Source organism: Tasmannia lanceolata, unplaced genomic scaffold (assembly GCF_043159265.1).
Source record: "Tasmannia lanceolata isolate RefF3 unplaced genomic scaffold, GAP_Taslan_0.1 ptg000007l, whole genome shotgun sequence".
In the NCBI taxonomy this organism is placed as follows: domain Eukaryota; kingdom Viridiplantae; phylum Streptophyta; class Magnoliopsida; order Canellales; family Winteraceae; genus Tasmannia; species Tasmannia lanceolata.
The window spans coordinates 5,081,096-5,188,015 of record NW_027518684.1 but is presented as its reverse complement, the minus strand read 5'-3'; the positions used below and the strand labels follow the sequence as shown (position 1 = coordinate 5,188,015).

The window sequence follows — 106,920 nt, the reverse complement described above, 5'->3', positions numbered from 1 at the left end:
AAGAGATTCTTTTAAGGGGGGCCAAATATTTAATACAACAGTCCCAAGCACAATCACCCCGGGATACAACAGTACAATGTAGCGGTGACCTCTATATGATCAAAGAAATTTAAACCACCTCCTGCTTGCCCAAGCAATAAAGCAAGAACGATAAAATGAAGTTAATATGAAAAATAGAGAATACGTATTATTCACGTAAACAGAAAAAGAGAGGGTAGAAACTGGAAAGTGTTTTCTACTTTTCTATTGTTTGAAATGGTAGGCAAAAAAACATTTGTTTTAAGGAGAAATTATATGGCGTGCGCCCTTATAGTCCAGCATTTTTCAAAATGCACTGTGCGGCCCACCCGATAGGATGATCCAAATTGTTCAGTTGATGGGCTACAATGGAAATTGCTTGTGCCCAAAAAAGCATTTCCATAGGATGATCCTAGGCCTCCGATCTATAGAGCTTAAAATTACATGCAATTCCTTGATAGATCAGAGTCCTCGGATTGAAAGCTCTATAGATCGATCATCCTATGGAAATGAATTTTTGGGCTCAACCTATTTACGTTATTGCCCATCAAATAATGGTTTGGATTATCCTATGGCCTGGGCCGTAATATTTCTTGAAAAATATTGGACTATACGGGCTCACACCGTAAAAAAAAACTTCTGTTTAAGATATCCTTTGTTATAATTGTCATTTTAAAATGCACCTTAAATTAAATAAATTTAAACCTTTAGTAAGTGGAGTTTTCATCACCTGCACCTGGGTTTCAAACAAACACTAAACGGTGGGTTCACAATGTGGCCTATGTGCTTAGGTCCCTTCTTCTCTTACACAATGCAATAGGAGTAGGGACACTTTATATACCCATGAAAATTTCTCTCACTTTCAATTGTGGGACAAATTTTCTTAGGATGAAAGGGTAAAAACACATAATTTTTTGGTTCTTGAGACTTTTGTGGGCCAGAATTTTTTTGGTTCTTGGGACTTTTGTGGAATTTCCACAGGAAACCCACGTTTGGTTGCTAGTTATATAGTGGGCAAAAAAGAATCCCACAAACCAAAATAACCCCGCACGAAACCCAAAGCTAGAAAAAAAAATCCCAGGAACCAAAATAATCCCGCACGAAATCCGAGGAACCAAAATAACCGAAAGAAGAACTTTTTTCTTCCCCACAGTTCAAGCAACCAAACAAAGCATGGGATTTTTATTTTACCGGGATTTTTTTTTCCCACCATAGTCCGGTCAACCAAACATGGGATTTTTATTTTACCGGGATACTTCTAGGGAGTTTTTTTTCCCACTAATCTCCCAGGAAGTTTTTTGTTCCACAAAAGTCCCAAGAACCAAAATAATTCTGGCATCCAAACGGAGAAGGTATTTCACGGATGGTCTGTTGCATCTAACAGCAGCCACCTCGTGAATGAAGACAAAATCTGCTGAAAAGTTAGCCTCTGTGGCTGTTGTCAGATGCAACAGACCATCCACGAAATACCTTCTGCGATGGATGCTAGCAAGTCCCAAACATTAAATAACTAGAACTTAAAAATATAAATCTTTAAATCATCTTTTTAAATTAAAATACTCACAATCTTTCACTAATTTTAATAGTAAAATGAATTAGTAAAATCATGGTGCTGAGCAATTAGCAGGGCATTATGAATAATGAAAGTATCTATGATTTGAGCACTAACTTAGTGTTAGTGTATTCTAACCGTTAGGACTTGTAATGACTGTTTTGGACCACAAAGACGTGCACCACAAGGATAATACTGAAGTGTTCAGTATGTTCGTGTAAGCATACCAGAATAAGGACATATTCTCATTGGAGGAGGCCCCGCATTTGTACACACATATACGTGAGTTTAACAAGGATGCTGAATGACGCAAGGGTGCGGATAGGATACCAATACGGATGGAAGGATGTAGGCTCTTGGTTTAAAACGGGTTAAAAGATAACAAGAAATGAAGGGTCGCTGGGTGACTTTATTTAGAGCTTAGGGACTGTTATGGAAGGGATGAGGATGGTGTCTTGTGCAACGATTTAATGGTTGAATGAGAAGATGGGTTTTATGGATCGGTAAAGGAAAGATAGATGGATTGTTGGGCTGGCAATTTCAGCCGAAAAAAACGGGGATCCGCCCCGGCCCGCCCCGCACGGCGTGGGGATTCCCTGATTTGGGTGGGGATGAGGAGGGGGATTTAAAAGTTCCCTGGACCGGGACGGGACAGCTCTGGGCCGGCCCGCCCCGATTTAACACCTTACATTACACAATTATCAGTACATAATAGAGAAAATGACCAAAAAAAAGGTCTTTATTATGATAATGACGTGTCCAGAGGGGAGATTTGAAAATGACTAATATTGAGTGATAGTGACTTGTTTGGGTGTTTTAAGACCAAAGTACCCCTCAGTTGAATTTATTTTTTTACTTTGGGAATGAGTAAAAAGATATTTTGACAAAGATATTTTCACCTCTCTCTCTCTCTCTCTCTCTCTCTCTCTGTCGCAATCACCGGCCTCTCTCTCCGGCCTTTCTCTCTCTTTACTCTCTCTCTCTCCGGCACTCTCCGTCGACGGCACGGCACTCTCTCTCTCGACCTCTCGACGGCCCTCTCTCTCGACCTCTCGACGGCCCTCTCTCTCGACGGTACCCTCTCTCTCTCCGGCCCTCTTCGTCGACGGCACGGCACCCTTTCTCTGGACCTCTCGACGGCCCTCTCTCTCGACGGTACCCTCTCTCTCTCCGGCCCTCTTCGTCGACGGCACGGCACCCTCTCTCTCGACCTCTCGACGGCCCTCTCTCTCGACGGTACCCTCTCTCTCGACGGCCCTCTTCGTCGACGGCACGGCACCCTCTCTCTCGACCTCTCGACGGCCCTCTCTCTCAACGGCACCCTGTCGCTCTCCCTCTCTCATAGGTTGGTACTCTCTCCCTCTCAGTTTTTTTTTGGGATTTTAGGGTTTTGAAAAATTAGGGAAACCAAAAATTAGGATTTTAGGGAAACCAAATTTTTGGAAAACCAAATTTTTAGGATTTTAGGGAAACCAAAAATTAGGGGTTTTGAAAACAAAAATCAGTTTGAAAATCAGTTTTCTGAAAACCCCTAATTTTTAACCCCTAATTTTTTAGTAAACCTATGGTTTAAAGTCCTAAAGGTTGGTTTAAACCCCTAAGTTTTTACTAAATGTATGGTTTAAAGCCCTAAAGGTTGGTTTAAACCCCTAATGTGTTACTAAATCTATGGTTTAAAGCCCTAAAGGTTGGTTTAAACCCCTAATGTTTTACTAAATCTATGGTTTAAAGCCCTAAAGGTTGGTTTAAACCCCTAATTTTGTACTAAATCTTTGGTTTAAACCCCTAAATGTTCGTTTAAACCCCTAATGTTTTACTAAATTTATGGTTTAAAGCCTTAAAGGTTGGTTTAAACCCCTATTTTTTACTAAATGTATGGTTTAAAGCCCTAAAGGTTGGTTTAAACCCCTAATTTTTTACTAAATCTATGGTTTAAAGCCGTAAAGGTTGGTTTAAACCCCTAATTTTGTACTAAATCTATGGTTTAAAGCCCTAAAGGTTGGTTTAAACCCCTAATGTGTTACTAAATCTATGGTTTAAAGCCCTAAATATTGGTTTAAACCCCTAATGTGTTACTAAATCTATGGTTTAAAGTCCTAAAGGTTGGTTTAAACCCCTATTTTTTTACTAAATGTATGGTTTAAAGCCGTAAAGGTTGGTTTAAACCCCTAATTTTTTACTAAATGTATGGTTTAAAGCCGTAAAGGTTGGTTTAAACCCCTAATTTTGTACTAAATCTATGGTTTAAAGCCCTAAAGGTTGGTTTAAACCCCTAATGTGTTACTAAATCTATGGTTTAAAGCCGTAAATGTTGGTTTAAACCCCTAATGTGTTACTAAATCTATGGTTTAAAGTCCTAAAGGTTGGTTTAAACCCCTAAGTTTTTACTAAATGTATGGTTTAAAGCCATAAAGGTTGGTTTAAACCCCTAATTATTTACTAAATCTTTGGTTTAAAGGCCTAAAGGTTTTTTTAAACCCCTAAATGTTCGTTTAAACCCCTAATGTTTTACTAAATTTATGGTTTAAAGCCTTAAAGGTTGGTTTAAACCCCTAAGTTTTTACTAAATGTATGGTTTAAAGCCGTAAAGGTTGGTTTAAACCCCTAATGTGTTACTAAATCTATGGTTTAAAGCCCTAAATGTTGGTTTAAACCCCTAATGTGTTACTAAATCTATGGTTTAAAGTCTTAAAGGTTGGTTTAAACCACTAAGTTTTTACTAAATGTATGGTTTAAAGCCGTAAAGGTTGGTTTAAACCCCTAATTATTTACTAAATCTTTTGTTTAAAGGCCTAAAGGTTGGTTTAAACCCCTAATTTTTTAGTAAATCTATGGTTTAAAGCCCTAAAGGTTGGTTTAAACCCCTAATGTATTACTAAATCTATGGTTTAAAGCCCTAAAGGTTGGTTTAAACCCCTAATGTTTTACTAAATCTATGGTTTAAAGCCCTAAAGGTTGGTTTAAACCCGTAATGTTTTACTAAATCTATGGTTTAAAGCCCTAAAGGTTGGTTTAAACCCCTAATGTTGTACTAAATCTTTGGTTTAAACCCCTAAATGTTGGTTTAAACCCCTAATGTTGTACTAAATCTTTGGTTTAAACCCCTAAATGTTCGTTTAAACCCCTAATATTTTACTAAATTTATTGTTTAAAGTCTTATAGGTTGGTTTAAACCCCTAATTGTTTACTAAATCTATGGTTTAAAGCCCTAAAGGTTGGTTTAAATCCCTAATTTTGTACTAAATCTATGGTTTAAAGCCCTAAAGGTTGGTTTAAACCCCTAATGTGTTACTAAATCTATGGTTTAAAGTCCTAAATGTTGGTTTAAACCCCTAAGTTTTTACTAAATGTATGGTTTAAAGCCCTAAAGGTTGCTTTAAACCCCTAATTATTTACTAAATCTTTGGTTTAAAGGCCTAAAGGTTGGTTTAAACCCCTAAGTTTTTACTAAATGTATGGTTTAAAGCCCTAATGTGTTACTAAATCTATGGTTTAAAGCCCTAAAGGTTGGTTTAAAGCCCTAATGTGTAACTAAATGTATGGTTTAAAGCCCTAAAGGTTGGTTTAAACCCCTAATGTGTTACTAAATCTATGGTTTAAAGCCCTAAAGGTTGGTTTAAACCCCTAATGTGTTACTAAATCTATGGTTTAAAGCCCTAAATGTTGGTTTAAACCCCTAATGTGTTACTAAATCTATGGTTTAAAGTCCTAAAGGTTGGTTTAAACCCCTAATGTATTACGAAATCTATGGTTTAAAGCCCTAAAGGTTGGTTTAAACCCCTAATGTTTTACTAAATCTATGGTTTAAAGCCCTAAAGGTTGGTTTAAACCCGTAATGTTTTACTAAATCTATGGTTTAAAGCCCTAAAGGTTGGTTTAAACCCCTAATGTTGTACTAAATCTTTGGTTTAAACCCCTAAATGTTGGTTTAAACCCCTTATGTTGTACTAAATCTTTGGTTTAAACCCCTAAATGTTCGTTTAAACCCCTAATATTTTACTAAATTTATTGTTTAAAGTCTTATAGGTTGGTTTAAACCCCTAATTGTTTACTAAATCTATTTTTTAAAGCCCTAAAGGTTGGTTTAAATCCCTAATTTTGTACTAAATCTATGGTTTAAAGCCCTAAAGGTTGGTTTAAACCCCTAATGTGTTACTAAATCTATGGTTTAAAGTCCTAAATGTTGGTTTAAACCCCTAAGTTTTTACTAAATGTATGGTTTAAAGCCCTAAAGGTTGCTTTAAACCCCTAATTATTTACTAAATCTTTGGTTTAAAGGCCTAAAGGTTGGTTTAAACCCCTAAGTTTTTACTAAATGTATGGTTTAAAGCCCTAATGTGTTACTAAATCTATGGTTTAAAGCCCTAAAGGTTGGTTTAAAGCCCTAATGTGTAACTAAATGTATGGTTTAAAGCCCTAAAGGTTGGTTTAAACCCCTAATGTGTTACTAAATCTATGGTTTAAAGCCCTAAAGGTTGGTTTAAACCCCTAATGTGTTACTAAATCTATGGTTTAAAGCCCTAAATGTTGGTTTAAACCCCTAATGTGTTACTAAATCTATGGTTTAAAGTCCTAAAGGTTGGTTTAAACCCCTAATGTATTACTAAATCTATGGTTTAAAGCCCTAAAGGTTGGTTTAAACCCCTAATGTTTTACTAAATCTATGGTTTAAAGCCCTAAAGGTTGGTTTAAACCCCTTAATATTTGAGAAATCAGTTGGTTTAAAGCAGTTGTTAACTTTTTTTCACCACATTCTGTTTCAACAGGTCGAAATCTGATTTAGTGGATTTGATTCCATCTTTTCCCCCTAGTGATCATCTCATCAAACCATGGTAATGCCTCCGTTATTCTTTTAGGCCTTGTATTTTTTAAAATGTTGTATATATCTAATAATGGTTTGTTTTGCAGGCGTCTTATGCTACGTCGAGATGCTGCCCCTCTAAGTTTGACGAATTCTTCAGGTCCCTTGACTTGAGGAAAGCACATACCGATATGCTAGAGCGCGGCCCATTTGGGGCCTTGCTTAATTTGGAAGGTCTGAAATTGCACAAGGCAATTTTGACCGTCCTCGTGCGATGTTGGATACCCGAGTCAAGGGCATTTCAAATAGGTGGCATATTACTCCCCTTTGAGGTAAGGGATTTAGCATTGGCATTGGGCCTAAGCTTGGTAGGAGATAGAATACGAATAGACTGGGATTCGACAGAGGAGGTCGAAGGTTGGAGGTTTTCCGGTGCTTGGGCGAGATTTAGTGAGATTGCAGATGTTATAAGGGCGGAGTCGAGATCGGATGAGATTGCATCCGTCCACGCAACAGTGAGACATTTGTTACTGCTTCTGTGCTGCTGTGTTCTTTTTGCCCGAGCTGACCCTGTGGATCACAGGACAAAATCCTGCCTCTTCCCTTACTTAGGAGCAGAGGCCGTGGGAAGAATTGCTTGGGCATACCCTGTGTACGACTTCCTGGTAGACTCATTGGATTCATATTCGAAAAACGGGAAGACAGGATATATCACCGGATGCGCTATTGTGCTACAGGTGAAGAGTACATATATTATATACATGATTACTCTTTTGTAAGTTTGGTTTTTTCTTCTCTAAAGGTTGACTGTCTGTCTTCATTCCAGGTGTGGCTCTTTGAGCATACTACCTTGTGGGCACCTTCAGCACCAGATGCACATCCACGCCTATTAAAGTGGATCACAGGGATCGATACAAGGCGGACTGACCATGCAGCCTTTATCAGACAGATCCGTGATGGGAGGCTAAAGAAGACCCAGGTAAGACCTAGAGCGTCTGTACTCCCCTAGTACTCACTTCTTGTAACCGAGATTAACTATTTGATTTCAGGTTGTGAGGTGCCTACTACCTCTTCCTCGAGAAGAGGGCCTGCTATCTTTCACGGCAGATGAGGCTGATACTGTGATGGGAGAGGTAACGAAAATGACTCTCTTTCTTGCATAGGGTCGTTATATTCAAGTTATCTAAATTTTCTGTATTGTTGATACATTTATAAGAAAGAAGCTTCTGCGACCGCCCCAACAGTTGAGGAATGCCTCCAAGACATTCGGATTTTAGAGGAAGAAACGATAGCGTCTCTGAGTGATATGTTACGTAAGGTACTGAATTTTAAGTCTATATTCAATTACTATATAGTACATTCTCTGAGTGATATGTTAATAATTTTCCATTTCCACTTTTCAGAGGAGCATACCTTTTAAGGGGAGGACAGGGAGAAAAAGACATGTTGATAGGGAAGTGAAGGAAGACCATGTGTCTATAAGCAAGGCTGATTTTGATTTGTTAGTGGAGAGGGTTAGAGACCTTGAAAGGAGGTCAGTACGACATGAAAATGAAATAGCCGAGCTTAAGAGGATCATTGCCTCGGGTGGAATGGAGGCCGAATCACAGGATGAAGGAAAGGGGGAGATGATGGAAGGGGATGACGGAGGGGTGGCCGAATCGCAGGATGAAGGAAAGGGGGAGATGATGGGACGGGATGACGGAGGGGTGGTAGTCATCCCCAGCCACGATTCGTTGGAGGAGGAAATAAAACGGAATGTCATTTCCATCCCCGACAGTCCACTGAAACCTGTGGCAAAAGTGATTTGGAGTATTGAGAGAGGAGTGAGGCTGCGTTTGAGGAAAACTAAACCCTCTAAACATACTACTACGCCGTATATGGCTTTCGGGACTAAGAAGGTCAATGATAAAGCATTGCTGGTGGCAGACCCGCAATGCCATCGGTTGCTCCCAAAGCTTCTTGCGCTTCCCCCAAGGTAAATTGGATTTAAGCCCTTTTCCAAAACTATCATTTGTAAATCCTAAACTATCTAGCCTTTGTAAATCCTAAACTATCAGGTGTTTTGCAGCGAACGAGTTATACAGGTCAACGACGACTTCCTGTGTGCTGAGGACTTGGTTATCCTTAACAACCCCAATGAGTGGTTAAGTTCTCCGGTAAATAATTTGGTTATTTATGCTAAAGCTGAATTCTTTCACCATCGATATTTGTCTCAAATCTCTATATGTTATTTTATGTAGATTATGAATGTATACGCCGAATATCTAAACGTTCGGGACGAAAATAAAAGAAAGCCTGCAGAAAGAGCCTGTGTGGCCATTAGTACCTTCCTCTTTGTAAGAATAGATAGTTTTTCATTCCCAATCACAAGTTATTTTTTAGAGGTGGTTGTTCACAAGGTTTGAATTTGTTTTCGTCACTCCATTAACTTCTCTTGTATTATGTTTTTAGGATTGTCTAACTAACAAAGAGTACACTGGCGGAGATAGTCTTATGAAGTATGTGAAACGATTAAACGACTACCCGCCGGATACCCTAAAAAGAGTCTTATTCCCGCTGCATGTCCCTAACCATTGGATTCTCCTGGTCCTCGATATGGTGGATGAGAAGTTCTACATCTTCAACTCCTTGCGAGAGCAGATCTACTATAGAGATGTTCTACCATTGGTGAGTTCGCGTCCCACTTTCCTTCGTTATATTTCAATGTATATAAAATCCTTAGCTTGTATGGATTGTTTTATAGATACGATACCTTGAACGGCTATACATAAGTATGTGGGACTTCGATGTAAGCAAGTTTAGAGTGGTGGAAGTCGAGAAGAGGCCCTTACAACTCAACAGGTAATAAAGTTCACTTAAAATCAGTTTGGAAGTTTAAATTTATTGTGGAAGAGCGTGGTCGATGATGTGTTGTTGTTTTGCAGCAATGATTGCGGGCTGTTTGTGCTTAAGGAGATGGACTGCCTTGCACGTGACGTTCCGCCTGAGTTCAGTCAGGCAGATATAGCGCTGATGAGACGACAATTGTTTGAGGATTTCTTAGAAGGCCGGTGTGGCACGGTTCTGAACTTGTAGGAGTTCATGAACAGGCAGGCTTGGCGAGGTTGAATTCCATTTGAAATGTAGGTTTGTAAGAAAAAATATCCTTGTAATGTTTATATGTGGGTAAAGGCTCGGAAGAATTCGAAATCGTTTTTGATATCAACATTGTATTTGGTTTGTCTTTTTCTACCAACCAGCAGAAAATGCTGTTGTAAATAAGATAGGCTGTACACGGATATGTAAGTGGTACACATTCCAACACGAAAACATGTCATCTCTGTTGTTCTATATGTGGATCTTATCAAATACATGGATGATGGTTTTTACTCTATAAATTTGTTTTAGATTTTGAGATCCAATGTAAGCCGAAAGTTGATTACTTCAGTCGGTAATAAATTTGTGACCAATAATCAGTTTTGATCCCAGAATTCCGTGGCCAAAAAAAAATTCGTCGGAACCTTACTGCGGAATTCCGAAAAATGATTCGGAATTCCGACTTCGGAATTCCGAATTATTTCTCGGAATTCCGCAGTACCCATATCCCAAACGTCGACATTCGAGTTGCGTACTGCGGAATTCCGCGCTATTTTTCTCGGAATTCCGCACTAGCCGAAATGACAAAAAAATGTCGCGGAATTCCGCATGTTTTTTTCGGAATTCCGAGTTTCGGAACAGGCGCGCATAAAGAGTGGACCGACTCGTTTTTCTCATTTTTGTTTCTCCCTTTTTCTCCTCCATCTCATTTTGTTTTTTATTTTTTTTCCCCTAAATTAGTTCCTCTTCTTCCTTACGAAACCCTACATTCCTCTCATAAACCCTACCCACACCATTTTTCTTGAAACCCTTTCCTCTTTCTCTCATTTTTCCATCTTTTAGGTGTCCCTTCCTCTTCTTTTCCCCAATCTCTCCTCTCCATCCTACATGCAACCCGTTTTTCTTCCTTCTCCCCCCTTCTTTCGTCATATTCTTCCATTTAGGGCTTCAAATCCCTCTTTTTCTCTCTTTTCTTTCCTTCTCTTCAAACCCTAATTTTCCAACCATGCCTAGAACGAAAAATCCTAAGTTTGGCCGTTCCTCCGGCGACCGAGACGATGAAGGACCATCAAGAAAGAGAGCCAAGGCTAAAGCTCCGCTTCGGGAAACTGAGTTTATTTCCGATTCATACTTCTCCTCCGCCCAAGCCAAGAAGACATGGCCAAAACTGGCTAATCGGGGCATCCTCACCGGCCGATTCATTGAGCCCGACGTTCTCCACCATTTCGACCTTCAAGCGCGATTTGATGCCGTTGGGTGGACCCAATTTCTTCATCTCAACGAGCTTGTCTACCCTCGGTTAGTTCGTCTTTTCTATACCAATCTCACTATCACTCCCTCTTACTTCGGAATTGAATCTCGTGTCAAGAACACCCCCATCAAACTCAATATTCATCAACTTGCTGAGATTCTCGCAATTAGTTCCGACGGCTTTGACCATTACTTTTGGCCAAGCAATGGAATCCATTCCCTCCCAGATCTTGATCACGACACTGTGTTTGGCCGAATTACGAAGCACTATCGGCCCAACATGCTTGTGCAAACTTCTCACCTCATACCCGTGGCCAAAATGCTTCATAACTTCATGTTCAACAACTTCACCCCACGCGGTGGCATGACCGATGCCATCCGACCCCTTGAGGCATACATCATATATTGCATCCTTGAGGGTCGCCGGCTTTGTCTACCATACATCATCTTTCGCTTCATGTTCCAGACTCTTTCTCGACATCGCGCCTCATTGCCGTATGGCATGCTCCTTACCTGTGTATTTCGCCACTTCGGTATCACTCTGGAGAGTGAGGCAACCGACACTCCCACCGCTCCTTTTGATGATCGGACCTTCCGGCGCATGGCACTTGCGAATCAAGAAGTTGCCGTTGACCCTGATGAAGAAGTTGCCGTAGACCCTGATGAAGAAGAAGACGAGGACGCTCCGGACACTGAGGCCCCTGCGGCGCCCTATGCCTCTTCGGATTTGTCTCAGGGTTTCGCAGCCATGCAGGAGGCCCTTGAGCGATCTATGACCACACAGTTTGAGCGGCTCACTACCCATGTTGACACAGAGATGTCTACGCGTTTCCAATCGCTCTCGACTCACGTTGACGCCCAGTTCTCTACCCTTTATCAGTACCTCACCGGTGGTCCGTCGAGTAAGCACCCGGGCAATTCCTCTTCTTATCCGCCACCACCTCCTCCAGACCAGTAGATGGATGCAGTTATTTGCTGATGGCTCAATTTTTTTGGTCCGACTCCTTTGCTATATTGTGAGTCTCTTTCTGGATGTTTTGGGCTGTATTAGCTTTATATTTCTACAGCTGCTATATGATGGTTGGATATTTTTGGAGCTTTATATTTCTACAGCTGCTATATGATGGTTGGATATTTTTGGAGCTTTATATAGCTTTATACTTTTTGACAGTGAGTGTGCTTGATCAAGGATACCCATTTTAGGCAGAACAAAACTTGCATTCATAATTGCCCCCATCTGCAAATGGCATGAAAGTAGCATCTAAAATTAAACCTGTGTTGCAAACTTCATTAATCAACCATTTTGTACGTACAAATTGAAGGCTGTACATTATAGGGTATCAAACAGTAAAATTTCTCAAAAATAGACTACACATAATTCTAGGCCATTCCCATATAACTTCATAATCTTCAGATGAATCCAAACTTCTGAATTGCGCAGTGCTTCATTGGTCCTTAGACCAGAAGTTTTCGATAAAGCATTAGATGACGACCCTCCAAACAGTTTCTATCAACGAAATCCAAGTCCCTTCAATTCAAATGATCCGAAAAATAGAACAAAAGAATCCTACTTAAAAGAACGGAGGCGGGCGGGATAGGACGGGCCTGCAATCAAATTTAGTAGAATAGTTTCAAGATGGGGCACGGATTGTATTGAGGATCATAATATAAGAGTAAACAGAAGTTCAAAAATTACATACCAATTTTCCATTGCTGCGGAAGGCCCGATTGTGACCACGTTTGGTTGAGGAGTTACGATGGGCGGATTCTTGCACGATCTCTTATTATGTCCAAGTTGACGGCAAATACCGCACTTATGGTGCACTCCTCTTTGCATCCCTCTCTCCGTTCTCACTTTTTTCGGTCGGCCTGGCTGTCGTCTTGATTTTGGCGGCAATACCAACGGCAAAGGATGGGTACACTCCGGCCATTGCGATCGGTCTAACGTGGGATAAATTGCTCCATCGTAAGTCCTCCGATACGTATCGGCATGATACCATTCCCCGCAGTAACTGTATGGGTCTCGTTGGTCCAGTCCCATGGCTGCTATTGCATGGGAGCACGGCATTCCCATCGTTTGAAACAAACGACACATACATGTTTTCTTTTCTAAGTCCACCTCATCAACGTGGTACTTGGACTTCACCTCATATACGGTCCAACCACACTGGTGCGCCATATAAGCACCTGCTAGAATACATTGTTCGGCCAACCAGTCTTCCGCGTTTGGGGTCAAACGAGTCGTCCACTTCGTACCTGCCTTCTGACGGTACTGAAAGAAGTCAGATAGTTTCCATCTTGTCTGTTCCACAAGTGCTGCAATAGGCAGCTCCCTTGCGCCCTTTAAAAGTGCATTGAAGCTCTAAGCCGCGTTAGTTGTCAGCACGTTATATCTACAACCTTCAAAATAAGAGCTGGCCCAATTTTGTTTAGGAATCTCCGATATCCATTTCTCTGCACTTTTACTCATGGTTTTAATACTCTCCATCGCATCCTTAAAAACACCCTCCCTTAGGGAATATGCAGCATTCATAAAAAGTTTCCGCAGATCTTCACTCTTAAATTTTCCATGGAAGTTGGCACTGAGGTGGTGGATGCAATAGAAATGGTACGACCCTGGGAGAGCTTCCGCTACGGCTCTAGGCAACCCCTTCATCCGGTCAGACCCAATCGTGATGACATCTCGTCCTGCCGAAATGAAATTCTGACGGAACAAATGCAAAAACCATACCCAGCTTTCATACGTCTCGGCCTCGACTACTGCAAGTGCCAGCGGGAATAACCCATTGTTGCCATCTATCGCAGTTGCGGCTAGTAGAGTCCCCATGTACTTCCCCCGCAGATGGGTCCCATCAATTAGGGCGAGGGGCCTAACTGTTCGATTGAACGCACTAATGCTAGGGCCAAATGACCAAAAGAAACGCCCAAATGTATCATCCCCTCTTGGCCGCAGGTCTCGAGTTCGGCACAACTGCACTACTGTGCCAGGATTCCTTCTTACCAACTCATCAGCATATGCAGGCAGGATGCGATATGACGCTTCGGCATTCCCACACATAATTTCCTGTATGATCATCTTTGCCATGTGGGCTTTTCGATACGACATTGTTATACTCCAGTGGGCCTTGATGTACCGTCTTATCATAGGAGCCCTAACATCTTCTGGGCTTTCGAATAAGGCTAGAGAGCACTCAGCAGCCCACTTTGCTGTGGCCATGGGATGATCGTTCCCTTTCATTGTGCTTGAGCATGTGTGCTGAGGGATAAATGTTTTTACCTTAACATAATATGTATAAGTGGTCCCTGTGATACGCCATGGGCATGTACGATCCTTGCATCTAACGCCGTACTTTGTGGGATTTGTCTCTTGTGGGACAAACACAAACCGATGCCGGATTGCGTACTCTGTGACTTTCTTCTGAAAGACTTTAAGATTTGGGAAGATTGCCCCGACCGTGAAATCCTCAGGTCCCACGATCACATTTACTTCATCACCCCCTACAACCATTTCATCCGCTTCCATCGGCTGCCTTATATTGGTATTTCCCAAAGCATCGCCTACATAATTACTAGGTTCATCCTCCTCCTCATGACCCAATTCATCATCGTGACCGAAGTCCTCTTCATCATAACGGAATTCCTCTTCATCATAACCGAAGTCGTCTTCATCATAACCGAAGTCCTCTTCATCGTCGTCATTACTGCCATCGTTCGGTCGAACCAAATCAATATCATGAATATCACCTCCAAAATCCCTACAGAAGTCCCAATCGTTTATGCCTGGTTGGCTTTTCTCAAAGTCGGTCTCAATCGCGCCGGTCTCATTCAAAGTGGGATCTTCAAAATCCTGATTCAAGTCCACTTCATACCTGCAGATCGGTAGCCAATTAAAGTTAAAGTAATTGATGATCCAATGAAAGGAATGAATATTAATCGCACCCAACGTTCAATACTATAATTTACCGATGTATGGTATGAATACCGCCAAGCGTTCTTTTCTCTTTTCGACCAACGGCCGTTACAATCGGTGATGCAGAAACCACGGGGACAGTACTAATATTCGGCCTCGAAGCCTCTGCAAATGAGGAAGGAATCGTAGGCTCCGGAGAATTGTTCCCTCCGAATCTGAACTCTTTAGTTACATATAGGCTCACAGTGTTAATGACCGTACTATCAAAGAGCATCATTACTAGATCAAGGTCGTTGTCATCTCGAATATCATATAAGATGATATGAGATGAGTCGAAAACATATCGACACTTTATAAATAGAGAAACGTCACTTCTATTGGTCCCAATTTTCCTATGAATTAGATTCTCAAAATCTCTATATTTTGCTCTCCGACCAACAATAAGAGGCAACATCTTGCCGCCCACGTATTCAAATGATAGCACATCCTTTAGAGTGCCGTCGATGTGTAAGACAAAAGAAGCCCTTCGTTCCTCTCTCCTGTAAAGACAAAATTAAACACTTATTAGAAGTTGTTTAATGCAATTTAAATGTGCTAAAAATGGAAATAGAGGATAATGGAAAGGGAACTACATACCTTTTCATGGAAGAGAGGTTAGTATTGGTGCAATGCAATAGAATGATACTTTGGAGTGAACCAGTCGAATGGTGGTTTATGCCCCTACAAAGGAAGCAATGGAATGGGGTGTAAACAAATAATGTGTGAGGAATTATTGATTTAAACCATTCATATTTGAAAAATGAGGGGTTTTCTCAACTGAGTTCTAAATTATTAGGCGTGTAAACCAATGATATCCCACACATTATTGGTTTAAACAATTGATTGTTCAAACTTTAGGGTTGTAAACCAATAATCTGTGAGAAATTATTGATTTAAACCATTGATATTTGAAAATTTAGAGGTTTTCTCAACTGAGTTATAAAATATTAATGGTTTAAACGAATGATATCTCACACATTATTGGTTTAAACAATTGATTGTTCAAATTTTAGGGTTGTAAACCAACAATCTGTGAGAAATTATTGATTTAAACCATTGATATTTGAAAATTTAGAGGTTTTCTCAACTGTGTTATAAAATATTAGTGGTTTAAACCAATGATATCCCACACATTATTGGTTTAAACAATTGATTGTTCAAACTTTAGGGTTGTAAAGCAATAATCTGTGAGAAATTATTGATTTAAACCATTGATATTTGAAAAATTAGAGGTTTTCTCAACTGTGTTATAAAATATTAGTGGTTTAAACCAATGATATCTCACACATTATTGGTTTAAACAATTGATTGTTCAAATAATCTGTGACAAATTATTTCAAAAATTAGCTGTTTTCTCAACTGAGTTGTAAAATATTAGGTGTTTAAACCAATGATATCTCAACTTTTTACAAACTGTAGGTTTAAACCATTGATTTTGCAGAAATTACGAATTTTCCAATTGATTTTCTACAAAATTGTGGTTTAAACCATGCAGATTATGGGTTTCAAAATATACTTCTGACAAACTATTGCTTTAAACCATCTCTTAAACCATTGATCTTTGAAAAATGAGAAAATATATTAAGGGTTTTTAAAAAATGATTTTTCACAAATATTGATTTAAACCATTTTTTCCAAAACTCTATTGGGTTTTACCTATTGATCTTTGACAAAAGAGAAGGAGAAAGTCACGGTGAGGCCATTTCCGAAAAAAAAAACCCATCTCAAAAAAATAAACTCACAGTCAGAGGGGTACCAGCCTCTTTTGTGCCGGTGGCGGGGAGAGAGAGGACCGGCGAGAGAGGTAGAGAAGACCGGCGAGAAGACCGCCGGAGAAGACCGCCGGAGAAGACCGCCGGAGAGGGAGAGAGAGGTGGGTGGGTAAAGTGCTTTGCTTTTCTGAATTTGTAATTTTCAACAGCTGAAAGTAATCATCATAGTTCTCAGTTGATTTGATAGGGGAGAGAGAGGGAGAGAGAGAGGGGGAGAGGGAGAGAGAAGAAAAACGTATGTAAGGAAGGGTATTCTCGTCAAAGTCACTCTATATTAGTCATTTTCAAATCTCCCCTCTGGACACGTCATTATCATAATAAAGGCCTTTTTTTGGTCATTTTCTCTACATAATATGTAGAGAAAATGACCAAAAAAAAGGCCTTTATTATGATAATGATGTGTCCAGAGGGGAGATTTGAAAATGACTAATATAGAGTGATAGTGACTTGTTTGGGTGTTTTAAGACCAAAGTACCCCTCAGTTGAATTTATTTTTTCACTTTAGGAATGAGTAAAAAGATATTTTCACAAAGATATTTTCACCTCTCTCTCTCTCTCTCTCTCTCTCTCTCTGTAGCAATCACCGGCCTTTCTCGCCGGCCTCTCTCTCCGGCCTTTCTCTCTCTTTACTCTCTCTCTCTCCGGCACTCTCCGTCGACGGCACGGCACCCTCTCTCTCGACGGTACCCTCTCTCTCTCCGGCCCTCTTCGTCGACGGCAGGGCACCCTCTCTCTCGACCTCTCGACGGCCCTCTCTCTCAACGGCACCCTGTCGCTCTCCCTCTCTCATAGGTTGGTACTCTCTCCCTCTCAGTTGTTTTTTGGGATTTTAGGGTTTTAAAAAATTAGGGAAACCAAAAATTAGGATTTTAGGGAAACCAAATTTTTTGGGAAACCAAATTTTTAGGATTTTAGGGAAACAAAAAATTAGGGGTTTTGAAAACAAAAATCAGTTTGAAAATCAGTTTCTCAAAACCCCTAATTTTTAACCCCTAATTTTTTAGTAAATCTATGGTTTAAAGTCCTAAAGGTTGGTTTAAACCCCTAAGTTTTTACTAAATGTATGGTTTAAAGCCCTAAAGGTTGGTTTAAACCCCTAATGTGTTACTAAATCTATGGTTTAAAGCCCTAAAGGTTGGTTTAAACCCCTAATGTTTTACTAAATCTATGGTTTAAAGCCCTAAAGGTTGGTTTAAACCCATAATGTTTTACTAAATCTATGGTTTAAAGCCCTAAAGGTTGGTTTAAACCCCTAATTTTGTACTAAATCTTTGGTTTAAACCCCTAAATGTTCGTTTAAACCCCTAATGTTTTACTAAATTTATGGTTTAAAGCCTTAAAGGTTGGTTTAAACCCCTAATTTTTTACTAAATCTATGGTTTAAAGCCCTAAAGGTTGGTTTAAACCCCTAATTTTGTACTAAATCTATGGTTTAAAGCCCTAAAGGTTGGTTTAAACCCCTAATGTGTTACTAAATCTATGGTTTAAAGCCCTAAATGTTGGTTTAAACCCCTAATGTGTTACTAAATCTATGGTTTAAAGTCCTAAAGGTTGGTTTAAACCCCTAAGTTTTTACTAAATGTATGGTTTAAAGCCCTAAATGTTGGTTTAAACCCCTAATTATTTACTAAATCTTTGGTTTAAAGGCCTAAAGGTTGGTTTAAACCCCTAATGTTTTACTAAATCTATGGTTTAAAGCCCTAAAGGTTGGTTTAAACCCATAATGTTTTACTAAATTTATGGTTTAAAGCCTTAAAGGTTGGTTTAAACCCCTAATTTTTTACTAAATCTATGGTTTAAAGCCCTAAAGGTTGGTTTAAACCCCTAATTTTGTACTAAATCTATGGTTTAAAGCCCTAAAGGTTGGTTTAAACCCCTAATGTGTTACTAAATCTATGGTTTAAAGCCCTAAATGTTGGTTTAAACCCCTAATGTGTTACTAAATCTATGGTTTAAAGTCCTAAAGGTTGGTTTAAACCCCTAAGTTTTTACTAAATGTATGGTTTAAAGCCCTAAATGTTGGTTTAAACCCCTAATTATTTACTAAATCTTTGGTTTAAAGGCCTAAAGGTTGGTTTAAACCCCTAATGTTTTACTAAATCTATGGTTTAAAGCCCTAAAGGTTGGTTTAAACCCATAATGTTTTACTAAATTTATGGTTTAAAGCCTTAAAGGTTGGTTTAAACCCCTAATTTTTTACTAAATGTATGGTTTAAAGCCCTGAAGGTTGGTTTAAACCTCTAATTTTGTACTAAATCTATGGTTTAAAGCCCTAAAGGTTGGTTTAAACTCCTATTGTGTTACTAAATCTATGGTTTAAAGCCCTAAAGGTTGGTTTAAACTCCTAATGTTTTACTAAATCTATGGTTTAAAGCCCTAAAGGTTGGTTTAAACACCTAATGTTTTACTAAATCTATGGTTTAAAGCCCTAAAGGTTGGTTTAAACCCATAATGTTTTACTAAATCTATGGTTTAAAGCCCTAAAGGTTTGGTTTAAACCCCTAATTTTGTACAAAATCTTTGGTTTAAAGCCGTAAAGGTTGGTTTAAACCCCTAATTGTTTACTAAATCTATGGTTTAAAGCTCTGAAGTTTGGTTTAAACCCATAATTTTTTTTAAATGTATGGTTTAATGACCTAACGTTTGGTTTAAGCCCTAATAATTTTTCAGAAATCTATGGTTTAAGCCCTAATAATTTTTCAGAAATCTATGGTTTAAGCCATGAGATACAATACAATCGAAAATATATGGTTTAAACCAATAATTTCTCACACCTTATTGGTTTAAACTCTAAATCTTGAATAATATATGATTTAAATCAATAATTTATGACAAATCATTTGTTTAAACTCCTTTTTCGGAAATCAGCCCTTAAGTTTTGAAAAACAATGGTTTAAACCAATAATTTATGAGAAATCATTGGTTTAAACCCTTAATATTTGAGAAATCAGTTGGTTTAAAGCAGTTGTTAACTTTTTTTTCACCACATTCTGTTTCAACAGGTCGAAATCTGATTTAGTGGATTTGATTCCATCTTTTCCCCCTAGTGATCATCTCATCAAACCATGGTAATGCCTCCGTTATTCTTTTAAGCCTTGTATTTTTAAAAAGGTTGTATATATCTAATAATGGTTTGTTTTGCAGGCGTCTTATGCTACGTCAAGATGCTGCCCCTCTAAGTTTGACGAATTCTTCAGGTCCCTCCGTTATTCAGTTTGGAAGTTTAAATTAATTGTGGAAGAGCGTGGTCGATGATGTGTTGTTGTTTTGCAGCAATGATTGCGGGTTGTTTGTGCTTAAGGAGATGGACTGCCTGGCACGTGACGTTCCGCCAGAGTTCAGTCAGGCAGATATAGAGCTGATGAGAGGACAATTGTTGGAGGATTTCTTAGAAGGGCGGTGTGGCACGGTTTTGAACTTGTAGGAGTTGATGAACATGCAGGCTTGGCGAGGTTGAATTCCATTTCAAATGTAGGCTTGTAAGAAACAATATCATTGTAATGTTTATATGTGGGTAAAGGCTGGGAAGATGCCAAAAATCATTTTTCATATCAACATTGTATTTGGTTTGTCTTTTTGTAGCAACAACCAGAAAATGCTGTTGTAAATAAGATAGGCTTTACATGGATATGTAAGTGGTACACATTCCAACACGAAAACATCTCTGTTGTTCTATATGTGGATCTTATCAAATACATGGATGATGGTTTGTACTCTAAAAATTTGTTTAAGATTTTGAGATCCAATGTAAGCCGAAAGTTGATTACTTCAGTCAAACTTATAAAAGTAAATTTGTGGCCAATAATCAGTTTTGAACCCAGACGTGGTTGGGGAAAATGAAAAAAAAAAAAAACAACGACCAAACTCTACTGCGGAATTCCGACGAACTTCTCGGAATTCCGCACCCGGAATTCCGAGAAAAGCTTCGGAATTCCGCAGTAGCCATATACAGAACCCCAACAGATGAATATGTTACTGCGGAATTCTGCCGAATTCTCGGAATTCCGCAATAACCCAATTACGCAAAAAAAATTGTGTCGGAATTCTGATTTTTTTTTCGGAATTCAGAGAGTCGGCCCAGGCGCGCATAATGTCTGGACCGACTCGTTGAACTCATTTTAATTTCTTTCTCCCTTTTTCTCCTCCATCTCAAAAACCTCATTTATTTTTGTTTTTTTCTTCTCTAAATCCACCATCCATCCTCCCTCCATCCTCGATCCTCTTCTTCCTTAGCAAACCCTACATTTCTCTCCTAAACCCTACCCACATCATTTTTCTTGAAACCCTTTCCCCTTTCTCTCATTTTTCCATCTTTTAGCTGTCCCTTCCCCTTCCTCTTCTTTTCCCATTTCTCAATTAAGTCACAGTGAGAGGGGTACCGACCTCTTTTGTGCCGGTGGCGGGGAGAGGGAGGACCGGCGAGAGAGGTAGAGAGAGTGCCGGAGAAGACCGCCGGAGAGAGAGAGAGAGAGAGAGAGAGAGAGAGAGAGAGAGAGAGAGAGAGAGGTGGGTGGGTGTATACTGTTAAGTGCTTTGGGTTTCTCAAATTAAAAAAATCTAACAGCTGAAAGTAATCATCATAGCCTGTAATTTGATTTGATAGGGGGAGAGAGAGAGGGAAAGAGAAAAACGTAGAGTGAGGGGCATTCTCGTCCTAAAGACTTTATATTAGTCATTTCCAACTCTCTCCCCTTGACAGGTCATTGTCATATCAAAGCCCTTTTTCTTGGTCATTTTCTCTAATATGTATTATAAAAAAAAAATTATATTTTTAAAATTCCAAATATGGCCTTTGGCCTTTGCCCTTTAGTGGGGACGTGGAGTTTTCCTTGAGACGGGGACGGCGACGGAGAATGCAACACCCCACCCCGTTGCCAGCCCTATTGGATTGGGAAGGTGCTGTTGGGCTGGATTTATGTGCTGATTGGTTGAACGTTATGTTTACTGTTGGGACTAAATTGTTGATGTTGTGATAGGTTAAATCAAGAAGACATGGGTTTAGGTTTATCAAGAATTAAGGAGATGGAGTTCGGATGACATGGTTTTGCAAATTAAAAAAGAAAAGACAAGCTGGGTTTGAAACATACCATATTAAACTCAAATTTTTACCCTCCCCTTTTAATCCCACATCAGGTTTTGCTACCTATGCTCACAACTGGCCAGACACAACTAAATTATCACAAAAATCTTCCTGCCATGACCAAACATATAAGGCCATGTTTGGCAATCATGAAAAATTATACCATGGAATATTTGTAGGCCAACTGTATCAAAAGGGCTAAGAAATATTTGTAGGCCAACTATAGCATTTGAAATCCTCAAAAAACTGTGAAAATAAAATACCCACATAGAATTTGTTTTTTGTTTCTTGGTTTTTAGGAGCTTTTCATGCTTGTCTCACACCCGCCCTCTAAAGTCTACATCTCTCACAAGTCACAACTGGCCTGACAAATATTGCATGGAATTTTTCATGGTGGCCAAAGAAGGCCATAGACATTGGGGAAAAATAGAGAATGATGAGATACTTTGTTTTGGGTGGAGAAAAGCCCTAATGATTTCCTCTTTTTCTTAATCACACGCTTAATCTAAAACCACCTCCATCGCTAATCTACAACTCGTTGCGGAGTACTGAAAACATCCAGGAACTAAATATGACTGGATATCTTCCTAAACATAGATCAAGAGTTTTTGTAACTGAGCAGCATGAGGAAAATAACTGCATTACATCTATTAGTCATCAGGCATCAAACCCTTAAAAATTAGATTAGCATGACAAAATCATCATCCTTGCATTAGAAGGTTAATCCCTTGATTGCAAGACTAAACTCATTCTGCTTGTTGGATCTTTCAAACATTTTCGAACTGAACTATTAACTTCATATCAACATATCATATCAATTGATTAAATATAAAACTCAACAGTCGGTAAACCAAGAACTGGGCACAAGTTGATATTAATAAATATCCACTCAATTTAGAAAAACTTGAGCTCAACCAACTTATCAGCCTCTGATGTTAAGATTGGATTTATAGTAATGGTTTTGCTTACCCGATTTCACGCCCAAATAGATAGAGGAGGTTGTACCAAGTGTAGTTCACTGAGCTGGAAGACAACGTTCGAAATTGGCAGACCTGGTTACTCTGGACTGCAACATCCAAAACAAGGAGAAATCTACAGCATGTGCAATCGTCCTGTCTGTGTCCAGCCTCCTGGTACAACCTAGGGGGTTTCACCCCAATGGCTGTGGTATGAAACCATGGTTTGCCTCATATGTTAATCTTCGTCTTTATCCAAGGAAGCAGATAAAATGCTCAAAATGAAACCATCAAGGTCACCTTCGAGAACGGAATAAGGGTCTGAAACTTCATAGTTTGTCCGCAGATCCTTGACCATGCGATATGGCTGCAGAAAAAGAAAAGTAAGCGGGAGAGGCTGTTAGTGAGTTCAAAATATCAATGATTAGCAAGGGATGATATCTACTATGGAGCATACATGGAGGACATAAGTTCGTACTTGGTTGCCCCAACTGTTATCAGTGAGTGATTGTGTATGTAGAGCATTCATCTGTGCCTGCCGAGCCATTTCAAGCTGTTCTAACCGGGATTGAAGCACGGTCATAGCCATCGCCTTGTTTAGATGTTGTGACCTGTTGATATACCAAATTTACGAGGGTAAATTTCATTTGTCTAGTGATACAGATTATGTTGATGACTTAGATAACAGAGAAGTTATGCATTAATATAAAATTTATGTGCATATTTTGCTCAATGTGATTTCGGGGAAAATGTGTTTCAACAAAAAAAAAGCATCTTGAATAACTGTAAATGCATGTATAATTATGTTATGTGTTCCCTCCTATATCAAAGTTATAAATAAACATAAAATGGATATTGTGCTTTTCCAACAAATATCCTTGAACCAAATTACACACCAATGTGCGATTAAAAATGAACTAACAATACCCATGATTTTTTTAACACTGCCAAAATCTGAGATGCATGCTTTATGCATTGAAGCTTTTGATTGAGAGATCTTGGTTTTGTAACCATGATAGCATGCTATGTAATATCAATACAGAATAGGAAGGCTGATTTAAGTGATCCATATCTGATGTAATACCATTATTTAACCATGTAAGAGTGAGTCGATTTGCACCTTGCTCAGAGTAAACAATTGACGGGAAAAGTCTAAATTCATTACACCCACAAGGTTAAATGGCCTCACTGTTTTTTCGAAATGGTTTGAAATCATTGGTTAAATGAGCTTACTTTCTAAATACAATTACATTTCTCATAGCATAATAGTTGCTTGTTCATCTCAACTCAGACATAAGAATGAAAACCCTTGAAATTATACAGGTAGAATCCAAACTCCAAAGCACAAATAGGGAGGTACGGCCATCTGCATACCTCTCATTTTGACAAATTGCAGTAACTCCTGTAGGAATGTGTACTATTCGTACTGAGCTCTCTGTTGTATTAGCATGCCGGCCACCAGAACGAAATTTTTCAATAGGAAGATCAGATTCATTAATCTGAAACCGAGAAGAGGCATCACCTCGGATTGGTATCACAGCTACGGTAGCAAAAGAATTATGCCAGTGTTTCCTTCCACTATCAAAAGGTGAAATTCTCGCCAATCTGTTGACTCCGATTTCTGATTTGGCATATCCAAATGCATATTCACCATCTACCTTGATTGTCGCCCGCTGAAACCAGATTGATCTAGATTAGATAGCTAATCCATTAGCTAAATGTTTGGAGATTCTTACACTTGATTATCTTAAAGAAAATAATAGGAGTATCCAATGCAAGAAAAAACAATTAGCATTTGATGGGAGTAAAGCATGAGTTTCAGCAGAGTTCATGGACGATCTATAAATGAACATCTAAAATAAAAGACTTTCGCTCAAAAACTGCCACACTATTATATGCAATCAGCATATATGTCAGATTTTACATATCGGGAGATCCAATGATTTCTAAGAGTTTATCACTAGTTCACTATAATAGTCTGTGATTAGGTTGTTGGATCATTATTTGTTGTTTTAAGAGGGATATAGCATGCAACAGTTACAAATTATTTCGTCCAAAGATACAGTAACAGTAGAATTGATCCCATTAAATAGACAGATGTATAACTACTTGACATTTGCAGGAGAAAGTTGTAGGTTCTAGTTACAAACTATGCCTAACCATGCATCCTTTACTGGCACTTATCCTGAAGACTTGGAATGCTACTGAGATTGGGTTCTATTGGTTTTGAGTACTGTTAAAGATGGACTATACCCGAGGTTTGTCACTTTGTCAAAGTATTAAACTTTTTCCATTTGTCTCTCCAATGTTTTATAGCATCCTATGAGCTTCTCATTTGCTAGCTAACCTTGTCTCCCTGATTTCTGCATTCATGTGGTACTTGATGGAGAAGAAAAAAGAGCATTGTGGCAGTGTATATGTTACAAGGTAATGAAACAGCATGGCTCTTTATTTCTCAAGAAAATTTACATTACTGTAGGAGTAGACCCAACTCTAGGGATGCATATTCATTAAAATGGACGGGTATAAACCTCCATAAATCTTATCAATTTTAACCTCCACAAATGGAAGGGTTTGGATGATCCTATGAAGCTGATTTTTTGGGCACACCCTATCCATATGTGGGCCTATCAAATGAATGCTTTGGATCATCCAAACAATGTGGGCCTCCTATGTTTGTAAGCTGTAGCTCACAAACACTTTTTCCTCTAAGGGAAAATACTTTGGTTTGAAGGTTTGCCTTGGGATTCTTGGCTACACACTTCTATTTACATGTTCCTAAATATTTATGAAATGGGATTTGCTGGGACCATCGCAGATGGCATTTCGCAGGCCGGCTGAGGATGAATTAAATGAATAAGACAAAAGGTAAGCTGATGTGACTGCTCTCTCATGCAACAGCCGGTCTGCAAAACGCCTTCTGCAATGGTCCCTAGCAAATCCCAACCTGGGATTACCTAATCTTTAGCTACATATTTGCAATATTTAATGCAACTTTTTATTGGTTATTTATTTTTTCTTTAGGCTAATGCACGAATTTTCTTTCTAGTATATTATACATTAGAAGGGAAGTATTCGCCTCCTTTTCTTCCCCGGACCATCATGTTTCGTGTATTGTTCATATTCTTTTTACACTACAAGGGGTGGCCCCAGGAAGAAAAGGAATCGAATATATCATTTCCAAAACATGAGTTGTAAACTTGCGAGCCCCACCCTGATGCTATGCGGTTTGGCTGGAGATTGTGAGGGTGTGTCAAGGTGCCATTATCAAAATATGAGACGTAAATCTGGTATTATGCGTGGGCCTCTGGTTGCGATTGTTATGGTGTGGCCGTGTGGCAGGGGTGTCATCTTCAAAACATAGGTATAAAATAGTGGGCCCCAAAATACCCTGGGCCATTTCAAGTGCAATTTTTTTTTGGGAAATGATAGTTTTCCTCGAGCAGTGAACCATTCTCACCCCGTTACAGGGGGGGGATTTTATCCGTTTAGGGGGTTGAAAATATCAGTTTCTTTTTTTTATTGGATTTTTAACTTGCAGGAAAAGTGTTACCTATGAAACTTGCTCCAAAAGCTTATTCCAAAACCCTATTGCCTTAAACCCTCATTAATTCTTAGTTCCAAAAACTCCAAAAGCTTATTTCCTTCCCCAAGTGTAGAAATTAAAGAGAGAGAAAAATGCCTGCAGTCATCTCCTCTCTCTTTCGCAAAACCCTTCTTCGCTCATCATCTATTCTCTCTCCACGCCCTTATTTTTCCTTAATCTCTCCCAAACCCCTTCAGAACCCTCTCCATTACCCCCCTTGGACAAAGACAAATCCTCTTCTGAACGTCTCAAATCCGAACTGAACCTCAGCCGTATTGTTATTGATAAATTCAATCAGAAAAATATCAATGAGGTAAAATGCAATAAAAAACACCCATCTCTAATCCTCTCTGCCTTTTTATTCAATTACCCTTTTTTTTCTGTGTAGGAATTTGATTTTCCAGAGGAGTTCCCGTTCAAGATCATTGCTTATGAAGATAAATTTTTATTGAAGCGTTATTTCCATGGTGAGACTATTCGAGTTAAGGTTCAGAGTCTTGGTTTTGTTGAGAAAGAAGAAAGAAGTAGAAGAAGAAAATGAGAGTTGTATACCCCTGAATCTTTCTCTGGCTGTAAAACTCACTAGGGAAAAAGGGATTTCTTTGGAATTCTATTGCAGTTGTGTCTCTTCTTCACATATCACCGTGGATAGAATGCTCACAAAGCGACATAGCCCCAAATTTTCGTAAGCTTTTCCTTTCTGTGAAATTCCCTTCAAATCCCCAAAAACAAACAAAACAAATGGGTATTGAGATGGAAATTTTATTCAACAGAAGAAAATTGGGCATCAATCAATTGAAGGGGGGATTCAGGAAATCATTCTGTGTCTTCTAAATGGGCTTTTAGATTCCAGTCTAGCAATGAAGGATTTTACCTTTTAAGATATCATTGTCACAGAAAAGAGACTGTGTTTTTAAGTGTTCCTGTGTGCAGGGAAGCCTCCCATTCGTCACTTTTTCTGGACCGCTAAGGTGGGCCCGCTATAAGAACCAATGGGAGGCTTTTTAAGCCACTTAGCAGGAACACTTCCCTCTTTTTAATTTTTTGGGTGTTTCAATCCACACACAAAAAGAATACTAACTCTAAGGATGTCCATCTAACTATAAAAAGAGGAATGATAGAATGAAAGGCGCCCTTGCAAAAATCAGCTACGAGGGCGCTCATAAATGGACTTTTGATGAAAAGGACCAGTGCCAGTGGGGAGCACCCTTATAGCTGGTTATTGCAAGGACACCTTCATTCTATCATTCCTCCTTTAATAATCTTAGATGAAGTAAAGAATTGGGATTTTTGGGTATGAGTTGAAGCTGCAACTTTATTTATTTTGTCTGCAGGGAGTTGGATGAGAAATTACAGAAGGCTTTCTACGAATACCTTGAAGAAAGAGGTATCAATAGCTCTTTGGCGAATTTCTTGCAGTGTTACATGACCCACATTGCTGGCCAAAATTATGTGGGACTGCTAGAACGCGTGAGGCAGTACATTGATGTTTAAAATTAGACAATGTTAGAAAGAATCCCAAAACTACTCAATTTGGTTCAAAACATAATGGGGTGTATGATCACTTTGGGAGAATTTTTTGTGATAATTTTTCATTGATGTTTAGAGTTAGTTTTGGTTGTTTTCCGATGGGTTGTTATGGAGATTTCATAACAGTTTTTCGTTTCTATTTTCATTCCAAAGATGTTGATTCTGTGAAAGGTTTCTAGTTGTATTGAACGCTAATATTAAATTGGTGCTAGGGTTGTGAATAAGCTCTAATATTTAATACAATAGTCTCAAGCGCAATCACCCCTTGGACAGGCACAATCACCCCTAGGACACAACAGTACGATGCAGCATTGATCTGATCAAAGAGATCTAAACCTACTCCTCTAATACTCTTGTAATACTTGGATTGCCCAAGCAATGAAGAAATAACGATAAAAGGAAGTTAAAATGAGAAATCCAGGGTATCTTAAATATTAGGGAATTCAGGTTTATTTTGGTCATTGATCTAAACCTTTCTATGATGTTATATGGTCTTTTATTTTCTTCAACTTCCAGTTGAATTTTATGCAAGTCTTGGAGAAATGGCTGGATTGTAAGGGTGTTTGATCAGTTTCTTTACTTCTGACTTGGTTCTACAATTGTCTTCTACAGCTATTATTTTTCGTACTTTTTTTTTTGTTTTGATAAAAGATGGTGAGATTTCCACTTCAAGATCTCTGGTTTATTTTTCTTCTTTAAGCTTTAGCTCTTCGTGATGTGTTTTATTGGTTGATTTGGTTTTAGGAGTGATTTTGTTGGATTTCAGTCGGGAAATGATTTCAGCGCTCCAATGTTTTGATAAACATGCCCTCCCATGTTTGTCGTGTAGTATTTAAAGCCCTTTAAGAGCTTTTTGAGAACTGTAATGCTGCTGTGACAGCCCTTTAAATGCTACACGACAAACATGGGAGCGCATGTTTCTCAAAACATTGGAGCTCTGAAATCATTTCCCATTTCAGTCCCAACTAAGGTATTTGTTGAAATGGCTTGGATTTTCAGTTCAAGATGTCTGAATTGGATTTATTGCTTTCTTCAGCAATTTGTAGCAATTATTTGATGGAATTTTGGTACTCCACAGACCCTGTATAGGAAATTATCCTTCAACAATGATAGGCATTTCTGTGAAGATGTTAATTCCTGATTACTCAGGTTTGCAGATGTATAGGAAAAAAGCTATATAATGAAAGGCAATGACACAAGGTGTAAAATATTTTGAAAGTGGCGGCCAAACTTAACATTCCATACGGATTTTAATACAAATCTTGCACAAACAGTACTCAATCCACCTTTAATGGCTAAATGGAAACAACACCAATGCTATTATTTTAGTCATTAGCAATTCCCTGAGCCAATGGACAAATTTGCAAGATCTTAATCTTTTCCTCAAGGAATCTTGCACTACACCAATTACCTTATGCATATTAATTCCATTCCAATGAATCAGCACTAGTGTTCAGCTGTCCAAAATTAAAACTCTGATGACCTGATGTTCTAAAGCTCTAAACAGAGTAGGTATGGCTCTTGGATAGATGATTTTTCACATTGGATTGCTTTAAATGAGTTTTAAATCACTAAAGGCAGACTACTAATAATAGCAGAGCTTTTCTGTCTCTTTTGGGGACAGCTTGTCCCCTCGTATATTTACTTGCAGGAAAAGTCAAAAGTGTTACCTTTTCTAGGAAACTTGCTCCAAAAGTAGGGGTGCAACTCGGGTCGGGTTGGGTCTAACCCTAACCCAACCTGAGATAGCATTCCTTCAACCCAAACCCAACCTAAGATAGCATTCCCTCTACGCTAACCCGAGCCTCGGGTTGGGAATGGTCAACCCTAACCCAACTTGCCTCCATATCGGGTTGGGTTCTATTCGGGTTGAGTCGGGTTGGGTTCATGTTCATCTAGGGCCTATTAGAAAAATACAAGAAAGAAAAACATAATCATGAGAAAATCATGATAAAATTAGAGGATGGAGGTCGGGTTCCCAAGGCCTCAACCCTAACCCAACCCGAATTTAAATCGGGTTGGCTTTTCCCAACCCAACCCTAGAAAATGCCAACCCAACCCGAGCCAAAATCGGGTTGAAACCATTGGGTTCAGTTTGAGCCCGACCCAAGTTGCACCCCTATCCAAAAGTAATTCCTTCTCCCTTCTTTTACAAATCTTATCAACGGCGATGAGCCAACTCTCAAGATCTTATTCCAAAAGGTTAATCCGTCTCAGTGTTAATAAAAAACATGAGAGAAAAATGGCTGCATTAATATCCTCCCTCTTTCGCAAAACCATTCGGTCATCTTTACGCGCTTATTTTCCCTCAATCTCTCCTTACTCTACAAATGTGACAAAAACCTCACAAACTCCTTCAGAAGGCAAATTCTCTGCTAAACGTACCAAATCCGAAGTCCGCCACAGGCGTATTGTTATTGATGAACTAAATAAGATAGATGAAACCGTAAATAAAAACCCCATCAAATCCTCTCAAAACACTTGGTGCAACTTGGGTTGGGTTCAACCCAAACCCGACAGGTTGAACCCGAAGAAAGGTCGGGTCAGGTCGCGTTCGGGTTGAGGGTTTGGCAACCCGACCGAGTGAAACCTGACATATTTTTTTTTAGATTTTTTTAAATAGGGATTCGCTAGCCACCTTCTCCAAGTCTACTTTTCCGCTTGTCCACATCCTTTGATGCAAAGATCCCACAGAAGTACGAGAGTTGTGCAAAGGTGGCTAGCAATCAAATAATAGCAATTTATAATAATCATCCGGGTCCAAGCATAGTGACCCGTAAAATTTTCCGGGTCATTTTGACCCGGCCCGTTTGATCCGGACCCATACGGGCCGGGTCAAAACCGGCCCGGTCCGGCCGTTTGCCAGGTCTATTTGTGCTGCTATGCTTTTGTTTTGTCTTTTTGGAGACAACAGAGATTTAACTCACCTAGAAAACCAAGCCAGGTTGTCAAAATTTAAGCTTGTCTTTTAATTTTCTGTGTAGGAACTTATTTTTCCAGAGGAGATCCCGTTCAAGATCCGGGGTTTTGCCGATAAACTCTTCTTGAAGCATCATTTCCAGGGTGAGACCATAAAAGTTGTGGTTCGGAGAGAAAAAGAAAACGAGAGTTCGAGTCCCCTGAATCTTTCTGTTATTATAAAACTCACTAGGAAAATGGGGATTTCTTTGAAATTCTATTGCAAGTGTGCCTCTTCTACACATATCACCATTTATAGAATGCAAGCAAAGCGCCCTGGACCTGGTTCTATTCTTAAAAACCCCAAATTTTCTTAAGTATTTTCTTTCTTTAATTCTACTTTTATACAAAAACTTGAAGTTGGAACTTCAGTCTGTGGAAATTTAAAACAAGGGACTTGCTAGGGAATCTAAAACAAGGAATAAAGAATGTGGTTTTTGTTTTTCTGGGGGTGTTTCAAATCCACACACAAAGAATATTAATTAAGGAAGTCCATCTAACTCTAACAATCTTAGATAAATTAAAGAATTGGGATTTTTGGGGATGAGTTGAAGCTGTAACTTTATTTATTTTGTCAACAGGGATTTGGATGAGAAATTACAGAAAGTTTTATACAGTTTCCTTGAAGCAAGAGGTATTGATGGCTCTTTGGCGAATTTCTTGCAAAATTACATGGCCGACATAGTTGTTTAAAATTAGACAATGTGTCATTAAGAAGCCCAAAAAACTAATCAATTTGGTGTGAAGCATAATGGGGGTGTATGATCACTTTGGGTGAATTTGTGATGATTTTTTATTGATTTTTAAAACTAGTTTAGGTTGGTTTTCCTATGGGTTGACATGGAGATTTCATATGTTTTTCTTTTCTATTTTCATTCCAAAGATGTTGCTTCTGTGAAAGGTTTCTAGTTGTATTGAAGGCTAATATTAAAACAGTGATAGGGCTGTGAGTGATAAGGGGGGCTAATATTTAATACAACAGTCCCGAGCACAATCACCCCGGTACACAACAGTACAATGTAGCGTTCACCTCTATATGATCAAAGAAATTTAAACCACCTCCTGATTGCCCAAGCAATGAAGCAAGAACATAAAATCTAGTTAATTTGAAAAAAAATAGAGAACCCGTAAACAGAAAATGAGAGCGTAGAAAGTGTTTTTTACTTTTCTATTGTTTGAAATGGTAGGCAAAAAACATTAGTGTAGGGAATCAAACCGGGTAGAACTCACCCCTAAAAGCTAGCTGTTAGAGAATGGGTGCCCATTCCCCTATAACCCATCCACATCCATTTCACATGTTCAACGTGTGGGATTTGCTTTTGTGTGGAACCCCAACAATTTCCCCCTCTACACGGAAGCAACGTGAACCATTGCGCCCCTCTACGTGGCGGCAACGTGGGAACCACGAGATCTTTTCCGAGGGAATTCCACGGTCCTCGGAGGCACACCGGATTACCAAATCTTTCCAGGAGTTGCCTCACCCCAGTTCTGATACCATTTGTAGGAAATCAAACCGGGTAGAACTCACCCCTAAAAGCTAGTTGTCAGAGGGAGGGTGTTGATTCCCTTATAACCCATCCACATCCTAACAGTGTAATAGCAAGGGGTGTGGACCCCCTGCTATTACACTGTTAGCAAGGGTGTTGGAGGAGCTTCCTACAGTTGATGGGCTACAATGTAAATTACGGGGAAATTCGAAACCATCCACCGCATGGAATTGGAATGTGACGATCTTAAATGAAGGACATGGGGAAAGGATTCACTTTTTCTCTTAAACGCCCCGTGCATCATTCAAAACCATTCTCCGTGTAAAGGTCCTGAAGGAGGACTCTATTTCCTTGTTCAGAACACATCCCCAACAAAAAACATGGGATTCTTCCTCTTCCTCCTGAAAAAATCAAGCCCTACTAGACCCTCCTCATTTCACCCACAAACAAACCCTAGAATCTACCCCTTTTCCCTTCTCTTCTCATCTCTCACTCAATCACAAACCAAATCCCTCCAACCCTCTAAATCTTTCCATAACACCCAACCCAAACCACCTAAATCCATCTCCTCTGGGTTTTCTAACATTTTCCACACGAGTTCATGTTCCCCTTCCGGATCTCAAATTACATTAAACCCAGCAAATTTTTCTTTTGAATTCCGTCAGTTCTTCAACTCTCAGGCGAGTTTCGAACCCAGTCGAACCTCCGACGGGCTGACGGTAGACGACATCGTGGCCCGTTGTTGGCCCATTCTCGATGAGTCCGAGGGTGATTGGAAGAGCCACGCCGCGGCCATCGCTCAATCGATTCAGCTTATCAAAAGGCGCTTACAGGTTGGTATGATTTCTTTTTAATTTTCATTGGTTTTATTATGTGTAATGCTCATGGGTTTTATGTTGCTTGATATTGTGTCAAACATGTTTGAATTCATATGTTTGGGGTTAATAATTTTCTGTATCCTTTGCCTTTTTAAAAGTTCCTTCTTTATTTTACATATGGAAAAAGATCATTTGGACCAACCATAGATAATTTTTATTTGGAGAGAGAAACCATCAGTTTATGATAATATCCCAGTAAACTAACCATAATCCTATCATTTCCATCTAAATTGTGGAAAGAAAAAAAAATTCTATCAGAAATGTTTTTCTTGCAATCCAAATGGGGCCTAAAATTCAAGTGATACATGCTGAAAATAAATTTTCTCTCTCATGGATTATACAATTCTCTGCCTGAGAAAAAAAAGGCGTTTTGCTCCACCCATTTGTTTGGTAGGCTTGATTATGGTTAGGTCATGCGTCGTGAGTCTTCATCTGACTGTTGTCTACAAAAAATTATAGGCAACAATCCAATTCAGTGGGAAAAGTGAGTTCCCACCCATCAGATGACAATGATCATCAAATAATAGATTTTGGGCGCTTGACCCATCCATGGTGGAGCTCACTATGTGAACTGTTTGGATCAATCGATAGTATTTTCCACCTGTATTGTTGCTGTCCCAAACAAAAGCTCCATTTTGCTTTGGCTGAGCATTTCATGATTCCTCTTTCTTTAATATTATTCCCGCATTTTCTTGTTCAACAAATGTCACATGGCTATCTTGCACTTGTCAAGCTTGTTTAGATCTACTACTCCTGTTCTAAATCGATTTTTTTATGTTGATAGTGGAGCAAGATGCTATTCAAGGCGGAACTACTATCTGGAGAGCTTAATAAGTCAGACCTTTGGGATGATCCTGTTCATGCTGGGAAGATTAGTCGCGAGCATGGCATGTATATGAGTAAGATCAAGGAGGTGAATGGGTTCGAGCAGGACTTGCTTGAGCACATCGATATGCTGAAGCTTGCACGCGAAGAGAATGATCGAGAACTGGAATTGGTGGGCACTTGCTTCTAGGCATGTATTCTGTCAGCTTCCTATTGCATCCTTTTCATTCTCTCTTTTTCTGGCAGAGTTACGGAGAAATGTGCTGACAGTTGGTATAATTTGAAGACCTTGTTTGCAATAGGAGAAGAAATTAATAATTTTTGTAAGGAACATGATATTTCTTCCCCTTTTTCCAGAATTTCCACCCCTTTGGTTTGTCTTTTCTTGAAAATTCAAATAAAAGTGGATGGAAATGCTGGAAAAATGGGTGGGAATTTCATGTCCCTTTTTTGTAATAATTGAAATCCTTTTCCAGGAGTCTTCAAATGGAACAAATAATCGAAAAATTAGCTTTTTGTAGTGCTAGTTTTGATGTGCAATGTAATTGGAATGTAGGTGTAATTTGTGTGTAAAACTTGCATTCTGAACAAATTTTAGTTTGCAAGTGTACCAACAAATTGCATCCAAAATCCAACTAGATTCCATACCAAAACTAGTTATTTGTTAAAGTATCAACTATCAACTATCTACAATGTTTTTGAAATAAATCCTTCTTGTCAACAATGTTTAATTTGACAATTGAGCTATATTGCTTTGGCAATGAACCTGATTTTGCTACATAAAGATTTAGGATTCCTTTATTTGCGAGAAGGAGCTTTTGGGCATTGGGTATTTGCCCACTCCAGAGGATGAGCTAATCGTAGATTTGTTTATGAAAGGTTTAGTCGGAAGGAAATTTGAGTAGCCTTTAACTTGATATGAAGAGAGAGGTTGCATTGGGAGGAGAGAGGAGGGTAGAAAGTCAATCTGCTTCTGTCACCATATTTTGCAACCTTTCATCTGTTCTTGTATGCATCGTTTGTGCTCTGGGTTTAGGTCTGTGTCTCTTAGTCACAAATCTTGGTAGCTGTATGGAGCAGGACGTTACTTGGGAGCCTCTCTCCTCTAGTAAGTCAACCATAATTAGTAGTCCTTAGTATTATGTCTTTTATGGGAGATTGGGGTGCAATTTTTGCTTTAGCTTCTGTTTTACTTTGATCTTGCTTGTAGATTCCAAGATATTTCTACCTCTGGATGATACTAATGTATGAGGGGTATTATAAGAATTTTTTTGTTCGATTAGTGAATGCTAGGTGAAGACACTCGTAGGGATTTCATTCTGTCATTTGAGGAACACTCATGGATATCTTTAGACGTGCTTCACTGGTACCACCACTCCTTAGATGTACATCTATAGTAAGTATGCCAAAGTTGTATTCATCATCATTTAGAAAAAAAAAGGCCGTGTAAAATGAAGGGCCTTTGTGTCTGCAATCTGCCCCATGATGTGTAGGTGATGTAGCCCTACACTAGAACAAGCATAGATGTGCAGAAAAATGCGATAGCAAAGAAGAATCAGTGGCAAATAGCCTTGGAACAGTCACTACAATTCCTAGCAACAGGCCACATGAATTTCTTCAATAAACAGAAAGATTTGATCCATAAAATTTGCTCTTTGCATGGCATTTTCACACACACACAGCCTAGTGAAGGCTCCTAGTCATGATTTCATACTAATTATTAACACGCGACAACCTTTTCCCAATACAAAACAACGATCTATAACTTCTAACTTGTTGGTAACCTTAATTAACGTAACATGCACAAAATGCTGTCTATACGTCATGAAAATATGGCCTCTCAAGAATCCTTGAATCCGATTTGAAGCTATCATAAAATGCCAATAATTTTATTAAATTCATGACGATCAGTTCTTCTGACCCCCTCTTTAGTGGGAACACATGTGGGGCCTTCTGCTGATGCAAGCAATGCCATGATGATATCAAAGCATCCCTCTCAATTCTACCCCTTTTTTATTCTTGATTTGACATTCTATTCAACTATAGAGAGGTAGTGTTGGGTGTAATCGTGGGGCTTATGAGGTCCACTTGAGTTGCATCAGTAGCACTCTGCAAGCCTTCTAGACAACCTGCGTTCAGGTGGATTTGGTGGGATATTTTCCAATGAAGTGGAAAAATTCATTTTACATTTGGGAGTCTAGATTATTATAGCAGTCGATGAGATGTGTTCATTGCTTCCGAATCATAGTCAAGTCTAGGGGTGCAAGTTTGGCCCTGTCAGCCCTGACCCGCCCTGAGCCCGAACAACGTCTGGGCTGGATTTTCCAACCCTGAGGGCGGGTTAGGGTTCATTTTTTAGGCCCTGACTCAGGGTCGGGTCGGGTTCAGGGTTAATACCTCGGGTCGGCCCGACCCTAAGTTTTCTATTATAGAATTGAACCATCTGTGCATGTTTCTTTTGCTAATGTTTTCTATTATCTTGGATTGATGTTTCTTTAGATTATTATTAATTGTCTCTGCTACCCGTCATGTTATTGAATTCATATTGTCTTATTTTGATCTCTTTCTATGTTTATTGATCATTTTGTTCCATATGATATGTGGTTGCTTTATTTTTGGCACTTTTAACAGGTATTTGCACTAGGGTCAATCAGGGCAGGCCAGGGCCGCGCTGAGCCTTGTAGGGCGGGCAATGGGTTGAGGTTTTTCGGCCCTGACTCAGGGTCAGCGCGGGTCAGGGCCGAGATAATGGGATCCAAGGTTGGGCTTGAAAAACCCGACCCAACCCGACCTTGTTGCAGCCCTAGTCAAGTACATACTAAAGTTCATTGTATGACAATTTGGATTTGGCATTTTCAAAATGATAATATTTGATTTGTGTAATAAATATACTCGTTGAAAAGTTATTAATTGTTTGTCTCACAAAATGGGTAAAGGATCTTGAAATTCTGTAATTATACTTTTTTATGCAACCATGTTTGAGATATCTTCTGTTATTCCTGTGCTAGTAATTTGTAGTTCTTGTCCCACAAGAATTGGGGTTCAGCCTCTTTCTCAATTGGTAATAGGCTTTGTTCCTCAACCAAAAGGTAACAGGTTCAATCCCAGCTTATCTACCAAAAAACTGTAATTTGTAGTTACTCATGGGGCCCTTTTTACTTGATCAGGGGATTTCTTTCTTATAGCTTGCCTGTTTAGACGCAGGCTAAAATTGATAGCTTTTTTGGCTCTTTGAAGGAATCCATGAAAGCTTTAATTACGATGAGAAGAGATGCAAAGGAGAAAGAACTAGAGGCATTGTTAGCCGGGGAAAATGATTCTTGCTCTTGCTTTATAGAGGTTATTACTTTTTCCCTGATTTCAAAATTGTTTCTTATAATTCATTTGCTACACTTGTTCTTGTTATTGTATAACATTTTGCCAGCAGTTACTATTCTCATTGCCTTAGCTTTTCCCTATGCTTGCTGAGCTGCTAGGTGTGCGAGATATTGAAAAGAAAAGGAGATATTTATAGTTCTTCTCTTTTTAAATTAGATTCTAGAACATTTCCTTGACATGTCATTATTTGATCTTGCAACTCTTTGGTTCATAAAAAAGAGCGCAGTACCCTTTCAGCAGGTACCCTTTCAGCACTGCCGGTAATTTCGCTTACTATCTCCTGGGCTAGAGCCTTGCCGGTATTCCGTTTCGTCTCGGCATTTGATCTCTGGGAAGGGTGGACGGTAGTGTGCCATAACAAGGAAGTTCAGCAGGTACCCTTTCAGCACTGGAGCCCTCCTCAAGAAGGGCACTTTAAATTAAATTTTGATGGTTCAAGCTTGGGCAACCCAGGCCCTGCAGGGATTGGTGGAGTATTACGAGATAGCAATGGTGTCGTCCTGAAGGCTTATTCTGGGCCACTCGGCATAACGGATTCGAATGAGGCTGAGGTAAGGGCAGCGCATCAAGGCATAGTCAGCTTGGTTAGGGAACTATCAGACAGCTGTGTTGTGGAGGGTGACTCGCTAAATGTTATAAGATGGCTCAGGGGACCTCGGACTCCCCCGTGGCGCTTTCTTAAATTCTTTGACGAGATTACAGATACCTTACAGGGGCGGCCGGTAACTTTTAATCATGTGAGGCGCTCTGCTAATGAAGTAGCAGATAATTTAGCAAAAGTTGGCGTATCGCTGCAGGCTTTAGAACTCTATGATTTTCTCCCGCCCTAATTGTATTGCCTTAGTTTTGTCTTATTTTTCTGTGTTGTAAGGGGGACACCCTCAGTCTTCTTTTAATATAACTGCTACCATTCAAAAAAAAAAAAAAAAGAGCGCAGTAATAGCTATTTGTCTAAAACTTAGTTATCATTCTGTTTTTAACTATAAGAAAAAGTTTCTCATAGAGTGAGCATCCAAGGAATTGAACTCGAATGTCGCTTCTCCGTAGGTTTTGTAGGTTGAGCAATTTTTATTTTCCTTTGGTCAAACTTCGTTAATGATTAAAAAGATAAACTTCGTAGCCCTGGCTAAATTGGATCCTAGGGCCATGAAGTTTACCATTCTAAGATACTCCCCCACTCAGAAAGGGTATGGGTGTTATCATCCTTCTTCTCGGAAATACTTTGTGTCAATGTATTTTTTTTAACGATATAAGCTATTATTCCTCTGCGAAGGCTTATCTTAAGGGAAGAAACAAGATTGAAGAAATATCTTCTTTAATATTGCCTTTGCCGGTTCCTATTCTATAATTGCCGTCCGATGTCCAGGAGATGGTCACTAGTGACTCATCATAGGAGCAACCAAGTAAGGAACTATAACTTTTTGTGAAACGACAGAAGTATAAGCCTACTGCTTTGGCTCCCTGCCTGGAAATCTTTTTCCAGGATCCAGATAATTCTAACTTTGTCTCTCCTGTCCTTGTTGATTATTGTCCTTATGATGATTCTATTTTTCATAATTCTGATATTCCTCTTGATCTCCGAAAAGGGGCCAAGTCTTGTACCCAAAACCCAATTTCCGACTTTGTTTCATATCATCATCTTTCACCATCTTGTCGTCCTTTTGTATCTCAGTTACGTCTATTTTTGTTCCTCAGAATTCGCAAGTGCACCTTGGGATCCAAAGTGAAATGATGCAATGTGTGAAGGGATGCAAGTTCTTCAAAAGAATAATACTCGGGAGCCATGTTTAGTTAAGATAAGATGCATGATTCAAGTGTCTATCTTATGCCATGTTTAGTTACCTAGCAGGAATCTATTATAATTGAAAGATCGTGGATACTAGTAGAGATCGGCTTCGGCTCAGCAGGATTGGTTCCTAACACCTTCCAGTCTTGTAACCCAATTGCCGATCCCCTGCAGAATTGAAGGTCAGTGCATACAGAGTCTACTTGGGCCCCAGATCCTAATCTAGGTGGCAACTCTAGAGTTGTTTTCAAACCCAAAACAAATGAGTTATGTATTAAAAGGATCTTTTGGAGTTCATAAGATAGAATGTAGTTGTCAAAGACTTGACAGGTTTAGGACATCGCTTGCAAATATCTGATATAACGTGCTTGTAAAATTGTGTTACATCCTTGAATGGTTTGGTGCATATTAATACCTTGATTTTGTTGCTGCATGCAATGCAGGTTCAAGCAGGAGCTGGGGGGACAGAGAGCATGGATTGGGCTGCCATGGTTATGAATATGTACAAAATGTGGGCTCAAAACCGTGGATTCGGAGTCACAGTAGTGGATGAAATGCCTGGTGAGATGGCAGGAATCAAGGTTCATTTTCTTACCTTTGTCAGTTATCTTGCTTGTGTTCATTTAGAGAATAATATGTTCATTATTGAATTACTTATCTTTTGGTAACAGAAATAGATCATTCTTTTATGTAGCATTAAAGCCATTGGTCTCACGAAAAATCATTTTCATATACTTTTTCTTCTCTTATCCTTGCTAACTGCCCGCTCATGTTTCTTTATGCCGCATTTACTTTCATTTCTAATGATGCACCCCTCAAAATCTATAAAAAGAAAAGATCTATTGTATGTTTTTAATACTTTCCAGAGCGATTGTAAAATAATTTATGTTGCTTCACCCGGCAAAACCATACTGGTGGGCCCCTGGGAGATCCAGGCTAATGATGTTTTGGCCCTCGCCAATCATCATGAGTCGGATACACCTAAAATATAGCAATGATTGAACAAGTTGTCCTGTCGAAGGCCTAAAAATGGGCCGTTAAAACTCATGGTCGCGTGGGGGCAGACCCTCTGGAGGTCGTTACCATACAACCTTATTCGACACATTTGGAGGGAAAGAAATAGCCGCATCTTTGAAGAAAAGGAAAAGAGATTGTAAAAGGATAATAACGGACATTAAAATTGACCTTGTTGCTTGGGGAAGAATAGCTCCCCATTAGCAGCATAGTCCATGGGGGAAATCCTAAGAAATTGGAAGATGATCATTTGGGAAAGAGATAAAGACCAAGGTGACGCCAAAATGGAGCCCAACACCGACCCATTGGATTAAATTTAATTTTGATTGCATCGCCAAAGGGAACCCAGGCTGTGTCAGGATTGGTGGTGTATTACGTGACAGCACTGGTCGCAAAATCATCTCATTCTCCAGCCCGGTCGGGATCCAATGAAGCCGAACCAAGAGCCCTCCTCCGGGGATTAAAATGGTTTTTGAAAGGTAGCCATCATCTTCCTTTTTTTTAGAAGGTGATTCATCAAACGTCTTATCGTGGACCGTGGAATCTAGATAATATTATCACTGGAATCTGGGACCTGTGCAAAATCCTAAACCCAAAGTTCTCGCACATAAGGTGGTCTGCAAACGACGTCGCGGATCAACTTGCAAAGGATGGAGCGGAGCGAGATACCATGGATGCTCTTGACCATTAGTTTGGACTGCTCTGCTCAGGATAGTTTAGGATTGGAGTGCTCCTATTCTGCAATGGCTGACGTTCTAAGGGCATCCCATCAGAGGTGGATTGGGCTGAATCTATTCTGACATGCTGATCAGGATCTGCTCAGAACTGCTACCAATAAGTGCTGTCAATATGGGCGGGTTTGTTATCTTATTCAAAAGCGGAATCTGGTACAGCAAAATCATCAAGCCTTGGGCTATTCTTGCTGCTACTGGTTAGGGATCAGACTGCAGGAAGTTGAGGAACTCTGTGTTTATAGGTTGTTGTTTCCTATCAAAATGTATCTAGAACGGGTTTGAGTTGGGTATGGTGAGTGGAAGTAGCTTGAGGCTGCTCGTAGTTTTGAAATATGTAATGGGTGAGGGTTGGAGGGTGTTCCGTCTTTTCTGTATGAGTTTTGCATAGGTGGGACGCCTCATACCCTTTGACATAATATGCTTACAATGAATAAAACTGTTACCTTTTAAAAAAAAAAAATCAGTGTCAACAGTCCACATTCAATGGCAGAAAATCTGTCTGTTGGTCCTCTAGAATCATCCTATGGGAGAGAACCTTTTGGGCATCTCATCTTGTTGCATATTGCATATGTATTTTTGCTATCTTTGTTAATGAAAGCAGTAAATATAGTGGTAATGAGAAGAGTCATATGATCTCAAATGAGCTTGTACAAATTAGATGTTTGGGATATGTTTGGATTGTGAAAGGCTGTAAACATGCAAACATGCAATTTTGTCTAATGACATTGGCTTCTCTATGAATATGCACCCCTAGAGTTGGGTCTACTCCTACGGTAATGTAAGCTTTCTTGAGAAATAAAGAGCCATGTTGTTGCATTGCCTTATAACATCTACACTGCCACAATGCTCTTTTTTCTTCTCCATCAAATACCACATGAATGCAGAAATCAGGGAGACAAGGTTAGCTAGCAAATGAGAAGCTCATAGGATACTAAAACGTTGGAGAGACAAATGGAAAAAGTTTAATACTTTGACAAAGTGACAAACCTCGGGTATAGTCCATCTTTAAGAGTACTCGACCATGATAAAACCAATAGAAACCAATCTCAGTCACATTCCAAGTCTTCAGGATAAGTGCCAGTAAAGGATACATAGTTTGTAACTAGAACCTACAACTTTCTCCTGCAAATGTCAAGTAATATACATCTGTCTATTTAATCGGATCAATTCTACTGTTACTTTCTGTATCTCTGGACGAAATGATTTGTAACTATTGCATGCTATATCCCTCTTAAAACAACAAATAAGAGATCCAACGACCTAATCACAGACTGTTATAGTTGACTAGTGATAAAATCTTAGAAATCATTGGAGTTCCCGATATGTAAAATCTGACATATATGCTGATTGCATAAAATAGTGTGGCAGTTTTTTAGCAGAAGTCTTTTATTTTGCTTTTTATTTTAGATATTCATATATTTATCGTCCATGAACTCTGCTGAAACTCATGCTTTACTCCCATCAAATGCTAATTGTTTTTTCTTGCATTGGATACTCCTATTACTTTCTCTAAGGTAATCAAGTGTTGGAATTTCCAAGCATTTAACCAATGGATTACCTATCTAATCTAGATCAATCTGGTTTCAGCGGGCGACAATCAAGGTAGATGGTGAATATGCATTTGGATATGCCAAATCAGAAATCGGAGTCCACAGATTGGTGAGAATTTCACCTTTTGACAGTGGAAAACGTCGGCATACGTCTTTTGCTGCCGTAGCTGTAATACCAATCCGAGGTGATGCCTCTTCTAGGTTTCAGATTAATGAATCTGATCTTCGTATTGAACGATTTCGTTCTGGTGGGCCTGGTGGTCAGCATGCTAATACAACAGAGAGCGCAGTGCGAATAGTACACATTCCTACGGGAGTTACTGCAACTTGTCAAAATGAGAGGTATGCTGATGGCCGTAGCTCCCTATTTGTGCTCTGGATTCTACCTGTATACTTTCAAGGGTTTTCATTCTTATCTCTTAGTTTGGATGAACAAGCAACTATTATGCTACAAGAAACGTAATTGTATGTAGAAAGTAAGCTCATTTAACCAATGATTTCTAACCATTTCGAAAAAATAGTAAGGCCATTTAACCTTGTAGGTGTAATGAATTTGGATTTTTCCCGTCAATTTTTAATTCGGAGCAAGGTGCTAATCGACTCACTCTTACACGGTTAAATAATGGTATTACATCAGATATGGATCACTTAAATCGGCCTTCCTATTCTGTATTGATATTACATAGCATGCTATCATGGTTACAAAACCAAGATCTCTCAATCAAAAGCTTCAATGCATAAAGCATGCATCTCAGATTTTGGCAGTGTTAAAAAAATCATGGGTATTGTTAGTTCATTTTTAATGGCACATTGGTGTGTAATTTCGTTCAAGGATATTTCTTGGAAAAGCACAATATCCATTTTATGTTTATTTATAACTTTGATATATGAGGGAATACATAAAAAAAATAGCATATTTATACATGCATTTACAGTTATTCAAGATGTTTTTTTTTGTTGAAACACATTTTCCCCAAAATCACATTGAGCAAAATATGCATATAAACTTTATGTTAAGGCATAACTTCTCTGTCATCTAAGTCATCAACATAATCTGTATCACTTGACATTGAAACTTACCCTTGTAAATTTGGTTCATCAACAGGTCACAGCATCTAAACAAGGCGATGGCTATGACCGTGCTTCAATCTCGGTTAGACCAGCTTGAAATGGCTCGGCAGGCACAGATGAATGCTCTACATACGCAATCGCTCACTGATAACAGCTGGGGCAACCAAATACGAACATATGTCCTCCATGTATGCTCCTTAGTAGATATCATCCCCTGCTAATCATTGATATTTTGAACCCACTAACAGCCTCTCCCACTTACTTTTCTTTTTCTTCAGCCATATCGCATGGTCAAAGATCTAAGGACAAACTATGAAGTTTCAGACCCTGATTCCGTTCTCGAAGGTGACCTTGATGGTTTCATTTTGAGCTTCTTATCTGCTTCCTTGGATAAAGACGAAGATTAACATATGAGGCAAACCTTGGTTTCATGAGACTCAAAAATACCACAGCCATTGGGGTTTCACCCTGGGTTATACCCGGAGCTGGACACAGACGGGACGATTGCACATGCTGTAGATTTCTCCTTGTGTTGGATGTTGCAGTCCAGAGTAACCAGGTCTGCCAATTTCAAATGTTGTCTTCCAGCTCAGTGAACTACACTTGGTACTACCTCCTCTTTCTATTTGGGTGCGAAATCAGGTAAGCAAAACCATTACAATAAATCCATTCTTAACATCAGAGGCTGATAAGTTGGTTTGAGCTCAAGTTTTTCTAAATTGAGTGGATAATATCAACTTGTGCCCAGTTCTTGGTTTACTGACTGTTGAGTTTATATTTAATCAATTGATATGATATGTTGATATGAAGTTAATAGTCCAGTTTGAAAATGTCTGAAAGATCCAACAAGCAGACTGAGTTTAGTCATGCAATCAAGGGATTAACCTTCTAATGCAAAGGATGGTGATTTTGTCATGCCAATCTATTGTTTAAGGGTTTGATGCCTGATGAATAATAGATGCAATGCAGTTATTTCCCTCATGCTGCTCATTTACTGAAACTCTTGATCTAGGTTTAGGAAGATATCCAGTCATATTTAGTTCCTAGATGTTTTCAGAGCTTAGCGGCGAGTTGTAGATTAGCGATGGAGGTGGTTTTAGATGCGTGTGATTAAGAATAAGAGGAAATCATTAGGGCTTTTCTCAGCCCAAAACAAAGTATCTCAACATTCTCTGCTTTTTCCCAATGTCTATGGCCATGTTTGGCTGCCATGAAAAATTCCATGTAATATTTGTCAGGCCAGTTGTGAGAGAGACTTCAGAGGGTGGGAGTGAGAGGAGCATGAAAAGCTCCTAAAAACCAAGAAAACAAAAAATCAATTCTATGTAGGTATTTTATTTTCACTGGTTTTTGGGGATTTCTAATGCTATAGCTCTCATTTCTTCGCCCTTGTGATACAGTTGGGCCCACAAATATTCCATGGTATAATTTTTCATGATTGCCAAACCTGGCCTTATATGTTTGGTCAAGCCATGGAAGATTTTTGTGATAATTTAGCGGTGTCCGGCCAGTTGTGAGCATAGGGAGCCAAACCAGATTTGGCATAGAAAGGCGAGGGTAAAAATTTGAAAAGTAGGGCTAAAGTTGGAAAGTTGGCCAATAATAATCAATACATTATTTGAAAGATTAAAAATCAATAGAGAGCTTAAATTCAAGTTAATTTTAATTAAAAATCCATTCATGCCAGTTATAACTTATAAGCCCACTATGGTGGGACCCACGATAAGGAATTGGAGATCATCCTAGCTATTGATATGTTATAGATCGTTGATTTTTATCATGTGATCAAGGAAACACAAATAAATAGAGAAGTTTCTTTAACCGGCAGTCCTTTGTAGATTGGAGAGTTAGGATCATCCTACCCATATAGATCTGAGGGTTAGGATCATCTCGTGGAGATGGATTATGGGGTGCAGTTTTTTTCATTGTGGCCCTACAATTTAATGGTTTGGATCATCCTATGAAGTGGGCCCATGCTGCTACTTGAAAAATACTGCATATATTCACCGGTTTTTGTACTTGGGAGTTGGGACAACATATTTTACATCCCACTTCAAGCGTATCCGTCCGTCATAGGTTCCAGATTTTTCGTCCATGGAGAGAGAGAGAGAGATTTAGGTTAATCTTCCTGCATGGCTTCTTTCCACCACGACCAAGATGCAGCTTAAAAATTAGATTTGCGCTCGAAAATCTGCTGGGAACCAAAAGCTAAGAGTTTGGTGGATAGGCATCATATAAAAATAATTTTCCATCCAATGATGATTAGCTTACAAGAGTAACACATTGTATTCATGATGGGCCCTAGAGCAATGGATCTCCCAATTGAAAAAGAAACGGAGGCTCAAGAAAAATCAGCAGATGATGTAGACCCAGTGCCGCATGTAGACTGTAGGTGCAACTCGCGTTGATTTTTGGGAATTCAGGGTTGAGCTTTTACCATAAAATGGGGATGGATTTGGGTTGATTCCAGTTCATTTTTTAGCAAAGCTCAACCCAACCTGACCCAAGTTGTACCCCTACATGAATATTTTTGGCCATCACAAAAAATCCCAAACGTTGATGAAGAGCGTGCCAATTGAAATTGGGTGCCTTAAGAAAGAATACAAGTCAACATTGAAAACCCCCTAAAAAAAACACTTGAACAAGTAGATATAGATCATCTAGCAGTGGACCTTAATGTGGATGGGACATAATCCAAAGAACACCAACTGAACCATGTCTCATATTTGAATGGAATACATAAAGACAAAAATGAAGTTTAATCAGCATATTAACTGAATGTATCATACCACCTTGAAAGAAATATTGCTCAAGACGTTGAACAAGGTCAAAATAATACAGACTTCTTGGTAAATCCTCCAAAAAGTCTACTACTACATCTGTCATTTTACAACAACCAATGCCCTAAAAGGAATGCATCATCTCTGACATTTTTCTCAAGGGTATTTTTTCATATGATCAATTGTCAATATAGGGTATAATCGCTTCCAAAAGTTTACTAGGTTTTGCATAAAACTTGGTGAAATTTTAAACAATCAACTTAAAATGTGGGCCAAAAAAAAAAAAAATGTGAGAAGCTTTGAGGAATTAGAATTGAGCAACGAATTTATGAGAGAACTTCGAGAAACCCCGTACCTATCAATGAAGTGAACTGTCTTGAGCATGATTAAAAATCTTTACACTCCTATCTGATCCACCTGTTGGTGTCAAGGGAAAATATGGTTAATATGAAGTTTCTATAATATTAGGAAAATATGGCTAATAAGGGAGTAAATACGGTTTGAAAATTACAATTGGGGATAATATCAATTCAGCATACTGTATTGATGATCTGTAAATATTGTCTACATATGGGCTGATGAAAGTGAGGCCATAATGAAGGGGGAAAGATTTTTTTTTTTTTTTAACAATATGGTGATAACTGAATTGTTGATAGTTCCTGTCAAATTTACCTTCCATGGATTCTAAGAAGCGAGTTTCTGTTCTCTGCTCTTGGCCAATTTTGCTTGTATGAGTTTGTCCAAAATGGGAGCTTCCAGAGGAACTGGATCAAGACATCGCTCCGCAGCGGCAACAATCACCTGCAACAGAATAAGCCGGTCTTGGATTTATGCCATGGAATAGAGTAATGTAAAACCTAGAGTAAGAATGATGGGAGTGACTGAATGGTTTCTTCACATTGGAGAGAAATTGACATCAGTTTGTGAAGAATAGCGTTGGTATGAGAACAGGATGAAAGAAAAGCTTTCAAACCCACAAAAAAGAATGTGAGAAGAATTGCTAACATCAACTTCCCAATTGTTATAAAGGGTAGAATAGTCTTCTTGATAAAGAAGAAAGTTGACCTTTTGTACAAAAATGGTCTATCAGGTCACTTCCCATAGGTGTGCAGTAACTGTGTAAAACCTCAGGGTGACTCGCTTGTCACATTTAGCAATTAACTTGGTATTAAGGGTTTGCTATCCAATCAACCAAAGTAAAGACTCGGTGAATCAATGAAGTTGGTTGCATCAGAATCTGTCTGGGTATCAGGCTAGTTGAGTCTGGAATCCGAGTCATTTACCTTTCTCTGACACATAGCATTTGATAATTTCAGGGAAAATAAATAGTGAAGCACCTTAAAAATCTACTGAATTTCGGCATTTGTACTCAATTTCCACGCGGTTATATAATTACTTGAACTATTGAAGGTATTTAAATGAAAAAACTGAACAAATGGCCAATCATAACAGCTGCAGTTTTTGTTTTTTCTCAAAAGGATCCATATTTGCATGCCAGCGACTAAAAACTTTGGAGGAAGAACATTATTGATCACCTCCCGCATACACTAGCACCAGTTTCCTTGAATTTTAGACATAACCAAAACGTATTTGCTTTTCTGGAAGTACTCTTAAGGAACAAAAGATGACCCTGCATTAACAAGAAACTATATAAAAAAGCACTTGAAAAAGGAATTGGTAGATATACAAATACCCATACACATGCATTTTCCACCAAGTCAGCTCATCTTATTTGATTTGCTCTTATATTTTAAAGTACAGGACAAATTGACAAGGCGGCATGTGAAATTTTAAGGGTATTTGTACTATCCTTTTGAAATGCATTTCCATTTGTGCAGTTTTCTACTACACCTGGTTTTGCAAAGCAGGTGCCTACAACTAAGCTAGTAAAATAAAGAATCTAACTTGAATAAGTTCTGTATACAAGCTACAACAAACATCTCTTACCTCATCCAGTAAGAAATCAATAGAAGCCTCGTCTTCAGCAATCTCTTTTAATGGATTTCTCAGAAACTGGATATCCAACTGAATTTGCTGGAATCCACTTCGGTTGAATGTTTGGAGTCGGACGAATTCTTGCAAACTTTTCAGGCAAAGCTTCACTACAGTTGATACAATAGACTCCTGACAATCATAAGCAAACTCAGATTCATTTATCTTCTGAATTTTATAGGGTCAAAGAAACAATGTGCCGACTTCTTCTCATGGGATCAGATATATACCTGTGTGTGTTCAACTTTTGTGAAAATTTCCATTTTTTGCTTAAATAATTTTGCAAGATGGCTCTCCAAAAGCTGGCTCCTGGCACGTTGAGTATTTGTACGGACCATTTTATCTTGTCTTGGGTTGCTGCGGGAAGAAGTGGTGCTTCCTGTACTGTCAGAACGATGGTGCCTTCGGATGAGCCCGCGTGGCAATATCTGTCTTACTTCAGTTCCTATGGCTTGCAACTATGACAAACCAAAAAGATACTGTAAGTATATTACTTGAGTAGCAATTGACTTTTTCTTCTTCCATGAAGGAGAAGCAAACAAAAGCAATCAATTAGTTCCATTATGAATATGTTTTTAAAGGGCACCTTACAATGTCCATCATATATAGTGCCAGAAACACCATTTGTAATAATGCAGTAGTGTAAAACATGTGCAAATCTATGATATAACCTGTGTCTATTTGTGCTTATTCTAGCATTTCCCGAAGTTTCATCTTTAAATTCTATTCTTTGCATATGTTTCTATAAGTTTCATTGATTTTAGAGGATTTCCACCAAAATTTTCAACTCGACTCAACTCAACAAAGCCTTTGTCCCAAACTAGTTGGGGTTGGCTAAATGAATCCTTTAGAAAATTTTCATGAAGGAGGAATCTACCTGCCTCTAATCCTGGCTCTAGTTGGGTTCTTCTACGTGGATCATTTTCTTCCATTCTATCCTATCCAAGGTCATGTTCTCTGTTATGTTCCTAGCTATCAAGTCTTTCCGCACTGTTTCTACCCAAGTTTTTTCGGTCTGCCCCTACCTCTTCTTACTCCATCAATTTGGCATGAGTCGCCTCTTCTCACCGGAGCATCCAAAGGCCTACGTTGGATATATCCAAACCATCTTCAGCGGTGCTCTCTCATCTTCTCCCCAATTGGTGCCACCTCCACCTTTTTACGAATGACTTCATTTTTAATTTTATCTAACCTTGTGTGGCCGCACATCCATCTAAGCATTCGCATCTCCGCTACACTCATCTTATGCACATGTTGCTTCTTGGTGGCCCAACATTCTAAGCTGTACAACATGGCTGGCCTCACAGTTGTCTTATAAAACTTTCCCTTCAACTTGGTAGGGATTTTACGGTCGCACAGAACTCCTGAGGTAAGCTTCCACTTCAACCAACCTGCTCTTATTCTATGGTTAACATCCTCTTCAATCCCTCCTTACGTAGAATTGAACCAAGATAGCGAAAGATATCCCTCTTAGGTACCTCCTGTCCAGTCATATTTACTACATCTTCATCCTGCTTCCTTACATTACTAAAGTTGCATTCCATATATTTTGTCTTAGTCCTACTTAGTCTAAAACCTTTGGATTCCAAAATAGTTCTCCATAACTCTAACTTAGAATTTACTCATGCTTTGGTTTCATCAATTAACACTATGTCATCTGCAAATAACATACACCACGGCACCTCATCCTGGATACCCTCCGTAAGCTCATCCATAACTAGCGTGAAAAGATAAGGGCTTAGAGCCGATCCTTGGTGCAGTCTTATTGTAATTGGAAACTCACTAGACATGCCATCCGTGGTTCTGACACTAGTTACTGCTCTATCGTACATATCCTTAATCACATCGACATATTTAGTAGGCACTTTTTTCCTTTCAAGAACCCACCACATAACACTCCTGGGCAAGGTTTTAAATTTCGGTTTCAGAATGAGTTTCGGAACACACTGAAACCAAAAAATTTGGCGTTCAAAATCCAACGACATAAAAAAGTATTATTTTATCCTCCCTTGAAATTTCGGTAATTTCGGCTGAAATTTCGGTAATTTCAGTAATTTCGGCTGAAATTTCGGGAATATATTAAATAATTAACAAATTCCAGATTTTTTGGCGAAATCCCTGACATGAAAACGAAATTTCAGTCATTTAGATCGAAATAATATACCATTTCAAATTTTATCAATTTTGATTTATGTATTGACCGAAATTTGGGATTTCGGTTGAAATTTAAAACCTTGCTCCTGGGAACTTTGTCCTACGCTTTCTCCAAATCAATGAAAACCATATGAAGGTCCTTCTTATTTTCTCTAAATCTCTCCATTAACCGCCTGATCAAGAAGATAGCTTCCATAGTCGATCATACGGGCATGAATCCAAATTGATTCTCTGAAACCTTAGTCTCTTCTCTTAGTCTATGCTCAATTACCCTCTCCCAAAGCTTCATGGTGTGACTCATTAGCTCACAGCCTGTCCCAAGCCAGGATTCCGTCTCCATGGCGACCAAAACCGAAATTTAAAACCTTGCCTTGAGAACAAAAATGTGTCCGCATAAATGAAGGTTTCATTGGTTATCAACAACTTCAACCCATCAATAAAAGTTGACATTGCAATGGTGAAGTGATTTGACGGTGAAGAGGGAAAGGGAAACAAGAGGAAGGAGTTAGGGGAGGGAGAACTTGAGAAAGAGGGTATTTTAGTCATTTAGAAAAATGGATCTAGAAGTCAAACACGAACAATAAAAAATAGGGTAATTATTCGAACAGCTGGTGCAGATATCATCGCAGTACTAGCCACTTTTTGCAATATGCAATTCCACATGAAACCACAACATCATCTAAGACCTCGTAATTAGATGATGTGGTGGTTTTCATATGCAAAACCATAGTGCAAAAAAAACACCATTGTGCTAAAATGGCTACAGCTCCACATATGCTGCAATCCCTTGTTTTGCTAGGTGCCCTTTTTCTTTATTTGAGAGATTGTGCACATGCTTTCACACTTCCCAATAAGATGTATGAGCCAGTGAAGATGTTCATAATACAGAGTTTGTCTACCAAAGTGTAAATATCAGCTCCATAACCATATATGGAATATGCACATAATTTTATTTTCAATAGATGGATCCCATTTATCTTTTTAACAAGGTGGTGATCTAAGGCCACATATTTGGAGAAATCTCAATTAAATATGCAAATGATAAATGTTTCAAAACTTTGACTATCGTTGATAACTTGGAATTAGATTTTAGGGCAGTATTAGTGAATGATTTACCTGTGATCAAAGCTACTGAAAAATTTATGCTTTTGATGAATCTTAGTTTATGGACTAACTGGACAATCTCGATTCATGAACCACAAAACTTACAATCAATTTTAGTTCTCATATCAATATAAACATATTTTACTAGGAAACAAGATTAGTCAAGTTGATGGTAATTCTTGAATCAAGTCTGAGGCTTTAATTTGAAATCCACGAGATTCTTATAGTCATTATATTTTCTCATTACCCAACTCGAGAGCAAATGGTGGCTCACTATCTCAATAATTTGTAAGATGGATATACCTCTATAATATCGGCATTCTCATGTGGAAATCTCTTAATAATTTGCCATGGCAGTGACTACCAAATATACAGTTGTGATTATGAGATAGTTTACCATGGGAACATAAAAGTAAAAAAGAAAATAAGAAGTCATTCAAGCACAATTTGCTAAGTTTTTTTTAATTGGATATTATCACATATAAAGAAAAAGGAGAAAAAACAAACATACGAACCTCTTGAAGGAATAAATCAACAAACATATGAACTTCTCTTGGCTCCTTGTGCTGTTGAGTCATTTGCCAGAAAGGTTAGACAGGTAAGAAGTATCCAATTGTGTCCCAATTAAGTATTTCCTCACAAGCACTCAGTGACATAAAAGATACAAGCTGCACTGACCTTGACCCAGTTAGGTGTTGTAAATCGCTTTTTCAAAAGAATTGATATTTTCTGAGTTTTCATATGTATATACTGCAAAGAAACAAGAAAGCCAAACAAAAGCTCAGCCGCTTGCAAAAAATTTCAGATGAGAAGCATAAAACATTTTTAAGATAGTTGAAGTATATTAACTAACAATAGATGTTAACTGTGGGAGTAATTAATAAAGGGCATAAACACACTTCAAGGAATATAAGAACCTTAAACTTGCCATTTTTATGTATGATGCAACACATTCTGTACATAGGTTCTCAGTTTAACATTGTAATGTTGACATGTATATCGCTGGGTCACAAACTCGTTGACATGTATCTTGCAGGGTCACAAACTTTTACTAAGCTTTTGGTTTTTGTTATACTTCAATAAAACCCTATCCTATGGATGGAAACATCTACAGAAAAGATCATACACTGCAAGGATATGAAAATACATGCCTGATGATAAAGATGGAACTTGGTGAAAAATAAGGGCCTTGACTTGAGTGTCTGCTTCGCGATTGTTTATCCTTTTGAGTGGATCTTGAAAGATATTTCTCTTACTACATCAAAGGGCTCACGACAAGCTGATCTTATTTCTTTTCTCCTATACTATGCAACTTGATTCGTGAAGATTTAATCATACTGATATGTAACTTATAAGATAGAGTAACATGGTTCCATTGGATTAAAGAGTTGGTCAAAACGGATAGCAGTCCCATATAATTTGATGCATTTTAATTTCCTACGGATGTGCTTTCATATTTCTACAGTAGATTGGTGTAGACAACAGATAAATTCAGTGGAATATTCCAAGTCCAACCTCAACAGTTTGGTGTAGTGCATAGAATGATGAATTTCCTCAGATATTGAATGCTCTCTTAATTAGGATGGCTTTATAGCACATGAATGTAAAGTGATCGTGGAAAGAGTATAAAATGAAGATGCAGTATGTCACTCCACCTTGATCTGAATCAAATCATTAGCACGTCTTCGAATAGAAGTTCAGATCTGCTAGAAAGGATGTCTGTTGACTCACGAATACCTAGGGAAGATGAAATACTTGTTTTATCAGTTTGTTGCAATGAAACAACCACTTGATGAGGGAGACAATGTCAGTACACATTGACAAAATCACTTCTGACTAGATCAGATCTGAATTCCCCTCATTCTTCAACAGTATTTCATCTTCCAAACAGATCTAGGATGATTAACTACAAAGAAGTCAATATTCCAACAGTATTTAACCAAAAATTGAGCGGTGAAGGCGTAACGGCCAGAGACCCTATTACATATCGCAACATAGTGGGCGCTTTACAGTATCTCAATTTAACCATAACTCATGCCAGTCACGTAGTGAATCAGGTCTATCAACACCTTCATGACCCTAGAGAAGAAGATTTACAAGCAGCCAAATGATTTCTTCAATATGAGCGGGTAACAATTCATTATGTGCTTCAATATGGAGCACACAAGGCAGGAGATATTTAGGTAAAATTGTAAACTAATGCACACTGGACAAGTGATCCTGATAGATGCCGATCTGTAAGTGGTTTTCCTGTGCTCGTGAATGGTATCATGGAGCAAAAAAAAAGTTTCATAGCCAAAATCTGAAGAGTGGCCCCTCAGTGAAGTGTGAGACAAAAATGAGCACTTGTCTTGGTGACGCTTATTATTTCAGGTAAAATTGATTGCAGCATCCCACATTCCCACAACCACCCCCAAGTAGGATTTGGTTGCATTCTACAAAATAGTATTACATACATTGGAATCATATATCTACTGGGAGCCCAATCATGTAAGCTATCCAGCTATGAGGATCTGAGTCCTCAGATGTGACAAGCTATCCTTACAAGCCCGATGCCCACTTCCATTTTATAAGTCATGCAACTTGTACCTGGAAAGCTAGCTTCCTCCCAAAGAACCTAAAATTTCATCTACTGAGGGAGACATGGCTCTCTAAAATTAATATATTCATGACATATCGAGAGCACATTTGGTGTCATCGTATAGAATAAAACTTTGAGATGTAATCTGCTAATATACTAGAACCATGCCACTAAGTCTGGTTGATAGAGGTCATTGCATGGAATTCAAAATGCATTAGTTCATGCCCCAGTTTCTGCTTCTTGTTGCTCCATTCTAAAATGATTGTCCCGTAGTCATTGGTTTGGGTTCACAAACATAGAAAATATAGTAGCTCAGTCACTTATGCGAAAGTAAGCGCAAGCAATTGGCAGTTACTCCACTACATTTCTGATGATAATGGATTTTTATGCATAACATACCACATGCCTTTAGGTTAGAAACCTTTAAAAAAATGATTTCTTCAATATGAAGATGCAATTATTCTATGGAATCCTTAACTCTAAAGATGGATACATAGCATTAACTTATCAAGTTGTGTATAACCTCGTTCTTAGCACTTGGTTATGCATTGTGGATTGAGCCATTCACTCATACAAGATGCAAAAACTTTTCAGCGATTGAGCCATGAAATCAATAAATAAATAAATAAAAAGCAAAACAATAATCATAAGCATAGTCTATAGAGAAGATTTCACTCATACAAGATGCAAAAACTTCTCAGCGGCAGTGCGGAATATTCGGCAGATCTCTCCAGGAACAAATGCAGGTCCATATTCATAGCCACGAACACCACCTCCAGAAAAAGAAGCAGCTATTTCCTGGCAAGTAGAAGGTGGAACTATAAGAAAGTGCCGTCAAATATGGTATTGGGCAGGCAGAATCTCGAACATAATACAGGATAATACAAGTTTTGCTTCAGTAATCCACAAGTGGCATGCAAAACTCTAAATACAGAATTAACATTTAAATATGAGCTAGCTTCTTGCCTCAGTAATTCTTGGGATGGCACTTTGTTCTATGAAAATAGAAAGTTGCGCCAGCACAAGAACAAGTCCAGTGAGCACTTTGTCCACTTGTGTTCCATCGATAAAACTTGGATCCTGATTGGTTGATGTATTTCGTCCAGCCCGCAAAAGGAAATGATCATCAAGTGACCTAAAGAAGTCTTGAAACCCTTCTTGCACCCAGTCAATAATTAAGTCTCTCAGCTTCGCTAACAACTCTAGGTTATCATCAAGAAGCTGACGGAACTCCTGGGGAAGGAACAAGGGGTCAAAACATAACCAAAGGAGAGAGCACACAAATTTAATGTTATGCAACTAAAATCCAAAAGTACAACGATGAAGATGCTTACAATCCACCTATTATGGTATATGGTAAGCACTACTCAAAGAACCCTCATTTGTTTATCTTGATTTTCTGAACCATCATGTTGGACATTTGTATTCCTCTTCAAAACAAACACAATCATGTCCAGACTCAAGAAAACAAAAATTTTTGACTCCCCATAGGCATTTTCAGAAAATTATATAACACAGCACGAAAGTATTATACATATCGTTCTTCATTTTCTCCTAGATAATATAACTTTAAAGGAGTTTTACAATCACAGGAGGCATGTAGGTTCAAGAAAGAGGAGGTAAAAGTACTTCAAATGAGTCTGCTCAAGAGTATGTAGACATTTCTGGCCAATGGCAATGTGGGATCCTATAATTTGGGAAGAATACTCAAAGAGAAGTATGGAAGAATCTATAGAGCACCTTGAGTCATAGTGGTGGTACTTATTCTTGCATGAGGGTATATTGCAGAGTTGATCCGGACGTTTGACTTGTTATTTAGACTTTCAATTATATCATTTTATTACATCAGCTTAACTAGCTCAGTTCGTAATAGCTTTTCATTATTAGGAAATTTGAACGATCTCTTACGACAATTGACTTTCAATAGCAAGCACTTCAAAGTAAAGTATTAATGTCTCACTAGTTGGCGAAAAAGAAAAATAGATCTAATGGTTTCATGTACGTTTTGTGATGATACAATAGAAGTGGCTAATCATATTTTAATTCCATGCTACTGGGCACTTCAAACATGATTTTCTTCATAAATCTGTTTAAAGTTCAAATGGATATCAGTGAATTTAATATGTTAGTAAACTTTTGGAGTTGATGAGAAAATGTTCACATACTCAAAATTATAGTTGTCACATAAATTATAGCTGTAAATATGTGACACTAACGAGCAAAAAAAAATGATAGTTAATTCGAAGAGAGTGACATGTTTGATACATGATAGTTATTTTGAGCAATAGAAGTATACAATGTGGATATTGGTATTGTATCGTGCTAGACATGGTACGCTAGGCCTCAAGAAGTGTCCGAGTACCATTGATCTGAAAGACAGTTGAGTTAAAACAAATAAAATGACTACTGTTAAAATGAAGTTAGGGTTAGAGAGAGGAAGAAGAAGAGTAGAGAGATGGAGACTCTCCACTAGGGAGCTTCTCATGTATATGATGTATATATAGGCCCAAATAGGACATCCAATGTACAATGACTACAATACCCTCTCATGTATACGTAATGCCTAAACTACTCTTACACTATTCAACACTTCCCCTCAAGCTGGAGTGTATATACTATCGAACTCCAGCTTGGTACAAAGAAAACTAAAATAACAACTAAAAATAACAAAAAAGTACAATAATCTCACACACATCCAGCTTGGTATAACACTTCCCAAGCTGGTGTGGTGAATACATAATAAAAGATAACAGAAGCCACATGAGTATAGCAGCGAGATCAACGACCATCAAAAAGAGCAGCTCCCCCTAAAGTAGCACTATCGTGAGAGCGATCAAATAGGGCCTCCCTTGAATGAAAGCACAACGAACAAATCTGCATATCAATGAGCAATGGAGGCGCCATGGCAGGAACCAGCAACAGTCCAACGAGCAAAATAGGCACACCAAGGGCGCGCAGATGAGAAACAGCGAAGCACCACGAGCAGGAACACCAGCTAAGCAGCACCACGCTAATAGGAGATAACAAGCGATGGAGAAACCATTAGAGACAGAAAAGGGGAAAAGACAACCAACCAACAATGTGAAAACCACTGTCTGGAGACAAGGTCAACGGCATGAACATCGTCGCCTAAAGATAGTCGACCAACAATGAGGAAACCATCGGCTGAAAAAGAGCCGGCCAACGATGGAGAAATCATCACCTAGAAAGAGGGTAGACGGGGAAACCGCCGCCTCAAGAGAGCCGACCAACTATGGTGAAACCATCGCCCGGAAAGAGGGTCGACGGGGAAACCGCCGCCTGAAGAGAGCCAGCCAACGATGGGGAAACCATCGCCCGGAAAGAGGGTCGACGAGGAAATCGCTGCCTGAAGAGAGCAGACCAATGATGGGGAAACCATCATCCGGAAAGAAGGTCGACGGGGAAACCGTCTCCTGAAGAGAGACAGCCAACGATGAGGACCCCATCGCTCGGAAAGATAAGGCATAAAGCCGGATAATGCGTAAAACTAGGCCAAGAGAAGACATCAAAGAGGAAACAATGAACAAGAAACTGACAATGGAAGAACAAACACCAAGAAGACGGACGAAGAACATAAAGAGAAGATGATAACACTCCCCCTCGGCAAGATTACATGAGCTCGGAGATGACAAGACAAGGAAACACGACAGCAAGAAGAACAACACCAACACTCCCTCAGGAAGACAACAAAGAGGACAACAAGAGACAACCCAAGAACTACATGACAACAAGAGAAAAAATACATGACGGCAAGAGAAGACAACACTCTCCCTCAAGTTGAAGGTCGAATACCTTCAACTTGAAAAGAAAATGAGTCCAAGGCACCAAATCTCTTTCGAACATTTCTTCAAACATTTAGGGTGCATCTTGGAGAACAAGACGAAGGCCATACAAACCAAAAAATATAGAAGAGAGAAAATACGGAAATAAGACAGGGGGTTATAGATCTAGGGTTTAGGACAAAGACAAACAAAGAAGGAAATTATTGTTTTGCTTTTGGGATATTACGGCAAAGGAAATGGGATTTGCCAAATGCAATTAACAGATTATTGTTAATTGCAAGGAAAGAAATATGCGATTAACAACATATCTTATGCAAGACCAAGTTAATCGAAAAACCAAGGAAAAAGTTAATCGCAGAACCAAATCGCAAGAGATGGTGCGATTATTAATCGCAAGACAAAAAATATAATCGCGAGATGTTTGATACTTAATCTCAAGACCCATCTTGAGATTAGGGTTAATTGCAAGACCTATAATCGCGAGAAGAGTCTTGTGCGATTACTCAAGGTAATCGCAAGGGTTTGAAAATGTTAATCGCACAGAGTAATCGCAAGGAGGAGAGTGCGATTAACAGGGAGGAGATAATCGCAAGTATATATGATGCAATCACAAAGACATAGAAAAACACTTGCGATTAAAAGCTGCGATTAAACTTGCAATTAATAAGAGAGGAGATATGGAGGAGTGTTTCACAGAAAACATGAGAGAGGGAAAGACGAGAGACTTGCGAGAAAAGAAAAGGGTTTTGTGAGATATACACAGACGCTAAAATGGTTGCGGAAAAGGGTTGCGGAAACACACAGATACGAGAGAAAGATGATACGTGTAGTGAGGTGGGATAGACTCTTCTTCTTTAACTGAGGATTCGCCCAAGTAGGATAGACTCTTCTTCTTCTTTAACTGAGGATTCGCCTAGGTAGGATAGACTCTTCTTCTTCTTCTTTAACTGAGGATTCGCCCTTTGGCTCTGATACCATGTTAGAAATGGAGTCAGGGTAAGAATAGATGAAGAAGAAGAGGAGTAGAGAGATGGAGAGTCTCCACTAGGGAGCTCCTCATGTATATGATGTATATATATAGGCCTATATATAGGCCCAAATAGGGCATCCAATGTACAATGATATAAGCCCAAGGGGCATTTCAAATGACTACAATACCCTCTAATGTACACGTAATGCCTAAACTACACTCACACTATTCAACAACTACATAACAATTGGACTGGTGAATGGAATGAATATTATCAGTGAAACAGAGAGGAAGGCCCCTAGAGGGATGCAGGCTCAAATATCTAAAATTCTCAGCATATTTTAGTGGAGCAGAAATAGTTGTGTTTGCTGGAGAATACTAATCGTCGCGAACACAATGTGTTTTGGACTAACAGAAGTTAATCATATCAAGCACTAGTGTATAAAAGTCCCATCAAAGTATTAAGGACTAAGCTGAAGTTAACCATCGACAAGAATAAGAGGAATCACCAATTTGGCATGATTTGATGCCTCAAGATCTGGTTACAAAATCTAACACCATGTCACTAAACTGAAGTTAATCGCATGATTTGATGCCTCAAGATTTGGTTACAAACAAAATGGCGAAAATACAATACGAGCCGTCGATTTTCCCAATCTCTTGATCTTGAAGGATCAAGGGAAAAATCGGCACAAAAGCGAGGATCCAAACCCACTCTAGCCCGATAAGCGACTAGAGGGATCCTATCAACGATCCAACGGTCCAAAGAACCAAAATCTAAACCATAGATTTCCGATCAAGGAGATCTTTGCAATCAAAACCGTTGATCGGAAGATCAAAGGTCAAAATTAAATTACAAACATTAACACTACGGACCCTTAGTGGGGTCGGGCATTACATTCTACGCCCCTTAAAAAGAATTTCGTCCCCGAAATTCCACTTCTTTTTATTTAAATCTTTAGTTATATTACCGACCCTTGGCGGCGGCGGGCATTACAAATTTGCAGCCTTGTATCAATGGAATTTAGAAATGCACTTCCCAAGCCCCAATTTCAGCCTGTAACTGGAGTGTTTGAAGATACCAGAAGCAGTAAAGCAATTATTGATCTCCATGGCTGTTTCATGGTTGTACCATCAAAGCAATTATTACATTTTTCAAGCTGATTTCAGAAATGTCACATGTAATTAGCATGGCATGAAGCTGTTATGTTGGTAATTCAGAAGATCTCACAAGTATTTATAGGTACAAATTGATCCTACCCAAACTTCCAATATCTGGATATAACACCATACTTGGACATAACCATATCTATTTTCATGCAATTTAAGCTCATATACTATATTACATAGAAGCTTGAGAAATGATACTCACACCTTGTTTTGATAGTGGCACTCCAACTTTATTAACCACTTTTCTGATCGGCCACTCGGAGCAACCCCCCTAGTTCTAGACCCAGGAGTTCACTTTTCCGTATGAGCATTTGGTACATGTATAAGTACATGGAAGAGTGAGAGGGTCACCACTATTGAGGATCTCGCCCCTAATCTCAGATAGGTCGTCTGAGGGTTCACCGCGGTTCATTGTTATGAGCTGGGATCATTCATGAAGAAGCCAGCAAAGAAGGTCAGAGTCACCATTTGACTCAAATCCCTCAGAGTAGACTGACTGAGCTCACTTCAGATAAAAAGAAACGATTGTTGAAAGCAATCGTGTCATGATACCAGGATTTCTAAACTGGAGACCCGCAATGAACATCGGGATGATACTAGGAAATATGGTCTGAAGAATCTCTATAGTTGTTCCAAGTGTAAGGTAAAGAATGGACTGCCATTACTGAAACAAAGGAGTGTGGATATCAATCCCCTCCAAGCAAAAAAAAATGTTTTATTTACTATATCTCCCAAGTCACATACACACACTGATGGAGGCCATGCTGAAAATGCTTTTTCACATACATGGCATGTTACTTTAAACACCTATTGTCAAACTAATAGTAATAGTAGTACTAATAGAGTAATAGTAGTAATAATAATAATAACAACAACAATTGTAGTTTCTTCAGAATCTGTGCAGGGGATGGTACATAAGAACAAGTTAATCATGCTAAATTTGTATTATCCAAACACCCAAGGGGGGTTCCAGGTAGAAATGCAAGCCACAACCAAGCACTAATCTTGCTTGCTTTCTCAAACAAATATGAAGCTAGAGATAAAATATTTTATCATCAAATGATTATTGTTAGCCTTGTGATTTTAACATGTAATCTTTCATGGAGCCGCATTTCTTACTAGTAAGAGATCCATGCTGCCTTGAATCACTGCTTTTTTGCTGCTCTCCAAGGCAATCTGCAACGAGCTATCCTCCTCTAACTCCTCTTTCGGCCTAGTTTGGACTCTCGTGAGAGCTTCTGACAATTTCAACAAATCCAACATTAGAATATCTACGGCCTTCCAAAGTTCCAGGGATCACTTGCAGGCATGCTTTAACTGGTGAGATAAATATGCAGTGAAAACTTAGTTAAATGGAGTATGTTATATTCACTGGAGCAGAGATCAAGAACAACCACAATTTTTATCAGCAAAGTAGTATCAACTGGAGCAGAGATCAAGAACAAACACTGCTTTCTATCGGCAAAGTTGAAATAAAGTAGAAGTTTGTAGAATCGGTGGAATATATGCACACACACACACACATAGATATTAATAATAAAGAAAGAGTTGAACAATTCAATTTTATCTGCAATAAGGCAAGAACCTTATATAAGAACCTTATATACGCTATATAAGAAAGTAAAATGCCAATTGGAGATACCAAAGAGAAGAGCAAAAGTACCTTTTAAGAATACAACAAATGCAACACATATTATAGTTTTATTCAAAGTCATTCCTCGAAGAAACAAGAGCAGGAATTTGTCCCTGAGAAATATGTCCATCCCAAACCATCAATATATTGAACAAATCCAAGACCTGAATGTTACTCTATGTATGATTTGTTTTTTTTTTTTTTTTGATCGGTAAGCTGGGGTTAGGCGGACCCCTACCAGTATATTGATTAGAGAAAGATGTTACAATAAAAGGAAGAAGACGACGCCCCAATCCTTTGAACAATGGCTAAGGAAGGGGGCAGAACAAACAAGGACATGATACCCTTGATAATTGATATCAAAACTTAAAACAAGCACAACAAGAGAGAATACATGTGAACTATAGAGTCGGGCCCCATTATAGCCCCTAGTGGTCAAAGACTTCTTTCATCTTCTGGCTAAATCTTCTTGCTCTCATTCTTTTCCTCAGCTTCTCAACCTTTGGGGGTTTAGAAGTCCTTTGATGGGGAGTTTCTTTTTTCTTATGTTGGGCGTGATCTTCTTCACCATCTTCTCGTTTCTTCTCTTCTACATTCTCTGCTTCTTCATCAGAAAACTGATTTTCTGTATCATCGCTCCTTGCCTCATCGAGGTCCTCCGCTCCTTTCAGCTCCCTGATTTCATCAGGAATTTTTTTCAAGACATTGCTCTGAGGAGTGAAGGATGCATCGTCGCAATCAATTTCGGCAAACTTTCCTTTCTTTAAGCTTTGTGTGGCGGCAATGGAATCCTCAACTAGGCTTGGACCTTCAGGTTCAGGCTTATCCAGTAAGCTGAATGAATTAGACAATGCTAGGGGGACTGAGGGAATTTGAGAAACTTCTTTTGAAAGCTCCTGCTCTCCTGAGTGATTTTCCCTATTATCAGCTTCCTCATCTTCCAAAGCATCAAAGGGATTATGCAGGATAATTTCATTTGAGATCCTCTGATTTTCCAGGGAAGGAACCTGGTCTAGACAGGGGGAGAGGTCTAATTTCTCTGGTGAATTAGGAATGGTCTCTACGGCTGGGGCAATTTTGTTTTTTGGTTTCCTTACTTTTTTATCTTGGCTTGGTGGTTTATCAGGATCCTTTTGAGAGAGAGGACATCTTTCGGTATTATGACTAAAATCCTTGCAGTTTCTACAAGCGGATGGCTTCCATTCTTCATACTCAATTTGTTGGAAATGAGTACCTGTAGGAGTTTCTATTTGGATTACCTCAGGAAGCTTCTTTTCTGCATTGATCTCTATGCAGACTCTTGCATAGAGTAATCTTGATGCATCAGCAGTAGAAGTATCCATGTAGAGAGGGCGTCCGATCTTGCTTGCGATCTTACTTAATCCTCTGTGAGTCCAGAATTTGAGATGAAGACCCGGAAATTTGACCCATACAGGAATTTCAGTTAGCTTGAGTCTTTCCATCTCAGTTCCAGGGGACCACTTTTGAAGAATCAGTATTCTACCACCATAGGTGATAGGGGGGATTCGATGACCTTAGCCCAGTCTTCATCATTAGAGAATTTGAAGAGGAAGAAACCATGGTTTAGAGCGTAGAGCTGGAAATGGCCTTTGAGCTTCCACTTTCGGGTGAGGAAGTCTCTGAGGGCTAGATAATATGGCCTTCTGCCTAGGAAATATCCCACGAGGCAGTTGCTCCATTTGTCTTCAACTTCCTCGAAATCTTCCTCCCCTAAAACCAGTTTTTATTCATCTTCTTCCGCTTCCACATCTTCGAAAAAATCCAGAGAAGTTTGCTGGGGGTTGGTTTGAGCTCGAATGAATAGAGAGTTCCAACCTTTGATGTTGGCTTTTGCTTTCTCTTCACTCAGATGGTTTGCATTTACATCCTGATCCAGATCCTCCTTCTCCATTAAGGGCAGGAAACTATTCAGAGGGAGGTGGGTCCAACTTCCATTTGTTCTTGCATAAAAAGTGCCAATCTATTTTTTTCAGTGCTTATGAGGGATCGATTCTTAGTAATATGGATATCAAGGGAGCAGAACAAATTCCTCATTGCTCACATGGTTCTAATTGTTGGCCAAAACCGAAAGAAAACGCCCAACATATATCCATTTCCATCCCCACTAGAATGAAATTTTTCGATCAACATGTCAAAATTTCAACCAAAGTGCATAAAGAAGCTTGGAATTACACAGTTTTGCTTGTGCAAATGCCTTCACAAATTGTTGATCTGATGCATTTGCATATAAAATTATGAATTAGTGCATAAATATTTATTTTTCAGGGATTTAGTCTTGAAAATTGGAAAAAGTATATTTTTTGAATAAAAACTAATTGTATACGCATGTTAAATTCTAATTTTCTTATATGTCAGTTCTTCTTGCCTAATATACTGATTGTCCGAGTCAGTTTTTTTTTCATTTTAAAAATTAATTATTTAATTTAATTTTGTGAGAAAATTCTTCAAAAAAGAAAAGCTATATTTAAAAAATGAAATTTGCTAAGGCCCATCGCCAAAGGCTTTTCGCGGCTGGTCTGTCGCACTTCAGACCAGCCACCTCGTGAGTGGAGACAAAAGCTGTTGTCTTCATTCACGAGGTGGCTGGTCTGTCGTGCGACAGACCAGCCGCGAAAAGCCTTATGCGATGGACGCTAGCAATTCCCTTAAATATATATATATATATATATATATATATATATATATATATATATATCAGATACACATCTTAGCTTCTATTTTTTTATATGCAAGTTAGTCTTGCCCGGTACACCAGTTAATGCAGTCCAATTTTTTATTTCAAAAAATAATATTCAATTATTTTTATTAGAAAATCCTTTAAATTACCATCATAATTACTCTTGCAGCACAAGAGGGGGGTTTCGTACTAAAGGTCTGGGAGAACCAAGTTTGCGAGCCATAGATTGCAAAACAAGGTAAGAATCCCATCCCTAGTTAATTTTGTTCTTGAGAAAACCCAAAAAAATTGAATGCTTTTGATTTGAGAAAGATTAGGTTGGATCTGTAAGTGTTGGGAGAACTTTTTGATGGATCTAGAGTTCCTTGAGTGTGATCGCGCCCTTGGATCCCCATCGAACCATAGACCCTCATGTTTGGATCATTAAAAAGGAATATTGTGATTTGTGACCTGGACTTTAGTCATATCTCTGATCTTCGTCCGACGAGATTTCGGTGATTAAGTTGGGTTCGGTAGATTCCTCTCGTCGTGAAGATTCCATCGGACTCGACCTCGCGTGAATCGGAGGTCAGATGAAAATCTGGGAATTCGCGGACTTGGGAGAAAAACCCAGCAACACGAATTCGGACGCATGAAAGGTGTTCGAGCGCCCGAAAGCATGTGATTTGTGAAACCCAAAAACAAGATTTTGGAGCTTGATCTCAGAGGCACCCAAATGGGTCGCCCGAAGAGGTGTTCGGCTACTTGGGCAATCTGAATTCGTGGACTATGTTTTGGATTTTGAGATTTGATCTCTATGTTTCGGCTTATGTTCCGAAGCCCTTTAAGTGATGAAAAGTGAACGGTTCGTATTAGGTAATTGGCTCTTAAGGTGAAATTGAAGGAAATACTTGCGATATAAAGGTACGTAATTTCGTACTACTTTGGTGAATTGACCTTCGATTCCGATGTGCACCCTTGTGTTTATACTATACCACCTCTTTGAACATGTGTAAACCTTTGTTTAACCACGAACGTCTGATTTGGGTCTTGCATGCTTAGTTTCCTTTATTTTTCAATTATTGAACCTTATGCTTAGTCATACTTATACCATTGTTATTGCAATGTATATGTACCTTCAAAACTTGGTACTTCTTATGAAATCCGCATTATAAATATGTGAAATTCTCAAGCGATAGACGTCTTTAATATTGAAAACCTTGTGGAAAAACCTTGTGGATCATTGCCATTCGACCTTTGGACTCTGTGAACCCTTTTGATATATGTGAACACTTCACGAGGAAACTTAGGATTATATGTGGACTATGAGGGCCCGCATCAATGGGACTAGTACATTGGCTATTTGGGCCATGTTAGTGGGACGATACGCTGGCCCTATCGACAGGTATGTGATGTGAGGAACTAGTTCCAACCCGTGGGCAGTCGATGTAAGCAATAACTTGCTTTTATTGCTTTTTGGACTAAGCCGATGACCCTGAAGTGGTATTGTTGTTTTCAGTTTGATCACCTTCAGTGACTCCTCAGTGCATGTGATTTTATTGATGTGACCCCCTTTGTGATACCTTGTGTGGATCATATTTCTCACCAACTGGTTGCACCTATTACGGATATGTGGACCCGATCTTAGTTTATCTCATGTGTACCTTTGCACCCTCTTTTATTCACTTGTCTCATTACCTTTGTTATCAGCATGCTTGACCCCACTATTGTAGAACGTTCTTATGTAGCTTCGGCTAACTGTGGTTTAATATTTTCAAATTTTGACCCTCATGGTGCGGACAAGGGAGCGGAGGCGTGATCCTTTGACTATTATATTAAACTTGATTCCTTTAGATTCTTTGGACAGTGAGTATTGTTTAGACATTGGTGAGATTATGTTATTTGATTATTATGGAAAGAGAGAGGGGGAGAGAGTTTAAGATTTGATTATTTGGATTGTGTATGACCTTTTAGTTTTTATACTTGATATGCCATGGATGGTTTTGGTATTGCTTATTAGCCTTGTATACTTGTAGGGTTCTCTTTGCAGTATACGGCGTTTCATGTCCCCAGGCCTTGTGCGTGTGGTTTGGGGGCGTGACAAGTTATGAACATAAAATATTTGTGGGATAATGTTGAAAAATAGTGAAAAGGACCACCTGAGACTTCTAGTAGAAGATGAGAGAACGAGTTTGCAACATATTGCCTGATAGCAGCACGAGCAGCCTGAAACAATTTAGAGCTCATTAGCATAATAAGTTCAGAACAAAACCTATTAACATGGAAGTGTTGTATTACCAATGCAACTGAAATACAGACAATGGTTGGAAAGCAATGCTGTTGTGGAGGAGTAGTAGTCAAGTGAAAAAAAAATAGATATTATATATTTATAATAGTTGCGAACACGAAAGGCGTTGCTGGAAATTAACCTACAATTACATTTTCAAACAACAAGTAAAATACGAAGTTTGGATCCGGAAGACCATGTTAAATAAGAAGCATCCATACATAGTTTAGAGAAATTGTTTATAAAATACTTTCTCACAAAAAAGAAAGCGATTCTGAGTTTTTTTTTTTTTTTTTTTAATGGTAGAGATTCTGAGATTTTTTTTTTCTCCATAATTATGAATAGAAGTCAAAACAAAAATATATGAAAACGAAACCTCCAAAGAAAAAGTGGGTAGAGCAGCCTCAGGTAATACTTCGTCCATAACTGTCACATCTGTCCAAATAACTCCTGCAAGCATCCCAGAATGCAATTTAAACTCAGGATTTTAAGTAAAACCATCCTATTGGAAGCATTTGAAAAACTATTTTACTATGTCATAAGGCACATCGTAATTTTTCCAGAAGCTGGAAGGAAAAGAAATTATAATGGGATGCTCTAGAGCTAAAGCAAACTTGAATGTCTACCTCAGTAAATGAATACAATTCAGAAGACAATGGATAAAAAAAAAAACTTCACAGGAATCTTGCACCGTAATTCATGACACATTAAGTAAAATCTTTTGTTCAGTTACTGAATAAGATTATTGTGCCTGAATAATCATACATACAAGCATGAAAAGAAACATGTTCAATTCTCTTTTTTGCTCCAGGGATAATTGAATTATTTAAGTTTCCAGGGTCACTGACTATTCGCAGCATCCAAGGAGTTTCTAGACCCCAAAATTCTGGTCAAACAAGAAACACAGGCAACAATCCTAAGGATTAGTATCCAATAAACGATTAAAGCAATGTCCTGAGTCCTGACTAAGTTGACATGAAAGAATACTTTCTATGGCTTGTGCACGCATAAAAGATGGACCAAATCAAATTTTCATTGATCTGAAATGTTATAAAGTATAAAGGGAATATCCAAAGAGGCAGAAGAGTAAAATTCCCATAAATATGAAAACCAATAATGATACGCTGGGCCTCTAGAAGTACACGGGTATCATAGCTGGAAATAGAAAGAAGAAAAAGGTACGCTTAAATTTCAACAAAAAAATGTGGTAGTTGCATTGCAAGAGGATTGGATTTACATTACAAAATCATGAACAGTTAGTGATGATTCAAAAGAATCTTGAAGGGTTACCAAGTCGAGTGACACATGCCAATGTTCATGATGCATCTTGGAAATCCTTTAAAAAATGCTGCATCTAGGATAGTGTTTTCTTTTGTCCTCCCAACTCTAGAGCAACTTATTCAATAGCATGTAAGAGGCCAAAAAAAGCCAAAAAGGAACCATGCAGGCCATGGCTACTAAAAATTTCCAATTAATAGAATTCATGAAGATGCAAAGATGCAGGAACAAGTTCAGGCAGGCGGTGAAACATTTTGACAGCCGTATTTTGCTCAGAAAAAAGGCCTTAATCACCACATAAGCATGTAGAAGTAATCTGACGGAAGCTACATAAATTAGAAAGAGAGATACAAAATGGAAACAGAAAGAAGAAAAATGGTGCATTCAGATTTCAACAAAAAATTGGTAGTAGCATTGCTAGAGGATTGCATTACAATATAAAACCACGACATTTTGGTGATGATTCAAAAAGAATATCATGGAAGAAAGAACTTGCGCATCATCCCAATAAAGGAAAAGGGTTCACTCATATTTCAACAAGAAACTGATAGTACCACAGGCAGAGGCATGCATTTAGAATACAAAAACATGAAGTTTCAGTGATGATTCAAAATATTAGTGTGGAAGAAAGAACTTACGCAGCATCACCAATAGATCTGATGAAAAAATCCTCTTCTTTATGTGGTGCTGAATGGTTCCAAAACGCCTTCAAGTACAATTTTCAATTAACCAAAATGAACAAGCTTAGCTGCATTTGTTGCTAATTTTTAAATACTTCAATCATGAAGAAGAGTTGTACTGTTAAAAATAAGTTTAAAAAATGGGATGGCTACAACATACTTGGTAAACAGGTCTCGAGAAAGTTCAATAAGCCTCCCTTCTGAATCAGGAAATATTATTCGATAAGCACGAACACTTGCGCAAAAGTCATCAAAGGAAGCCTAAGAGTAGGAAATAGAATTGGATGAACTAGCCTTCTGATGAATAGTTAATGCACGAAGATGTATCAAAATAAGGAAGACACAACTCAGCATATCAATGGTGGGAAATGATGACGTGAAAATCTTTAAAGTATATTAAATAAAAAAATGCTACACATGCAACCTGAGAAGTAAATAATAATCCTACTCAAAAGTTATGTTAATGGACAATTAGTGAAAATAAGGAGTAAGCCTCAAGGCAGCATGCCCTTAACACCACGAGGTGTGCCCCACAAGGTGTTCTGAGTGCAGGCCTGTGCGGTGCACACTTCATATTGGAAGCGGACGACTCACTGGCCTGTTTGCAATAAGGCATATTGAAGGAAACCAAGCATAAAAAATTGCATTTTTCATTATTTTTTCTTCTTTAACTCAATCAAAACGCCTTTATACAAGAAAAAAAAAAGATTTCAAGACTTGCAGGGCTAGTTTTGGGGGAACACTATTTTTCTTCATCAATCCTCAATTGTACAATGGAATCGAAATCCATCACTTATGGGTGATTTCTTTCATCAAGAGCCACCTTTTGGATCTGGAGTTTGTGGTAAATGAGCATCTAATGAGCAGAAAATATTATTTCCTAGCATTTTCTTCCTTTTATCTTCACTTCCTCAACCAGAATTCGATTTCTTTCAGTTTCTTTTGTGTTATTTGGAGTATTTTGGAGTGTATTGTGGTTGTGAATTTGTGATATTGAAGAAGAGAGGGATTTTTCGTGGGAATACACATGCGATGCAGCTGGGGACCAATCTATGGCCTGTGTTGCATGGATTATTTGCCTCCCATGCCGAATCCGTGAACAGCATGCGAATCGGACATGGATTCACGTGGGACACATCCGGATTCTTGTTGTAGCCGTGTCCCAATCACTTAAGTGGATTCCCTATCACTTAAGATTTTCGTAATAAACATGTGTGCCCATTTTAAGCACCTACAACTTAAATAAACCAGGTGATATTGGTGGAAAAAGACCGGTACCTCTCCTATAACTTAAGGAACTTAAAAGGCACCTAAAAATTAAAATTTAGACCTTAGGACGGTCCCCATCAAGAAAACATCAGAGCAATCCTAATTTTCACGATATTTACATTCTAAACTCAGATGTGCATGTATTTACATTCTAAACTCAGATGTGCATTCAAATTAAGGGATAAACGGAATAGTCATGGAAAACTTACAGTGTGTATGAAGTAACCTCTTCAGGTCCAGTTCCTAACATGCTTCTTAAAAAAGATAAGGTAAATCATATAAAAGCACAGAGATGCTACCTGGTTTGTGCTGAACCCAGAATGCATAGATGGAACTGAATCTGAAAGTGTTCCTATTTTAGAAAGATCATCAGAATTGGATGCAATAGATAGCTCTCTAGATTCAATCTGAAGTTCTGAGACAGACTGCTCCAACTTTTCAAGTAGCTTTGTCTTTAAGTTGTCCACCTGTCAAACGAATAAATTCCTGTTCTAGTTTGTACATCCTTTCTAATTGCATATAGAAAAAAGGGAAAAAAAAAGCTTAAGACATAATGCATCTAAAGTTAGGACAGTCATACTACAAAGAAGGCGGAGACATCTGGACTAGTTCCATAGTTCAAGAGCAGAAATATGAAGAAAGAAAAAAATAAAAAACCTTAAAAAAATGCAAACAAGAATGCTAAAAGTATACAGTTTCAGTTAAAAACAATCAACAGTATACGTATAAATACTGCCCTTAAGCTAAAGCAAGAGAATTCATTATCAGAAACTTGCAACTTTCAGTTAGTGATAGCTGAAAATATTTTGTACCCATTTAAATGGCCAAAGTTAACTGTCTTTTCGACAGTTGACGGTCATCCAGGAAAATGTACTTAAAATCATTCAATAGGATCTTACAAGAATAAAACACCTACAGCCCCCACGCCCCCTTCTTTTTGAAAATGTACTCACAGGTCCCCTTTCCAACCCTAATCTTAAAAACATCGCAGTTGTAAACCCAAATCCATGAGCATTCATTAACTATGCAAGAAAAAACGGTGGTTCCAAGCTATTAGAACGCCGATAGGGCCTTTTTTTTACAAGATTTAAAACTTGGACCAACAAAAACAGTTCTCTCAGTGCAAAACATCGATATGGGCAGGTCAAACATGAGAATACACAAGATCCTTTCAATTTTCAATCAATAAACTGAAAACTACTGATTGAAAAAATAGTAAAAAGAACAAAAATTTTAAAGCAAAAGCAACAAAATTAGTATCTTAATTTTTTTAGATACTAGAAAAAGAAAAAAGAAAAAGGAAATTTATAAAGAAAAAACATATCATATTTCGCAAGCAAAAATGAGAAATTTTATAAATAAAAAAAAACAAAACACAAAAAAGGGAAATAAAGAAATTTTTCAAAGATATATTTTCTTCATTTTTCACATAATTTGTACAAATATTATTCTTTAACAAAATAATTAAAATAATTTTATAGATTAACCATGAAAAAACTGATATTATCTCTTGTTCAAGGAAAGGCAAAAACATAAGAAAAATTGTCCTAGCTGTTTAGAAAATTGTCAATGAAATGTCAAATTCAGAAAAAAAAGAAAGAAAACAACCATTTCCTACTTTCTAAAAAGTAATGACCTCAAAACAAACTAATCAACCAAACAACTCTCACCCTTCCTGTTTCTCTCAACCTACAGCAAAAGATAACTAGCCTCGTATTAATTCAAGCCTAAATGTGCCTTGTTCTTCACATTTTAAATCCTTTCTTCTTCTTCTTCTTTTCACATTTAAGACCCTAGCTAGTGTTTACTTTAAAAGTTCCTATGTTTATGATGATTCCAGTTGCAAATGGAAAACGGTGAACCAAAAAACTTCATTAATGTGAAAAAAAAGTTAACCTATACATTATATCCCTGAGAATGTAATAGCAGCTGCTCTATGTTACCTCAAACAACACACTGGAATGGGTTGTACAAGATTTCACTAGTCGACGAATCCCTAAAAGCATCCCTTATATTAATGGCATCTTAAAACAAGAATTGTCTGCCATTCAAAAAAAAAATGAATTGCAAATTAAAGGTCTAAATGGTCCATTGATGTGACCATGAATATGTGTAAAGTCAAATGGTCTTTAAAACATCATATATTAGAGCATGGACAAGATAGATTTCCCTTCCACGTTTTCTCCGGAATTTCCCATGGTATAAATTGTCCTCAACCAAATTTCTCCACCATTACCAGTTAAATATGGATGAAACTTGGTTATTAGAAAATTTATGCAACATGTACTTCTCAACGATAATATTTTCCAAATATGAATAAGGGAAAACTAACAAACCCCATTGTCTAAGTTTATGCAACACTCCCCTATATTTTGGATAAAAATCAAAAGATTCACCTACTAATTTGTTTTACCTCTTTGAACTGTTATTTCTTCCACTATGATTTGTCATTTAAAATGAAATCAATATTTTCTTGCAAGATAATTTATTCTGAAAGCAGTTCTTAATAAAGGTTTTGAAGATTACAAAGCCCAGTTGCCAACCATATGCATGGAATGGCTGTGTGGTGATTGAGGGACAACCAATAGACATTATGTGTAACAAGACATGCCTCGCATCGGAAAATGGACTTTGATACTTGATGAATCTAGATTCACCATCATCCCAGCTTGGATAGGTCAACATCAAGTAGGTCCCATTGTGGATGGCTCACTGTTAGAAGAATTTCTATCAAATGATGCTAACCATCAACCTATGAAACAAACAAACAGTTCAAAATGAAAAATCCACTTCCCCAGTTGGAAGTCGAAGAATAAACAGTTATGACCAGCCAGTCAATGCATTTCTTTCATGATGATCAGACATGGTGGGCCTAGATCAAGCTTCCTCATCATTCACCAAAATCCATACCACACAACCAAACTCCTCTTACCAAAAAAGCTTATATTAAATAACTATTCTTTGAAAGCCCAATCAACTTTGCTAATTTTTAAAAGGGTAAAATTGAAAGAAAATGAGCTATTAATTTAAAAAAATTGAAAGAAAATGTATTTAAAAGTGAAATTAGAAGTTTTTGGTAGATTAGAGGAGATTTTGGTAATAATGTAAAAGTCAATGGAATTTTGGTGGAGAAACTTCAGTCAAGGGGGTATTTCGTAGTAATTCCCAATAAATAATTATATAATAATTCTAGAATTATATAATAATTCTAGTAATTTCAATGATTATTTTTTGAGTTTATATCTCAAATCTTAAATAAAATAAGATTGAATTTTTGCTAATGCACAATGCCGTACTATTTTATTACTTGGATTGTAGTTAAGACATTGAGGCTTTTGTTTCTCAACCTTGAGGTCGCAGGTTCAATCCCAGCTTATCTACCAAAAAAAAAACATTAGGATGCTTAGTAATCTAGGATAATGAAATATAGAAAACTAATTGCTTCTAGGAGCCCAGTTTCACATAGAATCACATACAATAACAGCTAAAATGGGTGTTTTACAAACATTATAGCTAGGATTATGTTCCATAATCATATTCAGTCATGCAACAAACATTTTCTTAAACATACATCCTATGACTGGGTGAGACTTATTCTCAGGTCATCAACATCAACATTGTAATTCTAGGACTTGAGATATTAGAGGCTACAAGGGTAATTGGATTTAATAGGCTGAAGAACCTTTCTATGAAATGATAAAGAACAACATAGAAAAAGCAGTCTGTGAGGCCACAAAGATTGTCTAAGAACTTAAAATAATTTTGTTTTTATCAAATACCATAAAGGATAATCCTACTTACAAAACATTTCTAATTTACGAACGAATAAAACTAGATGAATGGGAAAGAAAAGGCGGTAAAAGAGGATGAAGGACCAACCGGGAAGTCCAACTGTTTAAGAAGCACTACGGCCTCTGCTCTTGCAGTTATAGGTTCAGAATCTGAGTAAAGCTTTGCCTGAGGAAAGAAAGAAAAAATATAAATTATGATAAGTTCAAACAAAGAATATCCTCAAGTAAATATACTCCATTGTAACTAACATCAAATAAAATAGGAAAGGAGAGCATACCTGCAGGTTTTTAACAATTGTAGCCATAGCTTCATCAGACGCTTTCTTACAATCTTGAAAGGATGAATCCCCATAAGCCTAGAAGAAGAAACCATAAAGAGCCTCAACACAAGATAACAAAGACTTCACCAAGTAAAAAAGGGAACCACCATAAGGATGGACTTCAACAATCAAAAGAACCAAGGATAGAAATTAACCTCAAAAATTGGCATGGCCCCAGTAAAAAACCTCACTGCATCTGTATATGCTTCTGATTTGATACACTTTCCAAGTTGAGTAGGAAGATCATATATGAACTGCACTTTTCAACAAAAAATAAAATGTATAGTAAACCATACAGGAAGGCATAAAACAAAACTATGCATGCATAACACAAGTGCCAGAGCTAAAACAATGAGACACTAACAAAGATTCACAGTGGACAATTTTTGTCTTCACCACACCTTATTAATGTCCATAGTATGTTCTACTAGTAACTTCCGGTCATTTTAGCTGGTGCAAATTTCGAGTCTGCACTGTTCACCTATGCAAATGGTGTGTTGTTGGATCAGTATTTAATGGACAATGTTATCGTTTCAATGCCACAAGTTATCCTTATGGCTAGGTCAAGCTACAACTTGATGACAGATTATAGATTTGATGGCATTTCATTCAATGTTATGGGCTGCAAAATACTAAGAATATTAAAACTCGTAATATTTATTGGAAATGATAAGATTGTCCATTAAAAACTTGTTTCAATAAAAAAAACTTGTTGGATGTAGAGAGTTTCTTACTCACCATAATAGTTTATCTAAAAATAATAATTTCCGCAAGGAGTAACATCGCTATCATTACATGCAATTAATGGCACCAATAGATGGATAATCCAGAAATTCATTCAAAAGAATAATAAATTAAAAAAGTAACAATAAAAGCAAGCTTTAAGGTTCAATTTTACACCTGAACTTTACGAAGAAGGTTTCGTGTGCGATGCAATTTTTCTATATGTTCTCTCTTTTCAACAAGAGAAGTATTAACTCCATCACTTCTTGATTGGACTGACATAATCTGAAACAGTAGGTAAACAAAGATGAATACTGTCTGATGTAAATTAAAAACAATAATAAATGATAAAATAGGGATCCTCCAAACACCTTCTCAAGAAGCTTCTCCATATTTGCTTCCATGCCAACAATATTACTTTTCATCCTGCAAACATAAAAAATTGAGCTACCATTATTACATAAAGGTACCTCATAAAACATCAATGTCATTTACCAGAATGTTGGAAAAATCTACCCAACTAAAACACAAATAACTACTAAGAATTCTCATTGTTTGCTAGAAACACCTTGGGGAGGTGGCAAACGTGGAAACACATTTCTGAAACGTGAAGGAAAAATAGGGGTTACGATTCCAAAACACAAGAGAAACATGTGGGAAACATATGAGAAACTAATGGAAAACGTGTGTGAAACGCATGAGAAACGTATGCAAAATACATAGGAAGCGTATGTGAAATGTACCGTATCTATACCTCTAATTTAAATAAAATTATGAAAAAAATTATAAATGCTCATATTTATGCATAAAGCTCTTAGAAATTTGAAATTAATAAATTCCAAATCTACGCACAAATACACAAAAACTCATGGAAATACAAATAAAAAGAAAAAATTGTGTTAATAAGATTAAAAAAAATAAGTAAAATAAAAATAAAAACATATTAGGTGCATTTCTATTACGTATTTCTCTCGTATTTATCTTGTGTTACATATGGATGTCCCTTGACGTTTCCCTATCGTTTCTGAAATGTTTCTAATGTATATCTGAAGAAGTTTCTTAATACATTTCTTATACAATTTTGAATTTTCTATCGCGTCCTCTTTTCTCGTTTCTCCTCGATTTTTTCTCGCTTTTATTGCTTCCATTTCTCGTTTCGCTTCCCGAATTCATTTCTTGACCTGGTAACTATGATAATTGACCAGGTAACTATGATAATTTTTCATAAAAAACTAGGAATTTAAAAGATCCAAAATGTAAACAGTGGGAGAATCTTGCAGAAACATGCAGCTCTAGTTAATTGAATTATATCATACCGGAGAATGTTACCTTGCAGAAACATACGGTCCTACAGCCCGTATTCAAAAGAATGTTACCCGGCTGTTCTCCATTCTTTCCCTACTTTTGAAGTTCAAGGAAGCCATCATTATGGATGAAATCTGGTGCAAGTGGCGTAAAAGACTCTGCTAGTGGGAAGATTCCTGGCCAGCACCTAACTCCCTACTTTGAGGAGGATGCGAGCTTGAGGACAAGCTCCAATCAGGGGTGGGGGAGGGGAAATGATGAGGACATAGCCTTAGTTGAGCAACTTGAAATTCAAGAGGATATGATTACTTTCACCTAGGCAGCGAGAGGATATGATTGTTTTTATATCATGTACTGGAATTTCAAACACAACAACCTTATATGAGCTCCATGAGTTGGCAAGTCAACTAGACATGAGATGGCCTTTTTTCCACATCATCCCAAGGAATTAGTTGGCTATCAGTTGTCCATGAGTTGTCACTAGCTGTCATGACAGTTGGGAGTGAGTTGGCAGCCACTAGAGGGTTGTGATCTCCTCTATAAATAGAGGATTGTTGCAATAGGTTGAGGAGTTTTAGAATTTTGGACTTGAAGTGCCTTGGAGAGATTCCAAGTGAGGAATGTTTCCTCCATTGGAGATTTGGATGGTTCTGGGAGTAAGTGACCTGCTTTTCTCCTTTGGTTTATGTTTGAAATCTAGTCAAATGTAAGATTATATCCCTTCGATGTGGTTTATTCTTGTGGCGTAAAATCGCACAAAGATCTGTAAATCCACCTCCATCTTAGAGCACCATTTCTGATATCTTTGCGAATATGCTTCTCGTGTTTCTGCTTCCCTTACATTCGAGTTTCGATCAACAAATGAAAGGTTAGATCGGCTGAATTTTAGAAGTTAATTTCTATTTTGCTTAGTTCAGTTCTATGATTCTTTTACAGATCTTTGTTGTTGCATTTCTAAAATACATTTGTAGTTCTGCTGTAATTATAGATTTGCGGAAATTAAGTTCCAGATCTGCTGTAATTTTGAATCCAATTCTATCCATGTGATTTTCATCCCCTTCAAAAGTCATTCTAGATCGCTCTATGTTCCTACTTGTTTTCCTCAAACCGTGATTTACAAGTTCGTATCTGTGTAACTCGAATTCAGTTGTGACTGAAAATCCCTTTAAGAATTCTGGAAATATCTGTAAAATTCAGATCTAGAAGAAATTCATTCAAATCTGTTTTTTTTTTTAATGAATTCATTCACATCTGTTACAGAGAATCTGAAACTTGTTAATTCAGATTCAGATCTGAGATTGCATGAGCGCAAATCAGTTTCATGCATACAATTCCAGATTTTGGAGCAGGATCTATGTTTCCTCGAGATCTAGCTGCTAATAGTCAAATCTACATTGAGATCTATTCTTTCCAATCCACTTCAGTACCAATTTAAGTTGGTTCCTGTTAATTTTTCTGAGCGAAAAACACATCTTATCAGGAGTAGATCTATCACATCAGACTAACACATCTTATCAGAAGTAGATCTATCACATCAGACTTGTAGAGCAGATCCTGAAGACTCAATCCTGGAAAAGTTGAGATCTGTCGAAACTAGTGAGCAGATGCCAGTTCATCTAATGTGGATCTGAATTGAAACCTCTCGTTTAGATATGATCCACATTAATTCCCTAAGCTCCTTAGGGCAAGTTGGGCATGATGTCACATCTTCCACCTACCAGGTGGTGTTTCAATCGTGTAATACCCCAGTTCCTATCCTCTTGCCACAATAATTGCATATGGTCTTCTACGTGTTGCCATTAGGTCGTCCATGCTGCCAACTAATATCTTTAGCATCATCCACACCCCCATCCTGACAACGTAGTGCCATGGTGATAATGAAGGTTTTGAAAGATTGAAAGGTTAGAATCATCCTATGAAGAGGCCCGACAAATGAACGGTTTAAATCATCCACACAGTTCAATTGTTCCTATGCTGATTGGGCGTCCCATGTGTAAGATAACGACCCACAAAATTCATGCGGTTGTGATCGCTTTTTTGTGAATTTCGTACCTTTATTACTCCATCTACTCTACATTATGGAGACAATAAGAGTACCTTCAAATCACCACTACTTCAGTTTTTAATGAGCTGATGAAGCATATTGAGGTGGATTGCCACTTTATTCATTAATTTTAATCCAGATGACTGATTACGCTTCCTTTGTCCAGCCTTCACAACAATTAGCAAATATCTTCTACAAAGGCATGACTCACACGACATGATTTCTTGATTCGCAAATTGATACTTTATGACCCAATGCTTCAATTTGAGGGGGAATGTAAAGGGTAGCTTAAGTGGACACTTGTCTACACACTTATATGATGTATATAAGTTGTGTGGTTTGATATTATATATATATATATATATATATATATATATATATATATATATATATATATATGTGTGTGTGTGTGTGTGCATACCGTGTATGCAAGTACATAAGTTATGTAGGTTAGATTACTTTTATGCCCTTCAGTTTTGTACAGCCCCTAGGCATATCATGTAATTTATAATTTGCTTTATATTGAGTATATAAGGGAGAGGAAACAAGTTGTGAGCCCAGAATTGAACTCTTGCATCCTCAAACAGCTTTCTCCCTCTTTCCTCTTCTCTTCTTCTCTTCAGTCTTCCCTCTCAAATTCAAGAAATCTTGACAAAAACATCAACACCGCTTACTGAAAAATACTTGGAATTGTAAAAGACGACAATATGAAGCCTGATATAAAAGAAATTAGCTCGAGATTTTGACAAACTCATATACAAAAAACTTTAAATAAATATGTGTGTACATGTCAATAATATATGCCATATAATTCTTACACTTGTAAGCAAATACATCATCTATGTACACCTGGACATGGAGAAAAGCAAACTACTGAAATTGAAAACCTCTCTATGAAAGAAACTTCACAAAGTGATAAAAAACACACATCTAGAATTGAGAAGCAAGCAATGGCAATCAAAGAAACAATCAACAATTTTATATCAAGGCATGGACACTAATTCACCTTTTAATTGTGTCTGTGGCACTGATGAATTTGTTGTAATTTTCATACACTAACATTTGCAAGTCAGTATCGAGATTCTTGATTTCAGCAGCCATTTCAACATGTCTCTGAAGAAGTCCCTCTAAATTTGACTTCTGAACCTGCAAAGGGTACACAATAAAAAGCATGCTTCAATATGAGTTGTGAACCCAACCAATTTACTGGCTAACAGGTATCAATACTAAATTAGTGATTAGCAATTTTATAGTTTTGGGTACAAGTCACTACTCCGCAAAGGAGTTTGGCATTCACATCCTTATGCAATATATGTTTGATCCTATAACAAACCAATGGCTTAACATACTTCAGAAATCCAAAGATTCCGGATTAGGTGTCAATGTCATAGCTAATCCTTTTTTCAAAAGAAAAAAAAATATTGTTTTTTTTGTATTTTGAGAAAATAAAAGAAATATACATAGAAACAAAATATTGTGAATTTCACTTAGTAGCCAGAAAAAGAAAGCTCAAAGTGAGTTTCGCAGCACGAGACATCCTAAGCTGCAAAAGGAAATTAGTTATTCATGCCATGTATCAAAGCCTGTGATTGAGAAAATTCAGTTTGTTCTTTACTTCTTTAAGAGTGATATTTTGTTAATTACCAAGCACTGCAGTCAAAGGGAGGGTGCAATGGCAATGTTGTAAAGCTTAGAAATGGCCATGTTTCCTAGAAGACAGATAACAAGTTTGTACACTGCAACGTTGCCATTTCGAGTGAGCATTGTGCGCTTATGACTGGATGCTAGGTGACAGCAAATAGAAATCTTTTTTTCTAATCCACACCATCGTAAAATCCTCAAACCACCCAAAATCCACTACCCTCCGAAGCAATGTTCTAAGAGCATATGATATAACGGGGAAACGAGAAATAGGATCCAATATTAAGTCCCTCTTGAACTGAAGAGTAAACTGTCAGTGAACCATACACAAAAACAGAGAAATGAGTTGAAGACACAAGTTGTCATTCATCGGCCCTAACAATCACTAGATGTCTCCTGTGAAGCACATATTCCAAGAAACACTAGTCGAGGTGATCATAAGCCTTCTCCATTTCAATTTTGAGACCAAATCTGGTCAAGTCCAAACATTATCTTTCATTTGTCTTCTAAACAATCATATTAAACTATCAACTCTTTATTAAGAACATAAAAGAACTTGAAAATCTTTTTGCAAGAAAATTTCAATTTGAGTTATTTTTCCATTATTTCAAGCTTACTTCACTTCATGATCACATAAAGTACAATTACAAGTATTATCTCCACTTCCATTGTCCTTTTGTTTGCTTAGAATTTCTTTTGAAACCTCGAAATATGATATCTTTCATCAGACTCTTTGTTTATCGTGCTAATAATATCTCAGTTTGAGCTAAACTTCCACTGTCCCAAGCGTGCTTGACTAAGCTATCACATATTATATAGCCAGTTGTTCATCAAATTTTCTTACGAGCATCAAATATAAGATCTTTCATCAAATCCTTCATTTTCCATGCCCACAAAATCTTGTTTAAAGTTGAAGTTCATTATTTCAAGATTACTCATTTTTCTTATAACAGAAACTTCAGATTCAATTGCTTAGAGAAGAAACCAGTGGAGAAAATCTCAAAATTCAAATGCTTAGGCACCATTTGGACTACATGAATTTTTTGGAAAAGTTTGGAAACTATTTTTTTTCCAAATTTTCATGCTTTTTCATTGTTTGACTGCACGTGAAAAAAAAAAGTAATTTGAACCACCAAAATTAAACTTTCTTTTACAGGGACCTTTAATTTATAAGATGTCCCTAAAATATATCAGTTCCTTCTAAATTGTGGAAACAAAAAGATTTTCCTAAGAAAAAAAAATTCCTTCAGAAATGCTTTTCTTGCCATCCAAACAGGGACTAAAGTTAAACTAGAAGGAACAGAAGGTGATCCTTGGTCTCAGAAAACAAAACGCGATCCGACATTTATAGATCCATATACATAAAGAATGAGAAAAGATTACCAGAAATCCTAACTCACACAAAAAAACAATCTCCGACTAAAAAAACATAACTTTAACTACCTCTAACCAATTTTTACCTAGAGGACCTTCAATTCACGATAATATAATCTAAATTAACCATAACCATATAATTCCCCTCTAAAATGTGGAGAGGAAAAAATTTCCATCAGAAATGTTTTTCTTGCAATCCAAACAGGGTCAAAAGGTGATCCTTGGTCTCAGAAAACAAAACGTGATCCTACATTTACAGATCCAGGTACATAAAGAGATCGAAAAGCCTATCTATCATAAACCCTAATTAACACGGAAAACGATCTCCAACTAGTGAAAAATCGAAGATCAGAGAGAGAGAGAGAGAGAGAGAGAGAGGGAGAGGGAGAGAGGGAGAAAAGAGTAGCATAAACCCTAAGTGATGTACCAGAAGATCCATGTACATATCGGGATCGAATGAAGGAGAATTGATAGCGTCTAAGGACATGAATTTTGCGGAATGAGAGACGGCCATTGAAGGTTCGGGAGCGTAGAAACTCGAGAGCAGATCTCGCATTCTCTTCGCCTTGTCGTCCATTGGAGCATCCTCCATTCTCTCTCTCTCTCTCTCTCTCTCTCTCTCTCTTTGATTTTATGCAGGGAAGAGACTCCTGTGGAACTGTGGAAGGAGCTGTAATTGCAAATTTGGAAGCGGTAAGGGGTTCTAAGTGGTGTGTTTTTTGGGAAGATGATAAATTCGCACCCCTGTGGGATGATTCGCGCCCCTGGAAGGGGAATTGACGGCAAAAAGCGTCAAAGTCAGACTGTAACGCTTTTTGACGTCAATTGGAATCATCCTACATGAGATGACGACAAACTCGCACCCACTGTAGGATGATTCGCTCCCCTGTGACGTGAATTGGCGTCGGAAAGCATAAAAAAGCGTGCATTAGACTTTAACACTTTTTACCTCACTTCACATTCCAGGAGTTTGAATCATCCTGCAATGGGTGCGAATTTATTATAACCTTTTTTTTTTGTTTTCTTTTTTTTCCCGGGAGTCATTTTGTCACTTGCACGCCGATGAGGGGGCTTCAGAAGAAGCCCATGGGAAGCAAGATTCGGGCCCACATCAACAAAAATCCTTCAGCTGATCACACTTGTTTTTGGCTGATGATTTTTTCGCCCCATTATAGGATAATGCCCCCATTTTATCTTGATTTGACGTCAAAAAGCATCAAGTCTACCCACGATCCAGGTAAAAAGGGGGGCGCATTATCCTACAGTGGGGGCGAAAAAATCATCTCCCCTGTTTTGTTTTTTTTTTCCTAAACAAGCTAGATTAGGATAGGTGGACGCTTGCCCCATTTTCTAACAAAAGTGAGAAAGGATTAAAATCATAGTTGTTAGAGGAATTAGATCAAGCAAGAGGTTGCTTGAAGCACTACACCCAAGGTATCTAGTTTGGAATACCAAGTTTGTTGCCTCCAGCCCCTCTATATACTAGATACACTAGGGTTAATGACTGGATAATAGACTATAGCCTATGTAGACCCACTACACCGGTCCATTATCTTATTAGGCTTATATTACAACATATATGGGTTATATTATATGCCCAACAATCTCCTCCTATGTTCTACATATAGCACAATCCAATAGATAGATAGTTTGATGTTCAAATAAAATATTGAATCATCCACATCACCATCTCATAAAAAATCTGTAATCCATCTAAAAACAAGAAATACTTTTATGATTAACCAAGAGTTTTAGATATAATCTAAATTCAACCAAAAGGTACTTTCACATATAAGTGAACCCCACTGATCTTAGATGAATTTATTCATGGGGTATGATTCTCATTGAGATCCAAAAATAAAGTCCCACAAACAAGTGAACTTTATACATACTGAAATGAAGCATTATGGTCTCCGTAACTTTAGAAGATTTACTCATCAAGTAAGTCATCATCATCAAAGTCCAAATCAAGACAAGCTCCTCCTTTTCACCAATCCCTGTGAATTATCAAATATGGATTTCATAAAAATGAATCCAACCAAAATTATAAACATGAAAGTATCTAGTTCTACCTAAAGAAGAACTTAGCACAATTCCATAATTCACGAAAGTATCTAGTTCTACCTGAAGAACTTAATACAATTCCAAGATGGCTTAAAAAGTATCAGTATCACTCTCACCATAGGCATTATTATCAAGTTTCAATAAAGAACAATGCCTGAATAACTTCTTTTGCAAAGAACCATTACTAATTGTCAAGTTTCAATAAAGAACAAGACCAAATAGTTTATTTTGCAAAGAACTATTTCATGTTTCTTTTGCAAAGAACTATTTCATGTTTCTTTTTTGAATGTTACAGTCATCTTATCCATATTTGAGTTAAGATGTATCATCAAGTTTGGAATATACAACTTTTTTCCAAAAATGACATGTCATCAAATGTGGAATGACACACAACAACTGTAAACATCATCGAAACATATAAAGTGCCTATCTTGGCCAAAAGGGAGATTCGAAGATCCACATCTCCCCCACAGTTTTGAATATTCGATCTTTGGTCAGTCCCTTTGTAAGAGCATCGGCCATATTATCCTTCGATCTCACATCAATCAAAGTGATAATCCTGTGTTCAATGAGATAATTCGGCATGGCATGTTTCAGCCTAAGATGTCTCCTCTTACCATTAAAGAGTGAGTTCTTCACAATCATAATTGTAGCTTGATTATCAAAAAACACACTTAAAGAATTAATCCTTAACCGAGTCAATGGAATGTCCATAATCAGATTCTTTATCCGCTCTCCTCAAGTAACTGATTTAGAGAATTTGAGATCTAAATTAACCAATGAGAAATTAGTAGTGTGTGGTCCGTTTCTTGTGAGTGCAATCCATGGCAATCTTTCAAAACAAAGATGTATAGAAAGATGGTGCAAGTAGGTATGGATGATCTCGAACGATTCATTCGAATCGAAGATGAGAATAGAGCTAGGAATAACTTGGAGATGGTTAGACAGCCACACTCAGCTGCTAACACAGTGATATATCCCAATAACTTTCCTAAGAAATCCAAGTCACCTAAGAGTGATATTCCCAAGTTGGAAGCCAAAAAGACTGTCTTTAAAAAAAAAAGGGCTAGTGCTACAACTGTGAGAGATATGGTCACTTTGCTGCAGATTGTAGGCAACCTAAGATGGTTAAATCTGACACGCCATATAAGGAAGCTACTATGTTGGTAGACAAGGCTAAGCCTAAAAGTCTCACTGCCTTGTTGGGAAAAGTTAAGGCCAGTACTACTTCAGCTTGGTGGTTAGATACAGATGCCATTTGTCATGCTTGCAACTCAAATAAACTTTTCACTGGTGTTATAGAAGTAAAGGAGACTGGTACAGTGGTTAGTGGAGCAGACATGGAGGTCACTCACACTGGTACTGCGAACTTGGCCCTTTCTTCAAGTAAACAACTAACTTTATAAGATGTTTCAAGTAGTTACTATTATTTTGGTATATGCACTTCGTTTATGTGTGGTAGAGTAATTTTAATTGCTAACTCATACTATTTTTTGGTTGTGAGTATTTGATAGATTGTATGTATAGTTTGAGTTTAGAAAATGAGACTGTTAGTCAGTATAGTTCACCGTTAATTGATCCTAAGTTGTTACACAACTGATTTGGATATGTGAACTATCAGAAAATAGTCCAACTTACTAACACTCATAAGATACCATTATATATATGTCAATTAAATTTGAATAGGATTACACTCATAAGAAAATAGTCCAACTTACTAACACTCATAAGATACCATTAGGAGTGATAGAGAAGGAGATGATACACATTGACAGGGTTCAAGAAATTCTGTGCCTCTCAGGGCGTAATCCTTGAAACCACTGCTCCTCACTCACCTCAATCAAATGGCATAGGTGAGTGTAAGAACAGGACGTTACCTTAAGTGTTAAACTCCATGTTAATGACAACCGGCATGCCTAGTTGCATTTGGTGAGAGGCAGCTTTGACTACAAATCACTTCCTCAAACTCTAAATGCTCCTCCATGTGATAGAGTACCCAAGAGTATGGTGAGGACTTTGTGACCTACCAATTGGAGAATGATCCATCATCCTATCAGGAAGTGATGAGATCTAGGGACTCTATGTTATGGACAGAAGTCATTTATGATGAAATGAACTATCTGTTAGAAAATCTAACCTAGCAGCTAGTCGATTTGCCAAAAGGGGCTCGGACTATAGGCTGTAAGTAGATATTTGTATGTGCTTATATAAAGTTTGTTATGGTCTTAATCAAGCACCTAAATTGTGACATCAAAATTTGACAAAGTAGTAAAGAACTTTGGGTTTTCTGATCAATTGCTCAGATAAATGCCCTTACTATCGTTTTGTGTCGAATAAGGTCATGATTATTTGCTTGTGTTGTAGATGTTGATTATTGTTTTCAATCTCTCTCTGTGGTGAGTAATGTGAAACTAACCTTGGGTAGAGAATTCGACAGGAAAAGACCTGGGTATTGTTGACACCATTTTTTGTATGAAAGTAAGTTTTTAAAAGGCAAGGAATCACCCTTGGCCTAGCCCATTATATGACCAACTACTTTCCTTTTGAGGATGCAGTGAGTGCCAACCGATTGAGATACCATTTTGATTATACCAAGAAGCTGATCTCTAAGGAAGAGACAGTGTGAGTCAGTTACATTATTCTAAACTGATTGGTAGTCTCATGTATGTTTTGTGTTGCATTAGGTTAGACATAGCCCTTATAGTTGGCATGCTGAGTCGTTTTACTAGCAATCTTGACCATGAGCATAGAGATGCCCTTATAAGGCCGATGAGATATCTTTCGTGTACTCAAGAGTATGCTCAAAATTATGGTGGCCATCCACTTATAGTGGAAGAATATTCTAATGAATCATGGGGATCAGAATTAGGGGACAACAAATCTACTGCTGTTGTGTAGAAGTCAAATTTGAACTTTATGCTTTAGCTTCACCTGCAGATGAAGCAGAGTGGATAAAGAATCTGATTATGGACATTCCACTGACTCGATTAAGGATTAATTCCTTAAGTGTGTTCCGTGATAATCAAGCTACAATTATGATTGTGAAGAACTCACTCTTTAATGGTAAGAGGAGACATCTAAGGCTGAAACATGTCATGCTGAATTATCTCATTGGACACAGGATTGTCACTTTGATTGATGTGAGATTGAAGGATAATATGGCTGATGCTCTCACAAAGGGACTGACCAAAGATCGAATATTCAAAACTGTGGGGGAGATGGGGTTAAAGTCTGTATAGACAGGACTTAACCTACGTCCATGTTATTTTGAATCTTCGAATCTCCCTTTTGGCCAAGATAGGCACTTGATATGTTTCGATGATGTTTACAGTTGTTGTGTGCCATTCCACATTTGATGACATGTCCACAAAATCTGAGATTAGGGTTGCTCTTGTTCTTGTCCCCTGCAATAAACTCAAGAGCTTTTTTGATCGTTTACTGGCTATTCAAGAGGGTTTTTACAGGATGCTCCTCCCCAAACCCTTAGACAAAATACACAGCCCTTATTGCAAAAAAGAACGGGGTCTAAGATTCTCCTGAACAATAAATCACACCACCAAGGCTTTGTAATCAAAACCCACTTCAAAAGAGATCAAAATTCGGGCGAGTGAAAGAGGCAGACGACTCTTTGGGGAGGATGAAACCCACGGCCAAAAAACCAAATTTCGAGGGAGGGTTTTCAATTCAACGAGAAAAAGGGTTTGCTAGTGCCGTAAGAAAATCCAATTGAAGGAACCCTCCAAAATAAAAAACGTGAATCTAAGTGGAGAGAGATTTACCCACGCTTGAATTCAATACCAAACAATCCAAAAATTCAAGCAAGAGAGAGATGGTTAGGGTTTTTTTTTTTTTTAATGCTTCAAGATTGTTAGAGGAATTAGGTCAAGCAAGAGGTTGCTTGAAGCATTACACCCAAGGTATCTAGTTTGGAATACCAAGTTTGTTGCCTCCAACCCCTATATATACTAGATACACTAGGGTTAATGACTGGATAATAGACTCTAGCCCGTGTAGGCCCATTACACCGGTCCATTATCTTATTGGGCTTATATTAGAACATATATGGGTTATATTATATACCCAACAATAGTAACGGGTAGGGTTGCAACTCTAATGGTGTAAATAGCATGCGGTGGTGATAGAGCGCCTGCTAATGGTGTAAATAGCATGTGGAGGTGAAGTGATGATGGATCAATCGGAGGCCGATATGTGGCACAGATGGGGATAATGGGTTGAACATGTGCTTGTTGTGTTAGATTGAAGTCCATGTGATGGAATATAGGGTTGGCCAAATCTGTTCTTTCTCACCAAAACAGAGGCCTTTGTTACATGTTGCTAGAATTGCAGTATTTTACTGAAGTGAAAAGGGGAAGACACTGTTCTGGTGTAATGCGTATAAACTAGTCATCTCTATAAACTACTCCAGCACAATGCTTTGTATGTACTTAGAAGGGACAGTGTTCGGGTAATGCATATAAATTAGTCATCTTTATAAACTACTCCAGCACAGTGCGTTGCATGTACTTATAAGGGACAGTGCTCTAGTGTAAATGTGTATTGATTCAATGTGCTGGAACATGCATTGTATGTGCCCTTCTTCAGTTAAGGTAGCAACCAATTTATTTGGGGGTGTCAACACATCCGCTTAGGATTAGATCCACCTATGTCTCAGTCACAATCCATTCAAATCTCTTATCGGTCTAATCGGATTCGAACTGTTCTTCGGATCATACTTTATGTGTCACAGCCATAAGATTCTGCGTCATTGAAAATGCAGAATAAATCAATGGTAGCACAAAACCAGAGTAGACTGTTCTTTTAAACTGTAATTTATTCATACAAAATGAATGGCCTAAGGGAAGATGACATCTTCTAATAACTTTATGGAGATTGACGGGATGAGCTAAACCATTGATCTAGTCGGCCTTGAACTCGAGGATGAAGCATCCATGTGACCAGAACTTGTAGATTGATCGTTTCACGGGGGTCCACCAAATCAAAGGGTTAGATCATTAAGATCACATGGTAAAACTGATCTTAAACCTGTTGATCAAGAATAATTCTAAAAAATGATCATTCAAACATGAGTTTTTAGATGGTGTGAGCCTTCAGTCCTGTATTTTTCAAAACCCCAAAGAATGATCCAAACCGTCCATTTGATGGGCCACGATGTAAATAGGTTTTGCCCCAAAAATCATTTCAATAGGATGAACCCAACTCTCCGATCTATAGAGGTTCCATAATATCCAGTTTCTCGAAAGATCGGAGGGCTACTATCATCCTATGTAAATGATTTTGTTTGGCCATAATCTATTTACGTTGTACCCCATCAAATGGATGGTTGGGATCATCCTGTTCGGTAAGTCGTGCAACACTTTTTGAAAAATACTAGATGTTTTTAAGGCCACCTTTAAAATAGTCATAACTCATGTAAATACGCTAGACAGGGTGGCCCAGGAAAAATGGGGTGAATAATCACTTCCCTTCTCAAATCACGTTTCTATTCGCCTCTCACTCTCGCAGGCAACCAATTATGGGCCCCAAACCGATTATTGGAGTGTAAACTACGTTTAATTTTGAGCCCTATAATAAGTTTGTGTCCCACAATCGGTTGCCGGTTGTCAGTTGCCACAATCTCAAACGAACAGGGTTTTAGCCAACTGCATTAGCAATGAGTACGGGTGTCAATGGATCCAGACGGTCCGATGGACCATCCGAATCCGAACTTTAATGAACAGGATATAAGCATACCAAGAGGGTCCATGGGCATATTTCGGATTCCCAATCATATGATTTGAAAATTTTTGGATCGAATCCAGGCATGCTGCGAAAGTCCTTAGGGACAGTCACGATCCGAAATCATCTTACAAAAATACCCTCAAAATCATCACAACATCAATGTTAAGTGGGGGTATTCTCGTCAAAATAGTCATATTTTTTAGTAGTTACCGGTTTCCATCTTTATTGAACGAAATCTCCTTTTTGAAATAAATCTCCTATTCCTTCCCGTGTAAGTATCCCCTCCCCATTTATGGAACGAACATCTCATCTTCCTATTGGTAACCATAACCAATCTACTCCATTGACATTAATTAATGTTCTGTCCCTAATAATTGCTCTCACCCTCGCTATGCTCTCACCCTCGCTATTGCTAGTCATTGCTCTCACCCTCGCCATCGCAGCACCATTGCCTTCCCAGCATCCGAACAGTATGCACGGAAAACTCCTACTAAGTTTTTGGTTTCTATTATCTTCTTAGAATACTGGATAGTGGATACATATTTTCTCTGTTTTTAGTCACTTCTTTGAAGTCGATCACTGCTTTTCATTATGGTGGACTAACATTCTAATTCTTTAAAAAAATAATAATTTGTGTACTAAGCTTAGTAGGACATAACAGGACACTCCGATTTAAAATGGATCATGATCGTGACATGGAAGTAGATCCGAAGAACGATCCGAATCCGATCTGACCGATAAGGAATTTGAATGGATCGTGACCGTGACAAGGTTGACACCCCTAGCCAATGAGAGGGTTTTAGAGTTTAGACACGCAGGGTTTTTTCTTCCTGTAACACAGAGAGAGAGAGAGAGAGAGAGGGTTTTGTGACCTGGAGTGAAGGCAGAGAGAGAGAGAGAGAGAGTTAGGATTTTGCTTCTATGAGTTTTTCTTCGGATTCTGTGCTGGTATAGCAATATTGCAATAGAAATGGGGGAGACGCGGACTTATTTTCGGCATCATCATCATGCGAAGGAGGATCGAATCAGCAAACTTTCTAATGATATTCTTGGATCCATCCTCTCTCTCTTGCCCATGAAAGAAGCAGCAAGAGCTTCTATTCTCTCAAAAAGGTTTAGATACCTCTTCACTTCCCGCCCTCGTCTCGTGCTTGATCATCAACTCCTACCAGCACCAACCTCTGGTCTATCAACAGGGTTTAAATATCTTTTCACTTCTTTTCGCTGTCTTATGTTTCGTCATCAAAGAAATGGTCTTGGTGAGTCTGGCTTTGATTGGGAGCTTACGCCCCACGAAATTCAGAAATGGGTCAGAATCGTCGATCAAATCTTATCACTTCGCCATCACGATTCAATTTACTTCTGCAAAATCGCAGACATTTGTTTAGATGAATGCCCCTTCGACATGGACAGATTCCTTTATTTTCTAACAAAGAAAGGAATCCGCACACTCATTCTCAAGAACCCAATTTACACTGGACTCTATAAGGTCCCCAACTGTGTTTTCTACTGTTGGTCTTTGCGGATATTGTACCTGCACAATTGCGCCCTGAATCATGTCCCTAGTTTTGCAGGCTTACACCGACTTGAATTCCTAAAGTTCTATCGTGTTGAGATGTCTGAGCATCTTCTCACCAATTTAGTATCCTCTTGTTATCGTCTCAAGGTGCTGAAATTGCTGTACTGTCCTGGTATAAAGAGTCTCGAGATTGAGATTCCCAATCTTTCAAGGGTCGTCATTTTTACATACCAGTTGTCAGTTATACGGCTGAAGAATGCTGCACGATTGGAGAAGTTTTCTTTAAAAAATTACTACATAAATCACAACAATACTGAGGAGTACAAAGCCTTTCATCTGTTTTTGAAGGATGTTGCTAGGGTCAAGTGCCTCCGACTAGGTTATCATATGGGGGTAGGTCATTTTATTATTTTATCTTATCGATTTGATCATAGATTATGGAATTCTGTGATTTTTAATTTTATTTTTTTTCTCTTTTTTTAAGCGTTTGTGCAGACAAAGGGTTCCTGAGAATTTGAGTTATCACTTTCCAAATCTAACGATTCTCAGCATGGTTATCGACCCCAATAATGCAAATGATGCTCCTTTTTTTACTGTCTTGCTAGAGGGCGCCCCTAGCTTGCAAAATATTACCTTATGGGTAAGTGAGAAAAACTCTCTTATCAATGGATGCTGGTTTGAGTAATTGAATTCTCTGACCAAATTATAAACATTGACGTTCTCTCTCTCTCTCTCTCTCTCTCTCTCTCTCTCTCTCTCTCTCTCTCTCTCTCTCTCTCTCTCTCTCTCTTCAGTGTGATTCTCCAATATATGATAATTTGGAAGAAATGGTCGCCGTAGATTATTGGAAGAAATTGGAACCTTTTTACTGTATGAGGCATCACCTTGTCACAGTTCGGATAGATGCTCGGCTCAACTTTAAGTATAGTTTGGGGAGTTTGGAATTCTTGCTCATGAATGGATCAGTGCTCAAGGAGATGCGTATTGCTTATGATAAACATTATGATAGAGGGATAAAGAATAAAAAGCAATCTCTACTTCAACTAAGGGCTTCTTCTCAAACTCTAGTAATATTCACATGTGAAGAAGAGTATAAGATCTAGAATTTGTGATAAGAGATGCACGTGGAGTAAAAGAAAATTGCTTATCTTGCTGAGGGATTCTTCTCATGCCATATGAATACTAACATGCCATTCAACTTGAAAAAATTTCGCCCTCTGCAGGTAGCTATCTGTCTTTCGTTGTCATGAATTTCTCTGTAGAATCTTAGATTTTATGTTAGAAATGGGATTAGGGTTAGAAGAGAGGAAGAAGAAAAGGAGTGAAGGATGGAGAGTCTCTACTTGGGAGCTCCTTATGAATATGATGTATATATAGGCCCAAACTAATACAAGTAATGTCTAAACTAACCTAATACATTATTCAACACTCCCCCTCAAGCTGGAGTGTATATACTATGAAGCTCCAGCTTGCTACAAAGAACTACGTCAACAACTAAAAAAGTACAAGAAGCTCATGCACATCCAGCTTAGTATAACACTCATCCTCAAGCTGGTGTGGTACATACATAATGAAAAACATAAACAAAAAAACAAAGGCCACCATGAACAGCATTGAGATCAATGTCCATCAAAAGAGTAGCTCCCCTGAAGTAGCACAACAACGTGAGCGATCAAATAAGGCCTCTCCCTGAATGAGAGCACGACGAACATATCATCATATCGAGGGCAATGGAGGCGCCATGGCAAGAACAACTACAATTCAGCAAGCAAAAGAGGCACACCAAAGGTGCGCACAACGAACATTGGCGAAGCAGCACAACGCCAAGTGAAGAGGATAGCAACTGATGGGGAAACCATCGAAGACAAAGTCGACGGGGAAACTGTTGCCTGGAGAGAAGGGATAGAGAGAAAGAGGATAACCAACCAACGATGGGGAAACCAACGTCTGGAGACTAGGTCGACGCCATGAACATCGTCACCTGAAAAGATAAGAAGATAGGAAGAGGATAACCAACCAGCGATGGGGAAACCATCGTCTGGTAACAATGTCGACGGCAGTAACTGATGGGGAAACCATTGAAGACAAGGTCGACGGAGAAATTGTTGCCTGGAGAGAAGGGATAGAGAGAAAGAGGATAACCAACCAACGATGGGGAAAGCATTATCTGGAGACTAGGTCGACGGCATGAACATCGTCACCTGAAAAGATAAGAAGATAGGAAGAGGATAACCAACCAGCGATGGGGAAACCATCGTATGGTGACAACGTCTACGGCATGAACATCGTCACCTGAAGATAAGAAGAGGAAGATAACCAACCAACGATGGGGACATCATCGACTGGAGACAAGGTCGACGGCATGAACATCGTCGCCTGAGAAGAGCATACCAACGATGGGGAAACCATCGCCTGGAAAGGAGAGGTTGACGGGAGAAGACAGTTGCCTGTAAGAGAGCTGACCAACGATGGATATGGAAGCCATCGCCCGGAAAAGGAGGAAGAAGATAACATGAAGGGATAAGGCAAAAAGCCGAACAACACGAAGAGACATGAAAAACAAGACATGAAAACAAGACAACACTCCCTCAAGAAGACAAAGACAATACTAACAACACTCCCCCTCAAGAAAAGACAACAAAGTGGACAACACTCATAAGAAAAGACACAAAGAACTAAATGAAAAACACTCCCCTTCAAATTGAAGGTCAAATACCTTCAACTTGCAACGAGAAGAAGACAAATATGGCACCACACCGCTTTTGGACATTTGATCAAATACTTGGTGTGCGCCGTAGAGAAGAGGACAAAGGAAAGATGACAAACAAGGCACCACACCTCTCTTAGACATTTTATCAAATACTTGGTGCGCGCCTTGAAAAACTACATAAAAGATATAGAAGGTAATAGAAAGAAAGAGATGATAAGAAGACGACAAAAAGACAAGCACAAGAGAACAACAAGAAACAATATAAGACAACACTCCCTCTCAAGTTGAGACCAAAGGCCTTCAACTTGAAACAAAAAGAACACTTTCAAGGCACAAAATCCCTTTGAGACATTTCATCAAACACTTGGGGTGCACCTTGAAGATGAGATGAGAAAGACAAAGGCCATAGGCCAAAAAAGCTATAGAGAAGAGAGAATAAAGAGAGCTTTGGAGTGGAGGAGAACCCAAAATGGGTTTACACAAGTAATACAAACATGATTTTTGTTTTATTTTGAGATATACGATAAAAGAAAAATGGGTTAAAAACGAAATGGGTTTGACGAAATGAAAGAGAAAGAGTGAGATTTCTAGGGTATAGAAATGATTTTCTTTTTTTTTTATTTGGGTATTGTAGCAGGTTACTGTAGCGATTCACTGTAGCATTACTGTAGCGGTTACTGTAGCAGTACTGTAGCGGGTTACTGTAGTAGTTACTGTAGCAGGGAATGGAGGGGTTAGGGGAAAGGGAAGAGGGGCAGTGGGAGGAGGAGGAGAAGGGAAGGACACGAGCGAGGAGAAGAATTGAGGGAGAAACTATAGAGAGATAAATAGAGGAAAACGAGAAACGAGAGATATACGAGAGAAAGGGATGATGGCATGGAGGGAGATACTCTTCTTCTTTCCTTCTTGAAGGATAAGCCCATTGGCTTTGATACCATGTTAGAAATGAGATCAGAGTTAGAAGAGAGGAAGAAGAAAATGAGTGAAGGATGGAGAGTCTCCACTTGGGAGCTCCTTATGAATATGATGTATATATAGGCCCAAACTAGGGCAACAACATACAATGACTACAATACCCCTAACTAATACAAGTAATGTCTAAACTAACCTAATACATTATTCAACAACTTTTACTTGAGTGGTTATTTCTTTGTCATTAATTTCTACATATGGACATTTTAATTTCTATGTGATTCACTTGAGTGAACTTAATCGATTTTACTTTTACATGAGTAGTTATTTCTTTGTCATTAGTTTCTACACATGCATATTTAAATTCTAAGGATCCATTTTATCTGGCCACAAGGAATAGGAATGGATGGAAAGAAGATGCCCCAATGGACACTTTTCAAATTCCAAGGAGTGTTTAGCTGTCATAATGTAAGGGAAGTTGTCCATGGTTCATTATTAAAAAAAGCTCATAATATCTTTTTTTATTATTATTTGTAAAGGGAAGTTAAAGCCTGTATTGTTTTATCTCCGTCCTCTCCCTCACTTGGAAATACCTTGGGTGATTATGAAGTCTAGGGTCCGACATATATGTGCTATCCATATCATTGAACTTGTATAGCTTCATGGGGCTACCCAATTGGCCTTGTTCCCCATGCCAATCTTAGGAATTCTTTGCCTCATTCTACAAAGTGGATCTCCCAATTCTTAGATTAAGATCGTTAAAGTGGTTCATAACCAGGCCATCTCTATTTTTGACCAAGTGACAAAGGCATGCCAATATGTGAATGCATTAAGCTTTTTGAGGGTTGTAGACCCTTCTTTAGTCTCTCTCACACAGAAATCTGATTGTATTACAATCTACTCCAATACATTATGGAAGAGTAGCCCATAGCCTAATTTCTTTAAGCTCTCTCCAAAAATCATTTGTTATCGGATCTGATGACCAAAGTTTCCCGACATAGTCCCGTTGGAGTTGTATTCTGTAGATTTTAATTTCAATTTGATATTGAAATAGCTCGATGTTTTATCTCCTTTTTTGTATTAGTACCTATTCTAGATCATTATAATGCTACCTGTCGGTCACATTGCTTGTACAAAGTTCCAATTACAGTTGTGTTCCATAGATCTGAATTACAATCTGATATTGAAATTTTTCCATGTTTATCTCTCTCTCTGTCTCTGTTTTTTTTTTTTTTTTTTTGCAAAGGTAACATTCAAGATCATTATTATGCGACCTATCTCTCATATTGCTGGTAAAAAGTTCCAATTACAATTTCTGCTGCCCCACTTGCTATGAATCACTCTTTTAGGGACCACTTCTAGCTTTGATCTCTACACTAAGGTGCCCTTTAGCTTTCTTCTTACTATGAAATTCATTATTGTTCTTTTCTTTTTCCTCGACCCCAGTCCCCTAATATTCCATGTTATCAATCTCATATTGATTGTTTCTTGTTCCGCTCTTTTCTATTTTCATTTAGTCCCGCTATTGTCATAGTTTATTGACGAGAATAACTCTTTTAGGAAGGATTTTAAATTTCAGTTTCAGTTTTCGTTTCTGTCACCATAGAAACGGAAACGTTTCGGTTTTGTTTCGACAATTTGGTGGAAATTCTGTAAAATCACAAAACGTGTGTGCGCGCTCTCGTGTTTTGACGAGGTGTGCGCGTCCGCACATGTTAGAATTTTAAGATAAAATTTAAGGAAATGCCAAAATAAACATGAACATACACTTAAAATCCATCACATAAGCAAGACAACATTCCACAATGGTTAAATATCGAACACCTACTGACATGTGATGTCGCGCATGTTTGATAATTTAGTACATACCATATTTCACATGCATTTCATGTAAATATTTATACATAATACATACACCACATCTCACACGCAAATCATAAAAAATATAATTATGCAATACATATTGATATTGCATACCACTGGTGCACTTGCGATTGTAGTTTCGTTATGCGTTTTGGTTTTGGTATTGTATCTGTGGGGATGGAAACAAACATTTCGGTTATTTTGTGTCAATTTCGGTGGAAATTTAAGACCATGTCTTTTAGGTTTTTAGTAGGCAGTAACCAACAAAGCATCTTATTCAGCCAAGCAATTCAAGCTGCTCCATAGCGTGAAGACATCTATAGCAAACGCCAGCATCCTTCCATCGAGAGGTTGTTACCCTGGTGCGTTTGGACCCTGTAGGATCCTGAATTGATTAGGTAAGTGTTTTTTTTTTTTGGGTGTCAGTATGATATTTCTGTTTAAATTTTGATATGATATTTTTTCATGGCTCGTGATATTTCTCTGCTCCTTGTGTTGTGGCCAAATGAGTGTTCTCTAGATTTAATTAATGGTTCTTTGATCCTCCTTTCCGGTCCTTGCTGTGTTGCGAGTCATTAACATTGTTAGATGGCTTAAGGAGAAGTCATTCTCTTCCATTTTATTCATTAGAGGTTATATCAGTTTCCTTTTAATTAGCTTGTGAGAGCTTTTTGAGAAATATAATTACCTTAACAGCTCCTTCAATAATAAAAGGCATGCTTAATTTTGGGATCTGTGCTTTTCTAGTTTACTCTTTCTATCATATGGCTCTTGATTTGATTTTTTTAGGTATGGATGCTACATTTTATGCTTAACTGATGGTAAATTTATATTAAGTTGAAATGTTAAGCAAACTCAGTAAAATTGCAAGATTCCAAATTTGTTTTTTAAAATGGAAAGATTCCAAATTTGTAATCAACTCATTTCATTTGAGTTCTTCATTTCTCTTCCCACTTACATAGAAATACTTGTCAAGGAGTAGAATCAATCTTTCACATTTTGTTAGAAAAAAAATAATTGCAAAATTATTGTTCTTCAGATATTATACTGTCCCCATGTTCTTCTCCCTGGTGTCATGCCCACAACTAATTACAAATGATATATATTCTCTGGATATCAATCGTAACCCATATGCACGACAAGTCTGACTAACCTTCTCCTAACTGATACAATCTCTAGTCAGCATTTTCCTAGATGCATCTCTAGCAATAAGATGCTCTAAGATGCAATCCTTTCCACAACGTCAGCACTAGCAATACAGATGGCTTAGTTGTTAGTCTTGCCAACTGTAAGTGTAAGGATTTTCTTTACTAGCCCCATTCAACAGGTTTCTGTACTTGCCTGAATGAAAGTGCAGATATATAAATTGTGCCATATGTTTTAACTTTTAAGTGGTGAATTAACTACACAAGGCCTTTTACCAATGAGCTACAGCCTAAACCCCTCATGTCTATAAATTGTGCATTGGGAGTTGGGCTTTTTTTTCCGTAAAGAACCAACCTCTATCTTAACTTGAATGGTGTTTGAATCTTTATTTTATTTATCTGGTGATTCAATTGGGACATTTCTCATTTGTGCTTTTACAATGATTAGAATACACATATTTCCATTTTATTTTGGAATTGAACTGCAGAACTGAAAATTTCATAAGTTATGGGAATTTATGGACTGATTCCTGTTCAACACCTGGACTTTAAGTGAAGAAAATACATGGGGGTTTTCATTGACTGTCTGTAGTAATACTGAACGGATGAATTCATAAGGATTGAGAGAGCTTTTCTTCTCTTTCTATCTACATATCCATGATTCAATGGATCCTTTCGTCCATTCTTATAGAGATTTTGTGCACTGGGAATCAAGACGTCCTCACATTTAAAACAACTATTGTCGCCATTGCTCTTGTTTGCCTTCTGATTCGTTCCTTCCTTTTTTGTATTTTGTATTTTTTGTGTTGATGGCACTGTTTGAGGTCCACTAGACTTTGATTGGTAGGCATCGTTGAATGGTTGCTTGGGCCTATTTTCATTGACACAATTACAATGACATTATGGGGTCCTTGGGTGAATAAGACACAATACAACTTACCCTTCAAATATACTTGCTTTGCACTGCATTAGCATAGCACAGATTATTAGATATTATAATATGATATTGTGGATCCCGTTCCCGGGCGCCACTTCGTGTGCGGGGGTTTGTTTTCAGTGGGTGTTTGTTGTGTTTGCATTTTCAGTGAACTTGAGACCGAGGTCCGAATTCTATGCAAAAGAGAGTCTCTTAGAGTCGCCACCTAGGTTAGGGCCTAGGACCCGTGTTTACTTTTCCGATGAAATAGGGATAAAGATCTGAATTTCATTGGAGGAGCAGTAACCAAAACTATCCTCTAGGTCTGGGCCTGGAACCCATAATTTTACTCTGTTTTTAAGCTATGGTGTATACAGAAATCTGAGTAAGGGATATGGTTACATTCGGGGAAGGTGTTAGGCACCCTCATGCCCGGGTATACAGGTCTCTTAACTTGACTTGACAGTTTTAAAGAATTTTATTAGAAAAATAGTAACTTTTTGTCCTTTATTGCATTTAAGCTTAGCACCTATTCGTAAGAAGTGAATTTACAAGAAAAATCGGTTAAACCTCATCCAGAGTAGGGGTATATACGGCATGGTTCGGGTCCTAAGGGATTATTCTTGAATCACGTCGCATACGCCCTGATTGAGATAATTAAAGAAACGATGGAATGAAAGAAAAGATGGAAAGGAAAGAAAGGTAGGTTTTGGTTCCCTCCGTTTGGCCAACATCGTCGGAGCTCGAGGGCTCTCGTCTCTATCTCTTTTGTCTATGGTCGGACCAGAGTCAGAGTGGCGGGATAAGGAGAGGGAACGTGGCCCTACTTACAAAGAAAAGTATGGGATTTACGTTACAGGATCCGGGGCAAGAGGAACCCTAGACCTTATAAACTACCTTATACCGCTCCAAGTCCTCGAAAATTCGGTAGAATACCGACGCCCAGTGTGAGCTCCATAAGTATTTCTCTACTTTCTCTCTTTCTGGCAAAGAAATTAGGGTTTTTGGACCGTGTTGTCTTGAAAATAACGGAAAAACAAAGGGCCGGTGGGTTTTTACTGAAAATAAACCTCTGGAGTAGTTAGAATCTGATCTGAGTTGGTTAAAATCTTCTCTGGTTAAAAGAAATCTGATTTTTTTCACTTTCCCCCCTATTTATAAGGCTTGAATCTGCGATTTGGGAATTGCACCCCTCGATTTTTGGGCTACCAGTAGGTCGGTTGGGGGTATTTTGGGTATTTTCGGGAGTTTCGGCAGGCCGTAACTCCTTCGTTTGGACTCCGAATTACGCACGGTCAGATCCGTTGAACTCCCTGCGGCAATGAGAATCCAATAAACCTTATTTCATGCTTTGAAGTGGTGTGGGCAATTTCAGTGTGTTTGAAATCAGATTTCCAGGATTTTTCGAAAGTTTTTGGGAATTTTAAAAGACCATAACTCCTTCGTTTGGACCCCAAATCGTGCGCGGTCAGATCCGTTGGACTCCTCGTGGCGAGGAGAATCCAATAAACCTAGTTACACGCTTTGAAATGGTGTAAGCAAATTTGCACGTTTTTACTCAAAGTTAAGCTTAGGCGAATGTCGTGTGAAAATGGGCTTCTTTGGTTGTGCTGTAAAAGGCGGGTGCCATGTGGAAACGAGCTTTTGGGTTTTAACTTTGGGACAAATTCATTTTTGAGAACTATTTCCTGTTTCGCAAACCAGAGAGAGATCGAGAGAAAGAGAACATGAGCCTTGGGCTCGTCATGGGACTCATCCTCGCAACAACTTATCATTAGTGCCACCTTGACAAAATTGGGTGCTACAGATATTTACATTCAACAATTATACATTGAACACAAAATCCCTATACCGAGTGCTGACTTGACCTTAAAACATCCATTGACATGTGATTTCTATTCTAAATCAAGTGGCCTTTTAGTTATTTCAAAATGCTGAAAACCCCACCTCTGTTTTTTGCCAGAAAATGGCTCTTGTTGGGTTCTTTGTGGTGGTTTTTCTCTCAATCTCCAAATCTGTTTATGGGTATGGTGGGGGTTGGACTATTGTTCATGCCACTTTCTATCGAGGGGGTGATGCTTCTGGGACAATGGGTTTGTAATCGAATGAGCATTTGTAGCCTTTGTTATTGTTAGAATTAGGATTTGATAAAAAATCCATTTTTTCTTTCTTTTTGTAGGTGGGGCCTATGATTATGGAAACCTTTATAGTCAAGGGTATGGGACTAACACAACAGCTTGAGCACTGCTCTCTTCAATAATGGGTTGAGCTGGTGCTTCTGGTATAAATATACTCCAAGGAGTCTATACATCTTCATCTGGACTTCGAGTCGAAAAATTTAAGTAGTTTTTTAGGAAGTGATTAAGGAAGAGGAGGAGAGATAGTTAAAGAGAAAGCAAGAGATGTCGAGCACAGTTGGTTAGGTCATACCAAGGAAGCATGAATCTCTACTCGGAATGGGGAATGTCAGTTCTCCGAAAATCGATTCGGAAATGGGAATCTCCGATTTTATGGAATCCCATTTCAGAAACGTGGGAAACGCGATTCCCACTCTATGGGAAATGCGCATCCCACTCTATGGGAAGCGCGTTTCCTATTTACCCTCCTTGTCTCTTGGCAGTCCTCTTCTCTTCCTCTTCTTAGTATTTACATGTAAAGTCATTTAAGTACTTAAGATTTACGTGTAAATAAGGGAATAACCCCTATTTGAGTCTATTAAAAATAGTTTCAAGGCCCAAATCTAAAAGGTTAAAAAGTCAACTTTCTAGTTCTAGTACGAAATTCGAAAAAAACCAGGTTGGGTCAAAATCTTAACTTCCAAACGATGGGGTATTTTTTCAATTTTAAAAATTTATAAATTCTATCATGTCCAACCATTTTTAAATCTCAATAGTTCGGTAAAATAGATCTCATAATTTGGTTTCTAAAAATTTAGGCACCTGTCAACAGACTGGTCAACACTGGCATTTTAGCTGATAGTAATTTTCCTTTAATTAAATGTTGGATCTTTTAGTAACAAGTATTTTTTTAAATATTTGGTTCATATAATTATTTCTTATATATTTTTTAGTAATTTTTATTTTTTTAATTTTTTAAAATATTTAAGTATTAAAAAAAATTCTCCGACGCTTCCCGCGTCCCACCTTCCTGAGAGCCTTCGCTTCCCGCTTCCCGCGTCCCACCTTCCTGAGAGCCTTCGCTTCCCGCTTCCCGCTTTGGCAACCTTGGGTCATATGATGAGAAAAAAAGAGTATTTTTTATATTCATTTGGTTATTTGCTCTGTTAGGAATTGTAATAAGTTTCTTTTACTTTAAGCCTTTTTTCTGTATTTTGTTGTTCGCTTCTGAATTGGGTTCTTAAATTTCTTGAAGGGTTTTTTATCTTATGCACATTTTTGTCAAAAAGAGGAGCTTTATTCAGTTCCTACTCTTTCCTGGAACTGTCTTCTTTCTCCTTTTTGGTACTTCATATTTTAACTAGGGTTCTATTTGTTTGGTATATTACTTATCAACTTCTAGGGTACATTTGGAAATGGGTTCTGGTTTGTCTTTGATGGATTTTATCCAATTATTTCCTTATTAACTGCGAACAGAAAGGAGAAAAAAATGCAGTCAGCAACTTATTGGTCCTCATGTTAATTTTTTTTCTTTTATTTACCTCTGGTTTTTTTCCGCACAATTCCTTGATTGTATTTTGTAATCTTGTGGGTTCACAGCTGCCGTTGCTTGGGAGGTAGGGAAGCCATTGGAGATCGAAGAGGTTGACATGGCACTACCACAGGCCATGGAGGTTCGTTTAAGATCCTCTACACCTCTCTCTGCCACACTGATGTCTATTTCTGGGAAGCCAGGGTATAAACAAAAGCTATTACATCTCTCTCTCTCTCACATTTTGTGTGATGACTGAAATGAAATTGGTTTTGAATTTATTTTGCAGGGTCAGACGCCCATGTTTCCTCCTTGGAGGATATCGCGTTTTTACTAATTTATTTATTTAATTTTAATTGTTTATCAAAGCATGTGTAGTTCTTTTTTGGATTGTCTTAGCTATGTTGGTATTACTCAAGATCAAGTCCCTAATTTGGTGGGTATGGAATTCATGATAATTGATACTTGTTTGTGCTTTGGTGTATTATTGTTTTAGCTATGTTACTCAAGATCAGTCCCTAATTTGGTGGGTATGGAATTCATGATAATTGATACTTGTTTGTGCTTTGGTGTATTATGATAATCAAGTCTATATTATGGTTTAGGAGGCTTAGGAGGATTTATTAGGAAATGCTTTGATGAATTTTTTATGAAAAGTGTTTATTTTTTGAGTTTTTGATGGTTGAAAGATTTACTAGGATTTGCTGGGAATTGGGTTTGGCACATTTTCCTCTAGTGGGGATTGGTTTGCATTTGAGTTATGGTTATCATGTTGGTTGTCTATATTGTGGTTCTAGTAGGGATTGGTAAGCAGACAAAACAGGCTAAGTTTGTGCACTTATCAAAACATGGTAGTGCCAATATCATGAGTCAAAGGGTGTATGCCAACAGTGGTTGCAAGTGCTGAACGCTTGTTTGTAAAGCTGTAATTTTTTTTTTATCAAAGGGTATTTTTGTCATTATAATATATGTAATTAATCACTTGTAAAATGATGCAGCAGAACACAATTATACTATAATATATTATTTTTATGATTGGTGATTGTCATAATCAATTGGTTTGATTGTAATCGGTGCTTCAATAATCCCAAACGAACAGGGCCTTAGTAGGAAAGGCAAACCTTGCAGTATATCTTCTCATTGTGCTTCCTTAGATTTCGAACACCCGCTTTCCGGCAATAGTTTTCTACTTTTCTATCAGTGCAAGAAGAGCTGCATCAGTCACCTCAGCCTTGGAACATTATTCTTTGGGTCTTTAGATTCAAACGCTAACAAGAACTGTCAATTTATCACATCACCTTGAAATGTGCAGGGGAATGTGCTGGTGCATCTCACAATATCACGAAGATCAATAGTCAAGAACATCAGAGCATGAATCGGGTCGTCGAGGGCCTCAGATCGGAAGATATTTGACGGCGTCCATATCAATGGCTCATGTTAATCAACTGGTTAAATAGAGTTTCTTTTTCTTTTTTCTTTTTATTTTGGAATTTTCTTTTGTTAGGATTGTTGGACGAAGTTTGCTTAGAGTTGGGTGTAAAGTAGAGAAAGATTTTTAGGGAGTTGGAGATTTTTTAGAAGTCTTCTTTATTTTAGCCAATCATAGCAAAGTTTTAGCTATAGTACAGCTAGAAAAGTGGAGTTGGATATCTTTTAGAATTTTGATTTAGTTTCTTTTGAGTTGGACGGATGGGAATTTGAGTATTAGTAGGATTAGGAAAAGTCTATGCAAAATTTAGAAATACCTCACCATTGTAAATTATTTACAGCTTTTGGTGAAATAAAATACAGTTTTTAGGAATTTCTATTCCTTTTGTCCCTCGGATTTGGAGAAAGAGATAGCCATATGCTGCTATCGTCAAATTGCAAGCCACCCGCTGCTTGCTGGTGCCCTCCCTTGCGTCATTTGGTATCATAGTATCAATCTGTTGCGCGGCTTTACATCACTATGGCAATGTTTGGCCACCATGGCAAAAAATGTTCCATAGAATATTTGTAGGGCCACTTGTGAGAGATGGCAGATGGGAGATGGGCAGGAGATGGAGTGATTTGAGAGAATGGGAGTGAAGGAAGCATGAAAAATTCCTCAAAACCAGGAAAACAAAAAACTAATTCTAAATTGGTATTTTTATCGCCATTTTTAAGGATTTTTTATACTGTCTCCACTCCCATCCACTCAATTCTCTACCTCTCCCTCTACACCCTTCTCACGCAATTGGGCGTACAAATATTCCATGGAATAAATTGTTGCAAACATGACATGTTTTGATAATGGGGCGAATTCACTTTTTATACTTTTTATTGGTTGCTGACTGTTGAGCTTTTTTGGGAATCGTATTAGGCTCTGTTCACTTATTTTTCCGGGAAAGGAAAATAATAGGCTTTCCCGGGAATCTGATGTGGCATTAGGAAAAGAAATCCAGGGAAACTATGTAGGAAAAGGTTTCCTGCGTCTGTTCACTCGCGCATGAACTATGCAGGAAAAGGTTTCCTGAGAAACTGCTTGCCCACCTTTTTTCACTAGTTTTCATGGGAAAGCAAATCCCACCAAAATAAAGGGAAAAGGAATCTCACACTTGTGAGAAAAGACTCATTTCCACGTCATTTTTCCCAATTTTCATGTCAGATGTGATATTTTCCACCTAGGCTCCTTCAAAATCCCGTGAAGACAAGTGAACATGCGAATTTTAGCTTTCTCAGGAAAAAAAGAGGGGTGTTTTCCTGGGATTTGGTCCCCCGGGAACGCGAGTGAACAGAGCCGTAGTGTTGTCAGCTGGTTAAACAATGTAAAACAAGGTAAGTTCCCCTCATTATCAAAACATGGTTGTGCTGATATTGGTTGCATTTGTTTTGTTTTGTTTTGTTTTTCTAACTTTTTGAGAGGTCTATTTTACACCCTACAATAAAAATGTTAAGGCCGTCTAATGGAGAAGATTTGGGGGAACTATCTATCTATAGTGGGCGCCAACAAATGAATAGCTTGTATCATTGAAAAAGTAGTACCACTTCAAAAGCATAGCAGCCAACACTTTAGTTAGAAAACTATACTCATTGTGCTCTTATCCATTGAACATGTCTTTATAATTTTCTTCCCATTCTGCTATTGGTTTGACTAATAAATCTTCCCTAAAGAAGAAAGCCCACCTCATGATCCCTTATATTCAATAAAATCTATTCTCATCACCAAAGAAAAAGTCTCTTTTTTGTGAGAAAAAGGGATTATAAAGACAGAATCAAATCAAACAATACAAAAGCATAGCAGCCAATCTCATGGCCAAAAGGGGATTGAATAAAACAGAATCCAACACTTTAGCTATAATCACTGTGCACTTATCCATTGAATATGGTTTCATATTTTTCTTGGGTGGGTTCTTCCCCTTCTGCAATTGATTTGACTAATTAATATACCCTACCCTATTTGGATTGCAAGTAAAAATTCCTAACAGAAAATTGTTTCTCTGGATTTTTTTTTCTTTTCACAATTTAAAGTGAAATATTATGATTATGGTTAAGTTAAACTGATATCGTCATATATTGAAAATCCCTCTAAATAATAATTTAGAGTAATGATAGGGAAATCGATTTTACAACCCAGCAAGAAACCCAACAATGGGTTGTTGCCACTACATCACAAGTGATGCTCAACCAGTTCTTTGGTTTAGGAAAATCACCAAAAAAAAGGTGAGTTTTTGCACAAATCACAAATTCACATTTCTTATCTTACTTACCCTGTCATTTTCTAATAATTCAATAGTGCTGGTTTAAGTTACCATTGTGTGTAAAAAAATTAAGGAATTTTTGAAATATTTTTCCTTTCCAATAATTTTTGGCAATCTGGCTTAAAGAAAAAGACCCCCCTATTGATCTCTTTCAATAAAATCTACTCTCATATACCAAAAGAAAAAGGTCTCTTTACTGGTGTCTGGTGAGGAAAGGGCTGAGCTAAGAAAGCACTTATATTGCAACACTTCATTAGAAAATAGGGAGCAAAGAGGCCAATATTTGCCCCATCTTTATCCAAATCAATTTTCAATTCAACTCTTAATAGTCCTTCCGGTCGGCACCACCAAGGTTTGTCCCCTCCTTTTTACTCTCCCAAGCTGACTTCTTTGATTAGGTAAAAACATCCAAGAAATTTAATAAAAGAAAGCAATTCTAGAGCACACATAACACATGACCCAATCAAATTCCATTGCGTTAAAGACTTCAAAGCTAGCTTCACCTGTTTTAATATTCTTGTGGCGGCTTAAAAACCCACATTTTGTCTTCTATGAAAAGAAAAGGGAAATGATGTCTTTTTCATGCTTTTTCAATATAAGCAATTGTGTCACTACATGTGGGGCCTCCCACATTTCTAAAGAGACAAATGCTCTTGTCCTTTACTTTTTATATGGGGATTTGATACAGGGGAACGTGATTGTGAGCGGCCCCTCGTATAAGCTTATATGAGGTGGCTGATAAAAATAGACCCGGCAAATGCGACCCGTGCCCGCGGGTTGACCCAACCCACCCGCAAATTTGCGGGTACGGGTGGGGTTTTTAGTGACCCGTCAAAACCGATCCGCGGGTGACCTAATTTTTTTTTTTTTTTTACGTTTGAACTCATCTGACAAGTCAAATAAAGAATGCCCTTATTTCCTTCGTATTTACAACATCTGCCTCATTTAAGTATGAGAATACCCTTGAATACCTCAATATTTACAAATACATGCCATGGAGCCCTAAAACGAGCTCTTCTTCTTTCTATTTGTAATTTTTCCCCAAAATCTCCAAGAACCCATTTTTCCCTAAAATTCCTTCCGCAAATGGCCGAATCTAGCCAAAGACCCCAAATCCCTTGTCACCCCTCAAGAAATATCATATTTACAACCTGATTTTCCATAAAAGAAAACCCAAAATCCCCTTTGATTGATACGCCCCAATGTCTTTTTTTTCCTTCTCTATAAAAACCGACCTAAGCAATCCTCCAGGGACATCAAATGGACGGTTTGGATCATCCTATGGTGTAGTATGTACCGTCCATTATGAAAATTAGGGGGTGAATTCATACATAGAAAACACTGTTTTAGAAAAAAATTGCAGGTCAACCCGCGGGTCGACCCGACCCATCTGCACTTGGTATAGGTCACCGGTTGCTGACTCGTAGGAATGCGGGTCATTTTGACCTGCAACCCATGTGACCGGGTGATCCAACCCGCGTGACCCGCGGGTTGACCCGACCCGACCTACCCCACCCGTTTGCTAGGTCTAGCTAAAAACATGGTGGGCCCACATTGTTGGGGTGATCCTAGCCGGTCATTTGATAGGCCTTGACGTAGATAGGGGGTGCCCAAAAAATTAGCTCCATAGGATCATCCCAACCCTTTGAATTGTGGAGGTGAAAGAGGGGGAAATGGGTGGGTATAAATTTGCCCACTTTTCCGTCCATTTTCCCTTCTTTCACCTTCACAGTACGAAGGTTTGGGATGATCCTATGGAGCTGATTTTTTAGCACCCCTTATCTACGTCAGGGCCTATCAAATGACCGGTTCGGATCACCTTAAAAATGTGGGCCCACCATGTTTTTAGCGGTCA

At 38.2% G+C, this 106,920-nt stretch overlaps 4 protein-coding genes and 1 long non-coding RNA gene across 17 annotated transcripts; 4 read left to right on the top strand and 1 right to left on the bottom strand.

The window, feature by feature from the left end:
* Window positions 1–6,231: 6,231 nt before the first annotated feature.
* LOC143880847 (uncharacterized) lies at window positions 6,232–9,769 on the top strand. Its single transcript, XM_077383824.1, has 11 exons — window positions 6,232–6,402; window positions 6,479–7,108; window positions 7,198–7,350; window positions 7,421–7,504; window positions 7,588–7,689; window positions 7,775–8,349; window positions 8,443–8,530; window positions 8,615–8,710; window positions 8,826–9,041; window positions 9,118–9,215; window positions 9,299–9,769. The coding sequence occupies exons 1-11, from the start codon at window positions 6,400–6,402 to the stop codon at window positions 9,447–9,449; spliced, it is 2,196 nt and encodes a 731-aa protein (XP_077239939.1). The 5' UTR covers window positions 6,232–6,399; the 3' UTR covers window positions 9,450–9,769.
* Window positions 9,770–26,017: 16,248 nt separating this feature from the next.
* On the top strand, window positions 26,018–27,654 carry LOC143880846 (uncharacterized). The gene is made up of 3 exons (XR_013251798.1): window positions 26,018–26,356; window positions 26,432–26,728; window positions 27,378–27,654. It is a non-coding gene; the product is annotated as an uncharacterized LOC143880846 (long non-coding RNA).
* Window positions 27,655–32,117: 4,463 nt separating this feature from the next.
* Window positions 32,118–44,200, top strand: LOC143881556 (Peptide chain release factor 2). Its single transcript, XM_077384687.1, has 7 exons — window positions 32,118–32,851; window positions 33,681–33,893; window positions 36,959–37,060; window positions 39,329–39,466; window positions 42,221–42,525; window positions 43,289–43,442; window positions 43,533–44,200. Exons 1-7 carry the CDS (start codon window positions 32,399–32,401, stop codon window positions 43,659–43,661), a joined length of 1,494 nt encoding a protein of 497 aa, XP_077240802.1. The 5' UTR covers window positions 32,118–32,398; the 3' UTR covers window positions 43,662–44,200.
* A 1,754-nt stretch (window positions 44,201–45,954) lies between these two features.
* On the bottom strand, window positions 45,955–81,625 carry LOC143881555 (Vps51/Vps67 family (components of vesicular transport) protein). 2 transcript variants are annotated; one of them, XM_077384685.1, is made up of 21 exons: window positions 81,258–81,625; window positions 78,822–78,961; window positions 74,838–74,892; window positions 74,644–74,751; window positions 73,899–73,997; window positions 73,702–73,779; window positions 73,512–73,589; window positions 69,932–70,099; window positions 68,524–68,624; window positions 68,322–68,389; window positions 66,782–66,855; window positions 66,278–66,344; window positions 60,928–61,043; window positions 54,832–55,098; window positions 54,547–54,663; window positions 51,963–52,034; window positions 51,800–51,850; window positions 48,257–48,484; window positions 47,982–48,158; window positions 46,707–46,835; window positions 45,955–46,451 (listed from the first exon to the last, which is right to left on the bottom strand). In XM_077384685.1, exons 1-20 carry the CDS (start codon window positions 81,420–81,422, stop codon window positions 46,719–46,721), a joined length of 2,346 nt encoding a protein of 781 aa, XP_077240800.1. In that variant the 5' UTR covers window positions 81,423–81,625; the 3' UTR covers window positions 45,955–46,451; window positions 46,707–46,718. The 2 variants fall into 2 exon arrangements, with proteins under 2 accessions (XP_077240800.1, XP_077240799.1); XM_077384684.1 differs by having other exon boundaries at window positions 60,928–61,046; window positions 81,258–81,623.
* A 7,829-nt stretch (window positions 81,626–89,454) lies between these two features.
* Window positions 89,455–103,114, top strand: LOC143881554 (F-box/FBD/LRR-repeat protein At1g13570-like). 12 transcript variants are annotated; one of them, XR_013251967.1, is made up of 7 exons: window positions 89,456–89,830; window positions 90,208–90,545; window positions 90,637–90,792; window positions 90,947–91,375; window positions 95,880–96,035; window positions 101,415–101,550; window positions 101,636–101,902. XR_013251967.1 is itself a non-coding variant. In XM_077384678.1 (6 exons), exons 1-3 carry the CDS (start codon window positions 89,604–89,606, stop codon window positions 91,253–91,255), a joined length of 1,407 nt encoding a protein of 468 aa, XP_077240793.1. In that variant the 5' UTR covers window positions 89,457–89,603; the 3' UTR covers window positions 91,256–91,375; window positions 95,880–96,035; window positions 101,415–101,488; window positions 102,659–103,114. The 12 variants fall into 12 exon arrangements, 11 of the variants coding, with proteins under 11 accessions (XP_077240796.1, XP_077240797.1, XP_077240798.1 ...); XM_077384678.1 differs by lacking the exon at window positions 101,636–101,902 and adding an exon at window positions 102,659–103,114 and having other exon boundaries at window positions 89,457–90,545; window positions 101,415–101,488; XM_077384673.1 differs by lacking the exon at window positions 101,636–101,902 and adding an exon at window positions 102,659–103,114 and having other exon boundaries at window positions 89,457–90,545.
* Window positions 103,115–106,920: the final 3,806 nt, after the last annotated feature.

Excerpts from the sequence above, each read along its gene's own strand:
- LOC143880847 (XM_077383824.1), top strand. Across the intron at positions 7,351-7,420 it reads GGAGGCTAAAGAAGACCCAG|GTTGTGAGGTGCCTACTACC; the intron begins GTAAGACCTAGA and ends ATTTGATTTCAG. Across the intron at positions 8,711-8,825 it reads CCATTAGTACCTTCCTCTTT|GATTGTCTAACTAACAAAGA; the intron begins GTAAGAATAGAT and ends TTATGTTTTTAG.
- LOC143881556 (XM_077384687.1), top strand. The coding sequence starts at position 32,399 with ATGGGATTCTTCCTCTTCCTCCTGAAAAAATCAAGCCCTACTAGACCC. Across the intron at positions 42,526-43,288 it reads GCAACTTGTCAAAATGAGAG|GTCACAGCATCTAAACAAGG; the intron begins GTATGCTGATGG and ends GTTCATCAACAG. Across the intron at positions 43,443-43,532 it reads TACGAACATATGTCCTCCAT|CCATATCGCATGGTCAAAGA; the intron begins GTATGCTCCTTA and ends CTTTTTCTTCAG.
- LOC143881555 (XM_077384684.1), bottom strand. The coding sequence starts at position 81,422 with ATGGAGGATGCTCCAATGGACGACAAGGCGAAGAGAATGCGAGATCTG. Across the intron at positions 66,856-68,321 it reads AGATCTATTGGTGATGCTGC|GAGTTATTTGGACAGATGTG; the intron begins GTAAGTTCTTTC and ends GGATGCTTGCAG. Across the intron at positions 52,035-54,546 it reads CTGAGAAGTTTTTGCATCTT|TATATACATATGAAAACTCA; the intron begins GTATGAGTGAAA and ends GTTTCTTTGCAG.
- LOC143881554 (XM_077384678.1), top strand. The coding sequence starts at position 89,604 with ATGGGGGAGACGCGGACTTATTTTCGGCATCATCATCATGCGAAGGAG. Across the intron at positions 90,546-90,636 it reads GACTAGGTTATCATATGGGG|CGTTTGTGCAGACAAAGGGT; the intron begins GTAGGTCATTTT and ends TCTTTTTTTAAG. Across the intron at positions 90,793-90,946 it reads TGCAAAATATTACCTTATGG|TGTGATTCTCCAATATATGA; the intron begins GTAAGTGAGAAA and ends CTCTCTCTTCAG.